Source organism: Crotalus tigris, unplaced genomic scaffold (genome assembly GCF_016545835.1).
Source record: "Crotalus tigris isolate CLP2741 ecotype Arizona unplaced genomic scaffold, ASM1654583v1 scf7180000021317.425702, whole genome shotgun sequence".
In the NCBI taxonomy this organism is placed as follows: domain Eukaryota; kingdom Metazoa; phylum Chordata; class Lepidosauria; order Squamata; family Viperidae; genus Crotalus; species Crotalus tigris.
In genome coordinates, this window is record NW_024098451.1 from 144,455 (window position 1) to 288,633 (window position 144,179).

The following is a 144,179-nucleotide window of genomic DNA, read 5'->3' on the forward strand; positions in this document are numbered from 1 at the left end:
TTCAATAGCTTCTTTAGATCTGCGTAGCTGACAGACTCTAATGGGACAGGTGCTGCAAGGTTCTCTGCGATTTCGAAGGCGTCTTGACCGCAGACGCAGAGCAGGGTGGCAGCCTTCAAGCTATCTTCCCTCACTTGGTTTACCTTGAGGTAATTTTCCACCCTGGCTACGTAGGACTCCCACCGCTCTGGATGTGAGACGTCGAATTCCGAAAGCCTTCCGACTTTTGCCATTTTCAGGAGACGGGTCTATCAGCCAGCCTACCCCCGAATGCGCACTGGATTGGCGGGTAGCTGCTGAGTCAATGCCGTTCCGCCGCTCAGGACTCACTTGGGTAAGCTTACACCTCTTCCTTTCCAGGCGATGTAAGGCATCCCACCTTCATCGCCAGTGTTGAGTCCTTGGCGAAAAGCAGACGCGAGAAGCGGTTGTAGTTCTCAAGTTTCTTTTATTCTGTGTTCAGCTTACAGGTGAAGGCTTCGGCAACGCCCAAAAGCTCCCAGCCTCTTATATAGACAGTTCCCGGGTCAATGTGTTACTTTTCCCGCGCCAGCACCCGCGCATGCGCACAGGCGCTGGCGACAGCCTGTCTGGTCCCGGGCAGCTTGCACCTGCCCGGGACTGCCTGCAAATGCCCCGAGCCCATTTGCAAGGCTCGGGACATAACAGCCTCTAAACTGTCTACCAAGATTTCCACAGGTAGCAAAGCACAAAAGGCAAAACCATATGATAAAAGCTCTGCCAGCCTCTTCCTTTCACCTCTCTCCCCTGGCCTCAAAGTCCCTGTTCTGCATTCTATCCTGGGAACAGGATATGTTTTTCTTCTGTCACGCCTCATTTTATCGTTTTTTGCAGAGAATCTGCAAGTGGTCAAGAGACTCCAACTTAACACTTGCCAAATCTCTTCTTAGAACATGGTAACTCGTATTCTTCATGACTCAATCACATTATTCTGGGAAGGCATCTGGGAGAAATTAAGCTGCATCCCCAAGAAGAAGAAGTTTATTATGTTGACATTGTGTGTTAAGCCAAGCTTTACTTTCATCCTGGTTTGTTAAATAAACCATAGTAGCTTGGAAACCACAATAGCTAGAGATACTATGCTGTAGGCACAGTCTGGGCTCTGCCATTTGTTCTCTTCTCTGCCTTTCCCTTGGTATCCAGGGGTACAGGTGATTGAGGACACAGGCCTAAAACCTCCCATCCAATTGCCAAATCGTTTCACATTTCATAAGTATTGGGCGTGGCTGCCTCTTGATGCCCTACCTTTTCAAGAGGCAGAGATTTCATCCAGATTTCATTTGTGCAAAGCGGAATGCCTAGATTTTATTTCTGTCAGCCAAACGTGTGAAGAGGCAGCAGAGGTATGTCCCATGCTTGAAATATTTGTTTTTTGCTTTTTTTTCACTGTGCTCTGAGAATGGAAGGGATGCCTTTTGCTTGAGAGAATATTTAGCTTCATTGTTTGGGAGTAAGCAAGTCTCAGTTCTCATTTCGTTTCCAGCCTATTGAGAGCTTCTCTCTTTCATTGTAACCTGGGAATTAGAAGGTTTAAATAACAAACAAATATTAATTAAAATTTGGATGGATTTGCACATAGAATCATGATTTCTTTAAAAGAAGCAAAAGACATTCACACTTTCTAAAACTAATACTGCTTTGCAAGTTGTGGTTACCTGTAATTTTATTTTTGGCCAAGTTTTCAGTTGCATGATAGTTCTAACTAATTTCCTGTGGTTTATTTATGAATAATGAGTACATATATATTTGAAGTTTTCAGAACAACCTCTAAAAGGAGAATTTTAAAAAAAATTGTCTGGAGTTGAATTAATGCACAAAATGTTATATTCCATAGGGATTGAAGAAGAAGTTTATTAGAGTAAATGATAGTTTAAACTTTCTCATGTCAGTTACAAGAAATACATGCATTTCCTCCATTTGACACTGGACATATGAGTGAGATATTCTGGCTCAGAGACATAGATAATTGCTTGAATGTTATCTGATGTCTCAAAATTTATCCTGGATGTCAGATCTTTTGCAGAAATATTGCAGTTACAACTATGGATTTGGTAGAAGAGCTGTTTAATGTAAAATAGATGTAATTAAACGAAATACACATTTATTAAATTTGTATGCTGCTTGACTCCTAACAACTCTGGATGTCTCATAAGTAAAATAAATGCAATAACAAATATAAATAAAAGATCAAAGATGGCAAAGATGACAAGAATTGGTCAGAAATGAAAAAAGAAAAAAAAACCACACAATCCAAGGGGCCTGTACAAAGAATCAGGTCTTCTTCAAGTCCCTTCAAAAGAACAGCAGGTTGGAAGCCATCCCGATCTTGGGTGGAACCTCATTCCAGAGGTCAGGGTTGCTCTCAGTTTCCAGTGGTTTTTTTTTGCAACTTTACTTGAGTCCAAAAATTTGCACGGAAGGGTTGACATTTGAGATTATTTGTCCACCTGTATGTTTTGACCTTTAAAATTTCTTATCTGCAAACAAAATATTTTTAATTTTTCATCTTATGGAAAGATAAATTGGGACAAAACAGAAGCATGGTCAAACATTCATCTGAATAAGAGTTATAAGCACAAGCCAAGAAAAATATTTTTCCTGATCAGTCATTTAGACCTTTTCACATCTTCAGGGACAGATTGCTAATTAATTTGTTAAATTATTCTTACAGGCATCATCCAAACTCGTATATATTATCAAAACACGCAGGTCTGTATGGAAGACATAAAGTTCATTGTGTCAACCATGACACATTGATTATAGCAGAAGGCATAACAAAGCCTGGGGTGAGGTCAAAAGTGGGATCAGCCTAGAATCCCTATGTAGCCACAAACTTACTAAGTCCAGCCCACTGTGAATTATCTAACTTCTAGGACAGTGGTTCTCAACCTTTCTAATGCCGCGACTCCTTAATACAGTTCCTCATGTATTCCTCATGTTCCTCATGTGGTGACCCCCAACCATAAAATTATTTTTGTTGCTACTTCATAACTGTAATTTTGCTACTGTTATGAATATTAATGTAAATATCTGATATGCAGGGTGTATTTTCATTGTTACGAAGTGAACATAATTAAAGCATAGTGATTAATCACAAAAACAATATAGCAATGCTTGCTGGAGAAGCTTACTCTTCCTTGCTCAAAAATGTTGGGAGGGAGGGAAGGGGAAGGAAGGAAGGAAGATTGAAGGGGGAAGGAAGGAAGGAAGGAAGGAAGGAAGGAAGGAAGGAAGGAAGGAAGGAAGGAAGGAAGGAAGGAAGGAGAGAGAGATTGAAGGGAAAGGGATGGAGATGGAAGGAAGGAATGAAGATTGAAGGGGAAGGAAAGAGAGATTGAAAGGGAAGGGATGGAGATGGAGATGGAAGGAAGGAAGGAGATTGAAGGGGAAGGAAGAAAAGAAGAAAGGAAAGAGAGAGAGATTGAAGGGAAAGGGATGGAGATGGCAAAGGAAGGAGATTGAAGGGGAAGGAAGGAGAGAGATTGAAGGGGAAGGGATGGAGATGGAGATGGAAGGAGAGAGAGATTGAAGAGGAAGGAAGGAAGGAGATTGAAGGGGAAGGAAGGAAGGAAGAAAGGAAGGAGAGATTGAAGGGAAAGGGATGGAGATGGAAGGAAGGAAGATTGAAGGGGAAAGGAAGGAAGGAAGGAAGGAAGGAAGGAAGGAAGGAAGGAAGGAAGGAAGGAAGGAAGGAAGGAAGGAAGGAGAGAGAGAGAGAGATTGAAGGGGAAGGGATGAAGATGGAAGGAAGGAAGGAAGATTGAAGGGGAAAGGAAGGAGATGGAGAAGGAAGGAGATTGAGGGGAAAAGGAAGAAGGAAGGAAGGAAGGAAGAAAGGAAGGAAGGAAGGAAGGAAGGAAGGAGAGATTGAAGGGGAAGGGAAGGAGATGGATAGATGGAAGGAAGGAAGGATTGATCAATCTTTGGAGAGTCATGTTTTTCCAGATGGTGATGAACTGCAACTCCCAGCATTCCCCACTCTTCCACAGAGTGTACACCTGCTTTTTAGGGCTGCTGGGGGTGGTAGTCCAGTAAGGTCTGGAGACATACACAAATACCCTCTGACAGCGAGGGATGCAGGCCGGGCGGCGCGGGGGAGGCTCCAGCATGGCACGGCCCTGCCAAACGGGCAGGGAGGGGGAGCAGGATGGGAGGCAGCACCCGCCCGAGCTGCCTGGGGGGGCAACAGGAGGAAGGAGAGGAGGAGGGCGAGGAAATTAAAGAATAGATAATACATATTCTAAAGTTTATTTAAGTTTATAAGGCTGCCCAATTCTACACTGATACTAGACAGCACACAATAAACACCAGCAAAATGCAAACAATGTAAATGGGAAATTCCACATATGCAGGGGAAAAAAATCTAATTAATTTATGCATTATAGCAACATCATTTATATTACTTTAAAAATATTTAAAGGAGCCGAGGTGGCGCAGCAGTTAGAGTGCAGTACTGCAGGCCACTTTAGCTGACTGTGTTCAGCAGGTCAGCAGTTCAAATCTCACCGGCTCAAGGTTGACTCAGCCTTCCATCCTTCCGGGGTAGGTAAAATGAGGACCCAGATTGTTGGGGGCAATGTAAATATATATATATATATATACACATTGCTTACTGGTGTACACCGCTTAGAGAGTGCTTGCACTTAAAGCGGTATATAAGTCTCATAAATAAATAAATAAATAAATAAATTTTCTACTAATTTCAGAAAGGAGATAAAAAAGTAGATAAACTTGTGAACTATACAAAGTGCTATTGGTGTTGTGGAAAAATAATTTTATTTTGATATTCTTGTAAAATTAATAGAATAGAATAGAATAGAATAGAATAGAATAGAATAGAATAGAATAGAATAGAATAGAATAGAATAGAATAGAATAGAATAGAATAGAAGCTGGAAGGGATCTTGGAGGTCTTCTAGTCCAGCCCCCTGCTTGAGCTGGAGAACCTGTATCAGTAATGGCGAACCTTTTAGAGAATGAGTGCCTAAACCTCAACCTAAAACCCACTTATGTATTGTCAGGTGCCGGGATGTGGCCCACCGGGTGGGCGTGGCTACGGTGGTCATGGCAGACTGGTGGGCGTAGCCAGAGTGGGCATGGCCAACTCAATGTTGCTCCTGGGGAGGGACACCTTTGGGGGCCGGGCAGGGTTGGGGGAGATCAGGTGTCTCTGGCGGGTGGGGCGGTGGGTAGGAGGCTGGTTCTCTGGGGTGAGGCGAGGCAGGGTGGGGGTGCCATGTCGCAGGGCTAGGTGAGGGGCTGGTTGAAGAAGATGGTTGCCGTCTCCGGGGCATGGTGCGTGTGCCCACAGAGAGGGTTCCGAGTGCTACCTCTGGTACATGTGCCATAGGTTCGCCACCACTGACCTATATCGTCTCAGACAGATGGATGTCCAGTCTCTTCTTAAAAATCTCCAGTGATGGAGCGCCCACGATTTCTGGGGGTAAGCTGTTCCACTGGTTGATTATCCTCACTGTCAGGAAATTTCTCCTTAATTTTAGGTTGCTTCTCTGTTTGGTCAGTTTTCAACCGTTGTTTCTCGTCCTTCCATCTGGTGCTTTGGTGAACAACCTGGCCCCTCTGCCTTGTGGCAGCCCCTCAGATACTGGAACACTGCTATCATGTCTCCCCTATTTATTCTTTTCTTTGGACTAGCCAGACCCAAATCCCGTAGCCATTCTTCATATGTTTTAGACTCCAGGCCCCTGATCATCTTAGTTGCTCTTCTTTGAATTTTTTCCAAACTCTCAACATCTTTTTTGTGATATGGTGACCAAAATTGGCTGCAATAGTCTAGGTGTGGTCTTACTTGGGCTTTATAAAGCAGTAATAGTACTTCTCGTGATCTTGATTCTATGCCTCTGTTTATACAACCCAGGATTTTGTTAGCTTTTTTGGTTGCTGCTGCACACTGCTGGCTCATAGTCAAGCGATCATCTACTAGGATTCCAAGGTCCCTCTCACAGTTACTGTTTTTGAGCCAGGTCTTGCCCAATCTGTACCAGTGCCTTTGGTTTTTCCTGCCTAAATGTAATACTTTGCTTTTCTCCACATTGGAACTCATTTTGTTGGATAGGGCCCATTGTTCAAGTTGGTCAAGATATTTTTAGATTCTGAGTTTGTCTTCTGGGGTGTCAGAATCCAATTATATTTCATCTCTAGTTATCAACTATAGAAAACCCCATTTCTGCCTTCTCTGGATTCTGTCATATGATGAAGGGAAGGGGGTGAACAAAGGGGCTTTATGGCCCTCACTTCCTTCAGTACACTTCAAAAGGACTGGATGTGGATATCACCAAAAGGACTAACCATAACAATGGGGCTATTACCTTTCATGTACTCCTCTCTGAAGTCTCCGTCCAGTCAGCAATAAGGAAAAGGGGGTGGGAGTGTAATGCCTGAGACTGTCGCTGGAAGAAGGAGGTGATTGTGTGGGGCTACTGGGGAACCCTTTAAAACCGAATGGGAGAGCTTGGACCCCAAGTCCTGTCTAGAACGCCTGCAACCATTTTCTCTTAATAAAGGATGCCTGTTGGAAGAATTATTCCAAGAGTTCTGTCTTCTTAAGATGCAAAGTGGGGTGGGTCTTTACAACTTTGCTTTTCCCCACATTGAAACTCATTTTGTTGGATAGGGCCCATTATTCAAGTTGGTCAAGATCTTTTTGGATCCTGAGTTTGTCATCTGGGGTGTTGGCTGCTCCTGTTAGTTTGGTGTCATCTGCAAATTTGATGAGTTCCCCTTCAATTCCCTCATTTAAGTTATTGATGAAGATATTGAAGAGTACTGGGCTTAAGACAGAACCTTGTCGTACCCCACTGCTTACTTCTCTCCATGTGGATGTAGTGCCATTGAGGACTACTAATTCAGTACGGTTTGCCAGCCAGCTGCAGATCCATCTGGTGGTGATGTTTATTTTCATTCAGCAAAGTCTGCTTCGATTTGAGTTTGATTCCAGGTCAACTATATATATATTCAAGTAGTTTTCTGGACAACAAAACAGAAATGGTTTACTATTGCTTTCATCCAAGTATGTTTGTTTGGGGTTCTGATCCAGGGAACTGGCTTTCCTGGCAGTTTCCCATCAGAGTGAAAATGATATCTAACTCCTGCTCTGATTTTCAAGATCAGTTAGTTCAGTGTTTCTCAACCTTGCCAAGATTGAGCCAGATAGTTAATAAAGTTTAATTTATCCAATCAAATGCTTCTTCAGATCTGGTAGAATCATTGACTGGATCTGGTTAATATTAATATAATCCTTATTGAAATTTAAAAATCAGTAACAAAGTTGCAAAGAGAGAAAATACCATTTGAGCAATGAGTGAGATAGTTTTGTATGAGAGAGTAAAATATAATTCTTACTATCAGTGGCATCTTGCCAGATTTAAACGAAGCAGGGAAACTAAGAGATAATTATTACTGATGATAAATTTATTTCTTTGTTTGTCTTTCTAGAGTGAATGCATATATTTACCCACGAAGAAAGTTCTGTTTGGAATAATGCCAGAATCACTCAGGATGCTCTGCTGCCTTTTTATGGTTGGTGAGTATAATTGTGCATGGTTGCTATAAAATTCTCATTAAACGCTTCTATAGCTGCTCTGTGAAATTCTAATCCAGATTCTGTTTTATGAGTTAGAATCTTCATCTTCTCCTCTGAGATATGTGCATGCTAAAGTTGATTATGCGTTCTAGAAACGCATAAACTTTTTCCCATTACACCTCCCTTTAATGTAATCTTAATGGACACACCTTGCCTAAAAACACAAAATGAACACAAATGAACAATGGAAATTTGGGGGAAATGGATTTATTGTAAAACTGTACAGTTCAAAGATTCTTCAAACCTCGCCAGACTTTGTCTACAGCTCCCTAAAAAAGATCCTCCTTGCCATTTGGGAAACCTGCTCTAGAGGAAAGGAAGTTTTTGTTCTTCTTTGTGTGTTCCAAATAAATCAATGAACACTGTGTGATCAGAAAACAGAAGAAATACATATTTAAGCAAGAGGTTTTGTTTATTATTCTTTAAAAATGGTATAGCAGAGAATATTCCACTTATTTGGCTTTGCAGAGAAAGGCAACCTTACTATAGCTTTTCAATAAAATGTCTTTAAGACAAAACCAATGTCTTGTATTTTAGGTTGTGCAATAATGCTCACTCCCAGTGGTGCACTGAAATTCCTGGTAAGTATTGCATTTCTGTATATACTTATATTGCCTACAGACATCTATATTCCTCTCAAATGAGAGGCAGAGAGCCAAACAGTGTGAGGTATTTGACTGTGCTTATTTACCTATTCAAAAGATGTATATGGCCACCCATCCTAAACAGCTCTGAGCAGCTCAGAACAACAATAAAACCAGTGACTATATAGAGAAACAATAAAAAAAAATATCCTTACTCATTCCATTAGAATGCCTCACAGGATTATCCTCATTCCATTTTTCCCATCTTATCCCCTTAGGAAAAGGCAGGTTTTGATGTCTATGGGGATTTCCAATCATCCAGATCATGGTTGTCCCAAAGGTGGTTTTCCAAAAGGCAACTGGATTTTGTTTTTGCTTCTTGGAAAAGAAGCAAAATATTTTCAAAGAAAAAACAAAGAAAGTCCAATTGCCTTTTGGTAAAGCACCTTTGGGAGAGGTCTTGATGGTCTTCTGAAAGGGTGGGGCATCCACAGAAAAGGTACACTTCCAAGGTCCCTCTTAGTTGGCAGAATTTTAGGGAAGGGATCTGGAATGTGCCTACACTTTCTGATCTATTAGACAAGTGGATACTCTTAGGGAGAGGTGGTCCCACAAATAACCAGGACCTCTGCCATCTAGGACTTGAATTGAACATAGAAGGAAACTAGAAGACTGTGCAGCTCACACAATAGAGCAGACATATCAAACACAAGGCCTATGGGCTGGATCTGGCCCGATATGTGGTTCCGTCCGGCCCGGGGACCTGCTCTGGAAAGAGCAAAGGACCGGCCCGCCGCACCTCGGCCCGGCCCAGGCCGACCAGGCCCTGATCTACAACCTGGTTGCATCCGTCAAAGCCAGAACACGCTCAGCCTTAAATCCATGGGGAAGCCCCACCCTGTTTTCTGGGTGCGCACGTAAGTGGAGTCCGGCATCCCTGCTGGCTGTGTTGTCCCGTAGGCTGACTTCACCCAGGACATTGGCGCTGGCTGTCTCCTGTGCCCATACCTGGGGAGCGGGGCAGAGGTAGCAAGGCAGCTCCTTGCTGGTTCCAGTGAATCTTAGTCTGAGCGCGTTCTGGCTTTGATGGACACAACCAGATTGTGTCACCCCCACCAGCACCACCAGCCTCGCAGCCACAAGGCTTTCCTTTCACCGGGACAGACCCCCCCACACGTGGGATAGCAAGACCAGTGGCAATCTTTCCCTTCCCATCACCCCTTCCTGAGCATGGAGGAAGGAAAGAGATGAGAAGGCAAAGGAAAGAAAGGAGGGAGGGAGGAAGGAATGGAGGGAGGAAGGAAGAAATGGAGCAACAAAGGGTGGGAGGAATGGAGGGAAAAAAGGGAGAGGAGGAAGGAACAGAGGAAGGAAGGAACAGGGAGGAAAGAATGGAGGGTGGGAGGGAGGGAGGAAGGAACAGAGGAAGGAAGGGAAGTAGAATAGGGAGGAAGGAATGGTGGATGGGAGGGAGGAAGAAAGGAAGGGAGAAAGGGAGGGAGGAAGGAAGGAAGGAAAAAACAGTGAGGGAGGAAGGAAGGAACAGAGGAAGGGAGGGAGGAAAGAAAGAACAGAGGGAGGAAGGGAAGGTGGGAGGGAGGGAGGGAGGAAGGAAGGAAGGGTGGTGGGAAGGTACCATGTCCCTCCTCCGCCAGAGACCCTCATATCTGTCCCAGTCCTGTCCAGGCACCCCTGAAGCGAATGATGTTGAGATGGCCATGCCCACCCAGTAGGCCACACCCACCCAGTAGGCCACACCCATCCTGGCCACACCCTCAATGAAATTGAGTTTGACACCCCTGCAATAGAGGTATAACATTGGCAAATATATGACTACCCTGCTGCCTTCTGGACCAGGTCTATAATAGAGGTGGCCAAGCTCACAGTCACAAAGATTCTGCTCACCTCCTCAGGATCAACCAGCTCAAACTTCTCACAGATAACCGGGCTCAGATATGTCTCAGTCATTTCCAAAGGATCAGCCAGGCATAGTCCAACTTCAAGCAAAGTCAACTATACATGGATTCCACAATTCCACACCACTATTCATTATTTTTGGAATAAAAAGACAGTTGGGGTTCTTCAAAGATTATTAAATAATAATAATCCCTGGAAAATCTCCCTCTGATTAAACAGAATTAGACTTCTCCATGTTTTGATACAATGATATGGAAGTAGCTGCTTTTGCTTTCTTCTGGGATATTTTTAAGTTTCCTTGTCTAGACTATTACATTAGTCTCCTAAATATTACTGAGGATCTGACGTTGCTTAGCCTTCTAGATTAGCCAAGGAGGGCCAGGGCAGCTACCTGATGGGTTCCTATTCCGCACATTTTTTCGACAACATTCCAGAATTGGCTTGCCATTGTCACTGTTTTCTTTAGGGATGTGTTTTCAACTTCCCACTTTATTCTTAGTACTAGAATTCTTGGTAGTCACCCGCTCAAAGAACAGCTGTTCTAATTCTGGTCTTCCTTAGAAGTCCATTTCTTCCATCAGGAGCAAAGTATCAGGTCCACACATGAAAGTCCAATTAAACTGATTTATTATTACTCATGCCTAGGTACAGGGATATTCTCAACTAAGAGTTAGTATCTGTTAGGAGCTAGAGAAGGGTCAACAGAAATTCAAGGGAGTGGGGGGGTAGGTGGCTATGTAGGGATTCCAGGCTGATCTCTCTTTTAACTCCAACCCAGGTTCTGGCATTTTTTTTCCTACATCTTCTGAGTGCCCTGCACGTTTTATTTGTAAGTGAGGAGAGGCAACCCAGGGATTTCTGTGGCATTCTAAGCAGTGCTTTTTTTGTAAAAAAAAAAAAAAAAAAAAAGTGCCGGAACTCACATACGTCATACAACCTGCCTTGCCTTAAAAAGGTGCCAGAACTCTGTTCTGGGTGTTCTATGACAAAAAAAAGCCCTGATTCTAAGTGTCCAAACTGGCTCCTCCTCACTGGTAAAATCAAAGAGAGATGGGTACAGAGGCACAGGGATTTAGAAGCTTCCCCAGTCCCCTTCTTCTAAAGAAAAGCAAAAGTGAAGGATGTTGAAAGGGAGAGGGGAAGGTAAGACTGGCTGGGAATAATCCAAATGTTTTATTTCCAGTGCTTAAATTGGCCATACTCAAAATGACAGCCATTCCAGGAGAGCAGCTGCCACACATGCTCTCAATAGTCTAGAAACTGGCTCAAAGAGGTTGGTTGATCTTGCCTTACACCCATGACTGCACATTTCTGAAACCAAAAAAATTAATTGACAGATTAAACAACTAAAATGTATTTGGTATTAGCCAACTACTACTAATGAGGAACAATTTAATTGATGAAATAGAAAGTGGAAGAATATTTTTAAACAGTTGTGTGTTTATAATTACTTTAAAACTTGGTCTTACTTCAAACAGTTACTCAGATACATTAACTATTAAATTAATTTGTTTTTCACCATCTCAAAATAATACCTACACTATTCTTATAAGAAATTGAATTAAGTGAATTAATTAAACTGAAATTGTTTTATTTAATTGTTGTCCTTGTTTGTTTTCTACTTAAATTTTTGAAAACTTTTTTTAGAATACATCTGGCCCAGCGATCAGCAAGGAAGAGGCCAGAATGTCAAACCACTTGGTCTGTGAGATGTCTGGAGATTCTATTGCAGCATCTGGTGAAAAATTGCTAAAACAATTAAGTCAGTGCCAGCACCTGACCCCAGATCAAGTTAAAGCAATTCAAGAAATCTTCAGCAGTGGAAATACTTCATTTGGGTAGGACCAGTTTTTTAGTTTGGGGCAGTTTTTTGAAAAGAGATTATTTGTAACATAGTTGGGATGGCCTTGGAATTAAGCCTCCTTTTTGTGTGTGTATGTGAATGTAAATTACAGAGTTGCCTTATCAGTGTGGTCCAAAGTTTTAAAAACTATAAATTTGCACACCAAAAGCTTCCTTTTTTGGTGGTCTTAATCACCACTTGGCTTTTGACTCTCTCTGATTAAGAGGACTGGCCCCAGACTATCTGTTTTAAGACTTAATACTAAGAACATAGTATTGCTTGGAAAATGTTTACGTGTTTTGCCCAAGTCTTTGCTTGGCACTGCCTGGAAATGCCAGAGATTGCCCTTCAACTCTAACTAGATAAATGCTCTGCACAAAATGATGAATCTTGAAGTTTCAGTATTTAGTATTTTTTTAAAAAAAGATGCTCAGGTCCACAAGACATTTGGGTGGCTTGGTGAACAAATTATTGTTGCTGTGTTGCTATTCTGCATTGTCCTACTATGCAACATTTTCTCAACTTTCAGTTGGCTTCAATCCCTTAGGTTTCATTTGGCTTTCTATTCAAGGACACCCAGGCCTAACAGAACACCTTTTAAAAGTCTTAGCTAAGATTGAATAGGTGCTGCCATCTTTTGTGGCATGATGGAAATTGCAGATTTTCAAATGTAAACTGTGTGGCATATTGTATAATAATTTATATAGTAAATGTTTCATTTAACATCAAATCATCCTGCATAAATATTCTGCACAATTATTCTTCCACTGTATCTTACTACTTTTAAACACCTATCAATAGAAACTCTCCTGAAAATGCCAATCATTCTTGATCAGGTGAGATAAAAACCTTGTGGTTACATCTGCACAAAATAAAGGGAATCATTATGCAAAGCATATTGAAATCAAAAAAGAAAGATGAGATATAAATCTAATAAATAAGTAAAATCTACTTAAGTTAGTTAATGCTAACCTGTTTAGCAATTTTTAAAAACTTCCTTTCAATTGTATCCGATTCTTGGAGACTACCTGGACAAGTCCCTAAATTTTCTACACTAGTTTATTCAGAAGCAATTTGTCATTGAATCTTTAGAATCTGCAGGAGAGAATCATGAAAGCCAAGGCCCAGAATGAGCTAAGACTGGCAATTAATGCCAAAAATAACAAAAACATTATTTCAATGTGTAAGGAATGAAAAGAAAGTCAAGGAAACAATAGGTCCACTAATGGAAGCAGATGGCAAGAAGGGAGGGTGAGAAAGCAGAACTGCTTAATTTCTTTTTTGCATTGGTTTTTAACCAAAAAGGAAGAAATAGCCCAGCCTATCAAATGCAGCACCAAGAGAGGTATACAGGTACACAAGTCAAAATAGGCAAGGACGTGGTACTCACCCTGGATGATTACAAATCACCTGGACTAGATAATTTGACAAAGTAGACCACAACTTATTTCTAGGTAAAAAAGAAAAATGTGGGATAGATAGTACCATCACCAGATGGATTCATAATTGGCTGACCAGCTGCACTCTGTAGTCTTTAATGGAGCTACAGCTACATGGAGGGAAGTAGGCAGGGGGTATTTCAAGGTTCTCTCTTGGGCCCAGTAATCTTCAATAACTTCAGAAATGATGAGGAGATAGAAAGGGATTCATTAAATTTGCAGAAAACACCAAGCTGGAAAAAATTGCTAACGCTTTTGAAAGATAGACACAAGATTCAGAAGAATTCTGACAAACTTGGGTCCTGTCTAACAAGATGCAGTTAGGCAATGAGTATTCTACGTCTGATTGCCTCCTACCTAGGACTGAGAGAAAGTGACTGGCTTTGGGCAGTACTAAAACTCCCATACTCCACTTTTTAGCTTGATGCTTTTACTACTACTATACATCAGACTGACTGTTTTTGTTTTGGTATTGCACAAATTCAGCCTGCTTAGTCAGAATATGGTTCAATGTCCTCAGCAAGCCCAATCTGGGTGCATTTTATAATCTTGTTAGATGTATTTGGGGAATACTACCAAATGAACTTGCTATTTCATTCAGAAGTGGCTTGCTGATGTTACTTTTCTCCTAGGCCCCCTTCTACATGGTCGTCTTCTGTTCTGAATCAACTGAGTCCACTGATCCTAATCCTGGATCCCAGTATTCTGGAAAGTATTCCTAAGGTACAATAGAAAAAAACCAAACAGGAGAATTATTGATTTTCCATCAGGACAAAGAAAGTCAAAAAAACAAAATGAGCTTAGAGGCAGAATCAGTATGTTTCAGGTACCCATGACTGAGTCACAACTCTGATCAGCTGTAAGGACCCACTTCAATCCCACATCTTAAGAAAGCAGAACTCTTGGTCCTGTTGGTTTCCTCCAACAGGAACTTTTATTAAAAGTAGTTGATAGCAGGCATAATAGATAGGATCTGAGGGATTCCTTTGCAGATTGATATTTAAAGTGTCCCCAAGCAAACCCCACCCCACAGTTCATCCAGACGGTTCAAATCGGCCAATCCCCAGGTGTTAAATCCATCGTGGGAAAGGGGAGATAACATCGGTCTGGCTCCAGTCATAGCACGCTGTTCAAGCAGGTCTTCGCTCCTCCTTTTGAGAACGGAGAAATAAGTCAGGCTCCGGAGGTTGTATTTCTTTCTCCCCCCCCCCCCCCCACGTTTCCTAGCTGACAGGTTAGGGAGAAGAAAGTTTAGAGATACAGTGCAGGAAGCAAATTGTTACATTGTAGCGGGCAGCAGACACAGAAGCAATACATGAAGCAAAAGGTAACATTATAGCGAATAGAGGAAGGGAAAGCAATAACCCCACAGGCACATCCACCCTACCCCTTGGGAGTATGGCAGAACCCAGGGGAAGGTGAGATTTGTTTTTAGGTCAGAGGGGATAGGTAGAAAGGACTGGGTTGTGACATCAGCTTTTGAATATGATTATTTCCAATTGCACCATTTTCAATAGTAATCTATGAATATCAACTTCAAGGGAAGGTAATAGTAATAATAATAGTAGTAAAGTTGGAAGGGACCTTGGAGTCCAACCCCCTGCTCAGGCAGGAAACCCTACACCATTTCGGACAAATGGCTATCCAGTCTCTTCTTAAAAACTTCCAGTGTTGGAGCATTTACTGTTTCTGGAGGCAGGCTGTTCCACTGATTAATTGTTCTCACTGTCAGGAAGTTTCTCCTTAGTTCTAGGTTGCTTCTCTCCTTGATTAGTTTCCACCCGTTGCTTCTTGTCCTGCCTTCAGGTGCTTTGGAAAATAGCTTAATTCCCTCTTCTTTATGGCAGCCCCTGAGATATTGGAATACTGCTATCATGTCCCCCCTTGTCCTTCTCTTCGTTAAACTAGACATACCCAATTCTAGCAACCGTTCCTTATATGTTTTAGCCTCCAGTCCCCTAATCATCTTTGTTGCTCTTCTCTGTACTCTTTCTAGAGTCTCAACATCTTTTTTACATCGTGGTGACCAAAACTGGATGCAGTATTCCAAGTGTGGCCTTACCAAGGCATTGAAGAGTGGTATTAATACTTCACGTGATCTTGATTCTATCCCTCTGTTAATGCAGCCTAGCACTGTGTTGGCCTTTTTGGCAGCTGCAGCACACTGCTGGCTCATATTTAAGTGATTGTCTACTAGGACTCCGAGGTCCCTCTCACAGTTACTACTATTGAGCATGGTGCCACCTATGCTGTACTTGTGCATTTGGTTTTTCTTGCCTAAATGTAGAACCTTGCTTTTTTCACCATTGAATTTCATTTTGTTAGTTAGTGCCCAGTGTTCAAGTCTGTCCAGATCCTTCTGTATCTGAAGCCTGTCTTCTGGAGTGTTGGCTATTCCTGCCAGCTTGGTGTCGTCTGCAAATTTGATGAGTTCCCCATCTATCCCTTCATCCAAATGGTTGATGAAGATGTTGAAGAGTACTGGGCCCAGAACAGAGCCCTGGGGCACCCCACTACACACTTCCCTCCATATAGATGCAGTTCCATTGAGGACCACTCACTGAGTATGGCCGGTCAGCCAGCTACGGATCCATTTGGTGGTGATTCTGTCTACCCCACATTTTTCTATCTTATCAAGTAGTAGGTTGTGATCTACTTTATCAAATGCCTTACTGAAGTCCAAGTAAATTATGTCCACAGTATTCCTCTGATCCACTAATTTTGTCACTTGGTCAAAGAATGCAATAAGATTTGTCTGGCATGATCTATTTTTGACAAACCCATGTTGGCTTTTAGTAATGACTTTGTTTGCCCCTAGGTGTTTGTTGATTGGTTGTTTGATTATCTTTTCCAGGATCTTCCCAGGTATTGAGGTCAGGCTGATAGGTCTGTAATTTCCTGGATCCATTTTTTTTCCTTTTTTGAGGATGGGAACTACATCAGCTCTTTTCCAGTCCTCTGGTAGTTCCCCTGTGTTCCAGGATCTTTGAAAAATATAGTTCAGTGGCTCTGATATCACATCTGCCAGTTCCTTGAGAACTCTGGGGTGTAATCCATCTGGTCCTGGCGATTTGAACTCATCTAGGCTGGACAGGTGCCCACTTACCATTTTCTTTCCTATCTTAACTTGTGTTTCTATTTTGTTTTTTATGGCACTATTTTTGATAGGTTGGTCTGTTTTTTCCCTTTGTGTAAAGACAGATGCAAAAAACGAGTTAAATAGTTTGCTTTCTCCCTGTTGCTTGTCACCTTCTTGCCACTTCCACCCACTAATGGACCAATCATTTCCTTCACTTTTTTCTTGTTTTTTACATGTTGAAAGAAGCTTTTTTTGTTATTTTTGACTTTGGTCGCAAGCCTTAGTTCATTTTGAGCCTTGGCTTTCTTCACTTCATCTTTGCAGGCTCGGGCTATTTGCTGATATTCTGACTTAGTTATGTTCCCCTCTTTCCACTTTCTATACTTGTCCTTTTTATCTTTCAATTTGTCAGAGAGTTCTTTATGCAGCCATGCTGGTTTCTTTTGAGAGCTGTTGTTTTTCCTCTTTTGTCACAGGATGGCAAATGGTAAACCAGCAATCTCAGAATTAATAGCATAAAATTAGAATTAAAATTATCAGAGAATAAATGATAGAGGCGGTTAAAGCTGCAGTTTGGGGGAGAGTGACCATGTCATATTAGAATTCAATATAATGCAGACACAAGCAACAGAACATAATCAAATGTAGAGAGAATTTGGGAAGGATACCATGGGTGACAATCCTAAAGGAAAAAACTACTCAGGAAGCTTGAGAAACTCTGAAAATTATGATTATAAAAGCTCAGTTCAGCATAATACCACTCAAAAAGAAAAGCAAGAAATCCAAGAATAATTGCACAAAGAATTCCCTCTCATTTGTCTGAAATGGTATAGGTTCTCCTGCTTGAGCTAGGGGTTGGACTAGATACCCTCTAATGTCCTTTCCAATTCTGAGAAAGATTTCTCCAAATTTCCATCAGTAATTGCTGTAAGATGTCAAGTCTCCTGTAGCTTTTTTTGCCCATTTATGATTTCTCCTGGCTGCTTAAACAGAAAAAATAATAGCAAAGTAAAATATAGACTTCATATTAATGATAAACTTTCAAAGCATTTCATCCAGTAGGACAGTTAAGCTAGAAATTTCTAGATCATGGTCCAAAGAAAGAAAAATGAAAATGTTCTTGGCATCATATTGTTTTGTATCCAATTATAATCTTATATTAAGTGGGAAAAAAATCTTCAGACTCACAAATTGTGATCTCCTTGGATTTTGATGCATTTGATGCATTCTATTTTAGGGCATAGAAATACCAGTTGTTGAAACTCAGGTACCTTGGCTGATGGAAAACAAAATACATCAGTTCCTTTATTCCAGAAGTTCAGTTTCAAACATCACCCAAAGTGTACCTGACAATGGGAACAAAATCCGGCCTCTATTTACCATAATTAGTATGGGATTTCTCAAACCTTGCACTTTCCCTCACCTGATGCTCGCCTTTCTTTCTGCAGAATGTTTTAAGGCCGTGGTTACAAAACTCCATTCTCAATTCTGATTCGTCACAAGATCAGCTGGTCCGTATTAGAGAAAGCCTTAAATCCTCCAGGCCAAAGCGTGACATTGGTATGTAAAATGTGGAGTTGCTTCCTGATAGGGTGTTAGAGCTGGTTCTCATACAGCAACAGCAGATTGTAGGCAGAAGGCAGATTTAAGATTGCATGGGGGGGGGGTGGCAGATGAGATAAAAAAAACAAGATGGTGGCCATAGCTGTGTGCATGAAACCACATCCCTTTTTCTGTGAGGGGTGGTGCTTCAGTCATGTGATCCTGACCACCACCTTGACATTTTTAACTTTCCTGTGGATCTCCTGAAATGCACTGATTTTCATATTGTGAGGAAATATTCTTTTATTTGTTTTGAATGGTGCGGTGGCCTAGAGATGGAGCTCTTGCCTCACAATGAGTTCGATCCTAGGTAGTGGCAGATATTTCTGCTACAAAGAAAATATCTGCTGTAAAACTTTGGAGGCATCAGGAAGGGCATCCAGCCAATAAATGCTCCACCCCAATGCAAGGGATTATAGGTGCTTGTTTGGTTATTTGTATCTCACCAGTAAATGCTCAGCTCCACCCAGTCGCCCTGACTCTATTCCAAATTAAGGTCCTAAAAAGAGAGGTTTTTATTTGTATCCCACCTTTATTATTTTTACAAATAACTCAAGGTGGCAAACACAGCTTCCTCCTTCTATTTTTCCCACAACAAGTCTGTGAGGTGGGTTGGATTGAAGGAGAGGGACTGATCCAAGATCACCTAACTTCTTTTTCATGGCTCTGGCTTTGAGCCTGATGCTTTAAATACTAGATTATAGTTCCATGGACAGACTGCACACACCTGCCCTCCATCTGAAATCCAGAATAGCATATTGTAATATGTTTGGTGAGAGAAATGGTATATGGGGTAACTTTCAAAATTAAATAAGGCTGCCGGCCTGATTTTTTTTAAGCATACTTCAATCCAGATTCAGAATTAATGGACTTCTCAAGGTGCTATTAGCACTCTCTTTTTAATTCCATTTTTGAGAAGATTTCTAATTTGGGTTTTCTTTTCCACTGATTCTTTCTTAATAAATATAAATGATCAATAGAAACATTTGCCAAGATGTTTAGAAAAACATGTAGGTTTTCCTGCTTTTATTCACACAATTTGATAGATCTGAAAATTCTACAACCTTGATTAACTCATGACTTTTCTCTTAGCAAAGTGCCCAGAGAAGAAAATCATCACAGAGAAAATTCTAAATGATGACCTGATTGAAAAGCTTGTATATTATATTCCTGTGGAGCTAAAATTGTGCTTGACTAAGGAAAACCTAGTGAACAATATTAGTGCATTCTCAGACTATCCTTTCACAGATGAACAGCTGATAGCAGTCAAGGAAAAACTGGATGAGGTAATAAACATACCAAATTTTTTTAGCACTTTTAACTATTCTTCATTTATTTATTGTTAAGATTTAAAAAGCTGTCCAACTTAGACAATGTCTCAAAGGAAAAATTATAGAAGTAAAAAAAATCCATATGTAAATACAAAATATAAATATAAAACAGTGACCAAGCAACATGGCCAAACAACTAAAAGGGTCCAACTGGCCCCTCATAAAGCCAGATCTCCAAGGTTTGCCTAAAACAAGGAGAGTTTGGACCTGCCATATATCAGGGGGTGGGGATGATTGTCCTGGAGGCCAGGGTGATCAAAGAAAAGGTCCCATAAGATGACAAGATTAAAAGAAAGAAACTGGAGGACTTTAAAAGTGATACCAGTAATCAGCATTATTTGTGCTGCCATATTCTGAACCAATAGAAGCTTCCAGATAGTTTTCATGGGCTGCTCACATAGTCCAATTGGGAGGTGACTAAGGCATGGGTAACTATGAGTAAAGCCTCACCATCCAGGGATGGATGCAACTGGCATCCAAAGTGCAGTTGTGCAAAGGCCCCCTTGGCCACAGCTGCCATCTGCTCTTCAAGCAGGAGATATGAGTCCAGGAGAACCCTCAGATTGCATACTAAGTCTTAATAGAATAGTGCCACCTCATCCAGAAACAAAATGGAAACTCTGAAGCTCCTGAATCAGGAGGATCCAGAATCCATAGCCACTCAGCCTTGGCAGAGTTGAGCTGTTATCTGTCTTCCCCATCCAGACCCTCATAGTCCTCAAACACTGAGAAAGAATCTCAACAGCTTCTCTTGGATGGCTGGGGACAGAGATCTATAACTATCATCTGCATATTGATTTTACTTCACCCGAAACTGACAGATGACTTCCCCCAGTGGCTTTATGCAAATATTTAAAAGGTGAGGGGGGGAGAGAAGAAGAGTCCTGAGAATCCCATAACCAGATTTAGAGGAAGGAGGAGACACAACACAAAACACTGTCCTCTTCTTCCAATCCTCTTAGCTAATTCCGAAAGCTACCATGATCAATAGTACTGAACGCCAGCAAGAGTTCAAGGACAGCTAGGATTAACACACCACTCCCATCCCTAACTTGCCATCAAAATTTCTTCATACTGTATCCAGGTCTTAATCCTGGATGGATTAATAATAATCCTCCAGGATCTCTAAAGCAGGAGGCCAATCACCTTCTGAACAACCTTTCCTAAAATTGTCCAGATCAGCTGGATCAAAGGATGGCCTTGTGAGGAAGGGATAAGCTGCTCTCTCTCTCAGAGGCAGCTGTGCCTTTCATTCTTGCAACACCTTATGATTGCCAGGAGACCTGTGGTGCTTATCAGGTCAAAAAAAATGTCAATAGCAGTCACAAGTGTGATTGAAATTCCAACTTTTTTATATGCATCACAGGACATTCTAAAAGGAGCAGGGCTTCCACTAAGCAATCATAGTTACCAACTTGACTTCTTTTATGTCCATCCCATGAATGTCCAGATGACTACTAGAAATCCTTCTACAGAAATCATGAGGCCATATCAGAACCAGCTCCTGGACAAATGCATGCATCAAAGAAGTGATACCAAGTTAACATACATTTTTACATAATTATTTGCTCCTTGCAGATATTTCCTGAGGGATATCCTCCTGCTGTAATCAGTAACCTTGGACTCCTTGAAAAACTAATAGATAAAAACAACATCAAGCAATGGACTATCAATTCATCAAGCACAGTTCAAGCTTTATTGGATATTGTATCCAATGATGAGATGGTAATTATGAAGATAATATGGGGCTTTTAATATAAAAATCATTATGCACCCAATCTATCCTGGGGTTTTATTTTCCTTGCTTCTAAACCTTGTGCTTTAAAGAGAAGCAGATTATAAGTTCCTGGCCATGTTTCTCTCCACATTAACACACATTGTGAGTGTGCTATATTCTTGTCATTTTACTTTAGGTCTCTTAGAATTTTTTAGGCAACTAAAAAATTCTTTTATCATGCTGAGTTCCAGAAGCACTGGCTAAGAATTCTGGGCATTGTAATTCATAGAACTGTAGGGTGGAAGGGGTCAAGGTACAGAAGTACTTCTCCAAAGTACAGAAAAGCCAATTAAATCAGCATTGAGAGGTGGATGTCCAGGGTGTTCTTAAAAACATCCAGAGCTGTTATATACTATATAGAGAGACAAAGTTCCAGAAGTAAGATATGTTCAGTAATGGTATAGTCCACCTGTAGAGGTGGTAGGTTTTCCAGCTCTGGATATTTAAATGAAAAATATGTAACCATCCTAATAGTATGAGTAGTTTGAGAGTAGAACCAATTATGAGGAGAGGGAGAGAGCTCCCTTTACTGGATGTAATCAGAAAGAGGCTGGGTAGCTCTCTACTGGGGATGCTTTAACTCAAATTCTTATGGAGGGTTCCACTTGTCACTTGTCTCTATGATGTCATAGTCATTGTTTTCCTCATGTCACAATGATGGCTTCAGAAAGGCCATTTGCAGTCTATCCCAAGGTCATCATTTTGGGTGCCTCTTCAGGTTCTCTTGCTCAAGGATAGTAGAGACACTCCTGGAAGTGCTACAGTGCCCATTAAATTAAATTAAATCATCATTTAGAAATAGGTCATTGAGCAATTTACAAAACCAATGGAAAAAGCACAATGGTGTCTTTTATCATGTACCAAATGTTTTTGAACTGCTGTCTCAAAATGATACCAACAACCAGTAGCCTTGCAGTATTTCTAAAGATAGCTTTGGAACTCAGAATTCTATGCTTGTTTGGTGGACACTGGGCCAGGTTTACACATTGGATTCCATAATGGGATCTATTTGGTTTTAGAATGGTATGATGCCTGAAGTGGGCCATAGTAGCATTGAAACCGTAATTCATGGCTTAGCTTTACATGGAAACCATACCACAGAGATTTATTCAACAAATTGTGGTTAAATCCTACATCAACATTTGCATTTGCTATTTCAACTTACATGTACAGTTGAAAGAGAGCAATCCTTCCAGATGTATGGGGCCAACTTGCCACTCTTCAGGTCTGTTGGGACTGTAATTTCCGGCATTCCAGTGTATTCCCAAATTCTAGAAGTGGCTGTTTTAGCACATTTGGAAGGCATATGTTTGGGAAGGTTAAAGCAACATAAGATTAGAGGTGGCTTGCTTTTGACTCTGGAATTATTTGTTTTAGAGGAGTGCAGTTCTTCAGCGTTACATTGAATTGAGAAAGGAAATTGACAGCGATTTTCTGAATGTGCTTGGGCAACACATCTGTCTCCTGAATGAGGACCAACTCAGCATGATAACTGAAAAGAACATTGAGTGAGTGAATTCTTTCGACATCTATCTATTTCTACCTTATTATTTTTTACAACTAACCCAAGGGGGCAAATAGATCCAACATACCTTCTGTAATGTATTAATGTGAAGTACTTGGAAATGTTGAAAAAACGGCCATAAGACTCTGTCAGTTAAGTGCCAGACTTTCTGTCTACATGCTAATTACTTGTGTTAAAAGCAGAAACTAATACTTGAATCCTATTGGCCTCCGCCTAGTTGCTGAGTGTATAAATAGGGGTGGAGCGGCAGCTACTCCCAAAGCCCAGATTATAATCCATGAGCCCAAAGGAGAAGGAGGAAATGGAAAGATTCATTAAAAAAACCTAGAGATAGGGTTCATTGAGCCTAAAGTGGCTGCCCCGGTCCTCTTTAGAGAGAAGAAGGATGGCTCTTTATGCTTATGTGTGGATTATAGGGCCCTGAATACAATCAGTGAAAGCAACCTATACCCTCTGCCCCTCATGAAAGATATGCTGTCACACCTCTCGAAAGGGAATTTTTTTTTCTAAACTAGACCTAAGGGAAGCTTACTATAGTGTGAGAATTAAGGAAGGGGATGAATGGAAGACGGCATTTAACTGCCCCATGGGGTGCTATCAATTTAAAGTCTTGCCATTTGGATTACAAGGGGCCCCCGCAGTATTTATGCAATTAATCAATGATGTTCTAAGGGAGCACCTGTTTAAGGGGGTCCCTGTTTACTTAGACGACATTCTTATCTTCACTGAAACAAAAGAGGAACATGTCAACCTAGTCAGAGCAGTTTTAAAGAAACTGCGAGCCACCCACCTATATGCCAAACTCTCAAAATGCGAATTCCACCAGGAAAGGATAGACTGCCTAGGTTATCGCATATCCCCCCAGGGCATTGAAATGGACCCAGAGAAGGTCAGAGCAGTATTAGATTGGGCACCACCCCGCACAAGAAAGCAACTACAAAGTTTCCTGGGCTTTGCAAACTTTGACTTCCAATTCATCCCCTCATTTGCCCAGATAGCCCTGCCCCTCACTAACTTACTAAAAATGAAGGGAGCATCCTCAGTAAAACCTAGCCAGCCACTAACATGAACAATGGAGTGCCAAGCAGCGTTTGAGAGATTAAAGAGACTTTTTTCTGCCAAACGAGAACTGAGGCACCCAGACATGGATAAGCCCTTCATAATACAGGCAGATACAAGTGATGTGGCAGTGGGGGCTGTTCTATTAGAAGAAAATAATGAAGGGGTATTGCAACCCTGTGCATATACATCCAAGAAACTCATGGAAACAGAACAGTGCTGGCTCGTACAGGAGAAAGAGGCATACAGGATACGTTGATCATTACTCACGTGGCGACAGTTCCTGGAAGGCAACAAAATCCCCTTCCAGGTATGGACTGATCAAAAAAATTTGGAAGCCCTGAAAGTACCCAGGAAGCTCAATCCCAAACAAGCCCGCTGGTCCCAGCATTTTCACCAGTTCCAATTTAAGCTCAAGCATTTACCAGGGAGAAAGAACTTCCTGGCAGATGTACTATCTCGCATGCCTCAATATAACAGCGCACGAACCACAGACTCTAAACCAATAATGGCAGAGTCACAACTGGCAGCACCAGTAACCACAAGAACCCAAGCTAAATTAAAACCACAACTGGACAGCCAAACTGGAATTGAATTCCAGAAAAGTTTGGAAACAGATGAAATGTGTGCACAATGAGAGACGGGTTGCCTTGGGTAGGAGAAAAGTTATATATACCAACAACCCAAAGAGTCACATTCATGCAGCTTTGCCATGACACAAAATCAGCAGGGCATTTTGGATTTGTAAAAACTTTACATTTAATTAAACGGCAATTTTGGTGGCCATCCATAAAAAAGGACATAGAAAGCTATGTGGCCAGCTGCCCAAAATGTGCAACTGCAAAGAGGTTGCAAGGGAAATCGCCAGGACTATTACAAATAGTGGTAAATCCCTCAGCCCCCTGGAGAGAAATAGCCATGGATTTTATAGTGGAATTGCCAGAAAGCAATGGGTATACTGTTGTCTGGACGGTCACGGACTTGTTTTCCAAACAGGTGCACTTTATCCCTTGCCAAAAGATTCCCACCGTAAAAGCCTTAGCAAAACTTTTCATCCAGCACATTTACAGATTGCATGGGGCACCCCAACGCATCATCTCTGATAGGGGAGTGCAATTTATGTCTGCATTTTGGAAGGAATTTTTATCCCTTTTAGGAACCACTCAGGGACTGACATCTAGCCATCATCCACAAGGGAATGGGGCCGCTGAAAAAATGAACTCAGTACTTGAGCAATATTTAAGATGTTTTCTTAATTTCCAACAGACCAATTGGGCAGACTTACTCCCTTTCGCAGAAGTTGCCTACAATAATGCAGTCCACTCCAGCACAGGTTACACTCCTTTTCAAATAGCCACCAATCAAAGTTTCAACCCCATGCCAGAATTAACCCCACAGGAACCGGCGATCCCATCACTGAAAGAATGGATGGAACAATTACAAAACATCTGGCCAATAGTTAGAAAAGCACTAGATGAAGCTAGGCAGGCATACAAAGCACAAGCCGATAAAAAAAGGGTTGAGCCTACACCATTCATTATAGGAGAAATGGTGTACTTATCTACAAAATACCTAAAGTCCCTACAGCCCTGTAAAAACTTGGACCAAAATATATAGGACCTTTTCCAATTAAAAAAATCATAAACCCAGTAACAGTAGAATTAGAATTACCCAAAAATCTCAGGCAAATAAACCCAATTTTTCATTGCAGCTTGTTGAAAAGAGAGCGTCAGTCATATTTACGGCCAAACATCCCCCCACCACCACCTCCAATCATGGTGGAGGGTGAACAACACTTCGAAATAAAGGAAATCCTTGAAGAAGGGGGTGATTGGGTGAGGCTACCGGGGAACCCCTTAAAACCTTGAATGGGAGAGCTTGGACCCCAAGTCCTGTCTAGAACACCTGCAACCATTTTCTCTTAATACAGGATGCCTGTTGGAAGAACTATTCCAAGAGTTCTGTCATCTTAAGACGCAAAGTGGGGTGGGTCCTTACAGGCATAGAATCAAGATCACACGAAGTATTAGTACTACTTTATAAAAACCACATCTCAAATACTGCAGCCAATTTTGGTCATCATATCACAAAAAAGATGTTGAGAGTCTGGAAAAAAATCAGAGAAGAGCAAGTAGATCAAAGGCCTGGAGACCAAAATGTACAAAGAATGGCTGCGGGACTTGAGTTTGGCCAGACTAAAGAAAAGAAGAAATAGGGGAGACATGATTGCAGTATCTGAGGAGCTGTCACAAAGAAGAGGGGGTCACATTGTTCACCAGAGCACCAGAGGGCAGGACAAGAAACAATGGTTGGAAGCTGATAAAAGAGAGAAGCAACCTGGAATTAAGGAAAAACTTCCTGACAGTGAGGACAATCAACCAGTGGAACAGCTTACCCCCAGAAATCATGGGCACTCCATCACTGGAAGTTCTTAAGAAGAGACTGGACAATCACCTGTCAGAGGTCCTCCTGCTTGAGCAGGGGGCTGGACTAGAAGACCTCCAAGGTCCCTTCCAGCTCTATTCTATTCTATTCTGTTCTAGTCTAGTCTAGTCTAGTCTAATCTATGTAAGTCTAAGTGCTATTGTTGTTGCTGTATCTGATTGATGAGACCAGAGCTATATGGATGAGGAAAAGCCCATCCCAAAGAGAGTCAAAAATAAGCTGAATATCTGATATAGCTCCTTTCAGCTAGTTCTTCGGGCCAATAGCTTAAGTTGCTACTAAAAGCACTAAAATCGTATAGGGAAGTGAAATTGAGGAAAGAAAGAAGTATTGCGAGAGCTGGATCCCTTCCTTTTTCTTATCTTGTCTTTTCTTGGCAGGACGGCCATTCTCCTTGACCCATCCAATTGCTCATCAGCCATCAAGGATCATCTGTATGCTCAAGCCAAGCGGGCTTTTTCTGATCGTCACTACAATTACAGTGAATATTATAAACGGATCAAGCCATTTCTGGGTAAGCAGAAACATTGATTGAGGAAATACCAGTTGAGGTTTAGAGCTTGTTCAAAAAAAGGGGGGGGGAACACACCCAGGAAACTACAGACCAATCAGCCTGATGTTAATACATGGAAAGATCCTGGAAAAGATTTTTTTTAAAAAAAGATCTGTGAATATGTAGAAACAAATAAAGTTATAACTAGTAGCCAGCACGGGTTTATTAAAAACCATTTTTTTTCAATGAAAGTTTTTTATTTTTTCCATATAAACATTATAAAAATCATTGACAAAGTGACTAAATTAGTAGACCTGTCAGAATCCAATTATATTTCATCTTTAATCATCAAATATAGAAAACCCCAATTCTGCCTGGATTCTGCCATAAGAGGGAGAGAAGGGGGAGAACAAAGGGGCTTTATGGCCCTCACTTCCTTCAGTATACTTCTAAGGATTTGAATGTGTTTATTGCAACCTCAAAGAGTTTGAATGTAAATAGCACCAAAGAACCTTACCATGACAAAGGGGCTATTTACCTTTCATGTAGTTTATCTGAAGCCTCCATCCAGACAGAAGAAAGGATCAAAGGGGTGGAATTGTGATGCCTGAAACTATCACTGGAAGGGGGGGTGATTGGGTGGGACTGCTGGGGAACCCCTTAAAACCTTGAATGGGAGAGCTTGGACCCCAAGTCCTGTCTAGCACGCCTGCAACCATTTTCTCTTAATAAAGGATGCCTGTTGGAAGAATTATTCCAAGAGTTCTGTCTTCTTAAGATGCAAAGTGGGGTGGGTCCTTACATTAGACAGGACTTGGGGACTTAGACTTCAGCAAGAACACAACCTACTTTCTGATAAGCTAGAAAAAGGTGGGATAGACAGCATCACCACTACATGGATTTGTAACTGGCTGACAAACTATACTCAACATGTATAGTGTTAATGGCATATATCTATATGGAGGGAAGTAAGCAAGATTCCGTCTTAGGCCCAGTACTCTTCAATATCTTCATAAAAGACTTAAATGAGGGAATAGAAGGGGAACTCATCAAATTTGCAAATGACACGAAAGCTGTCAGGAATAGCCAATACCCCAGAAGACAAGCTCAGGATCCAAAAAGATCTTGACAAACTGGAACAATGGGCCCTATTCAACAAAAAGAATGTTAATGTGGAGAAAAGTAAAGTTTTACACCTAGGCAGGAAAAACCAAAGGTACAAGTACAGATTAGGCAAGACCTGGCTCAAAAACAGTAACTGTGAGAGGGACCTTGGAGTCCTAGTGGACGATCAGTTAAATATGAGCCAGCGGTTTGCAACAGCAGCCAAAAACACCCTAATACAATTTTTGGTTGTATAAAATCATAGAATCATAGAATCAAAATCATGTGAAATATTAGTATCATTTTATAAAGCCTCAGTAAGACCACACCTGGAATACTCCATCCAGTTTGGGTCACCATATTACAAAAAAGATATTGACACTTTGGAAAAAGTGCAAAGAAGAACAACTAAGATGTTTAAAGGCCTGGAGACTAAAACATATGAAGACTAATTGCAGGATTTGGGTTTAGCTAGCCTAGAGAAAAGGGACTATGGGACATGATAGCAATATTCCAGTTTTTGAGAGGCTGCCACAAACAGGAGGGGGTCAAATTATTTTCCAAAGCAACAGAGGCAGTAGAACAGCTGGCCTTCAGAAGTTATGGATGCTTCATCACTGCAGGTTTTTAAGAAGAGATTGGACAGTCACTTGTCTGAATAGGGAGTTGGTCTAGAAGACCTCCAAGATCCCTTCCAGCTGTATTCTGATTGATTGATCTCTAGTGAGAGCAAGATGAGAGTAATGTAACAATCCTCACTCTCCTTGACCTATCAGCAGCTTTCAGTGACCCTAATATTCTTTTGGGTCAGCTGGCTTAATGTCAGATCTGCTCTGACTTGGTCCCTTAGCCAAGAAAGACCTGCCTCAATTAATTCTCCCAAGAAAGCACAACTCTTGAAACTTGCATTGTCTCAACGGGAACTTTTATTGAGAGGTAATGACAGCAGGAGAGTAAGGCAAGATCTAAAGTTTTCCCATGTGAAACATTACATTAAAAGTGCTCTTTCAAAACCCCTCCCCAATGTCAAACCAGTTAGTTTGATTTAGCCAATTTGCAGGTATAAAGTTGTTATGGGAAACAGGTGATACAAGTTCCATCCCGTCTGATTGAAGATAAGGCAGATGGCTGTAGGCACATTCTTCCCTCCTTTCATACCACAAGAAAAGTATTTCAAAGAGGATAAAACAAAGCAAAGGAAATACATTGTAGGCTCCCCAAATCTCCCCCTCCCTTTAACACAAGCCTCCCCCCTTCCAACAAAATGGCAGGACCCAAAATGAAATGAAATGCATATAGAAAGAAATACATTGAGGGTCTAACAAGGCCCTTGACTCCATTTGTAGTGAAAGGTATACTTTTACTAAAAATCAAGTGCATTACTGTACATATAGCAAAGCCAGAACTGAAGTTTGTGCGCCAAAATTTCCTGGTTAACTTTCTCTATCTGGTTAATAACAACAACAATAACAAAACAACAACAACAATAATAATGGAAAGGACCTTGGAGGTCATCTAGTCCAACCCCCTGCTCAGGTAGGAATCCCTATACCATTTCAGACAAGTTCCTCTCCTTCCCTGGTCCCCTATTGTCCAATTACAGGTGAACCGTTGCATTCCATTCCCAGGCTCTGACCTTGAGATGGTGTCTCTGGAAGGTACAATGAGTTGATAGCCTCCCCCTTCTCATCCCACTCCTTTTCCCCTAGTTTATGGCAGACTGACAGCTGGCGAATGTGAAACTCAAACGTATGATGGCAGTTCTGACAAACATGTTTGCACAAGAGAAGTGTACCTTTGAAAATCAGATAGTAGTTTTGACATAACTACTGTCAATAAGCATAATTATTTTGTCTCCAACTCAATTTTATGGTCCAAACAAATATGTCAATTTCAATGTCTATTGCAGTATGTAATGTCAGTTCAGTGTTTTTATGTATTATATATATTCCTCTTAATACAACATATGAACTGAAGAGAAACATGCACTTTTTTGCCTAAGTTTTTAAGAAGAGACTGGACAGTCATCTGTCCAAAATGGTGTAGGGTTTCCTGCCTGAGCAGGGGGTTGGACTTGATGATCTCCAAGGTCCCTTCCAACATCATCATCATCATCAATATTATTATTATTATTATTATTATTATTAATAATAATTTTATGAGTGCATGCATTTGATAGAGACTTTTCTTCAGTATCCTGAGGTACAGGGAAAAACCATGCTAAATTTGGAATGCAAACATGAATTGTGTTGCCACAATTCTATTCCCACCACCATCTTTTCACATGGTTTGGAATTTATTTAATTGAATTTGTTTATTTGGTTGGAAAAGATAAAGTTCTGTAGGTCTAATTTCCATATAGAATATAAATCAGACTAATTTCTTCTCCGTTTTTAATCTATATTGTTATATTTTATAAGTTGAATAACAAAATGAAATTCAATGGTGAAAAAAGTAAGGTTCTACATTTAGGCAAGAAAAAACAAATGCACAGGTATAGTATAGGTGGTACCTTGCTCAATAGTAGTAACTGTGACAGGGACCTCAGAGTCCCAGTGGACAATCTCTTGAATATGAGCCAGCAGTGTGCTGCAGCTGCCAAAAAAGCCAACTCAGTGCTGGCTGCATTAACAGAGGGATAGAATCAAGATCACGTGAAGTATTAACACTACTCTTCAATGCCTTGGTAAGGCCACACTTGGAATATTGCCTCCAGTTTTGGTCACCACGATATAAAAAAGATGTTGAAACTCTAGAAAGAGTACAGAGAAGAGCAACAAAGATGATTAGGGGACTGGAGGCTAAAACATATAAGGAACAGTTGCTGGAATTGGGTATGTCTAGTTTAATGAAGAGAAGGATGAAGGGGGACATGATAGCAGTCTTCCTATATCTCAGGGGCTGCCCCAAAGAAGAGGGAGTCAAACTATTCTCCAAAGCACCTGAAGGCAGGACAAGAAGCATTAGATGGAAACTAACCAAAGAGAGAAGCAACCTGGAACTAAGGAGAAATTTCCTGGCAGTTAGAACAATTAAACAGTGGAACAATCTGCCTCCAGAAATGGTGAATGCTCCAACACTGGAAGGTTTTAAGAAGAGACTGGACAGCCATTTGTCTGAAATGGTATAGGGTTTCCTGCCTGAGCAGGAGGTTGGACTAGATGACCTCCAAGGTCCCTTCCAACATTGCTGCTGCTGCTGCTGCTGCTGCTGCTGCTGCTGCTGCTGCTGCTACTACTACTATTTTATTATTAAAGTTATGTTTTCCTCTTGTCCCATCATTCCTTTCATCTTTTTCCTAATGGCAAAACATCTGTTAAGATGGCAAAGATCGAAATATTGCAAAATCTGTTTTGATGGGTAGTTTTAAGGGCTGTTGTCTCTTTATTCCCAGCACTGTCATTTCATGTGGATTGGAAATAATTTACATTTTATGACCAACACTACTTAAAGGAGTGTTTCTGTCACTTATAATGTCATATGAAGTACCCTGCAAAATAAGCTGTAAAACCCTGGAGGCTCACCATGTGTATTGGTTTGAAATAATTTAGAAAATGTGCAGCTATTAATAAAACATGTTGAAACTATTTCAAGAAAAAAATTCCCACTGCTCTTTCATTTGAGAAGATAAAGAATATCAGCTAAATTTTCTTCTTTGCTTGCAGGAGGTGCTCCGATTGAAGATCTCAGGGCACTTAGCAAAAATGATGTCAACATGGATATGAAAACTTTTTTGGGCCTGAAAAGCAGCTCTGTAAAGGTGAGTGGATTCTAAAGTAAAAGGGGGGCTGAAGTCAGTTTTCCCCAGCCATTCTGGGAGGGTAATTAGGGGAGCTTCTCCAAGAATCCCAAAGACAAACGATTTGGGTGGAGGGGAAATGCTGATGAAAGTTAAAAGAACGTATGGTGGGGGGGGAACCAGATCAATGCCACATTTCTCAGGCTTTGAAGTTTTGTTTAGATTTCAAAGCTTCCATATGGAATATTTTGAATTTTAAAATATTTCAGATTTTAATATTTTAGTATTTTAAATATCACCTTGTTAGCTCTAGTCAACCAAGTCAACATTTTAGTCAATGTTTACATACAGGACTACATACAAACTATGACCACAATTGACCAGCATTTCTGTTGTTAAGTGAGACATTTGTTAAATGAATTTCTTGCTGCCTTGTCTGCCTATGGATGTTGGCTGAAAAGGCAAAGATAGGACACAACTAGCTAGCTGGGTGCAGCCAAATAATGACCCGGGAAAGTCTGCTATGTGCCTCTGAGTTTCATCTTGTCTTTAGATGAAGGAGGGGGAGATGCTATTTTCAAGTGGGTAGATAGAGAAACAAAACTGCTTTGATTCAGCTGTGGATCATGAGAGCATGAAACCTTGTCAGGGACACCAGAACAGATGTAGATTTCCTTTATTCCTGCACCCCACTATATAACACCAATGCAATTATTCCTTTATTTCTGCACCCCACTATATAACACCAATGCAATTATTAAATTTGTGGATGACACAACAGTGGTGGGGCTCATTAATAAGAACAATGAGTCTGCTTACAGGAAGGAGGTACAAGGGCTGACATTGTGGTGTAATGAAAATAATCTCACACTTAACACCACAAAAACTAAAGAATTTATAATTGACTTTAGGAGGAAGAGAGATGTACATCTACCTTTGTACATAAATGGTGAGGAGGTGGAGAGGATGGGTAGTTTTAAATTTCTGGGCACTTATATCTCGGAGGACCTCTCATGGACTATGAATATGCTTGTGAAGAAGGCACAGAAGAGGCTGTACTTCCTGAGAATGCTCAGGAAGATAAATCTATCTCAGCATCTACTTCTATCCTACTATCACAGCACCATTGAGAGTGTCCTGACATACGGCATTCTTGCATGGTATGGGAGCAGCTCTGTAGCGGACAAAAAAGCTCTATAGAGAATTATTAAAACTGCCCAGAATATTATTGGACTCCAGCTACCAGCTCTGGACAACATCTTTGAATCTCGCTGTTTGAGGAAGTTGCATAACATTCTCAGAGACTCTTCCTATCCTGCTTACAATCTCTTTGGACTGTTGCCTTCTGGCAGAAGATACAGAACATTTAAAACTCGGACCACACGTTTTCTGAATAGTTTTTATCCCAGAGCTATAATTGCACTTAATAATGAACTAAAGGGCCACCATCAGTGAACTGTTGGACAGTATTACTTGGTCTGTTGGGTGGATGTTTGGGAGGTTTTAGGGGTGGGAAATTGTGGTGGGTGGGAGTGTGTTTGGGGATTATGTGTGTGGGACCTGGTCTTTGGGTGTCACATAAATTTCGTTGTATGTGTATACTGTGTATACACATAAAATGACAATAAAGTTTATTATTATTATTATTACTTCAATCAAGGGCAATGTTAACTTCACTCCTCCTCTGAAGCAAGTCTTATCTACAGGGTGGAGGTTTTGTGAAAGCAGCAAAATGAATATTGCTCTTAATTGGTTTTGTTCTATTTATTCCGTAGGAATTAACCCTTGAAAATGTGAAAGGCCTGCTGGGCACAAACCTAAATAGCTTGAGGGATAATCAAAATATCCCACTTGTACGAGAGTGGATCCAGAAGCAGAAGCAATCTGATCTGAATAGCCTTGGTCTGGGACTCCGAGGTGGCCTTCCCGAAGGATTTATTGTTCTTACAAGTAAGACCACGCATGCCTCTGCTTGAGAGGAATAGAATAGGAGCCAGATACTGGATATTAGGGAAGAACAAAAGATTTCTGGTGATATGGGGTGGTGTACATTTTTCTGAAGTTGTTCATTCTGGTTTTGTATGCTACCCTTCTGGTAAGATGGTCAGGATAGCTGTATGTTTCCCATTAGTGTTAACTAGCCCGTGGAAGGTGGGAAGGGAAACAACAGAGGTAAAAGTGAAAGTGTGTGGAATTGTGGAGGGTATATTAATTTAAGGATAATCATTCCAGTTCCAGGAATCTTGGAACTTAATCTTTATGTTACTTCTTTTCTTCTCCAGGCACATCTGCACCACCCTTTGCCAATCATTTTTCTCCAGGTTGTATCTGCCTAACCATTCTCCTGCCCTTGCTATCAATTTGATTCCTTTTCTGAAACTCTCCTGCTCCTAAAAACAATAACTTGGGGCTCCAGCTAAGCTTTCTGCTACAATCTGCTACAATTTCTGCTCTGTCATCAGCAGAGAGAATTGTTAGCAGAACGCGTTCATACTGGAGATTCTGTTTCAATCTATACCCTTTCCAATAAAGGTGATACTTCAAGCATGGCTGAAACTTTATTTTTAATAAGCATAGAGAAGGAAAAGGACTTCAGAAATACTCTAGTCTAACCCTCTCGTCAAGGCAGGAGACTTTATACCATCCTGGTCAAATGGCTATCCAGACTATTTTTGAAAATCTCCAGTGATGGAGCACCCACAATTCCAGGACATAAGTTGTTCCATTGGTTAATTAGAAAATTTATCCTTATTTCTAGGTTGGATCTCTCTTTAACAAGCTTCCACCCATTACCGCTTATCCTGCCCCCAGGTGCTTTGGAGAATAAGTCATTCACCTTTTCTCTCTGACAATCACTCCAGTACTGAAAGACAGTTATCATGTCCTTCCAATCTTTCTCTTCGATAGGCTAGATCCCTCAACTGTTCATCATACAATTTAGCCTCCAAACTCTTATCTTTGGTTCTCTACAGTACTACATTTGACTTTTTTTGGCAGCTGCAGCACATTGCTGGCTCATACTTAAGTGGTGCTCCACTAAGACAGGGGTCCCCAACCCCTGGGCTACAGCCCACTACTGGGCTGTGGCTTGTTCGAAACTAGGTCAAGGAGAACTGGGCAAGCCCACACATGTGAAACTCCACTCACACCAATGGAGGGCACTTGTGCTCACATGCGAAACTCCAGTCACATAAGCAGAGGGGGTTTGCGCTGGTGCATGAAGTTCCATTAGTGTGGGTGGAGCTTTATGCCTGAGCAAAAGTGCCCTCTGTTCAAGCACCCTCCACTCACTGTGAAGCTGCATTTGTGCAAGTGGAGGACATGTGTGCCGGCCACTCACATGAATGGAAGTATGCATGCGCATGCACCTGCCACTCACACGCCCACCAAGCCAGGCCACCAAGCTTGAAAGGTTGGGAACCACTGCACGAGGACACTAGATCTCTCTCACAGTTACTACTGTAGAGCCAGATACCACCTATTCTGTAACAACACATTTGATTTTTCCAAACTAAGTGCAGAACCTTACTTTTCTCACCACCAAACTGCATCTTGTTGGATGTTTACAGAGCTTTTTTTTTTTTTTTTTTTGGTCATAGAATGCCCAGAACAGAGTTCCGGCACCTTTTTTGGATGGAATCTTGTAGGGTAGGCAAGGCAGGTTGTATGACATGTCTGAGTTCCGGCACCTTTTTTTGTTTTTCACAAAAAAAGTACTGGATGTTCAAGTTTGTCAAAATTCATCAGAATCTTGAGTCTGTTTTCCAATTCCCTCCAGTTTCTGTCATGTGCAAATTTGATGAGTTCCACTCCTATTATGCTGAAGACTATTTGGTCCAAGACAGAACATTGGGGTACCCTCTGCATACCTCCCTCCATGTAGATGTAACTCCATTAAAAACTACACACTGGGTGAAGTTGGTCAGCCAATTATGAATCCTTCCAGTGATGGTATGTCCATCTCACATTTTTTTCTATCTTATCAAGAAGTAGGCTATGGGTCAAATGCTTTACTGAAGTCCAAATATAGTATGCCCACAGCATTTCACTTGTCCACTAATTTAATCTCTTTATCAAAAAAGGGTATATGGCTTCTCTGGCATTATCTGTTTTTAACAAAACCCTCTTGGTTAGTAATCATCTTGTTCATTTCTAGGTGTTCACAAATCCTCTGCTTGATTATCTTTTTCAGAATTTTGTCAGCTATTGATGTCAATCTGATTAGCCTATAATTCCCTGGATCCATTTTTCCCTTTTTGAAGATTTGTGCCACATCATCTATTTTCCAGTCCTCTGGTAATTCCCTTGTGCTACAGGAGCTCTGAAAAAACTTTCAGTGGCTCCAAGATGATGTCTGTCAACTCCTTTAGAACCCTGGGATGCAAACCCTCTGGTCCAGGTGATTTGTACTCATCCAGGGTGGATAGGCATTCTCTCACCATGTCCTTGCCTATTTTGACTAGTGCACCTGTTCTGCCTCCCTTAGTGCTGCTTTTTGATAGGTTGGGCTATTTCTTCCTTTTGCATAAAAACAGGTGCAAAGAAGGAATTATGCAGTCCTGCTTTCTCTCTGCTGCCAGTTACCTTCTTGCCATCTGCTCCCATTAATGGACCTATTGTTCCCTTGACTTTCTTCTTGCCTTTATATAATGAAAAAAACTTTTTTTGTTATTTTTTGCATGAGTTGCGATCTTAGCTCATTCTGCACCTTAGCTTTCCTTACTCTTTCCTTGCAGGTTTGAGTTTTTTGTTGATATTCTCTTTTAGTTATGTGCCCCTCTTTCTATTTTTTATATTTGACCTTTTTGTCCCTTAATTTGTCAGAGAGCTCTTTGTGCAACATGCTGGTCTCATGTAGTTTTGTTTTCTCAAACTCTGTATCAAGTAGGAAATTGAACAGGTTACTGACCAACTTAGCTGACACCCTTGTCATCCAAAAGGTAGAGGGGGGAACTAGAGGATCACTATACTGGTCTTAGTTCTTACTAACCAAGAAGAAATGATAGAGTTGAAGTTGCAGGAACTCTGGGGGAAAGTGACCATATCACATTGGAATTCAACTGACCCAAGCTGTAGAACACAATCACACCAGTGTCTTAGACTTTAAAAGGGCTGATTTCAACAAACTTAGAGAGAGCTTTAGGAAGGATTCCATAGATGAAAATTTTAAAAAGGAAAACAACTCAAGAAGCTTGGGAGACTCTGAAATATTTGATTATAAAAACCCAGTCCAGGACAATACTACTGAAAAAGAAAAATAAGGATTCCCAAAAGAAACCAGCATGGTTGCACAATATAACTTTATGATAAACTGAAAGACAAAAAGGATAGGTATAAAAAATGGAAAGAGGGACATATAACTAAGACAGAATACCAGCATGTAGCCTGAATCTGCAAAGATGAAGTCAGGAAAGCTAAGTCTCAGAATGAACTAAGGCTTGCAACAAATGTCAAAATTATAAAATGATTCTTTCATCAAGTAAAAAATAAGAAAAATATCAAGGAAACAATCTTTCCATTAATGGAAGAAGATGGCAAGGAAGTGAAGGGGAGCAGGGAGGAAGCAGAACTACTTAATTAACTATTTGCATATGTCTTCACACAAAAAGAAAAAATAGCCCAACCTATCAGAAACAGAACCATACAAGACAGACTAAGAATATAAATTAAAATAGGTAAGAAAATGGTAAGAGAACACCTGTCCACTCTAGTTGTTCAAATCACCAAGACCAGATGGATTGTATCCCAGAATTCTGAAGGAGCTGACATGTGAGCTTGGAACTATTGAACGATATCTTTCAATGATCCTGGAGCACTGGGGAACTACCAGAGGACTGGAAAAGAAATGATATGGTTGCCATTTTCAAAAAAGGGATTCATGAAATTATGGACCAATCAGCCTGACATAAGCAACAGATCTGCAAACACCTACAAAGCAAGCCAAGTTATAACCAGAAGCCATATGACTTTATCAAAAACAGATCATGCCAAACAAATCTTATTTCATTCTTTGAAAAAGTGATTAAATTGGTGGACCAGCAAAATGCTGTGGAAATAGTATATTTGGATTTCAGTAAGGCAGATTAGAAAAATGTGGGATAGATAGCATCACCACCAGATGGATTTGTAACTGGCTGAAAAAATGCACTCAACATGTAGTTCTTAATGGAATTACAACTACATGGAAGCAATATCCCAAGGTTCTGTCTTATGCCCACTATTCTTCATATTTTATATAGTATGTTTAGGTATGTGTCATGTATGTCTTTCACTTTGAGAGTGGGCAACTAAATTTCATTTTTGATGTGTGCTGTTGTGTCCACAGTAAAAAAATGACAATAAAGGTTATCTTATCCATCTTATCTTAAATAATTTAGATGAGAGAATAAAAGGGAATTCATCAAATGATACCAAGATGACAGGAATAGCCAACACATAGAAGAAAGGCTCAAGATCCCGAAGAATCTTGACAAACTTGAACACTGGATCCTATATAACAAAATGAAATTCAATTGAGAGAAAAGTATAGTTTTGCACTTAGGCAAGAAAAACCAAAAGTACAGGTATAGAATAGGTGGAACCTGGCTCAATACCAGTAAGAGTGAGAGGGATCTTAGAATCCCAGTAAACAATCATTTAAATATTTATTTCTGCATTTTCTGTAGAGGAGCTGAAAGGCTTTCGACCTATGACTCATCATTCCCTGTTGCACTCAAAATAGCTGGAGAACATATAAGAAAAGGCAAGAAACTTCAAGATCAAAGTGTCTATTCTGGGCTGATATGTCAGCTCCACCCCTACCCACCTATGCTTTACCAAACACAACATGTCGCCGGGTTCCTCCTCCTTGTCTGGATTGTCATTTTTCTCCTTTCCAGTTATTCAGTTTTGCTACTGCTGTGTGTGATGGTATGAGACCAAGATAGTTGTGCATATTAATAAATATGGATAAATTCATCATACGTTTGTCAGTACAAAGGGAAAGTGATTCAGCAAAGGAACCGCCACCCAAGAAATTAAAACCGGCATTGAATAGAAAATACAGTGAAGATTATTTGAAGTTTAGATTTTATTTCACAGAAGAAAATGATCAGCCGTTTCCTGTTTGTGTTATCTGCAATGAAGTACTATCCAAGTATTCCATGAAGCCTTCTTTGCTTCAAAAACATTTAACAACAAAACATAAAGAGTACACCAAAAAGCCAGTAGCATTTTTTGTGAAGAGGAGAGATGAATTTATAAATGCCACACTGCTGTTGTGAAGTCCACAACCATCTCGAAAAAATGTCTGGAAGCATCTTATAAATTGTCCTTGATAGCAGCTAAACCACAGGTCAGCAACCTGCGGCTCTGGAGCCGCAAGCAGCTCTTTCAACCTTTCCCTGTGGCTCCCAGTCTCCTCTGCCATTTGCAGAGAGAGACAGAGACAGAGCTTCTCTCTCTCTCTCTCTCTCTCTCTCTCTCTCTCTCTCTCTCTCTCTCTCTCTCTGTGTGTGTGTGTGTGTGTGTGTGTGTGTGTTTGTGTATGTGTGTGTGTGTGAAAGAGAGTGGACTCATGGTGTTCTCCCATGAGCTGAAAAGCTTTTTGGCTGGGGCTCCTCCCTTTGCTGCGTCTCTGCAGGAAGCAGGAAGGGCAGGAGAGAGCTAGCTAGCCCAGCTATGCTGACTCAGGAATTCTGGGAGTTGAAGTCCATGATTCATAAAAGAGCCAGGTTGCCTACCCCTGAGCTAGCCCAATAAGAATGTGTGTCAGCTGGTTGGACAACAGCTTGAAGCCAGCTTGCCAGGTGAGCAGAAGATCAGAGAGAGGAAGAGAGAGGGGGGGAGAGAGAGAGAGAGAGAGGGAGAGGAGAGGGAGAGAGAGAGAAAAAGAAAAAGAGAGAGAGAAAGAGGGGGAGAGGAAAGAGAGAGAAAGGGAAGGAGAGAGAAAAGAGAGAGAAAGAGGGAGGGAGAAGAAAGAGAGAGAGAGGTAGAGGAAAGAAAGAAAAAGGAAGAGAGAGAGGGAGGGAGAGAAAGAGAGACCCTTTTGACATCTAAAATGAAGGTAACACTGAATGTATCCGTGTGTGTGTGTGTGTGTGTGCGTGCGTGCGTGCGTGTGTGTGGGTTTTCTCCTGCGTCAAATTGGAAGTGTCTTGGTGACATTTCGACGAAGTCCCATTCGTTTTATATATATATTCTGAGGTTTTTGCAGGTGTTTGTATGTAAGTCTTTGGTTATTCGGGTTCTCTCCCGCGTAAAATTGGAAGTTTCTTGGCGACGTTTCGACGAAGTCCCATTCGTCATCTTCAGGCTGGTGTTTTCAGCTTCATGCTTCTAGGAGAGCAGTTCTTAACCTATGGGTCACAACCCTTTTGGGGGTCGAACGACACTTTCACAGGGGTCGCCTAAGACCATCGGAAAACGCATATTTCCGATGGTCTTAGGAACCGAGACACCACTCTCTCTGTTTCAGCCTCACTCTCTTCCATCTTCTTTTCCTTCCCACCTCCCCGCGAGCTTGCGATACCCCTCAGGGCCTCATGTTGCTTCCCGGAGGACTCAGCCAGAACTTGGAGCCGCTCAGCTGTTGGTCGGGATGTCCACGGAGCCGACACCCACGCTGCCAGGTAGAACAGCGCTGGCCGCTGGTCTCCTTTGCTGCCCTGCACGTTGTCCTCGACCCCTCCCCTGCCCATTCATGTCGAGCCCATGGGGGCTTGACAGGGAGAGAGGGAGGGAAGGAGGAAGGGACTCCTCCTCCTCTCCTAAGGTTCAAAGCATGATCAGCTTCCCAAGGGCGCCACAATCCCAATTCATGTGTTTCTGCCGTACCTTCTCGGCGCTCCCGGGAATGGGGCAGGCAGAAGAAAGCTTGGCTAGGCTAAGCAAAGAAAAGCCACGGAGCTGCGAGCTAAGGTCGCAGGCAGGCTGGGGAAGGGGGTGAAGAAGAGGAAGGGGATTGGGAGAGAGGAAACACCAAGTTTGTATTCGTCTTTCCCAAGGACCTCTTGCGCTACCTCACAGGAACACCTGGTTTCAGATTTACACCGCAAAAGTTTTTCTTGTGCAGAGGAGAAAGGAAAAACAATTACGGAACAATCGGGAATCCCTTGCAAAGCACCATGTACTTTGGTGCTTATTTCCTAACGCCTTCCCCCCATGTTTTCTGCTCCACCCCAAATTCGCCTCCCTTCCACTCTCCTTACAGACACATCTATGGTCTTAATACAGCCCTCAATCTGTCTCCCTTTCAACACCTTCTAAAATTCTTCATTCAGGCAGGCTTCCAGAGTTCGGCTGGCAGGATGCAGGTAACCCCTCCCCCCTGCCCTGCTGCCTCCCATGGCACTGCTCCATGTCCCGCGCCTCAAGCCTCAATGGCACAGGACCGCTGACTTGCTCCCAGCTGCCGGCAACCATGCAAGCCCTGGCAACTGCTCCAGCCTAAGAAGCAGGCGGCTGGGAGGCTGCCGTGACGCCGACCTCCTGCGCCTGTCAGCTGGTGACCCCCGGACCTGCGCCTGTCAGCTGGAACATCCAGGAATGCTTTGGCCAGTGAGGAAGGTGAAGGGGAGGCTGCTGCAGCGCCGAACTCTGCGCCGTCAGCTGACGACCCCCAAACTTGTGCTTGTCAGCTGTGAGGTCTGGCAAGGGAGTCGGCTGGTGTGGAGGGCAATGGGGAGGCGGCGGCTCAGCAGGCAGGGTCCTGCCTGTCGCGAATGTTGGGCCCACCCGCCCCATCTGTAAAAGAAAAAGTCTTCCACCCAAGCATAACTTTTAAGGATTTTAAGTATCTTTGAGAGGGAGAGAGAAATAGAGAGAGGGAGAGAAAGAGGGAAAGAGAAATGAGAGAGGGAGAGAAAGATGAGAGGGAGAAAGAGGGAGAGAGAAGAGAGGGAGATGGAGAGAGAGAGAGAAAGAGAAGAAGAGAGAGGGAGAGAGAAAGAGAGAGAAAGGGAGACAGGGAGAGAGAGAGAAAGAAAGAAAGGGAGAAAGAGGGAGAGAAAGGGAGAGAGAAATAGACAGGGAGGGAGAAAGAAAAGGAGAGAGGGAAAGAGAAAGGGAGAGAGAGAGAGGGAGAGAGAGAGAAAAAAAGAGGGAGAGAGATTAAATTAGTAACATGGTTGTTCAGTGAATCTGGTTTCCCCACTAACTTTGCTTGTCACAAGGTTGCAAAAGGTGATCACATGACCCTGGAATAATTTTATGGTTGGGGGTCACCACAACATGAGGAACTGTATTAAAGAGTCATGGCAATAGGAAGGTTGAGAACCACTGTTCTAGGAGCAATGTGTGATCGTAGCTGTTTCTTCCTTTTAACTGCCAGTGGGGGTATGAACTGATTGTGTGGGAGCTTGGCTGTGTTCTGATTGGGTGGAGGTGTGTTCTGATTGGTTAGGGACTTGGCTGTGCTCTGATTGGATGGGGGGGGGTTGGCTGTGCTCTGACTGGATGGGAGAATGTTCTGTTTGGGTGGGGGCTTTGTTGTGCTCAGGTTAGTCTGAGTTGCAGGGGGATGTGAGATGGTGAGCTACATTGCTATTGTTTGGCTTCGCATTCGTGATTGTGCCTCATCTTCATGGTGGGTGTCAGTTTGCTTCAGGCATGGATTGGAGGGGTTTAAAGTGGCTAATGATGCAGCTGTGGTCTGACTTCTGGTTTGTGGTCATGCCTCATCATCGGTGTGGGTTTGGGTTTGCTTTTTGCGTGGATGTGTGGTGGTGACATCCTGTGTGGTTTTCGTGAGTGTGGGTCTGGTGTCATTCTTTGTGTTAGGGATTCATTTGTCAATAAGGGCGGGTTTCCAAATGACTGGTAGGTGAGAGGTATCATCTCGTATATTCATGCTGTGTGGGCGTTTTTCTATCTCAATGGCTTCTCTGATTATTCTGTTATTAAAGTGTTCAGTTTTGGCGATAGTTCTGGTCTTTTTAAAGTCAATTTCATGTCCTGTGGTTTTAAGGTGTTGGACCAGGGAAGAAGTTGATTCCTCTCTTTTGACTGAGTTCTTGTGTTCTTCAATGCGTGCACTTATTCTTCTGTTGGTTTGTCCGATGTATGTGGTGGGACAAGCAGTGCATGGGATTTCATATACTCCTTGATTTTCTAATTCAATTTTGTCTTTGGGGTTTCTTAGGATAGTGGATATTTTTCTGTTTGTGCAGAATGCTGTCTTGATGTTGTGTTTGTGGAGGATCTTGCTGATTCTGTCTGTGGTGCCTTTTATGTATGGGAGGAGGGCTTTGCCGTTTTCTTGTTCTCTGTCTTGGATTTTAGTGGGGGTTTCTTTTTGGATTAGGTTGATAATCTTATTTCTTTGGAATCCGTTGGATGTTAGTACATTAGTGAGAGTGTGTAGTTCGGTTTTTAGGTGTTGTTCATCAGCTAAGCATTTTGTTCTGGAGATGAGTGATTTACAATGTTAAAAGAAACAACTTAGCTTTTGCTGGTCCCCTTCCAGCGTCCTCAGAGTGGGGCTCAGGGGGTGGGGAGATTCTTTTTATACACCTTGCTGGTCTAACTGGGGAGACGGCCAACGGATATTCCATATTTGGGAATACTGCTCCTGCCTTCTGACGGCCAATTTCTGTTCATTATTCTGGAAGCAGAAGCCATCGCCCAGGATGCCTCCAAAGGAGGATGCCTGCTGAAGGAGGCCTGGCTCTCCAACATGGATTCAATCAATCGATGCATGGAATTGCCCCCCGGCATACCAGACATTAAAAATACACGAGGAGCAAGTCAGGATGTGGATGGTGCTTATCAGAGGCAGAACGAGAACCAGGGAAGGCAGTCATCTCATGGCTAGGCAAAGAAAGGATTTGGAGGGAATAGGGATGATAGGGATGGATGGTGAAATATTGGAATCATGGATACATGGATGGGGTGAAAAGGAGGGAGGAAGTGAGCATGGCAAAGGGTCGCAGGGGGGAGGTGACAATGAGGGGGCATTGGGAATGCCAGACCTGACTGTACGACCCAAAATACGTAGGACAGGGATACCAAACAAGACAGGGTTAGGCAAGAGGGGGAAAGGGATAAAAAAGGGGGGAGGTTGGACTTAAAGAGGAGCCAGTGGATAGTCCAGCTGACCTTAGGCAAACGGGGCAGAGAGACAAGACACAATTGTGCGCACGCACAGCCAGGTATGAAAGGAAATTGGGAGAGATAAGGCTAACGAGGATGAGAAGGGCTGAGCCTAAGAGCAAACCGATAGGCATCCCCACCGGTTGTGGGCAGACAGAGCAGAAGGATGAGGCACGATGGAGCGTTCGCACACCCAGGGGTGGAGGGAAATCGGAGAAAAAAAGACTGACAGGAATGGATGACAACAGGCAGGAACAGCGTGCAGACCAACGGGCCAGAAAGGAAGGGAGCTCTGATGGCAAGCCTTTTGGAACACTGGATCTGAATGGAATGAGTAGGAGGGAGCGGTTAGAGAGCACACCAGCAGCAACGGTGCTGGGAGGGAGGAGATTGACAAGGATGAGAGAGGGGAAAAGTGTGGAAACCAAGGCAATTACAGTAATTAGGAGGAATGGCCCTATCACACGGGCAATGAGTAAGCAGTTAGACCAGCAGGGTGTATAAAAAGCATCTCCCCACCGCCTGAGCCCCACTTTGAGGATGCTGGCAGGGGACCAGCAAAAGCTAAGTTGTTTCTTTTAACATTGTAAATAGTTGTTTTTATTGTTTTTAAATATCTTTTTAGCAATAAACAACTGGTGAAGAAGTTGTGGTTTCCTCTGCCATTGCAATTGCTTTAATTTTCTTTGATGAAAAAAATGGCTGGTGCTATTCCATGCTTTGACAACACCGTCCAAAGATCACAGCCATTTATCTGAAATGATATAGGGTTTTCTGCCTGAGCAGGGGGTTGGACTAGATGACCTCCAAGGTCCCTTCCAACTTTAGTAGTAGTAGTAGTAGTAGTAGTAGTAGTAGTAGTAGTAGTAGTAGTAGTACAAAATATGGCTGCAGATGTTACTCAACAAGTGGTGGAAAAGATCACAGCAGCAGAAAAATTTGCATTTCAATTGGACTAAAGAACTGACATTGCTGGTGAAGCGCAATTGTCTTTGTGCATGTTCCTGATTCGAATAATATACTGGAACACGTATTATTTTGCCACCCACTACCTAGCAGAATGACTGGGGAAGAAACATTCACAATAATCAATAACTTTTTCAGTGAACATGGAATATTATGGACTTGGTGTGTAGCAATTTGTTCCAATGGTGCAGCATCTTTGAGCACGATAGCACAAGAAAGACATGAAACAGTTCCATTGTTTCAAATCATTGCATCTTGCATACACATGCACTTGCTTCTAAATGGATGAGCCCATTGTTACATGAGATTTTGCAGGATGCTGCAAAAATAATAAATTTCCTCAAAACCCGGCCATTGAACGGAAGTTTATTCCGACAATTATGAGAGGATTTAGATTCTGAGCATAGCACTCTTCTCTTTCATACAGAAGTATGTTGGTTGTCGAGAGGTGAAACATTATCAAGATTGTTCAAGCTATGAGATGAAACGCACCTGTTCCTGATGAATGTTTCATCACCCCTAGCAGAAAAGTTTGAAAATGTCTTCTGGGTGTCCTGCCTTGGCTATTTGGCTGACATATTAAAAAAGCTAAATTAACTTAATTGGCTGCAGGGCCATGGTCATAACGTGTTTATCATGGAAGACAAAGTTTGTGCATTCTACAAGAAAATCTTCCTTTTGGTAGGCCAAGTAAAGAAAGGAAATAGTGCGTCATTTCTCAATGTGTCAGACTTTATTGAACTAAATTCTGTTGTTGACACTGAAGACATTGAAATTACCATCAAAAATCACTTGGAAAAATTGCACAATGAGTTTGCGTTGTATTTTCCATTCATGTCAAGAGGATGTGATACTGGAATTCATTGGGTTGCACTGACCTTCATCATGGACAATGTTGTGAACTCTGACTTTTCCTCTGGAGAGCAGGAAGCACTTCTAGAATTGACATCAAACTGCAATTTGAAGGAACTTTTTAATGAAAAAACATTGACCGAGTTCTGGAACCAAGTTACAAAACTGTACTGGAAATGGGGGGGGGGGAACTTTTGTAGTGTTACTGCCATTTGGTTCCACATACTTGTGCGAGAAGGTATTTTTTCCATTAACTAAAAAGTAAGGAAAGGAACTGTCTTCAGCTGGAATCTGACTTAATTCTATCAGTGAGCACTCTCCAGCCACGAGTACAAAGATAGTCAGAGAAATAGGCACAAGTTTTCCATTAGAAGTATGGTGAATGGTTGTACTTTTACCACTTTTTTCCTTTTTTATTGGTCATCCAGTTTTTGACACCTTGCTTATCCACTGGTGGTGCTCGAATATTGCCATGTCCTAAAATGGTATAATATGTGAAAAGGTTGAAAAGCCCTGGTCTAGTCTATCAATATCACTATGGGGATGTAATGCATGGTGAATACTTAAAGAGTTTTCATATTTTTTGTCCATTTTAGTCCAGTGAATAATTACAGCAGGGTATTGTATCACAGGTATGGCCCAAGTATTGATAGCTTTGATTTATTTTTAGCACTTTTCTCACTCTTTGGATACATTCTTTACTAATCACAATTTTAACTTGTCCATGCTTGATGTTATCCAACTGAAAAACGCCCAAGATACTTGTAGACTTCATCCTGTTAGCTCCTGGTCACTCAGCATTTCAATCCCATTACTGTTCATGAGTTTACCACGCTTTATTGCTACTGTAGCACATTTCTCTAGGCTAAATTCCACTGTTATAGCTATACTAAAAATTCATATAGTGTTTGTCAATGACTGGATTTTTATTTCTGATATTATTTGTTTCTGAAAGGGCCCAAGAAGCAAGGCTGAGCTCTGAAACTTCACCTTCTGCTAAACGACCCTTTGGCTTCTTACTTCAACCGGGCATCACCTATTCAAGTTCATCTCTGCAAGTGAAGAGTCCAGCAAACAAAAGTGAATAAATCTAGTGTTTGAGGATGTAATGCAAGACTTTTTTGATCCTGCTTTCTTTTATCTTCAAAATAGAAGCACACACCGATAGATGCAGATTTAGAGGGTTAATTTCATGAGGAGAAAATGGAAACATCTAATCATAATAAATTTTTATTGAAAATTTTATCTACAGGGGTAGAGGGATATGTCAACCTTTTGCTGGATGTCTGATAATCTTACCTGTCCTTGACTTTTAGTGTCTATCTAAAAAAATCCAATGGCCGGGGGAAGTGAGCATTCTTAGGTAGAAAATGCAGCTTTTCGGTTGCAGTCAAGAAGTCTTACACTGAAAATTTGTAAGTAACTTCTGGAAAATTGTTAAAGGATATTGGTTATTTGACTTTTCAATGAAATTAATCTTTTCAATTATGAAAACTGTCTTTCAAAAAGGAACTTTTATGTGTTTTTAGTTTCTGTTTCCTCCATTTTCTAGAATCAGCTGTCAGCTTAAGAATTTGGAGATCTGTGATATATTAAAGTTGATCCTGATACTGCCTGGCTCTTTCTGCTTCTCACCAATTATTCAGGTTTAAGAACCGAAATCCCATGACTTTGCCAGGCTTTTCAATGAAGAGTTTATGAAACAGTTTTGAGACATAAGAGGGCAAGCAAAACCCAACTGCAGAAGGGTCAGGAACCTACCAGGCAGGCTAACAAAGACCATCAATGTGCCCTTTGATGAATACCTGTAATTTGCCGACAATGGCTCAGTTTTCATTTTGTGCTAATCCATTGTTTGTTTAACCAGTTTATTAAATTTACCATAACAGTTTGATTCAAGTAGTAATGTGTGAACCAAGGTAGTGAGCCCACATCAGCCATTTGAAAATTGGTTTTCCATCACACTTCAAATGGCAACTTGTGCTTGTCACAGGTACTTTTTTAAATCATACCCAATAAAACCAACTCAAACTTGAGGCACAAAAGCACTGGACCCTGGACAAGGTGCTTTCTTTTATAAAGGGATGGAATTGCAAAATACTTTTCCATCCACATCTGTGTCAAGGTTGCTACTTTTTGGCAACCCTGCTGAGATGAGGCTGGGGAAAAAAAACTTAGATGGGCGGGAAATAGCACAGGTGCCTGCAATTTTTTTAAGCAGCCTGCTCTTCTACAGGGCTGCAGCATCCAACTCTAATCCAGGCTTAGCCATTTTGATGATTCAAGAGGAGAAGGGAAGGGCAATATTTCAGGAAAATTGGGAAATTGTGAAGAATGAAATAATTGAGGCCAGACAAATAATGCCAAAGAGAGAATGAGAGAAAAGGTGGGAGAAACCAGATGAAAAAGGCATGATTGCAGCAAAAGCTCTCAGATAAACTGAAAAACAAAAAGGGCAATTTTCAAGATTAGAAAGAGGGCCCTGTAATAAAAGCTGAATATCGGAAAACAGCCCTAATCTGCAAGGATGGAAACAGGAAGCTGAAGGCTCAGGATGAGCTAAAAAGTGAATGCCAGAATAACAGAGTTGAAAGGGACTTTGGAGGTCTCCTAGTCTAACTGCCTGCACAAGCAGGAGACCCTATACCATTTCAGATAAGTGGCTGTCCAGTCTCTTTTTAAACAGCGTCCCGTAATGAAGCACCTACAACTTCCACTGGTTTATTGTTCTCACTATCATGACATTACTCCTTGGTTCTAGGTTGCATCTCTCCTTGATTAGTTTCCATCCATTGCTTCTGGTGATTTGGAAAATAGGTTGACTCCCTCTTCTTTGTAGCAGCACCTCAAATATTGGAACACTGCTATCATGTCACCCTTTTCTCTAGACTAGACATCCCAAATCCTGTAACTATTCTTCATATGCTTTAGCCTCCAGTCCCCTAATCATCTTTGTTGCTCTTCTCTGCACTCTTTCCAGAGTCTCAACATCTTTTCTATATTGTGGTGACCAAAACTGGATGCATTATTCCAAGTGTGGTCTTACCAAGGCCTTATAAAGTGGTAATAATGACCTTGATTCTATCCCTGTATTAATGCAGCCTAGGATTGCATTGGCTTTTTTGACAGCTGCAGCATACTGCTGGCTATTTAAGTGACTGTCCACTAGGACTCCAAGATCTTTCTCACAGTTACTACTGTTGGGCCTGGTACCACCTACTCTATACCTGTGCATTTGGTTTTCTTGTGTAAGTCTAAAACCTTGCTTTTCTCTATATTGAATTTCATTTTGTTAGATAGAGCTTATCTTCTGGGGTGTTGGCTATTCCTGCCAGTGCTTGCAGAAAAGGAAAGTCAACAAAATGCTGGGGTGACATCAGGGCGGTGCGGAGGTAAGGAGACAATCTCTGTCACCTACCTCTGATTTTTCCACATTTGGAGATCCTTTGGGGGTGCGAGGAAGTCTGGAGGACAGCGCGTGAGAAAGGGGGATGCCGGAGGAATAACGAGGCGAAAGGCGATCACCCGTTAGGATGAAGAAAACCTCCTAAATTCAACATGGAAACTTCTGCCATCAGCTGATGGCGGATCTGAGGCCCTAATAAAGCCACAGATGATGTGGAAGCAAGAAGAATTCTAACAGACGGTGCTAAGTAGTAAGCTGTAATAGCCTATAATATTTCTAATAGTAAAGAATATGAGGAGAGTCTAACAAGATTTAAGTGTCTATTAGGACGGGCGTTGAAAGGAAGCTCAATCGGTGAGGGAATCCTCAACACAAGCGGCGACCCGGCAGGGGAGCTGTGAATCGACAGATCTAAAGAACCAGGAGATTAAATAATAGAAGGAAGACACAAAGAAAGATAGTGTATTAAATCTGTGAGCGCAGAAGAGGGAGAGGTTTGAAGAAGAAGCTGGGAGTTGAGAGATCGTGACAAAGTTGAAGCTGGTAGAGCCTGTGGATCGAGAGAACTGGATAGAGAAGATTGTGAGTTGAAAGAAAATGGAGGTTTAGAAAGAATGAAGCAGCGATTAAAAAGCGGTTGGAGAAAAGCTTGAGACAAACCTGAAGGGTCTGAAGATCTGAAGTAAGGTGCTGCCAGTTACGGAAAAGCGTGGTCTGCTGTAAAAATCCGAAGGTGGAAAGAGAGATAGACAAGGCTGGAAGATTTATAGCTTGACAGGGACGGTGCTATTAATTAAGACGAGCGTGAACAGAAGGGAAGGAGACAACGGAAGATGACGTTGGGAGTATCAGGAGAGTAGATGAGGTTTGAGAAGAGATAAAAACGGACTATATAACTGTGAAAAATTGTTGGTTAAATAAGTAAGAAAGAATAAGAAAGTGAAGAAAGTTTGAGAAGGTAGAGAGAGGTTGGAGTAATTGGGGTAGTGGAGGAAAGTTCAGAGAAGTTGAGGAAAGAGAAGTTTAAAATTAAAATAAAGTTAATTAAGCTTTTGGTTAATTAAAGGAATATTTAGAACTCTAGAGAAGTAGGAGATAATTATGGCAACATTGAGGACAGGAAAAAAATGGTATCAAATTTAACATTGACACCTTCATCCCCACCTGGCCAAAGAACAATAGAAGGAGTGTTTGGCACAGATAAACAAAATGCAATAGCTAATATGCAAACTATGCAAGTATCCAAGAAACAATGTTAAAAATGCAAGAGACTATATCAAAAAATCATGTGGAAATGAGAGGCGATATAAATAAATTGGACAATAGAGTTGAAATGATACAACAAACGATGGAAAAAATGAAGCAAGAATTCAATCAGTAGAAGTGGGATTAGATAATGTTGTGAAAAAAGTTGACATGTTAGACACAGAAATGATAGCTTCCAATAAAAAAATAGAGGAAGCAATTATTTATTTGGAAATGGATAAGGCGGCATTTTATCTATGCTTCCAAAATGTGATAGAGAAGAAGGAAGAAGATCTGGGGGATATTATGGCAAATTTGATTTCTGATGCATTGCAAAGGGACAAGCAAGAAATTCTAACGGAGATAGATGAAACATATAGAATTCAGACAAATGCTAGATGTAATAGACTCCCGTGAGAGGTATACATTAGGTTTGCCAGAAAAAGGGTGAGAGATATAATTTATAAAATTACAAGGGAAGAGCCAATGATCTATAAAGGTGTAGAAATACAAACTTTAAAACAGACACCGAAAAGGATAAGAGATCAAAGAAGGGATTATAGATTCCTCAGTTCCTATTTAATAAAAAAAAGTATACCCTTTAGATCAGTGGTTCTCAACCTGTGGGTCGGGACCCCATTTGGGGTCAAACAACCATTTCATGGGGGTCGCCAAACCACACTGTCCGCCATTTTTTTCCCTTTTTCCTAGCTGTCCTACTCCCTCTTATTGGTGGCCACACCCACTTGGGGGTCACCACAACATGGGGAACTGTATTATGGGGTCGCGGCATTAGAAAGGTTGAGAACCACTGCTTTAGATGGTTAATTCCGGAAGGAATGTTGATAACATGGGGAGAGAGGAAGATTAAAATAGATAATCTAGAGAAAGCCCGGGAATTTTTTGATCAATTGGAAGGAACTGAGGAAGAGAACAGTAGTAAGGAAGAATTGGAATCCAAAAGCCAGGAAGACCAACAACAAGAAGTTAGGGAAAGAGAACGAGGAACAGAAAGTAAGGGAGAAAATGGACAGAGGAAGGAAAAAGGAACAGGCCCTAGAACAAGACAAGCTCACAAGTAAAACACACAAGTAGAAAATAGAAAAGGAAATTAGGTTATTATCTATTAATATTAATGGAGTAAACGCACCGGTAAAGAGAAAACAAATGTTAACAAAACTAGCCAAACAACACATAGACATTGTCTGCTTACAAGAAGTACATATTAAACAGCAACATAGGAAATATTTAGAGTTTCCCAAATTAGGATCACTATATACAGCATTAGCTGAACAAAAGCAAAGAGGAATAGCAGTTTATATTAAAAAAGAGATAAATGCAAACTTAAAATATCAAGATACAGATGGAAGGGTATTGATAATAGAAATACAAAGTGAACAGAAAACCTGGTTGTTAATAGTTATATATGCACCAAATGAGAACCAATACGATTTTTATTATAAATTACATGAGAAATTGATAGAATTGGGTCATTTAAATATTTGTATTGTGGGTGATTATAATGCGATGGTGGATGCAAAAAAAGATTACATTAGTGATAAGAAAAAAAAAGAAAAGGAAAATATTACCAAAGACCTTCTTTGATCTAGCACACGAACTTAATCTATCGGATCAGTGGAGAAAGAGAAATCAAGGGAAAAAAGGAGATACATTATTTTCAAACCCACATAAGTCATGGTCTTGAATAGATATGGTATGGGTAAATGAAGAATTGGGACAGGATATAGAGACTATAGAAATAAAACCAAATGTATGGGCAGATCATAATCTGCTGGAAATAGTTTGGAAAGGTTGTAAAAAAGTAAGAAAAAGATGGGTAATGAATTCTTATATTTTGAAGGAAAAAGAATTTATTGTACAGACTAAAAGGGAAATGGATTATTTCTTTAAAGAAAACACAAAAGAACAAACATCGGTACAAATTATTTGGGACACAGCGAAGGCGTATTTAAGGGGACTAGCAATAGCTTATATAGCAAGGAAAAATAGGGAGAAAAAACAGAGGCAAAACATACTACAGGAAGAGATTAAAAAATTTGAATCCAAACTACAAAAAGAGCCCCAGGATGAATCGATTAAAGTGGGAATGGCATTAGCCAAACATAAATTAAATGTGATGGAGCAAGAAGAAAGAGTTAAAGAATTGAAATTGGCGAAACAAAATTTTTTTGAACATGGGAGATGGCTCTCTTACAAATTAAAAAAAGAGAAAGAGGAAAAAATAATTCAGGAACTTTATGATAGAAATGGAGAGTTACAAATAAAATGGACAAAAAGAAAGAAATAATTCAAACCTACTTTGAGTCATTATATAAAAAAGATGAAATAGACGGGGAAAAGATTAAACAATATTTGAAAGTTAATGGTCTGCCAGAATTAAAAGAAGGACAAAGAAGGACAAAGAATTAAAAGAAGGACAAAGAAGGACAAAAGAAGGACAAATTCACAGATTTTCTGGAGGGAAATTTAAACTAAACAGCGGGGACAGGGAGTTAATTGATACGGAACAATCCTGTCCCCAGCAATTTAAAAATTATAGGGCTATCAGTGCATGTAGCATAGATGTGTGTGTGGACAAGAATACCAACCTTGCTATCAAGCAAAATGAAGCTTCTAATAGCGAGTGCCACATAAAGTGCACTAACCAAATAGGTGGTAAGACAATAGGGGAACTCAGGAACCACACAGGTTATGTAGAAAGGAAACACAGGGCCACTCACAAAGGACTCAAATGTTTATACACCAATGCACAGAGTATGAACAGCAAACAGGGTGAACTAGAAATTCAGGTTAATGAGGGCAGATACGATATTGTTGCCATTACGGAAACATAGTGGGATGAAACCCACACATGGAACACACAGCTAGAGGGATTTAAATTATTTAAAAGAAACAGACCAAATAAAAGAGGAGGTGGAGTTGCTCTCTATATAAGAAATAACTACATCTCCACAGAAATAGAGCACAACAATGATAAAACCTGTCTTGAATGCATTTGGGTCAATATAAAAGGGGGGGGGGAATTACATTGCCATAGGTGTATATTACAGACCACCCAACCAAACAGAGGAAATAGATGAACTTTTTGCTAGTCAGCTAACTAAGGTATGTAGGAAGCACATCACAATAGTAATGGGGGACTTTAACTACCCTGACATCGACTGGGAGACAAACTCCGCACCAAGTGGAAGTTCAAACAGGTTCAAACCTAGCAGACAACTTTGTCTCCCAAAAAGTAGAGAAGGGAACTAGGGGATTAGCCATTTTGGATCTAATTATCACTAACAGAGATGAAATGATAGAAGGTGTTGAAGCCATAGGGACACTGGGAGGAAGTGATCATGCAATACTAGAATTCAACATTATAGAAGCGCAAGCAATAGAACACAGTCAAACTAGAGTCTTGGACTTCAAGAGAGCTAATTTCAATAAACTTAGAAAGGGCTTGGGAAGGATTCCATGGATGAGAATCCTCAAGGGGAAAACAACTCAAGAAGCTTCGGAAATTTTGAAAAATGAGATAATAAAAGCACAGTCTAGCACAATACCAACAAAGAAGAAAAACAACAGCTCTCAAAAGAAACCAGCATGGCTGCATAAAGAACTCTCTGACAAATTGAAAGATAAAAAGGACAAGTATAGAAAGTGGAAAGAGGGGAACATAACTAAGTCAGAATATCAGCAAATAGCCAGAGCCTGCAAAGATGAAGTGAAGAGAGTCAAGGCTCAAAATGAACTAAGGCTTGCGACCAAAGTCAAAAATAACAAAAAAAGCTTCTTTCAACATGTAAAAAACAAGAAAAAAGTAAAGGAAATGATTGGTCCATTAGTGGGTGGAAGTGGCAAGAAGGTGACAAGCAACAGGGAGAAAGCAGAACTATTTAACTCAGGTTTTGCATCTGTCTTTACACAAAGGGAAAAAACAGACCAACCTATCAAAAATAGTGCCATAAAAAACAAAATAGAAACACAAGTTAAAATAGGATAGAAAATGGTAAGTGAGCACCTGTCCAGCCTAGATGAGTTCAAATCACCAGGACCAGATGGATTACACCCCAGAGTTCTCAAGGAACTGGCAGATGTGATATCGGAGCCACTGAACTATATTTTTCAAAGATCCTGGAACACAGGGGAACTACCAGAGGACTGGAAAAGAGCTGATGTAGTTCCCATCCTCAAAAAAGGAAAAAAAATGGATCCAGGAAATTACAGACCTGTCAGACCTGACCTCAATACCTGGGAAGATCCTGGAAAAGATAATCAAACAATGAATCAACGAACACCTAGAGGCAAACAAAGTCATTACTAAAAGCCAACATGGGTTTGTCAAAAATAGATCATGCCAGACAAATCTTATTGCATTCTTTGACCAAGTGACAAAATTAGTGGATCAGAGGAATGCTGTGGACATAATTTACTTGAACTTCAGTAAGGCATTTGATAAAGTAGATCACAATCTACTAGTTGATAAGATAGAAAAATGTGGGGTAGACAGAATCACCACCAGATGGATCCGTAGCTGGCTGACCAGCCGTACTCAGCGAGTGGTCCTCAATGGAACTGCATCTATATGGAGAGAAGTATGTAGTGGAGGGCCCCAGGGCTCTGTTCTGGGCCCAGTACTCTTCAACATCTTCATCAACGATTTGGATGAAGGGATAGATGGGGAACTCATCAAATTTGCAGACGACACCAAGCTGGCAGGAATAGCCAACACTCCAGAAGACAGGCTTAAGATACAGAAGGATCTGGACAGACTTGAACACTGGGCACTAACTAACAAAATGAAATTCAATGGTGAAAAAAGCAAGGTTCTACATTTAGGCAAGAAAAACCAAATGCACAAGTACAGCATAGGTGGCACCATGCTCAATAGTAGTAACTGTGAGAGGGACCTCGGAGTCCTAGTAGACAATCACCTAAATATGAGCCAGCAGTGTGCTGCAGCTGCCAAAAAAGGCCAACACAGTGCTAGGCTGCATTAACAGAGGGATAGAATCAAGATCACGTGAAGTATTAATACCACTCTTTCAATGCCTTGGTAAGGCCACACTTGGAATACTGCATCCAGTTTTGGTCACCACGATGTAAAAAAGATGTTGAGACTCTAGAAAGAGTACAGAGAAGAGCAACAAAGATGATTAGGGGACTGGAGGCTAAAACATATAAGGAACGGTTGCTAGAATTGGGTATGTCTAGTTTAACGAAGAGAAGGACAAGGGGGGACATGATAGCAGTATTCCAATATCTCAGGGGCTGCCATAAAGAAGAGGGAATTAAGCTATTTTCCAAAGCACCTGAAGGCAGGACAAGAAGCAACGGGTGGAAACTAATCAAGGAGAGAAGCAACCTAGAACTAAGGAGAAACTTCCTGACAGTGAGAACAATTAATCAGTGGAACAGCCTGCCTCCAGAAGCAGTAAATGCTCCAACACTGGAAGTTTTTAAGAAGAGACTGGACAGCCATTTGTCCGAAATGGTGTAGGGTTTCCTGCCTGAGCAGGGGGTTGGACTAGATGACCTCCAAGGTCCCTTCCAACTTTACTACTATTACTATTACATACCGAATGGGGAAATAACAGCTATGGAATTAAAAAGGGCGGTGCAAAAACAAAAAAATAATAAGACCCCGGGACCGGATGGCCTTCCGGGGGAGCTATATAAAACCTTCCACAAAGATTTTCAAAAGATATTATTAGAGGTGTATAATGATGTGTTAGAGAAATCTAATCTACCAGACTCCTGGATAGATGCCATCATATCTCTTATCCCAAAAGAAGGCACAGACCCCAAACAGATTAAAAACTGTAGGCCAATCTCGCTGCTAAATACGGATTACAAAATTTTTACTAATATAATTTATTTATTTATGTATTTATTTATTTATTTATTTATTTTATGAGACTTATATACCGCTTTAAGTGCAAGCACTCTCTAAGCGGTGTACACCAGTAAGCAATGTAAATATATATTTACATTGCCCCCAACAATCTGGGTCCTCATTTTACCTACCTAATGGCTGAAAGATTAAAGTTAATTTTACAAAATATAATACATCCAGACCAAAATGGTTTTTTACCCCAAAGACAAATCAGAAACAATATTAGAACGGTGTTAAATGTTCTAGAGTATTATGAAATACATTTAGGAAAATAAGCAGCTTTGATTTTTTTAGATGCGCAGAAAGCATTTGAAAGCCTCAATTGGCAATTTATGTTCCAACAGATTGAGGATATGAAATTTGGTGAGAAATTTAGTAACATAATAAAGGCAATATATAGAACACAGAGAGCTAGTGTGATAATCAATGGAGAGAATACAAAAAGTTTTGAAACAAACAAAGGGGTAAGACAGGGATGCCCAATTTCACCTTTACTTTTTATTTTGACGCTTGAAGTATTATTAGTTCAAATTAGAGCAAATAAAGAAATAAAAGGGGTACAGGTCAAAGCAGAGGAATATAAGTTACAGGCATTCGCTGATGACCTGCTTTTCTTTATTGAGGAACCTATAGAGCAGCGGTTCTCAACCTGTGGGTTGCGACCCCTTTTGAGGTCGAATGACCGTTTCACAGGGGTCGCCTAAGACCATCGGAAAACACATATTTCCGATGGTCTTAGGAACTGAGACACCACTCCGCATCTGTCTCCGCGTGGCCTCCTCCTCTGCCACTTGCAGAGAGGGGGGGGCACTTTCGCTTCCCTTCTCTCTCTCTCTCAGGCAGACTTACATCCTGCAGGGCTCCTGATTGGCCCTGCACCCGGGTGCCCCACCCCCTGGGAGAAGCGCGGCCAGGGCCTCGTGGCTTGGAGCCACCTGGGGAAGCCCTGGGATCCCTGCTGGGAGTGGCCTGCTGGAGGCTCCACTGAGCAGGGCAGCCCTCCCGGAAGCCGCGGCCCAAGGGAGACCAGCCCCTGCAATCCCCAGCCAGCCCGACCATTGGACCTGCTGGCCGGGAAGGCGCGCCAGAATCCAGGCTGCTGGGAAGGAAGAAGGAGATGCAGCAAAGGTAGGAGAGGAGAGCCGCCTCCTAAGGCCGAGTGCTGGCGGTGGCTTCCTTGCCCTCCCCTTCCTCCTCCCCTTTTTCCTCTTGCTGCCCCCAAAGCAGCTCGGGTGGGTGTCGGGATAAAAGGGGTGCCTGGAGGGAGCAGCTGGGCTGGACGAGGGGCTGGCAGGGGCCGTGCAACACCAGCTCCCACCGCGTCTCCATTGGATGGGCGAAGGGCGAGGCTGGGCAGCGCAGAGTCCCGGCTAGGGTAACTGCTTCCTTGCCCTCCCTCCTCTCCTTCCTCCTGCTGCCCCCCCCAGGCGGCTCAGGCAGGCGCTGCCTCCACCATGGCTCCATAGATGGGTGGAGGGCAAGGCCAGGCAGTGCGGAGTCCCAGCGGGGGCGGTGGCTGGGCTGGGGATCCCAACGATGCTGCCCTGTCACTGATGCTGCCATTGGAGCTGCTGCCCCCTGTCCTGCTCCCCCTCCCTGCCCATTCGGCTGAGGACGCGCAGAGCCAGGGGCAGTGGGGACCCCCAACAATACTGTCGTAAGAGAGAGAAAGAGAGAGAGGAAAGAGATAGAAACAGAGGAAAAGAAAGAGGAAAGAGAGAGAGAAAGAGGGAGGAAGCAGAGAAAGAGAAAGAGGAAAGAGAGAAAGAGAGAGGAAAGAGACTGCCTTCCCAGTCGCCGAGAAAGGGGGGGAAAAGAGCCGTGAGCGAGTTCCCCTTTCTGCCTCGTTGCTGAAAGCTTTTTTTTTAAACGACTGTTCGTTCAGAACTCCTCGGGGCTTGTTTGCACGAGCTTGTGGCAGATCAGTAAATAAAGGGGTGGGGGAGCCAAACGGTCCAAGGCGTTTGCACCCTGAATATGTGGACACTGCTTTCATGATTTGCCACCACCACCCCCTCTCTTCCCGCTCTGCTCGGGCAACGCGCTGCTGCTGCTGCTGCTCCTGGCTGAGCTGAGTCCTGGTTGCCTGGCTGTGCTCCACCCCCGGCCGCCCTCTGTGCTGCGCTGGAGCCTCCCCTGTGCCGCCCGGCCTGCCTCCCTCGCCGTCGGAGGGCATCTGTGTTTGTCTCCAGACCTTACCAGCAGCCCTAAAAAGCACTGTGGAAGAGTGGGGAATGCTGGGAGTTGCAGTTCATCACCATCTGGAAAAACATGACTCTCCAAAGATCGAACAATCCTTCCTTCCTTCCATCCATCCATCCATCTCCTTCCCTTCCCCTTCAATCTCTCCTTGCTTCCTTCCTTTCCCCCTCAATCTCCTTCCTTCTCCATCTCCTTCCTTTTCCCTTCAGTCTTCCTTCCTTCCATCCATCTCCATCCCTTCCCCTTCAATCTCTCTCTCCTTTCTTCCTTCCTTCCTTCCATCTCCTTCCCTTCCCATTCAATCTATCCTTCCTTCCTTCCTTCCTTCCTTTCCCCCTCAATCTCCTTCCTTCTCCATCTCCTTCCTTTCCCCTTCAATCTTCCTTCCATCTCCATCCCTTTCCCTTCAATCTCTCTCTCCTTCCTTCTCCATCTCCTTCCTTTCCCCTTCAATCTTCCTTCCATCTCCATCCCTTTCCCTTCAATCTCTCTCTCCTTCCTTCCTTTCTTCCTTCCTTCCCCCTTCAATCTTCCTTCCTTCCTTCCCCTTCCCTCCCTCCCAACATTTTTGAGCAAGGAAGAGTAAGCTTCTCCAGCAAGCATTGCTATATTGTTTTTGTGATTAATCACTATGCTTTAATTATGTTCACTTCATAACAATGAAAATACACCCTGCATATCAGATATTTACACTAATATTCAGAACAGTAGCAAAATTACAGTTATGAAGTAGCAACGAAAATAATTTTATGGTTGGGGGTCACCACAATATGAGGAACTGTATTAAGGGGTCGCGGCATTAGAAAGGTTGAGAATCATTGCTATGGAGAGAGGAAATATTCTTATGGGTGAAATAGAAAAATTTGGAATAGTGGCAGGATTAAAAATTAACAGAGAAAAGACTAAAATGTTAGCAAAAAATTTAACCGATAAACAAAAAAGGAAATTGGAAGAGAATTTGGGATTACAAGTAGTGAAAAAGATTAAATATTTAGGAATTTGGATAACCTCAATAAAAGAAGACAATTATACAAAATTGATATTAAAAATGAAACAAGATCTTGAGACTTGGGGGAATCTCCAATTATCATTATTAGGCAGAATTGCATTGACTAAAATGAATATTCTACCAAGATTATTGTATTTATTTCAAACAATTCCAATAAAATTAGAGAAAACTTTTTTTAAAGAATTGGATAAAATAATAAATTTATTTGGGAAGGAAAAAAGCTAGGATAAATACCAAAACATTACAAGACAGTAAGAGTAGAGGTTGTCTTGGACTCCCTAAATGGAAAATCTATTATTATGCGGCAGGATTATTGTGGATTAAAGACTGGATAAACTTGGATAATGAAAGGATATTAATGATTGAAGGACATGATCTACAGGCGGGTTGGCATGCATTTCTATGGGGGAAACAGAAGAAAACGTCAACATATTTCCAGCAACATCAGATAAGAGGAGCATTGATCGGGATATGGGAAAAAATAAAAAAAGACCCTATGGGAAAATTCCAAATTGGTTCTTGTCGATGGAGGCAGTGATTCATCCCAACTGCATACAGAGAGAATCAGTATAAAATGATTTATAGATGGCATTTAACACTGGTGAGATTGGCTAAAATGTATAAAAACATAGACCCGAAGTGTTGGAAATATAAAATCAGAGAAGGAACATTTTATCACATGTGGTGGCTGTGCTCCAAAGCAAAAAAATATTGAGAACGAATAAGAGATTGGATACAGGAAATAACTGAGATACAAATGGATTTCAAACCAGAATTATTTCTTTTGGGCATAATAAATTTAAAGATGGTAAAACAATTCCAACACATCATTATACACATATTGACTGCAGCTCATATAGCATATGCTCAATGTTGGAAGAGTGAAAATATTCCCACAAATGATATGATTATGTGCAAAATCTTGGAATGCGCAGAAATGAATTACGTTAGAATTAAAAGACAAGGAGGCAACAGAATTTTATGAAATTTGGAATAAATGTTATAATTGGCTAGAACAGAGAAAGAAAAAGACATAATTATTGATGTACATAAAATGTAAATAATATGTAAAGAATGCTTAAAATGTAGAGTACTGTTCTGTTAAAAGAAAAGATTTATGTTTATGTATTTTAAGTTTGTTTTGCTGTATGGTGAAAAATAATAAAAAATTGAAAACAAAAACAAAAATAAAATGCTTGCTTACTGGCTGGAGATGGCAAGATGGTGATGGACATCAGGGAGAATGCTGAACTGCCTACCTGGCAACTGTCTTTTCACACAAGAAAAAAGCAATCTGACTTCTCAGAAATGTTAGGGAGAGGAGCAGAAGAGAAATGCACAGCAAAATAGACAAGGACTTGGTGAGAAAACACCTGGTTGTTCTGAATTCTGAATTCCAGTCCCCAGAGCAGATGGATTACATCCCAGGGTGTTAAAGGAGCTGATGTATGTCACCCCAGAGCCACTGACTGAAATCTCTCAGAAATCCTGGAGCACAGAAAAGTGCCACAAGACTGGGGAAATCCACGAGCCAGCAACATGCTGCAGCTGCCAAAGAGCCAATACAATTTTGAGCTGCATCAAGAGCAGAATAATGTTGAAATCACAGTAAGTGGTTGCACTAGCAGTATTGGTGGTACACATCTGCAGTATTGGGTTTAGCTCTGGTTATCATAGTACAAATACAATAAAAGAGCAGTCCAACTGACTGCTCAAACAGGAGAACCTGTATCAGAGGTCCCCAACCTGTGGGCCATGGCCCACTACTGGGCTGTGGCCTATTTGCAACCAGGCCACAACCCCATTCGCACAGGTGCCAGCGTTTACACCCCCACTCATACAAGTGGCTGATGCCGGCGCTCACAACCCTACTTGTGCAAACGGCTAGCACCAGCGCACACATATGCTACTCAGGTAAATGAAACTGTGCATGCATGAGCCAGCCCCTCACACAAAACCATCCCATTTTCTCCTCCTCCCCCAATGCTGGGCTGCCAACCCAAAAAGGTTGAGGAATGCTGCTCTATACCATTCTAGACAAATGATTGTCCAACCTCTTTTTAAAAACATCCAGTGATGGAGCACTTATAACATCTGGAGGCAAACCATTCCACTGATTAATTGTTCTCATGTTAGCAAATTTCTCCATTCTAGGTTGGCTCTCTCATTTCCACCCGTTACTTCTTGTTCTGCCTTCAGATGCTCTGGAGTAGATTGACCCACTCTTCTGTGTGAGTCCCCCTCACATACTGGAAGACTGCTATCATGTCACCCTGCAAGGTCCCTTCCAATCCTATGATTCCCTGAGACCTGTTGATTTCACGCTCACTAACCAGTTCAGATTCTGCTTAAGCATAATGAACATCAAGCCAATTAATTTCTTCTGAGTTTGGCTGCCAATATGACCTGCATTTGTATAATGAATAGCATCACCAAATGGCCCATCACATTTTAACCTGACTTATTTTGGTCTTCCAACTTATATGGTTAGCTTAGGGATGGGTGAGTCGCACAAATTAAGAATAATAGTTAACCATGAAAAGAAATGTCTTACTCTGATAAGGATGTCATGCAAATACACCCATTACTTTTTTAAATGTCTGGTACTCTTCATGTAGAAATTCCCTTAGCACTAAGCTCATTTCCATAGGCTTTTTCTGAATTGCCATTCCATTAGCCTTTTGTCATTTCTCTTGATGCAGCCTCATCAATACAAAAAGGCCATTTGATCAACCTAGAAGTTCTAACACAGGTGTGTCAAACTCGCAACATCACGTGACATGTCGCAATGTATTGCGACTTTTTTTCCATTGCCGGCAATGGGATGGCGAGGTTTTGGCATGACGCATCCGGCGGGCCGGCAGTTTGACACTCCTGTTCTAACACATCATTCCAGCAAATAGGGAAGTATAAACTTTAAAACCGGTTGCCAAAATAAAGATTATTATTATATATGTCACATATAAGTGTGAATGATTTAGGGAGAGGGAAATCTGGAAGTTTAACCTCTAATGTGAGATTAAGTGGTTTACTATATCCACTTTCAGAACATATCCTAATGTGCTTTCAATTACCTCTGGACTAAATTACTCAAGTGAAACTCCATAAATGCACAGCTTTCAGGTGCATAACTAAAGCCATCTGATTTGTAGTTTTCTATGAGAAAACGCTATTTCAGTGTGTGGGTTTTGTGGGAAAAGCCCATTCCCAATTCATTTCATGTTAACCAGACTTCTTCTTCATGAGGATCAAATACTTCCCAAGATGCACAATTAAATGCACCATCTTTTGGGATGCAGAGGGAAGTATCTGAGCATGCATTTGGACTTTGGACCATTAGGGATTCTACTTAAGATGAAAGGGCAGAGCCAGAATAAAGCTAAGATTTAAAATGTAAGCTTAGTTAAATGAAAATAATTTAACTAATAATTCCTAAATATTTAAGAATGTTTCTTTTTTTTGACAAAACATATAATTTATCAAAACTTTGGTAGGACAGTTCTAGGGCTGTGGGGTTTGCAGCTGTGATTTAACTAAAATCTTAATTACTATGCAAGATGAAGATTCCTACTTAATTTTTCTGTGATGATGCAAAATTCAGAGGATATGAATGATTGCTTCCAGATCAATTTGAGAAAAATATGCCTTCCATTATAAGATTCTCGTTTTCTAACATTCAAAGTCTATTCTTGTCATTAGCACTATCTAAGCACTCCTGCTTAAGAACAAATGGGTGTAGCTTTCCATTTGCTCCATCTATTAAGCAGATTCAAAACGTGAAGCTAGTAAATGGTAAGGAGTATTCAAGGAGAATACTCAGAGCACTAAAAGCCAGAGCCAGAGAATTGTGGTGATATTTCAAATAATCTGAGTCCTCAAATATTTGGGCAATATTATTTTCCACATATCATTATGAAATGTGAATTCAGCAGGACCACAGCATTGCTCTGAACAGCTGGCTGTGACTGATCATTCTGCTGAGAGGCTAAGCATTATCTCATCATGGAAAAACTAGAATTGTACATACAAGAGACAAAGCAAACAACCTCAGAATCAAATACTGAACTAGGTGTTCATAAGTGAATTGAAGAGATGTGCATCTTTGGAAGTAATTATTGAAGCCAGCCTCCAGCCCAGGACACAGTCAGTTGGTGCTTCTAGAAAATCAGTCTGAATTGATTGAATCCTTTTCTTCCCTTTGTTGGGAATCAAACAGTTTTGCTGCTGCTGCTGCTGCTGCTAAACTCTAGGTGCCAACACAGACGCTGAAAAAGTAAGTTTCAAGTTGTTTCCATTCAGAACTGAGAAACTTCAGTGGAAAGGTAGCATCTCCATGCATTGGAAATATGATCATGTTGTGTTCAACTAATATAATCAATTAGGGCACAGAAAAGGGACAATAAATGCAGGTTCATCTTCAAGCAAATAATGATGTAATGATTTTTTATGTAAATTTTGACACCTGTCCACTTAGACATAATCTACTCAGCACTGATATCTTTCCAAGAGTCAATATGGCTTTTGTAGTAGAATTTTGAAACTATTATGGGTACCATCACCAATAATTGTTAGGTTGGAGAGGAGATAACCATATTTTTACTTCTGAATTGAGATTCCGATGGTGAGAGACAATGCCAGAAGCGTCCAGCTGAATGATGTGTTTAAAGCTGATGCTACATGGAGAAAATAAACAAGAATCAAGATCTTTATTTGCATTTTAAAGGACTTAAGCTCTTTTAAGACTATTTCTCAATACAGGAACTCAATACTATTACTCAATTCAAGAACAGTAGCTAGATCATGCTGACAGTACAAAGTCATCCCATCAAGTTTACTTGTCCTCGTTCGTGAATATATGGAATAATATAAAAAGTTACTATGGCTGGATTCATAGACCATGTGAAGTCATCATGTGGTTTGCTTCTTTAGGGTTTAATGTAATGGATGAACTGATCCTTGAAGTTTGCAGCTCATTGTTTATGGATAAGCATGATGTCTGAAGCCATCCAAACATAATTTATTAAAAAATTATAATTAACATTTGTGGTTTAGTGCAATGAACCAGGCAGTATTATGGCTACAATTAAATCCATGTCTGGTATCCTGGCTTTTAAAGCAATAGCACATTTTACCCCCTCTCATCTTTTGTGGACAAGATGAAGGTCTGTCTCCAAAAAGTGAGGGAGAACCAGACCATAGTCATGCCTCCTGTGTATTATCTGTTATTTCTTGATATCCTATTACAACCTAAAGATAAAATCTTCTGTACATTAGCTCATATCACTTTCAGTGATCTGGAGGTCCCTCATATTTCTCCTTATAGAAAGATAGAATGAAATTACAGATAAATATTTGTATAACAAAAAGTATTATTATAACTTAAAGGATACTGTTTGCATTTCAGAACCCAAAGTTGTTCTTTAAGCATTCAACTGAGCACATGTGGATTTGCAAATAAGTAGACAACATAGCTGTTTCTGAACTCTCCCCGTTCCGTGTATTCAGATGGGAGAAATGGCACTTGAATGGAAATGAACGTGAGAGCTGGTGCTCACACTAATAAAAAAAAGCTAGCAATCATCCCCAAATCAAAAACAAGAGTGCCCCACCTTCAATTCCATTGGAAAGAACACAAGGGGGAAAAAAATCACAATTTCCCCATGCTGGCTGGGGAATTCTGGGAATTGAAATGCATACAATTTAGAGTTGCCATGGTTGAGAAACCTGATACAGAGGCTCCTTACTTGAAAGTAATATGTTTGCTGGAATTCTTCTTTTGTTACCTTAATCTACTTCCTAATTTATTAGTTAATAATTCTTTGGGATTAACTGTTTTCAGTCTAAATTATTACAGGAGAAATCTGACAGTAAAGATAAGGTCTTCTTCAAACTGAGCACTTGATAATACAGATATGGTATTTATGCCACAATATGAAAGTATTATAGTTTGCTATTATCTGGTATATTTTTTTTAAAAAAATCCCATTCTAGCCTACATCTCTAGTATTCCCTCTTGATCTTTCATTCAAACCCTAATTAGATCTGATTTGATTTAGTTTAGCTTTATGAGTTTGGTCAGCCATTCCCATCCCAACTATCTTCCTCTGCAGACAATTCTCATAGCTGTTGATGCTGATTCAGAGTTAAAGCCCCAAACTAGGCAAGGGACAGAGAACTGAGTGGAGAATTGAATTTGCACTCCAAATGAACATATGGAGGATGAATAAAGTATAGGGCAGTCCCAGAATGCATAGATCTTCATCACTCTCCCTTCTCAAAGCCTCGGGCGAGCCCAGCCACAAGACGGCAATGTGGGCAATGAACAAGCTTTCCTACTTACCTGTATGGAAGAAGCAGGGTGCACTGCCAACACTGAAATGTCTGTTTGGTCGTTTGCCTCTTCCAAAGTCTCAATGCAGATCTCAGAGGTGACATATAGTTAACTTTTAGTGAAACTGGATGTGTTTCTTCCCCCAGCTAATATACCCAGAATAATAATGGAAGCCTCATTTTTCAGAGCTATCTCCATAGCATAGAAACTCTATATCTCTGTTGTCTTGAGGAAAATCTATTTAATTTAATCTCATGCCAGAATTACTCAATTTTCTTCACTGAAAAGTTTCACCTTCCTCTAAAACAAACGCAATTTGAGAAATAATTAAACACAAATACATACCACTTAGTGGCTTCACATTAATGTAGCCATTTGGAGTTGGATACGAAGGTGGTTTTGTTGGTGGAGCTGCTCTGCTGCTGCTGCTGCTGCTGCTGCTGCTGCTGCTTCTCTGGGTGGTGGTTTGATTTGGGGGGGATAGTGGAGGAATAGCTGCCGTGTGAGAGGTCTCTTGGGAATGGAAAGTTGTTTTGCTTGATACAGTTGGCTGTTTGTCTGTAACTGTTATGGGTTTTTTGCTGACCAATGCTGGATTTGTAGCCAGCATGTGCTTAGGTGGTGTTGAAAGCCATTTGGAAGTTGTTCTAGTTATACGGGACAGGACAGAGGTGAAGTCAGTTCTGGGTGTGGATGTATCTGCACCAACAGTGAACTTTGTGACAACAGTGGGTGAGTGAAAAATAGTTACATGTCCAACTGTAACTGGGCTAGGAAATGTTGTGTCATTGCTTGTGGTGTTGCTATCAGAAGCTATTGTTGTTTCAGCAGAAAGGATCCCATTGCTACTTGTTGCATTATAAGGGAAAAGAGTGTCTTTTATGGTATCATTTGAAGTTACTGAAACATTGTAAGAAATAGCTCTGGTTTTGGAGGTAACAGCAGTGGTGGAATCTAAGGGATTGGTAGTAACAACTGGGGGACTGACTGTGCTATTAGAATCTGTTAAAAGTTTTTTCCAGATGGTTGTGTTGAAATATCTTGCAGTGCTGCGGAATAATGTTCCATCTGGAATGGCTGTGACTTTTAAGGAAGTGGTGGGGACAACAGTGGTGGAGTCTGTTGATACTGAAGGAAGGACGGTTCTGCTGGCTGTGCTGCTATTGAAATTGGTGGCAAGTGTTCTATTTACAACAAACCTGGCAGTGCTAGAGATGATAGGGAGTGGTGTGCCACCAGTTTCATTTAAAGTAGCAGCAGTATTCAAAGAGTGAACTACTGTTATAAGTTCATTAGAAGTTGTTGTGTTGATCCCTCTTGCAATGAAAGGGGCTGGGATTCCACTTATAGGAAAGTCTGTTGTGTTGTTTGTGGCATTGTTGGAATCTATTGTAATTTCAGTGGAGACAGACATATTTCTTGCAGCTATATGGACAGTTGTCCCAGCCATTGTATTATCTGAATCAGTTCTAACACTGGAAGACATATTGGTGGGGAAAGCATCTTTAGGCACTCTATCAGAAACAGTTGTTTGGGTATTGTTAATGGAGGGAGAGATTTCATTAGTCATAACAGTGATCTTGAAGACAGGAGTTGAATAGGACTCAGTAGCATCTCTAGAAGTGAATGGGTTCAAATTCGAGGAGGCAGAACTTGTCCTGGGGGTGGTAACACTGATGTTGCCTGAACTAGATAAGGTTGGTCCCATGATGGGGGTAATAGGGGAGGGGGCAGTTAAGCCATCATCAGACTCTGTACTAACAGACATACTTGACAGGGTGCTGCCCATAGAAGTAGAGAAAGGAGCTTCCCTGACTCCAACCAGGCCAATTCCAAGGGAATCCAGTTCAGACTGAAAGTTGTTCCTGATCCACATGGCAACAGAAGGATAGTTTTCAACTTCTTTCAAATCAGGCAAATTAACACCAAGCAGATCTTTCACATCCCGGATGCTGAGTTTCTGCAATATAGTTGCAATATCTTTGCTGATTCAGGCAGTGTTATCACAAACAGCTTTTCTGTTAACAATTATTTCTCCCCCCAAATATTCTACATTCCTTTTATCCAGAACGCATTATAAATAAAGCTCTCATTTATATAATGCACTTGTGAAATTTAAAACACTTTTAACAGTTTCTCCTGTTCCACCTTGGAGGCTGATAATCTTCTGAAGCCACATGATAAAATAAATTGTACCCAGGAGCAAATTAGGGAAATATCCCTACAATAGATTCACATAAATGTCCATACCCAGGAGCCTTTCAGAGACACTGGATATGTTTTTATATGACACTTGCAATAGTTTAGTCCAGGGGTAGGAAACCCAAAACAATCAAAGAGCCAGTTGGACCCGTTTTCAACTGAAAATAAAACACTGAGAGCCGCAAAACCCTTTTGATATCTAAAATGAAGATAACACTGCATATATCCTTTTTTACCATTATATATATGGTATAACACAGCTGCCTAACGTGCAAGCAGCCCAGGTTCAAATCTCAGAAGTGTATGTCTGGCTGATGAGAGCTAACCACCTCGAAATAGCTATCCCAGTTGCCCTTAATTTTTTGTTAGCAACCCCCCCCCAAAAAATTAAGAAAATACACACACACACACACACACACACACACACACACACACACACATCTCATAACAGTAAAAAAGGGTATATGCAGTGTTATCTCCATTTTAGATGTCAAAAGGGTCTCTCTCTCTCTCCCTCCCTCTCTCTCTTTCTGCCCTTGGTCTGCCAGTCCTCTTCCCCCACTCTCTTTCTTTCTCTCTCTTTTTCCTCTCTCTCTCTTTCTCTCTTTCCTCTCCCTCTCTCTTTCTTTCTCTCTTTCTCACCCTCTCTTTCTTTTTCTCTTTCTCTTTCTCGCTCTCTCTCTTTATTTCTCTTTTTCTCTCCCTCTCTCTCTCTCTTTCTCTCCCCTCCCTCCCTCTCTCCGATCTTCTGCTCACCTGGCAAGCTGGCTTCAAGCTGTTCTCCAACAAGCTCAGGGGTAGGCAATCTCAGCTCTTTTATGACTCATGGACTTCAACTCCCAGAATTCCTGAGCCCGCATAGCTGGGCTAGCTAGCTCTCTCCTGTCCTTCCTGCTTCCTGTTTCCTGTAGAGATGCAGCCAAGGCAGGAGCTTCACCCAGTAAGCTTTTCACCTTGTCGGAAAACTCCGTGTGAGAGAGAGAGAGGGAGAGAGAGAGAAAGAAGCTCTGTCTCTGTCTCTCTCTGCAAATGGCAGAGGAGGCTGGGAGCCGCAGGTTGCCAACCTGTAGTTTAGTCTGTTCATGAAAACATAAGCAAGGCCCTCAGGATGACATTGCCCAGGATGAGAACACCATAAAATTTTATTATATTTTATTATATTTCAGACAGGTCTTTTGGGGGGAGGGGCTGGAGAAGCCCATTGCTAATCTTGACATAATCCCACCTTGCCTTAAGCAATATATGACACAATGTCAGAACTAACCTTTAGTTCTTCCCGATTTAAATTAATAAATGTATCAATATCCATACCAACATGATATCTAGCCAACTTTTTCAGCTCTTCAACAGAAGCTCCCCCTTAAAAAGAAAAGAAAAAAGAATTAAGATTTCTGTGGGAAAGGTAACATCATATCCTTCTGGATAATCCTCCTTGAAACCAAGCAGATTTAAGTAAAAGGTGGTTAAAGTTGGGGTGGAAGGTGATGTGTCCAGATGGGTTACTATCTCCATCATGTAAACAAGAACTTTCTACACCCCTCTTCCAAAACTTGGAAGAGTATACATTCAATAATTTTTAATATAATTAACAATGAAATGTGAATAAATCTATGCACGTTAATCCATTATTCCCATTGTATTTTCTCCTAGTCTACTGAATTTCATATGCCCATATTCTCAAAGTTTGATTTTATCATTGTCATTATCCATTTTAGTACTTTTGAAATGTTTCTAGAAATAGCATTGCATGAAAAACAATGGAAGCCCAATGACAAAAGTTGTTAGAGATTAAACAATGGGTTTTTGTAGGAAAATAGGACCCAAATGACATTTTGGAAAGTGAATCATATATTATGAATAATACAGATATGCTAATGGAGGTAAAATGACTGTGTAGATTTGCCCCCATGTCTGGATTGTTAAAAATAAATAGGTGAGCTAATTCTGGAGGAAACAGCAAGAATGGAAGCACTTAATAACGTACCTAGATATGGCTGGATAAGAGGATAATAGGCACTTGTTCCTTCTTGGCTGGCAAATGCAGTGTGGGCCTTTTGGTACAGGATATCTTTCTTCACTTGGGCACAAGTAGAAATATCTAACTTTTCAGCATGCCTAAAGAATGTAACATGTAAGAGATCAGAGTTAAGTCCAGGAACATTTCTGAAACATCTAACACAGTGGTGGCAAACCTATGGCACGCATGCCAGAGGCGGCACTTGGAGCCCTCTCTGTGGGCATGCGTGCCATTGCCCCAGCCCCGCCTCCCCCTGTGGCTCCCTCCTTACCAGCAGCCTCCCAGGAGGAGAATTGCCCCCAGATGCGACCCACATGAAGCAGAGCAGCCAAGGACATAGCTGGGCAGCAAGGACACGACTCTGCCCTCGCAAATGATGCTGTGGGGTGTGGGCGGAAAGCATGGCTGCCAAGGTGCTGCAGGGCTGCCTGGGTGATTTGCGGGCCATGGAGGCTGTACATGTCTCTGCAGGTGGGGGGGGCAGGGGTGGGGGGGGCGGAGCAGGCGGGGGGCAGTTTTGGGGCACTCGGTCTCTAAAAGGTTCGCCATCACTGATCTAGCACCTTGTTCAGATAGCTGAAAGTACAAAGCATCTCAATCAGAATAGAGCTGAAAAGGACCTTGGAGGTCTTCTACTCCAACCCCCTGCTCAAGAGACCCTATAACAGGGGTGTCAAACTTTTTTCTCGGACAGGCATCAATCGTATTCTAGAATTGACTTTTTTAAATTACTATTGATCTTTTTTCTAGGGTTAAGAATGCTAAGATTTTCCCTAGAATATTGTCAGACCATAGTCCTGTATGGTTGGAGTTATCTGTTGAAGATGGGAATAGAAGGACTTGGAGATTGAATGAAAATTTATTTAGATATGAGGGGAATTCACAGAAATGCAGAGAATATTTGAAGGAATTTTTCCTTTTGAATATGTATAAGGGTACCTCGATGTCAAAGATTATAAAGGGATGCTAGGAAAGCTTACATGAGAGGGGTTCTGATTCATATGAATAATGCGCACAGGTGTAAACAGATGCATAAACGTAAAGAGTTGAAAGAAGAGATTAAACTGAAAGAGAAGGCTCTTATTTTAAATCCATTGGACAATAGTTTAAAGTTTCCATACTATGCTTAGGGAGCAATTTAATTTGTTAATGGCTGATCAGATTGCAACTAACTAGCGATATATGAAACATAACATGTTTTGTAATGCAAATAAGCCTGGTAGGTGGTTGGCTTATCAGTTACAGAAGAAACAGAAGTCAAGGGTTATAGGGAAAATAGATTATAAAGGTAAAGAGGTATATCAACAAAACTTGATTAAAAGGAATTTTTTAGATTTTTATTCAAAGTTATATGCTAGTGAAAGCATACAAGTTTCAGATATAGAAAAGTATCTACAGGCAGCACATTTTCCTAGACTTTCAAATGATCAACGAGATGAGATGAATTGTTTAGTTACTTCTGAGGAAATCATTTGGGCAATTAAACAATTAAAGGTTGGTAAGGCTCCTGGTACAGATGGATTAACAGCAATCTATTATAAAATGTTATCTGAAGAAATGATAGAACCATTAAAAGAACTCTTTAATAGTATTTTGTTGGGAGCAGAGGTACCTCCATCTTGGAGAAGGGCTTTTATATCGTTGATCCCAAAGGAGGATCAAGCCTAAGAATTATAGACCTATATCTCTTTTGAATACAGATTACAAGATTTTTTCAAAAATATTGGGAAATAGATTAATGCATGTTTTGAAGCAATTAATTCATAGTGATCAATCTGGATTTATAACTGGGAGATATATGAAATATAATGTAAGAAATTGTTAATTTAATTGAGTACATGGATAAGAATAATCAAATTCCTGCAGCTTTGATATTTTTGGATGCTGAAAAAGCTTTTGATCAGGTATGTTGCAATTTTTATTGAGAGTTGTAGAGAAAATGAATTTTGGCGGATAAATTTTTATATGCTCTTAAGGCTATATATCAACAACAATTGGCACAAATTATAATTAATGGGGGATTAACAGAAGCATTTAAAACTGAAAAGGGTACAAGGCAGGGATGTCCATTATCCCCATTGTTATTTGTTTTAACAATGGAGATTTTATTAATTAAAATTTGTGAATCAACTACAATAAATGGAATAAAAATAAAACAGAATGATTATAGGTTGAGAGCTTTTGCAGATGATTTGGTTGTGACTTTATCTCAACTGACAGATTCGGTAAGGGATTTGGTGGAAATCATAACCCACTATGGGAAAGTTTCTGGTTTTAAGGTAAATAACAATAAGACTAAAATATTACCGAAAAATATGTCTACAAAGGAAAAGGATATGTTAGCTAAATTAACAGGTTTTGAAATAGTGAAAAAGGTTAAATATCTGGGAGTATATATTACAGTTTTTAATGTTAAATTATACAAAAATAATTATGAGACATTATGGGTAAAAGTGCAAAAGGATTTAAATGACTGGAAAAAATTACAACTATCTTTGTTGGGGAGAATCTCAGCGGTTAAAAGGAATGTTCTTCCAAAGTTTCTTTTTTTGTTTCAAATGATACCTATTTTGAAAAAAGATGCCAATTTGGATGAATGGCAGAAGGGTATTAATAAATTTATCTGGGCAGGCAAGAAACCAAGAGTTAAGTTCAAGATTATACAAGATGTACGGGAAAGAGGCAGACTTAAGGCGCCTAATTTGAAATTATATTATGATGCGGTGGCGTTAACATTGATTAGTGATTGGCTTAATTTAACAAATATAAATATACTTTCTCTTGAGGGATGGGATTTACTATATGGATGGCATGCATATTTAATTTATGATAAAAAAGTAGATCAGGTTTTTAAATCCCATATTTTAAGAAGTGCTTTATTGCGTGTCTGGAAGAAGTATTATTATAGGTTAAATTATAAAATACCAATTTGGGGGATTCCTGGACACGCGATAGAGGGGGTATCCAGGGATGTGAACTTGGATAGGATTTCTTATAAGGAATTACTTAGATTGGTAGGGAGTGATTGGCAATTAAAATCGTTAGTTGAGTTAAAGCAAGAAAATATGGTAAAATCTTGGTTTCAGTATAATCAATTGTTGGTTAGGTGGAAGTTGGATCAAAAGGTTGGTATTACTTTAATGGATGAGAATTTGGTAAAACAGATTAAAGATCAAAATCGAACACATATAAAGAGAATTTATAATGTTTTAATAGAAATGGATTTGGAAACGGAATTAGTTAAAGATTGTATGGTAAAGTGGGCTCAAAATATTCAAGAACCGATTCTATTGGATACATGGGAGGTAATTTGGGTTAGAAATGTAAAATTTACCCAGGTACAAAATTTAAGAGAAAATTTTTATAAAATTTTTTATAGATGGCATCTGGATCCTAAAAAGTTGTCTTGTATGTATCCTAATTTACAGCCCAAATGTTGGAGATGTGCTAATTTGGAAGCCACTTATTTTCATATATGGTGGACTTGTAGAAATATAAAAGCCTTTTGGATTAAGATCTGGTGGAACATTCAACAGATGTTTAAGAGAAAGATAAAGTTTACCCCACAATTATTTTTATTGGGTGTCATTACAGATTGTGATGTTAAAGAAATTAATTTGATGTTGAATTTGATAACAGCTGCATGGTTATTAGTAGAGCAATATTGGAAGAAGGATTGCTTGCCTACTATAGAAGAATGGACGATTAAAGTGTCAAATTTAGCAGAAATGGCTAAGATTTCTGCTTATTTGAAAGATCATTCACAAGAAAGATACATTTCGGTCTGGAGAAGATGGATAAATTATATTCAGAATAAATATGGGAGTAAAAAGTTTCATTTAGCCTATGAGTGAATTTTAGAGTATTATTATGAAATTATTATTATTAGTAGTATTAGTATTGTTTAACTATTTGGGGACTGTATTGTTTAATAATTAGGATATTAATTTGTTTATGTTCTCATTATTATTATGTTCACTTTTAATTTGCTTATATTTATGTTAAAGGGGAGTTAAGGTGCATTATGGATTTGGTTATTTATATAGTTGGTAATGTTAGTTAGATTATGATTATCATATTTGTAACCCTGTATTCAGCTCTGGGAAGTGGGGGAGGGAGGGGGGGTTGGGTGGGTTAATATTGTAATTTTTATAAAACTTTTTAATAAAAAACAACAACAAAAAAACAGGGGTGTCAAACTGCCAGCCCATGGGCCGGTTGCATCATGCAGAGGCCATGCCCACCCCAGCTCCAGCAATGCGGAAAAAATTGTGATACATCGTGACACATCACGTGATGTGGCAAGTTTGACACCGTACCCTAGACCATTTCAGACAAGTGAATGTTCAGTCTCTTCTTAAGCACTTAAGTCATTAAGCACTTGAAGGCAAGCTGTTCCACTGGTTAATTGTCCTAACTGTTAGAAAGTTTCTCCTTAATTTCAGGATTGCTTCTTTCCTTGATTAGCTTTCATCTATTTGTCTTGCCTTCTGGTGCTTTGGGAAATAGGTTAACCCCCCTCTCTTCTTTGTGGCAGCCCCTTAAATACTGGAATACTGCAGTATTCCAGGTGTAGTCTTACTAAGTTTTTATAAAGTGGTACAAATACTTCATGTCAGGGCCCACTTCAAAACCTCGTCCTAAGAAAGCAGAACTCGTGGAAGCAGTTTCTTCCAAAAGGAACTTTTATTAGGAGAAACTGTCAACAGGCATAATAGACAGGTTTCCTGCTCAAATCAATAGGTTAAAAATGTCCCAAGCAAACTCCACCCCAATAGTTCATTCGGTCAGTTCAAATGGGTCAATCCCCAGGTCTTACGTCCGTTGTAGGAAAGAGCTGATAACGGCAGTGTAAGGACCGTTTCATGTCCTCTCTGAGAAGACGATTTGAAGACCCCCTGGCTGATCTCAAAGCCCGCGAAAGGATAAAAACAATGAGGCAAGGCAAACGCCCAGTGGCTGAATATACACAAGAATTCTGAACTGGCCAGAAGACATCCTCCTTGGCCATTTCAAAGACAGACTAAATTATGACCTCTATGACGCTTGCCTGCCCCAAGGGGACCCACACCAACTTGAGGAATGGTACATCTTGGCAGAGGAAGCAGAGATCGACATATTGAAAAGACACCGCCGAGGAAAACAATGGAGCAGCTCCCCGCCTGAGTTGACACACGAACCAGTGAAACCATCGGCTACAGCCAAGAAACAAATGGGGTGTTTCAAGTGCGTAAGAGAAGGGCATCGAGCTGTAGAATGCCGCTGCAAAGCCCCCCAGCACAACCCAGACAGATCCCCAATCAGCAAATCCGGAAAGTCTTCAGCTAAGCCAAAAGAAACTGCCAGGAGAATGATGGAAATTGCAGAACCCCCCACTTCTGCTCATCAGGGGGAAAGAACTCCAGCCTACACTGCAGGGCCGGTGGATGCCTCAGATGACAGCTCGGAGGGCGAACCCCTGGTAAGTGGATGCATCGCACCCATCTTCAAGACAGTGACTATATTAATTCCCCCCATGCCCGAAGCCGTGAAGGTGAAAGCCTTAATAGATTCTGGCTGCAACTGCTGCCTCATTAGCCCGACACTAGTGGGGAATCTGGGCATCCCATCGAGGAGACTGGAACAACCAATCTCATTTGGCCAGTTAGATGGATCCATAGCAGGGGGGTGCCAGCTACCCTAGCCACTCTACCAATACACCTCTCTCTGGGCAAACATGAGGAGGACATAACGTTTGTGGTGACCCCAGGCATGGAATGCCCAATGATCCTAGGGATGGAATGGTTAAAAAATGGAACCCCTGGGTAAATTGGAGGATGACAGAAATCAAATTCCCAAAGGGGGACCCTATGGACTTAAAACCCCAAGGGGAGCTACCAGAATCAAGAATAGAAAAAGCATCCATGGGAGAGGAAAAGGGACTAACAGAAATACCAGAGGAATACAGAGACCTTGCTGAAGTTTTCAGTGAGGAGAGGGCAGATGAGCTCCCCCCCCCCCCGACCCACAGACTGTACCATTGAATTCAAGCCTGGAGCAAAACTCCCGAAGTCCAGATTATACTCCATGAGCCCAAAGGAGAAGGAGGAAATGGAAAGATTCATTAAAAAAAACCTAGAGAGACGGTTCATTGAGCCAGCCAAGCCTAAAGTGGCTGCCCCGGTCCTTTTTAGAGAGAAGAAGGATGGCTCTTTACGCTTATGCGTCGATTATAGGGACCTGAATACAATCAGTGAAAGTAACCTATACCCTCTGCCCCTCATGAAAGACATGCTGTCACACCTTTCGAAAGGGAAAATTTTTTCTAAACTAGACATAAGGGAAGCTTACTATTGCGTGAGAATTAAGGAAGGGGATGAATGGAAGACCTCATTTAACTGCCCCATGGGGTGCTATCAATTCAAAGTCTTGCCATTTGGATTACAAGGGGGCCCTGCAGTCTTTATGCAATTAATCAATGACGTTCTAAGGGAGCACCTGTTTAAGGGGGTCCTTGTTTACTTGGACAACATTCTTATCTTCACCGAAACAAAAGAGGAACATGTCAACCTTGTCAGAGCGGTTTTAAAGAAACTGCGAGCCGCCCACCTATATGCCAAACTCTCAAAATGCGAATTCCACCAGGAAAGAATAGACTACTCAGGTTATCGCATATCCCCCCAGGGCATTGAAATGGACCCTGAGTAGGTCAAAGCAGTATTAGATTGGGCACCACCCCGCACAAGAAAGCAACTACAAAGTTTCCTGGGCTTTGCAAACTTTTACCGCCAATTTATCCCCTCATTTGCCCAGATAGCCTTGCCCCTCACTAACTTACTAAAAACAAAGGGAGCATCCTCAGTAAAACCTAGCCAGCCACTAACATGGACAATGGAGTGCCAAGCAGCGTTTGAGAGACTAAAGAGACTTTTTTCTGCCGCACCAGTACTTTTTTCTGCCGCACCAGACATGGACAAGCCCTTCGTAATACAGGCAGATGCAAGTGATGTGGCAGTGGGGGCTGTTCTATTACAAGAAAACGATGATGGAGTATTGCAACCCTATGCATATACATCCAAGAAACTCGCGGAAACAGAACAGCGCTGGCTCGTATGGGAGAAAGAGGCATACAGGATACGTTGGGCATTACTCACGTGGCAACGTTCCTGGAAGGCAACAGAATCACCTTCCAGGTGTGGACTGATCACAAAAATTTGGAAGCCCTGAAAGCACCCAGGAAACTCAATCCCAAACAAGCCCGCTGGTCCCAGCATTTTCACCAGTTCCAATTTAAGCTCAAACATTTACCAGGGAGAAAGAACTCGCATGCCCCAATATAACAGCGCATGAACCACAGACTCTAGACCAATAATTGCAGAGTCACAACTGGCAGCACCAGTAACCACAAGAACCCAAGCTAAATTAAAACCACAACTGGACAGCCAAACTGGAATTGAATTCAGAAAAAGTTTGGAAACAGACGAATGGTTCCAGAAAAACAAAAATGTGTGCACAATGAGAGACGGGTTGCCTTGGGTAGGGGAAAAGTTATATATACCAACAACCCAAAGAGTCACATTCATGCAGCTTTGCCATGACACGAAATCAGCAGGGCATTTTGGATTTGTAAAAACATTACACTTAATTAAATGGCAATTTTGGTGGCCATCAATAAAAAAGGACATAGAAAGTTATGTTGCCAGTTGCCCAAAATGTGCGACTGCAAAGAGGTTGCAAGGGAAATCTCCAGGACTATTACAACCAGTGGCAAATCCCTCAGCCCCCTGGAGGGAAATAGCCATGGATTTTATAGTAGAATTGCCAGAAAGCAATGGGAATATGGTTGTCTGGACGGTCACGGACTTGTTTTCCAAACAGGTGCACTTTATCCCTTGCCAAAAGATTCCCACTGCAAAGGCCTTAGCAAAACTTTTCGTACAACACATTTACAGATTGCACGGGGCACCCCAACGCATCATCTCTGATAGGGGAGTGCAATTTACCTCTGCATTTTGGAAGGAATTTTTATCCCTCTTAGGGACTGACATCTAGCCATCACCCTCAGACAGATGGACAAACAGAACGTTGTCATTCAGTACTTGAGCAATATTTGAGATGTTTTTTGAATTTCCAACAAAGTGATTGGACGGACTTACTCCCTTTTGCAGAAGTTGCCTACAATAATGCAGTCCACTCCAGCACAGGCTACACTCCTTTTCAAATAGCTAACGGTCAAAGTTTCAACCCCATGTCAGAATTAACCCCAAACAAACCAAGGATTCCATCACTGAAAGAATGGATGGAACAATTACAAGACACCTGGCCAATAGTTAGAAAAGCACTAGATGAAGCTAGGCAGGCATACAAAGCACAAGCCGATAAAAAAAGGGTTGAGCCTACACCATTCATTATAGGAGAAATGGTGTACTTATCTACAAAATACCTAAAGTCCCTACAGCCCTGTAAAAAAACTTGGACCAAAATATATAGGGCCTTTTCCAATTAAAAGAATCATAAACCCAGTAACAGTAGAATTAGAATTACCCAAAAATCTCAGGCAAATACACCCAATTTTTCATTGCAGCTTGCTGAAAAGAGAGCGTCAGTCACCTCTACGGCCAAAAATCCCCCCACCACCACCTCCAATCATGGTGGAGGGCGAACAACACTTCGAAATAAAGGAAATCCTTGACTCTAGGAGATATCATGGAGCGACTCAGTACCTAGTTGCCTGGAAACACCTCCCTCCCTCACAAAACGAGTGGGTCCATAAACGTCATGTCAGAGCCCCGAAGCTATTAAAGAAGTTTCACACAGAATACCCTAACAAGCCTGACTAACTTTTATACCTGTTTTGTTTTCTTTCAGGTGGATCTGTCGTATTTTTGAGGGGCAGGATGTCAGAATCCAATTATATTTCATCTCTAGTTATCAATTATAAAAAACCCCATTTCTCCCTTCTCTGGATTCTGTCATACGATGAAGGGAAGGGGGTGAACAAAGGGGCTTTATGGCCCTCACTTCCCTTGGTACACTTGAAAGGAAATGGATTTGTGTATCGCCAAAAGAACTAACCATAAGAATGGGGCTATTACCTTTCATGTAGTTTTCTTTGAAGTCTCCATCCAGCGGGCAGTAAGGAAAAGGGGGTGGGAGTGTAATGCCTGAGACTGTCGCTGGAAGAGGGGGTGATTGGGTAGGGCTACTGGGGAACCCCGTAAAACCTTGAATGGGAGAGCTTGTACCCCAAGTCCTGTCTAAAACATCTGCAACCATTTTCTCTTAATAAAGGATGCCTGTTGGAAGAATTATTCCAAGAGTTCTGTCTTCTTAAGATGCAAAGTGGGGTGGGTCCTTACAATTGATCTGTTTTTTCCCTTTGTCTAAAGACAGATGCAAAAAATGAGTTAAATAGTTCTGCTTTCTCCCTGATGCTTGTCACCTTCTTGCCACTTTCCCCCATTAATGGAGCAATCATTTCCTTCACTTTTTTCTTGTTATTTACATGTGGAAAGTAGCTTTTTTGTTATTTTTGACTTTGGTCGCAAGCCTTAGTTCATTTCCTCACTTCATCTTTGCAGGCTTGGGCTATTTGCTTATATTCTGACTTAGTTATGTGTCCCTCTCTCCACTTTCTATACTTGTCCTTTTTATCTTTCAATTTATCAGAGAATTCTTTATGCAGCCATGCTGGTTGCAGCATGTGATTTTTCCTCTTTGTTGGTATTGTGCTGGACTGGGCTTTTATTATCTCACTTTTCAAAATTTCCCAAGCTTCTTGAGTTGTTTTCTCCTTGAGAATTCTCATCCATGGAATCCTTCTCAAGCCCTCTCTAAGTTTATTGAAATTAGCTCTCTTAAATTCCAAGACTCTAGTTTGACTGTGTTCTATTGCTTATGCTTCCATAATGTTGAATTCCAATATTACATGATCACTTTCTCCCAAGGTTCCTGGGGCTTCAACACCTTCTATCATTTCATCTCTGTTAGTGAGAATTAGATCCAAAATGGCTAATCCCCTAGTTCCCTTCTCTACTTTTTGGAAGACAAAGTTGTCTGCTAGTTTTGCAAGGAATTTGATCTTCCACTTGGTGCAGAGTTTGTCTCCCAGTTGATGTCAGGGTAGTTAAAGTCCCCCATTACTATTGTGATGTGCTTCCTACATATCTTAGCTGACTAGCAAAAAGTTCATCTATTTCCTCTGTTTGTTTGGGTGGCCTGTAGTATACACGTATGGTAATGTCATTTCCCCCCCCCCTTTATATTGACCCAAATGCATTCAAGACAGTTTTCAACATTGTTGTGCTCTATTTCTGTAGAGATGTAGTTATTCCTTACATATAGAGCAACTCCGCCTCCTCTTTTATTTGGTTTGTTTCTTTTAAATAATTTAAATCATTTTAAATGATCTTTTAGTAGTAGTGATGCTATTGTGTTTTAGCTTCGAATTGGTATATTTTGTATTATATTTTTCATATGTGAGCTGCCAACAGCCATATTTACTAATTAATCTCCTCAGAATATCTGTTCCTCACTTGGGTCATGCTACTTGCTAATTGTTCCCCAATCTTCTTCCATTGTAATTTCCAGACTGGGCCCAGGAGGCATTCAAAATTTCCTCCTCCTTTAGTTAAAACACACACACTAAGAAACAGCAATCTACCTAATGCAGCGGTTCTCAACCATTTGGGGTCGAATGACCATTTCACAGGGGTCGCCAAACAATGCAGTCTGCCATTTTTTCCCCTTTTCCTTAGCTGTGCTACTCCCTTTTATTTTATTGGCTTTTGAAAGCCAATAGAATAGACTCTCTTGAATAGAGTCTAATTCTATTGGCTTTCAAAAGCCAATAGGGATTGTCCAGGCTGTCCCTGCCCTGCTGAGCCCACCAAAAGCCCCAGTCTGCAAACGGTGCTGCAAGTTGTCTGCAGCGAAGGCGTGATGTCTGGAAGCTTCCACCCCTCCCTGCTGAGCAACTACTAAAAATGTAAGTAAAAGAGGTCCAGGAATGGGAGGTGGGAGGCCGGCGGGCACAGGGAGGGTTGCAGGCATGTGTGGGGCCCAGTGGGTGCCTTACCTCCCTTGGGCTGGGCCAGCTGGTGGCCCAGCCAGTGGTCGCCCTGCACCGTCTCTGCCCCTTGCCAGCTACACCTCAGCTGGCGCAGGGGGCGGCACCACGCATGTGCGGGGCTCCCGGGCAGGGAATGTCCTCGACTTACAACCAGTTGGGTAGTCCTCGACTTACGACAGGTTGGGTAGTCCTTGACTTACGACCGGTTGGGGTCACGGCATTAAAAAGGTTGAGAACCACTGACCTAATGGATGCTGGGTTGATTTCCTGCAGCTGATCTTTATCCAGGAAACACAGGTGTTTGCCTCCCAGTATGTCTAGTAAGGGACCAGTGAGTGAGCCTCCCAGTTCCATGTATCTTGCAACCAGTCGCCTCAGCTGCAAGAAAAGACGTTGTATGTTAAGAAGGGATGCGTGTCCAGAGGAGAGGCAAGAGGTAAGAAGGCTGGTAAATATCTAGAAAAAACTGCTGAAGAACCCATATGGTTTAAGAAATGAGATAAAATTAAATTTCGATAATTTTTTTTAATTTTACTTTATTTTTATTCAGACTGACACAGCAGGAGGTATTTAAAGAACATTTGTATATCAGTAATATGCATTTGCATATAAGAAAGCCACATCTTTTGTGTAAAGAGATAAAGGGAGGCAGTCAGAAAAGTGATACACTTAAATGACAAACCTTTGGTATTCAGCACACATCTAGCTTAAAATGAAAAATAAAGAAAAAGCCTAGTTCACCGCAATTCTGTTTGGACACTAGGTTTCCCCACCCCCACCCCATCCTTCTGATACAGCACCTGTGGCATCTCCCATGCGCCATCCTCTGGATTCAGAAGAGCAGCCAGGGTGTCACTGGAAGTGAGGTTCCAACTGCCAATTTTGTCTGTGCTGTACTGACGTGAGAGGAAGCCAAGCAGCTTCAACTGATCTTCTGGAATCCCACCGGGGTAGCTCTGAGAAAGTAGATATATTTCATTAACCACCATGTAGCAAGTGATGCTCTGTGGATGTGAAAGCTGGATTTTAAAGAAACGGGACAGAAAGATGGTTGAGGCTTTTGAATTTTGGTGCAGGTGAATCATGAACATCAGGAAACCAAACAAATGGATCAGAGAACAATCTGAAAATCCCATTGTGGCACAAATGACCAAACATTAATTACCCTATTTTGGACACATTATGCCAAGACCGTTTCTTTGGGAAGTCTATAATGCTGGGAAAAGAGGAGAAAGGGATGACCAGCAGCAAGGTGGATGGGCTTGATTAAAACAGGAAGAATATACTTGATTAAAACAGCTCTGTAAATATACAAAGGACGGATCTTCTAGAAAGTATGCATTTAATTGCTAAGAGTTGATGGTGTTTAATTAATCAACATGGTAGAAAAAAGAGGACCTGGCAAGAATGGTCTTCCCACTTTTGGGGGGGGAGAAGGAGGGGCTACAAAAGTAAAGCAGGTGTTTCAAAACATGACAGAGAACAGATTGATGTGTCAATAGTATAAGCTTAAAAAGTCTGTTCATTAAAAAGTTTGTAGTGAAGAAATTGAAGCAACTCAGCAATTATGCCTTAAGAAATTGACTAATAAATGAGGACTGAGTTTCGTTTACTCAGTTTCTAAGATTCTACACCCTGACCCCTTTTATCCTGGCATTAAACCTGATGACTGAACTGAAATTCCAGTGGCCTGTTGTTAGTTGAATGAGTTTCTGTGCTTAGGAGACAGACGGAATCCCTCCTCCCTTCAAGGCATAGTATGGGAGGGAATGAAGCTTTTCTATGTTAGCCTAAGCCCATAATCTGCAACTAAAACAGGCAGAGTATGAATAATTTTGTTCTCCATCTTACTACTCAATGCCTCAGTAGATTTTATATTCAGAAGCATACTTCTGCTATGAATCTCCAACACAAGTGATTTTTCTTCCCCTGAAGCCCACTATTTTAGATATTAAAATAAGAATTATAATAATTTTATACTGAGTACCATTTCTAAAGTTATTTTAGAATGTTATTTTAAAATAAATACAGTAGAATTTTGAAAAATGACATTTTAAAACTTATTGGCTTATTTATTGTTTTCTATATGATTATCTTGATAGCAATTTTAATTTTAAAAATTCTTAACATTTTCTTATTAGACTTAATGTATCTCTACATATTTCATTACCAAATATAACACTAAAAATCAGGGTGTCCTGGGGGGGAGTCAAAAATATCAACATGGTATCTGTGACCATGCAATCAAAGCCCCACTCCTTTCTTATATACATCATGTACGCAAAACATGCAATAATGGGATGAGGGTATCAATCATACAATGTCAGCTCCGTTTCAATTTTTGGGACCCCTCTGAAGATACTCCTGGAAACACCCTGGTATACATCAGGACCCCCTCAGTCCCTGTGCCACTCACCTTGTCTAACTTCTTTTTAACTATGGTCAAGTAGTCATTTGGGAGGGGCTGTTCAAGCAAAAGACCCAGGTTGGCCTTCACAACTTCATCACTCAGACATGAATCAAACTGCTGGGTACTGTTGTATCGAATTATGAAAAGCGGATCTTCTAGGATGCTGCTGGTGATGGGAGCAGAACGGCAAGCTGTTGGCAGAATTCACAGGAAGAAATCATCTCTTTGAGCACGTTTTGGAAAAGGAAGACTTCTGAAAGTCACAACTCTTGGGCTCTGTTGCTCCAACTTCCAATTCTCTGTCAGGTCTCCTCCTGTCTGGGTCTCCCCTTTTTCTTCTTGAGCCACCTGTAAGGTCCTGCCTCAGTAATCCTTGTCTACATTTGTTTTGTTGCTGTTATATTGAGGCATTCTAGATAAGGCATCAGCTAAACCTTTTCTTCAAGTCACCCAAACACTTCCTCCTCCTTACTCATGCTTTTCCACCAAATCCCTCCTCTTTGGCTGCCCTTTCTCTGAATTTTAATGTACATGGTAAATAACAACAAACCTGTATGCTACAAACCTGATAGATTAACACTGTAATTGATCGCTTGGTGGTTTAAGAGATTTTTTTATTGTCCAACTGTAACACAAGCCAAGCCTAGCTATAACTACCTCCCCAACAGCACAGTTCTCCACATTTTTAAGGAAATACCTATATACAGATAAAGGTGCCCAGGGTGGGGGTGGGGGAATGAGAATAAAAAAAAGTCAAGATGGCAGCCACAACTGAATAATAGAAACTCACTTCCTTTTTGCATGCATTGCACTTGTGATGGACATAAAGGGGGAAAGTTTTGATTGCACAATTGCAGCCACCATCTTCAATATCACAGTAGTCCAAATCTATGCCCCAACCACTGGTGCTGAAGAGGATGAAATTGACCGGTTCTATGAAGCCCTACAGCACCTTATAGAATTAACACCAAAAAATGATGTCCTTATCATCATGGGGGATTGGAATGCTAAGGTAGGAAGCCAAAAGATAACCGGAATAACAGGCAAGTTTGGCCTTGGAGTACAAAATGAAGCAGGGCATAGGCTGATAAAATTTTGTCAAGAGAATACAATGGTCATAACAAACACTCTTTTCCAACAACCCAAGAGACGTCTCTACACATGGACATCACCAGACGGTCAACATAGAAATCAGATTGACTATGTGCTCTGCAGCCAAAGATGGAGAAGCTCTATACAGTCAGTAAAAACAAGACCAGGAGCTGAATGTGGCTCAGATCATGAGCTTCTCGTTGCAAAATTTAGGCTTAAATTGAAAAAAGTAGGGAAAAGCACTAGGCCACTCAGGTATGAACTAAATCATATTCCTGATGAATATACAGTAGAGGTGACAAATAGATTTAAGGAACTGGATCTGATAGACAGAGTGACTGAAGAACTATGGATGGAAGTTCGCAACATTGTACAAGAGGTAGCAACTAAAACCATCCCAAAGAAAAAGAAATGCAAGAAAGCAAAATGGCTGTCTGAGGAAGCTTTGCAAAAAGCTGAGGAAAGAAGGGAAGCGAAAGGCAAAGGAGAAAGAGAAAGATACACCCAATTGAATGCAGAATTCCAAAGAGTAGCTAGAAGAGATAAGAATGCCTTCTTAAATGAACAGTGCAAAGAAATAGAAGAAAACAACAGAATAGGGAGGACCAGAGATCTCTTCAAGAAAATTGGAGATATGAAGGGAACGTTTCATGCAAAGATGGGCAGGATAAAGGACCAAAATGGCAGAGACCTAACAGAGGCAGAAGAGATTAAGAAGAGATGGCAAAACTACACAGAAGAACTATACAAGAATGAGCTTAATGTCCCAGATAACCACAATGAGATGGTCATTGACCTCAAACCAGACATCCTAGAATGTGACGTGAAATGGGCCTTAGAAAATCTGAGCAACAACAAAGCTAGTGGAGGTGACAGTATTCCAGCTGAGCTATTCAAAATCTTAAAAGACGATGCAGTAAAAGTGCTACATTCCATTTGCCAGCAAATTTGGAAAACTCAACAGTGGCCACAGGATTGGAAAAGGTCAGTTTACATTCCAATTCCAAAGAAAGGCAATGCCAAAGAATGTTCAAACTATCGCACCATTACACTCATTTCACATGCTAGTAAAGTTATGTTTAAAATCCTACAAACTAGACTCCAGCAGTATGTGGATCGAGAACTACCAGAAGTACAGGCAGGATTTCGAAGAGGCAGAGGAACTAGAGATCAAATTGCCAACATACGCTGGATCATGGAGAAAGCTAGGGAGTTCCAGAAAAACATCTACTTCTGCTTCATTGACTATGCAAAAGCCTGTGATTGTGTGGATCACAACAAATTGTGGCAAGTTCTTAAAGAGATGGGAGTACCAGACCATCTCATTTGTCTTTTGAGAAACCTATATGCGGGTCAAGAAGCAACAGTGAGAACCGAACACGGAACCACTGATTGGTTCAAAATTGGAAAAGGAGTCCGGCAAGGCTGTATACTGTCGCCTGCCTATTTAACTTATATGCAGAGCACATCATGAGAAAGGCAGGGCTAGATGAATCAAAAGTTGGAATTAAGATTGCCGGGAGAAATATCAACAACCTAAGATATGCAGATGATACCACTCTAATGGCAGAAAGTGAAGAGGAACTAAAGAGCCTCCTGATGCGGGTGACGAAGGAGAGTGCAAAAGTTGGCTTGAAACTCAACATTAAGAAAACCAAAATCATGGCATCTGGCCCTCTCAATTCCTGGCAAATAGATGGGGAAGAAATGGAGGTAGTGACAGATTTTATTTTTCTGGGCTCCAAGATCACCTCAGATGGGGGACTGCAGCCAAGAAATTAAAAGACGCTTGCTCTTGGGGAGGAAAGCTATGGCAAATCTAGACAGCATACTAAAAAGCAGAGACATCACCCTGCCAACAAAAGTGCGTATAGTCCAGGCCATGGTTTTCCCATTTGCAATGTATGGCTGTGAAAGTTGGACCATAAGAAAGGCTGAGCGCAAAAGAATTGAGGCCTTTGAACTATGGTGCTGGAGAAGACTCCTGCGAGTCCCTTGGAATGCAAGGCGTTCAAACCGGTCAGTCCTAGAAGAGATCAACCCCAACTGCTCTTTAGAAGGCCAGATCCTGAAGTTGAAACTCAAATACTTTGGCCACCTAATGAGAAGGAAGGACTCACTGGAGAAGGGCCTAATGCTGGGAAAGATTGAGGGCAATAGAAGAAGGGGACGACAGAGAATGAGATTGCTGGATGGAGTCACTGAAGCAGTAGGTGTGAACTTAAATGGACTCCAGAAGATGGTAGAGGACAGGAAGACCTGGAGGAACGTTGTCCATGGGGTCACGATGGGTCGGACACGACTTCGCAATTAACAACAACAACAGCCACCATCTTGACTTTTTGTGGATGCCGCTGCATATTGTCCCTCTTATAGTTCTCCCACTCCTTGAGCCTTTTGGCTTTTCAACTCTGGATCTACTGTTAAAATCTATTAATATAATTTCCTGGCTTCCTGGTCCTGGATTTTTCCTTAGGGATGTTATCTTCCATATTTCATTTTCCCGCATTTATTCTGTCCCAGCACCACTGTGCCTGACTTGTGAAGACACCCACAAACACTATTGCAGGAGCACAGCTGAGGGAAAGAGGCTGATCACAGATAGATTTCTACCCATAATATTGGCAAGATATTAAGAAGTTCCCTGTCTTTATAATTTATTATGATTGCAGGAAAAAAATAGTAATGCTAGCTAAGTATTGAAGAATATACTGAATGACAAAATGATGAGTTCACAATACTATATGCCCTGAATATTACTGTATATTTTTATTACTTAGGCTATTCAAGCCCCCTATTTTCCAAGATAGTTTTTTTTTAATTTGGTGCATCTTAATGCTTATGCATTTATTTTTATATTGTGCTTCCAATGCTCAGAGAATTGTCTCCCGGTTCTAGTGTCTATACATTCATGTCTGTATGTGGGTGTGCATGTACAACAGACCAAGAGGTCAATTTTTTTCCTTACTTTCAGTTGCCCGTTTAGTTCTAGGAGACGAAGCAGACTTAGATCCAACTGATTTTAAGAAGAGGATTGTTTTTGTCTCTGGAAAAGCTCTTTGGCTGTTGTAGCCATCCATCACCTTTTTGAAGAAGATCATCCTTTCTTCCTGAAAAACAGAACATCCATTGGAATAATACATCACACATTTTTTTTTTTTTTTTTTGCAGAGAGAGATAGTTTGGTGTAAGGGCTAATGTATCAGGCTAGAAACCTGGAGACTATGAGTTCTTATCTGACCTTAGGCATGAAGTAGTTGGATGCCCTTGGGCCAATTATTCTCTCTCAGCCCTGAGATAACAGAGATTAAGATGGTGACACCTTCAGTTTCATGGTCATGGCTGCCATCTTGACTTCAGGCCGGAACCACAACATGCAAGTTCATCTGCTTCTCCTACCTTGTTAATGAAATCCCAGATAGTGTGATTTTTGTAGAAAGCAAGAGGTCCAAGGTGTTCAAGCGTTGATTCATCCCAGGAGGCAGGAGGTCTGTATCACATGGAAATAGATGTTAGATAGTGATGGTGTATAATATTATTGTATAGGATGCAGCTCACAGATGGCAAAGCAAAAACTAATAATTAGGTAAATGTGCAAATTCTGACTCTGAAGACATTTTGGAAGAACTATTTTTTGACATTTTGTAACTGAAGGAGTCTATAAAAATAAACTTCGATGTATGCTCCCTTTCCATTAATTCAATGGTACTCCTAATTATTATCTTTGTGTGCCCCTATATTTCATAGTAGTAATTAACTTTAGTACAATTTTTGACCAGCATATTGATAAATACATATGTACCTAGGGAATTCCATTCATTTTGGTTTTCCATATCACTTTCTATCCATTCAACAGCAAATCAATGTTTGGTGTCCACTATGAGGTGTTCCCACAATATATTTTGTGAAGCCCGGGGGGGGGGGGCTTTCTGCAAATCTGCAGAATTCCAAAGAGTTATTTTTCTTTTCATTTTTGTGTTAGTGTTGGTTCTTGGTGACTGCCTAGATGAGTGCCTGCAGGTTCTTTAGAAGATTTCAGAAGTGGTTTGCCATTGCCTCTCTCTTAGGACTGAGAGAGAGAGAGAGAGTTGTGGACAAAGATTGCCCTGCTGGTTTTGTGTTCAGGGGAGAACAGAATTGTGGGTTGCCTGGGATACCTTAAACCCTACACCCAACTGACTTTCAAAGGGCTAATACCCTTCTCGTCTCTATAAATATTGCCAATTAGATTAAAAAAAGAAAACAGAACAGAACAGAATAACAGAGTGGAGGGAACCATGGAAGTCTTTTACTCAAATTCCCTGCTCAATCAGGAGACCCTATACCACTTCAGATAGGTGGCTGTCCAATCTTTTCTTTAAAACCTCCAGTGATGAAGGCCAGCTGTTCCGCTGGTTAATTGTTCTCACTGTTAGAAAGTTTCTCCTTAATTCCAGGTTGCTTCTCTCCTTGATTTATTTCCATCGTTTCTTGTCCTCCCCTCTGATATTTTGGAAAATAGGTTGGCTGCCTCTTCTTTGTGACAGCCCCTCAAATACTGTAACACTGCTATGTCTCCCCAGTCCTTCTTTTCATTAGACTACACATATCCAATTTTTGCAACCATTCTTCATGTTTTAGCCTCTTGCCCCATAATCCTCTTTGTTGCTCTTCTCTGCACGCTTTCCAGAGTCTCAACGTCTTTTTTATAATATAGTTACCAAAACTGGAGACATTATTTCAACTGTGATCTTACTAAGGCTTTATAAAAGATACTAACATTTCACATGATCTTGATTCTATCCCTTGTTAATGCAACCTAGAATTGTATTGGCTTTTTTGGTTACTAATACACACTGTTGGCTCACATTTAAGTGATTTTGAGAATTTCCTATGTTCGTGTGACAAAAAATTGAATTTTATCTATTTTTATTTTATTCAAAAAAGGTTAAAATACAAAACTCCCAAAAATGTTAAGAGAAACAAAAAAACACAAAACATTAAAAAAGTGCATTAAAAAAATTAACACATAGTCACTAATATGTGTATAAAAATTGAATTCTTGTATTAAAATTAGAGGGAATGTGCTTGAATGTTGCATTCCCCTCCACCCCCCATTTTTTACCTTTAGTTTTAAAACAGCCATTTTTCACTTTTAGACTCTCACTTACCCATATGAGGTGTTCCCACTGCCCAGGAGCCCCCCTAGGGCTATTCTCTGAGCAGCTGTGAGGTCTGGACACTCTTTCAAATTCTCCAGGACTGCCGGGTCAGAGTCTGTGATGGTGGCTGGCTTCATGTCACACACAAAGGCTCCCAGCTGCTGGAGCTGCTCTCGGCTGAGCGAGGTGTTTTTTACTCCCTTATAAAACAGAGAGTGAGCTTAATATCAGATCCAGGAGTTTTGCTTGGCTCAGGACAGCTGGCACTGAGCCCTTATCTTTCAAAACCTGGTCCATCCGTAATCTGCATTTGGATGAACGCCAACTTGGGAGCCATACTTGCTGAGCAAAAAGCAATGCTTTGAGTTGAGGGGATTGCACTGTTTGAGTTATTTCTTTTTTGGTTAGGATTTCCCATGTGACCAGTGGGTTGTATATACCAGAAGTATTAAAGCCAAAGTCCAAGATTAGCATGGTGGAATTCTGAGTCAGTTTCCAAGAGTCAACCAGGCAAGGGATTGATTGGATCCAACCACCCTTTTGTTTCTCTCTATGCCTCTGACCTGCCATCTTCTGGAGGAATTGTAGGTGCTTAGAGAGAGGCCAATCAGAACATGTTGCATCCAAATCTGGAACTCTAAGGCAGGTGTCCCTAACCCCTGGACTTGGCCCACTACTTGGCTGTGAGCTGTTCGGAACCCCGCTGCAGAAGTGGCAGGCGTGTGCGTGCACATCCCACTTGTGCGAGCAGCAGGCAAGCACATGCAATCCATTTGTATAAGCGGCGGGCATTGTATGTATGTTGTACAAATGGAGTTGTATGTGCACACATGCTTGCTGGCCACTCGCACAGAACCATCCCCTTCCCTGGCTGTCTGAAAAGCCGGAAAGGTTAGGAAACTCTGCTGTAAGGGAGGTCATGTGCCTGGAGAAATGTCCATCTATATCTAAATCTGACTGGCTTTTGAGGACTTTCACCCCCCCCCTCAAAAACACTATTTTCAAAGAGAAGATTAGAAGACTTCTAATAATTCCAAATTCTGAAGATTTCCCCAGAATAAAAAAAGAAACATTTGCAGAATAAGAGAGCCACCTTCTATGGCAGAGATTCCAAACTTTGACAATATATCCTTATCATTAAAAAATGTTTAAGCATGCATCCTTATATGCACTTATATGCACATGTATATAACATGTATATATTTGACTTTGCGACCAAAGTCAAAAATAACAAAAAAAGCTTCTTTCAACATGTAAAAAACAAGAAAAAAGTGAAGGAAATGATTGGTCCATTAGTGGGTGGAAGTGGCAAGAAGGTGACAAGCAACAGGGAGAAAGCAGAACTATTTAACTCGGTTTTTGCATCTGTCTTTACACAAAGGGAAAAAACAGACCAACCTATCAAAAATAGTGCCATAAAAAACAAAATAGAAACACAAGTTAAGATAGGCAAGAAAATGGTAAGTGAGCACCTGTCCAGCCTAGATGAGTTCAAATCGCCAGGATCAGATGGATTACACCCCAAGGTTCTCAAGGAATTGGCAGATGTGATATCGGAACCACTGAACTATATTTTTCAAAGATCCTGGAACACAGGGAAACTACCAGAGGATTGGAAAAGAGCCGATGTAGTTCCCATCCTCAAAAAAGGAAAAAAAAATGGATCCAGGAAATTACAGACCTATCAGCCTGACCTCAATACCTAGGAAGATCCTGGAAAAGATAATCAAACAACGAATCAACGAAAACCTAGAGGCAAACAAAGTCATTACTAAAAGCCAACATGGGTTTGTCAAAAATAGATCATGCCAGACAAATCTTATTGCATTCTTTGACCAAGTGACAAAATTAGTGGATCAGAGGAATGCTGTGGACATAATTTACTTGGACTTCAGTAAGGCATTGGATAAAGTAGATCACAACCTACTACTTGACAAGATAGAAAAATGTGGGGTAGACAGAACCACCACCAGATGGATCCGTAGCTGGCTGACCGGCCGTACTCAGCGAGTGTTCCTCAATGGAACTGCATCTATATGGAGGGAAGTGTGTAGTGGGGTGCCCCAGGGCTCTGTTCTGGGCCCAGTACTCTTCAACATCTTCATCAACGATTTGGATGAAGGGATAGATGGTGAACTCATCAAATTTGCAGATGACACCAAGCTGGCAGGAATAGCCAACACTCCAGAAGACAGGCTTCAGATACAGAAGGATCTGGACAGACTTGAACACAGGGCACTAACTAACAAAATGAAATTCAATGGTGAAAAAAGCAAGGTTCTACATTTAGGCAAGAAAAACCAAATGCACAAGTACAGCATAGGTGGCACCATGCTCAATAGTAGTAACTGTGAGAGGGACCTCGGAGTCCTAGTAGACAATCAGCTAAATATGAGCCAGCAGTGTGCTGCAGCTGCCAAAAAGGCCAACACAGTGCTAGGCTGCATTAACAGAGGGACAGAATCAAGATCACGTGAAGTATTAATACCACTCTACAATGCCTTGGTAAGGCCACACTTGGAATACTGCATCCAGTTTTGGTCACCACGATGTAAAAAAGATGTTGAGACTCTAGAAGGAGTACAGAGAAGAGCAACAAAGATGATTAGGGGACTGGAGGCTAAAACATATAAGGAACGGTTGCTAGAATTGGGTATGTCTAGTTTAACAAAGAGAAAGACAAGGGGGGACATGATAGCAGTATTCCAATATCTCAGGGGCTGCAATAAAGAAGAGGGAATTAATCTATTTTCCAAAGCACCTGAAGGCAGGACAAGAAGCAACGGGTGGAAACTAATCAAGGAGAGAAGCAACCTAGAACTAAGGAGAAACTTCCTGACAGTGAGAACAATTAATCAGTGGAACAGCTTGCCTCCAGAAGCATAAATGCTCCAACACTGGAAGTTTTTAAGAAGAGACTGGACAGCCATTTGTCCGAAATGGTGTAGGGTTTCCTGCCTGAGCAGGGGGTTGGACTAGATGACCTCCAAGGTCCCTTCCAACTTTACTACTATTACTATTACTTGCAAATGTATGTATAATTTACATAATGTACATGTACTATATATTAAAATATATATATTAAAAAACATATCCCCCAAAAGAAATTAGAAAAGGCAGAGGTAAATAAATATAAATCAGGATTCTAGCCTATTTTCTCACACATCTCAATGGAATATCTTGTGCAGCTCTTGAGATGTGCACACCCCAGTTTGGAGCACATGCTCTGTGGAACACAAAAGTCAGCCAGAAAAAGAGAAGGGGGAAGAGAGAGTTGTAACTCACAACACAACGCAATGCATTCTCCAAAAGCCTGGTCCGCTGGGATGATCCATTGGCCAATAAGTTTAGGTTCCCTTCAGAAGCCAAAGTGTAAAACATTTCACAGCTTTGATGTTCTACTTTGCTAAGGCTGGAAAAAACAGAACTTAAATCATTTAAGATGCAAGAAAAAAAATGATTTGTTACACCCTCTCCCCCTAGCTAGATTTTGAATAAATGTGTAAATATTTCATATCATGTCTTGAAAATTATTGTTGCTCCTGGGACTCATCTTTTGGACAGTTGGGGAAAGTTAAAATTGCTAGAACCAAAAAAAAAAAGCCACAAGAAAAGCTTTAAAAGCTGGCTTGAAGGGGGCAAAAAAAGTCATCAAACTTTGCTTCTGCTGCAAAGTGCACTCCAGAATTACTCACGGGAAAAAAAGCAGAACATCTGCTGGATAGCTGCTGAGGTTTGCTGTCAGGTTGCTTTTATTGAGAAGTCTGGCCATGCAGGAGAGCTGATGGGAAGAAAATAAGACATTGCTCTCACAATAAGCAAAAAAAGAATTGTATGTTTATCACTGCAGGTAGATAAACTTTCCAACCAAGTGGCCACCTGCATGGTTGTGCTTCAGCCCATCTAATCTCCATCAGCATGATCAAAATCCAGGTGGGCAGACAGAAGGTGTCTCTTTCTAACTTGAATCTGGATTTGACCTGAACCTGGTCCAAGGGATCTCCTCACCTGTTCTTCACTCAAGTTGGCCTTTTTACTTCTCACTTCTTGGGCTAAGGAGGAGAGCTGCCCAGGCATCAGTTTACTTGCTGCATCACACTGAAAGCCTTGCAAGATGAATGGAGAAAGCCTGAAAGCCACACAGATACACTGGTTGGTCAGTTAATCATGTCTTAGAGGATAATTATACCAGATTTCAATAAATCAAGGAAGCCTTTTTCTCTCACAAAAGAAAAAATCAGATATGACTGGGGGGGGGGCTGTCAAAAAAGCAAAGATAGCAGCCAAGACGCAACAGTATCATCAAAATCCTGTCTCTGTTACAGAGGTGTTGTAAATGATGCATAAGCTGCTGAGAGTCATTTGGCTATAGAAATGGGTAGCTATAGAAATAAAACAAATATATAAAATTTTAAGAGGGGCACAAATTTGATCACAGTCACAACTATCATCTTGACTTTTTTGACCCTCTTAGTAGAAGCTCATGTTAGATATCTCAGGAACAAGTAGTCCTTGCATTACGACCACTGGTTTAATGACTGCTTGCCTAACAACCACAACAAAGAAGGTTCTAAGAGTGGGCATTACTTTACTACCAGACTGCTTAGCAATGGAAGTTCTGGTCCCAACTGTGGTCGTAAGTTGAGGGCTACTTGTAGACGGAAGCTCAATCTGAAATGTTGAAAGCTTGATAGGTTTCCCCAGAACGTAACACATGCTTGCCAGTTTGAAAAATAAAATTACCGATGCATGTGCAACATGGTCAACCCATTTCCGCATTTTCAGAATACACTAAATCATAAACTAACCAAACAGTAATTTAAGCTCAAAGATACACACCCTAGGTATGTTGTGAAGAAGCAAATTGGTTAAGCATGATTGTGTCAACATTCCCCATACAGTATACAATTGAAATATCTTGTACTATTTGAAGGGATAAATAGACAAATAAATATCATCTCTGGCTGCTCTATCTTGTTTTTCTCCTTCTTACCACAAGATCCTCGCTTACTCTACTATTAGGGGCCCAGAACTCACATTGTGTAGTTATCAATCCTGGTGAAGATATCTCCAAACATGACTGCTGCCTGGAATGAGAAAAGCACATTAAAAGCAAGAAATGCAGGAGTCTGCCCTGGTTCAGCCAGCAAATGTGTCCAGAGCCCTACCTGTTGTGGAGACCACGATTTCTCGTTGATTTTGTGGAGATCTGGAGTTTGGCCTCCAAATACCAGCAGTGAATTGGGAACAAATTCGATTAAGTCATCTGGAACATTATTTAAGATGTCACCAAGAGAGGAGGAGTTTGAGAGGATCTGCAAATGTCCCAAAGAAAGTCAGTCACACTGCTCTAACCAGCAGGTTTTAAAAGGTGCATGCAAGCAGAATATCTGTTTAAAAGTGGGGGACCAAACTCCAGAAAATTAGTGGAGGGAAGGTTAATGAATGGAGAAGAAACAGAGAAGAGAATGAGGAAGAGAAGAGAAAGCAACGAGGAGCCAATTCTGCATAGCTAGACCCTTTCTGCACAGGGTCATAATCCCCAATGACCTTGTGGGAAGGACTTATGAATCATAGGATTGGATGGGATCTTGGAGGTCTTCTAATCCAACCCCCTGCTCAGGGCAGAAGTCTTTATATCATCCTGGACAAATGACTGTCCTATCTTTTTTTGAAAGCCTCCAGCGATGGAGCACTCACAACTCCAGGAGGCAAGCAGTTCCATTGATTAATTGTTCTCACTGTCAAGAAATTAATTCCAGGTTGAATCACCCTCTGACAAGCTTCCACCCATTGCTTCTTGCCCTACCCTCAGGTGCTATGGAGAATAAATCGATGCTCTCTTCCCTGTGACAGCCCTTCAAGTATTAGAAGACAGTTATCCTGTCACCCCTAACCCTTGTTATTGTTCTCTGAACTCTTTCTAGGGTCTCAGCATCTTTCTTGTGTTGTGGTTACCAGAACTGGACACAGTATTCCAAGTGCAGTATAAAGCACTATTACCACTTCCCATGATCTTGATGCTATTCCTGTTGATGCAGCCTTTGGCAGCTACAGTAGATTGTTGACTCACACTTAAGCTGTGATCCACAGAGACTTGGATCTCTCTCACCATTACTACTGCAGAGCCAAGTACTACCCATTCTATACCTGTGCATTTGATTTTTCCTGCCTAAGTGCAGGACCTTCCTTTCCTAACCACTGAACTGCCTCTTGTTGGATAGGGCCGAATGTTCAAGTCTGTCAAGATCCTTTTGAATCTTGAGTCTATCTTCTAAAGTGTTGGCAATTCTCCCAAGCTTGGTGTCATCTACAACTTTAATAAGTTCCCCTTCTATTCTCTCATCTACATCATTTATGAAGATATTGAAAAGAACTGGGCCTAAACAGAACCTTGAGGTACCCCACTGCATGCTTTCCTCCATGTAGATGTAGTTCCACTGAATGCAGTTGGTCAGCCTGTTACGAATCCATCTTGTGGTGAAGCTGTCTATCGTACATTGTTTCATCTTACCATGAAGTAGGTTGTGGTCTACTTTGTCAAATGCATTACTCAATACTTTTGTATGCTTATTTACAATTAAGGACTTTTATTACTCAGAGGTTGCTTTTGGGAGAGCAAAATAAATAAGAAACGTAATGACAATTTTCAATATTTATTCTTAATCCAGGTGGAAGGTGGGGAAGCTATAGGGCTGTAAATCTCTACACACCACTGTATCTTTCTTCAGCAGCAGCTGACAGAAGAAAAAAGAAGCAGCAGCAAGACTGGGCAAATTTGTCTCTGAAATAACTACAGCAAGGCAGGGGCCAAAGTGTGTGTGTGGGGGGGGGGGGCTTTTATTGTTGATCTCCAACCATTGCTTCAGAGCTAACTGCCAGGGAGACTTTCCTACACAGAGCAAGGATTGGGCTGCAAAGACCTTCCAACTCTCACATTCTTTGATTTACAGCAGATGCAGCTTGTTGAAACTTGTCTATTTATTCATTTATCTAGCAATCCTAAAGAGACCTACCCCTTTTCCAATATTTCTCATAGTCACTTTCCCCCTCTTACCTTACTGACAAAGGCCTTCTTCACATGATCAGAACTTTTTCTGAAAGCTCTCTGGAAGCTCACATTCTTGGCCAGCTTAACCACGAAACTGGCTGCCATGGTGTCAAAACTGTTACCCGGCAAGCCTTCTGCCAGAGTACCGAGATGCTCAAATTTCTCAACTGTGTCTAGCTGCAGGAAGAATGAGGCAGATGGTCAAGGCATAAATCTGGCAGGATTTGCCTAGATTTGGGGGTGGAAGTTAAATGCCCTCTATTGCTATCAAGCACCCTACCCAACCTCTTCCCTCTTCCTCTGATCCCCTTTGCCCACTGTCCTGAAAGAGGAGGAAATTCCAAGAGAAGAGAGATTGAGGCTAATTGTTTCCCTTGCTACTTTGCCTCTTCCATAATGCTCTTTCTCTGGTTGGGGAGAGGAGAAGCCCTGCCTGTTTGGTTAGCAGGGCTTCTCCTCTCCCCAACCAGAGAAACAGACACCCATCCGTTTTCAGTGGAAATCTATTGGGAAAGAAGATTGTGGACAAGTGGGGAATTACCTTTCCACATCCATCCTTTGTCTCATTACACAAAACGGGCACACATTTCAGAAGATGACCATGTCACTTCTCTCACTCTCTTGCTTTCTTCTTTATCTCTTCTTTCATGTGGTGATATTGTGAACTGGGAACCAGCAGAAGCCTCTTTTTGCCAATTCAACTATCCCAGAGACATTTCCCTACATTTTTTTTTCTTTCCCAGCATTAAAAAATTACGTTTGAAGCTCCACTTGCCAACTGAAACCATTGTAGAGAAGATCTATTCAGATCTTAGTGTCACTTTTGGCAGATACGCTTTTGTAAGCCTCAATGGTACATACAAAACAGGGTGCAAGGCTCTACGGGTAAATTTAAAATTCGAGATGGTGACTATGACTGCAATTTTGACTTTTTAAAACTTCCCTGTGGGTGCCCTGGCAGGGCAGGCATTAATGGGAGAGTGAGGGTGATAGCAGACAAGAAACTATTCCAGAGACAGGAGGGGAAAACATGGTTGAGGCCTGCTTCCTAATTTGCATATGTGTAGTGAGCTGGCATTCTCTCTCCATTTGGTGACACTCATTGATATTACCAGATCAGAAATGGGAAGTCACAAGATTTACCTTGTAATTGAGGAGAATCTTGTTTACCAGAATCTGGAATTGTCCTCTGTTCCAGCCCTTGACTTGCCCGAGTGATTCCAGAACCTTGTGATCTGTCAGGTCTTCTGCTGTTAGATCTGACATCTGACCAGTGGTGAGTCCCACTGCTTGTTGCCCCAAAGCTATTAAGGTCTGTTTATCAAATGTCTTGACTTGAGCCACAAGCATATAAGCAAGCTGGAAAAGAGAATAAGATAGAAATTATTTAAAGTTGAGATATGTGGAATACAAAATTGACTTGGAAAAAATTCCATGACAACATTTGATTTGTTTGTGTATATTTGTTTGTTGAAAAGCCCTGTCCTTGATCCTGTAAGGACCCACCCCACTTTGCATCTTAAGAAGACAGAATTCTTGGAATAATTCTTCCAACAGGCATCCTTTATTAAGAGAAAATGGTTGCAGGCGTTCTAGACAGGACTTGGGGTACAAGCTCTCCCATTCAAGGTTTTAAGGGGTTCCCCAGTAGTCCCACCCAATCACCCCCTTCTTCCAGCGACAGTCTCAGGCATTACACTCCCACCCCCTTTTCCTTACTGCCAGCTGGATGGAGACTTCAGAGAGAATTACATGAAGGTAATAGCCCCATTGTTATGGTTAGTCCTTTTGGTGATATACACATCCAGTTCCTTTGAAGTGTACTGAAGGAAGTGAGGGCCGTAAAACCCCTTTGTTCACCCCCTTCCCTTCATCGTATGACAGAATCCAGAGAAGGCAGAAATGGGGTTTTCTATAGTTGATAACTAGAGATGAAATATAATTGGATTCTGACATCCTGCCCCCTTAAAAAAAAGACAGATCCACCTGAAAGAAAACAAAACAGGTATAAAAGTTGGTCAGGCTTGTTAGGATACTCTGTGTGAAACTTCTTTAATAACTTCGGGGCTCTGACATGACGTTTATGGACCCATTTGTTTTGTGAGGCAGGGAGGTGTTTCCAGGCAACTAGGTACTGAGTCACTCCATGATATCTCCTAGAGTCAAGGATTTCCTTTATTTCGAAGTGTTATTCGCCCTCCACCATGATTGGAGGTGGGGGGGGGGGATTTTTGGCCGTAAAGGTAACTGATGCTCTCTTTTCAGCAAGCTGCAATGAAAAATTGGGTGCCTGAGATTTTGGGGTAATTCTAATTCTACTGTTACTGGGTTTATGATTCTTTTAATTGGAAAAGGTCCTGTATATTATGGTCCAAGTTTTTTAGGGACTTTAGGAATTTTGTAGATAAGTACACCATTTCTCCTATAATGTATGGTGTAGGCTCAACCCTTTTTTTATCGGCTTGTGCTTTGTATGCCTGCCTAGCTTCATCTAGTGCTTTTCTAACTATTGGCCAGGTGTCTTATAATTGTTCCATCCATTCTTTCAGTGATGGGATTGTTGGTTCGTTTGGGGTTAATTCTGGCATGGGGTTGAAACTTTGACCATTGGCTATTTGAAAAGGAGTGTAACCTGTGCTGGACTGGACTGCATTATTGTAGGCAACTTCTGCAAAAGGGAGTAAGTCCGCCCACCCGGTCTGTTGGAAATTAAGAAAACATCTTAGATATTGCTCGAGTACTGAATGACAACGTTCTGTTTTCAGCCCCCCCTCCCATTCCCTTGTGGGTGGTGGCTACATGTCAGTCCTTGAGTGGTTCGTAAAAGGGATAAAAATTCCTTCCAAAATGCAGACGTAAATTGCACTCCCCTATCAGAGATGATGCGTTGGGGTGCCCCATGCAATCTGTAAATGTGCTGGATGAAAAGTTTCGCTAAGGCTTTTGTGGTGGGAATCTTTTGGCAAGGGATAAAATGCACCTGTTTGGAAAACAAGTCCGTGACCGTCCAGACAACCATATTCCCATTGCTTTCTGGCAATTCCACTATAAAATCCATGGCTATTTCCCTCCAGGGGGCTGAGGGATTTGCCACTGGTTGTAATAGTCCTGGAGATTTCCCTTGCAACCTCTTTGCAGTCGCACATTTTGGGCAGTTGGCTACATAACTTTCTATGTCCTTTTTTATTGATGGCCACCAAAATTGCCATTTAATTAAGTGTAAACTTTTTACAAATCCAAAATGCCCTGATGATTTCGTGTCATGGCAAAGCTGCATGAATGTGACTCTTTGGGTTGTTGGTATATATAACTTTTCCCCTACCCAAGGCAACCCGTCTCTCATTGTGCACACATTTTTTCCAAACTTTTTCTCAATTCAATTCCAGTTTGGCTGTCCAGTTGTGGTTTTAATTTAGCTTGAGTTCTTGTGGTTACTGGTGCTGCCAGTTGTGACTCTGCAATTATTGGTTTAGAGTCTGTGGTTCGTGCGCTGTTATATTGGGGCATGTGAGTTCTTTCTCCCTGGTAAATGTTTGAGCTTAAATTGGAACTGGTGAAAATGCTGGGACCAGCGGGCTTGTTTGGGATTGAGTTTCCTGGGCGCTTTCAGGGCTTCCAAATTTTTGTGATCAGTCCACACCTGGAAGGGGATTTTGTTGCCTTCCAGGAACTGTCGCCACATGAGTAATGCCCAATGTATCCCGTATGCCTCCTTCTCCCATACAGGCCAACGCTGTTCTGTTTCCGTGAGTTTCTTGGATGTATATGCACAGGATTGCAATACTCCATCATTGTTTTCTTGTAATAGAACAGCCCCCACTGCCACATCACTTGCATCTGCCTGTATTACGAAGGGCTTATCCATGTCTGGGTGCCTTAGTACTAGATCGGCAAAAAAAAGTCTCTTTAGTCTCTCAAACCAAAAAAAAATCTCTTTAGTCTCTCAAACGCTGCTTAGCACTCCATTGTCCATGTTAGTGGCTGGCTAGGTTTTACTGAGGATGCTCCCTTCGTTTTTAGTAAGTTAGTGAGGGGCAAGGCTATCTGGGCAAATGAGGGGATGAATTGGCGGTAAAAATTTGCAAAGCCCAGGAAACTTTGTAGTTGCTTTCTTGTGCGGGGTGGTGCCCAATCTAATACTCCTCTGACCTACTCAGGGTCCATTTCAATGCCCTGGGGGGATATGTGATAACCTAGGTAGTCTATCCTTTCCTGGAGGAATTCACATTTTGAGAGTTTGGCATATAGGTGGGCAGCTCGCAGCTTTTTTCAAACCGCTCTGACAAGGTTGACATGTTCCTCTTTTGTTTCGGTGAAGATAAGAATGTCGTCCAAGTAAACAAGGACCCCCTTAAACAGGTGCTCCCTTACAATGTCATTGATTAATTGCATAAAGACTGCAGGGCCCCCTTGTAATCCAAATGGCAAGACTTTGAATTGATAGCACCCCATGGGGCAGTTAAATGCGGTCTCCCATTTGTCCCCTTCCTTAATTCTCACACAATAGTAAGCTTCCCTTAGGTCTAGTTTAGAAAATGTTTTCCCTTTCGAGAGGTGTGACAGCATGTCTTTCATGAGGGGCAGAGGGTATAGGTTGCTTTCACTGATTGTATTCAGGGCCCTATAATCGACGCATAAGCGTAAAGAGCCATCCTTCTTCTCTCTAAAGAGGACCGGGGCAGCCACTTTAGGCTTGGCTGGCTCAATGCACCATCTCTCTAGATTTTTTTTTATGAATCTTTCCATTTCCTCCTTCTCCTTTGGGCTCATGGAGTATAATCTGGGCTTCGGGAGTTTTGCCCAGGCTTGAATTCAATGGCACAGTCTGTGGGTCAGTGGGGGGGGAGCTCATCCGCCCTCTCCTCACTGAAAACCTCAGCAAGGTCTCTGTATTCCTCTGGTATTTCTGTTCGTCCCTTTTCCTCTCCCATGGATGCTTTTTCTATTCTTGATTCTGGTAGCCCCCCTTGGGGTTTTAAGTCCATAGGGTCCCCCTTTGGGAATTTGATTTCTGTCATCCTCCAATTTACCCAGGGGTTCCATTTTTTTAACCATTCCATCCCTAGGATCATTGGGCATTCCATGCCTGGGGTCACCACAAATGTTATATCTTCCTTATGTTTGCCCAGGGAGAGGTGTATTGGTAGAGTGGCTAGGGTAACTGGCACCCCCCCTGCTATGGATCCATCTAACTGGCCAAATGAGATTGGTTGTTCCAGTCTCCTCGACGGAATGCCCAGATTCCCCACTAGTGTCGGGCTAATGAGGCAGCAGGTGCAGCCAGAGTCTATTAAGGCTTTCACCTTCACGGCTTCGGGCATGGGGGGAATTAATATAGTCACTGTCTTGAGGATGGGTGCGATGTGTCCACTTACCAGGGGTTCGCCCTCCGAGCTGTCATCTGAGGCGTCCACCGGCCCTGCAGTGTAGGCTGGAGTTCTTTCCCCCTGATGAGCAGAAGTGGGGGGTTCTGCAATTTCCATCATTCTCATGGCAGTTTCTTTTGGCTTAGCTGAAGACTTTCCGGATTTGCTGATTGGGGATCTGTCTGGGTTGTGCTGGGGGGCTTTGGAGCGGCATTCTACAGCTCGATGCCCTTCTCTTACAAACTTGAAACACCCCATTTGCTTCTTGGCTGTAGCCAATGGTTTCACTGGTTTGTGTCTCAACTCAGGCGGGGAGCAGCTCCATTGTTTTCCTTGGCGGTGTCTCTTCAATATGTCGATCTCTGCTTCCTCTGCCAAGACGTACCATTCCTCAAGTTGGTGTGGCTCCCCTCGGGGCAGGCAAGCATCATATAGGTCATAATTTAGTCCATCTTTGAAATGGCCAAGGAGGATGTCTTCTGGCCAATTCAGTTTGCTGGCAATGGCCCGGAATTCTTATGTATATTCAGCCACTGGGCATTTGCCTTGCCTCATCGTTTTTATCCTTTCGCAGGCTTTGCGATCAGTCAGGGGAGTCTTCAAATCGCGTTCTCAGAGAGGACATGAAACGGTTGAAGTCGTTGAATTCTGGGGCATTGGAGTCGTGCACGTTCAACACCCAATCTGCAGCCGGTCCATCCAGGGCAGATTGCACGATCCGGATGCGGGCTTTGTCGCTGGGGATGTCTGAGGACTTGGGTTAGGAAAAACCCCAAGCGTGTTGGGTCCCCTTTGAATTTCATCTCCAACGGTGGATGTTTTGGAATGGATTGGTGCCTCCATTGTTGGTGGTAGTGTCTTCCGTCCAGATCGCCATCTGTGGTTCGGTAGGGGGTGGGGACTACTGGATCAGCAGATGTCCCTGGGGCTGAAGGTTCCACGTCCCCCTCGGTGTCTCTCCCTTTGCAACTCCAGGAACTGGGGCGGCCGTAGGGCTCAGGATTCTCCTCTCTTAGGGAGCTGAGAGTTCTCTTCATCAGGTCAATAGCTTTCTCTAAGATCCAGTCTGAGTACGGTGCTCAGCTTTCTCCCTCTTCACTTGTGTGCAGGGATTTCTCCATCTCCTGCTTCCATTCTGGTTGCTTGCCCCCCCCCCCCCCGTCTCAGGGTCACCTTTCTTGATTCCTTTCCCCACTCGCTTTTCTTTCCAATGCCCATTGACCAGCGAGGCTTGTGGTCCCGTGTCTCCACCACTTCTTTTCCTGAGCAATCTGACCTCTTGGATCCCGACATCTGGCAAGGTTCCAGTCGGGGCAGCAGCTCTCTTTCCGGGGAGTTTTCCCCCTTTATTGCTCCATTGTCTGACATGGTAATTTTTTGCAAAATCCCCTGGCAAGGGTCTCCCTTCCAGGTGGATTAATTTTGCGAGTCCTGTCTAATGTAAAGACCCACCCCACTTTGCATCTTAAGAAGACAGAACTCTTGGAATAATTCTTCCAACAGGCATCCTTTATTAAGAGATGGTTGCAGGTGTTCTAGACAGGACTTGGGGTCCAAGCTCTCCCATTCAAGGTTTTAAGGGGTTCCCCAGTAGCCCCACCCAATCACCCCCTTCTTCCAGCGACAGTCTCAGGCATTACACTCCCACCCCCTTTTCCTTACTGCCAGCTGGATGGAGACTTCAGAGAGAATTACATGAAGGTAATAGCCCCATTGTTATGGTTAGTCCTTTTGGTGATATACACATCCAGTTCCTTTGAAGTGTACCGAAGGAAGTGAGGGCCATAAAGCCCCTTTGTTCACCCCCTTCCCTTCATCGTATGACAGAATCCAGAGAAGGCAGAAATGGGGTTTTCTATAGTTGATAACTAGAGATGAAATATAATTGGATTCTGACAGAGCCTTAGAAACTTCAGTTCAATTTCTAAGTCACCATTTAATTCTGATTTTGACTTTGCTTCTCAGGCCAAGGAATGGGAGGGCAAATGGTCTCCTTTAAGAGCTTTACTTACTATCTTATTATGATATGACATTTTCTGAGCATTAACAGGCCTAGAGTTCCACATAGTTTCCTCTTAAGCACAACACAAGATACCCAGGGAGTCACTTTTGTATGATATATCCTCCTGATATGTATTGTTTGACTGTGATGGAATTTATGTGCCCCCCCATCTCATCCAGAGACATTGCCTTGGTCTCAATCCTAGTCCACAACTGAGGAAGCAGAATGTTGTCTTGACCTGCTCTAGATTTTAAACAGGTTTCCCTTTTCTCTCAATACAATTTTTGTCATGGATAAGCACATCAATGATGTCGTTGACAGTGTGGAGAGGGATCAAGTTCTGCACCATTCCTATTGGCTGCCTGGGAGCTGTAGCCACACCCTCTCCCCTCCAGTCTTGGCCAATGTCTCTAGGTATTTCTGATTTTGGCAGAGTCCAATTCTTTTAAATTGGTCTTTGTTCCTCTTTCAACAGAGTCCAAACCAATCCCCAACTAAGAGACAGACCAAACAGCAGCTGATTACTAGCAGCAGGACAGGGTTCGGGGGGGGGGGAGACCCGCAGAACAAAGGGTGAGAGATGGTTATAATGGTGATGAATATATGGCTGACGATTGGCAAGTTGCATTGTTGGAATTGGTTTCTGAATAAGAAAACATCTGTACATCAAAACCAAAGAACCCATGCATGCAACACAGATAGTTCTCTCTGTTGTCCCGGGCTACAGTCCCCACCCTCTGTGCCTGTGGCACACAAATGTGAAAAATGCTATTTATACTTACTTCCCAGGCCTCTGCTTGTAGGAGAATCCCATCCTTGACAAGCGTTTGTCCATTTACCCACCAGGTTTCCAATCAGCTCCGTGGGATCACCATAAAGGACCATCAGCCACTTCTCCCTACTTCTACATTCTCTCTTACTTTATCCAGCAGCTTCTGCCATCTTTTACATCAAAGGCAGGAGGGGCGAAAGATGCACCTTCTCAGTACATTTCCCATAATACCAATTTGATTCCATCATTGTGGAATAACTCTACATTAGCATATAAGGGAAGTTTCTCTGTCCTAGTCTCTGGTGAACCACAACAATGTCCAACTGAGAATAGAATAGAAGAGTGACCTCCCACCAGAAAAAATATTGGGTTTTCAAAGAGCATGAAAAAGAAAGCCAATTGGCTTATTTAGATTGCATATTTAACCAAAAAACAAATACTATTAAACTGTACCATGTTCTTTGATTTAGACTTTATGGAAAAGATACCTGGGAAGGCTGGCTGTCCCAGTTTGCTTTTACCTCCCAATCCCAGCGGTGCCCATAAACCTCCCTTCAGGAATAAGCTTCGATGTGTATCATGAATTTAGGATTATCATTTTCTGAGCAACCCTTGTCATAGGATGTGTAAATATAAAAGCTGAGCGAGTTCACCTGACGGTCAGAAGCAGACGGTTTGGAAGAGCTGCAATGGTGATTGACCCGGGCAATGAAGCTCAAGGCCTCTGCTGGGCTCAGACTGGAGATCAAGGTTGAATGTTGCGCAAAACAAATGAGTTGATCTGGAAGGCTGAGAAGAAAGCAAAGCCCAATAGCAGCTTCAGATTTATCTTAAATTCATATCCTTTGCATATCCTTTGGTTTGGGTTAATTCTAGGAAGCTGCTGTGAATCTCTTGAATGGATGCTCTGCTATAGCTACCGCTTGATGTACATATCCTATTTTTCATGGATGCCTTTGATGGTGGCTTTATGGTGATGCATTCACTTGGAAGGAGGGTACTCATAGCAAAAGGCCCTGTTCACCTAAACCTAATGGTCCTCCATCCAAGTATTGATCATATATGAGCCTGCTTAGCTTTTTTCAGGCTCAAGCAAGATTAATTAACTAGTGTTGCTGCTAATGCACAAGTTACAATTTGCTTCATATAATAGCTGTTTCAGGCTGCTGAGAGACCAACAAAGAGAGCTAAAACATATAGGGCCAGATTGGACCCCCAACTCTGTTTCCCCACCCCATTCTATACATTCACTCTACAGAATTGGAAATTTCTATTTCCACAAAATGGAATTATGCAGATTTTCTTGTCATGTGGAGAGAATTTCACAGATGTATTTTTCAACTATCAGCACTCAAATACTTTTCTCTGAATTTCTGCTCTTACATGTTATCTGGAGGAGCAGTTTCATCAATTCTGAGTCTTATTTATACCTGCAAAATGTTTGCTTATCCACCAAGGCCCTTTCCCCTAAATGTTATAGTTATTGGGGATATAATTAAAATATCTTAATCGCACCAAAAAGACATTTCCACTCACCTGTCAAGATTGAAATCTGAGTCAAGGGTAAATAATGCTGTAGCATACATTTCTGCCAAATCCTTACGGATTTTATTTCTGTTGATCAGCTCCAGGTTGTCTCGGTTAAAAGCAAGATCTTGAAACTAAGAAAATAAAAATCTCTGTAATAACTTTCCAGTATGGGAGGGACCATCCAGCAAATTTTATATATTTAAATGGATCACAAATTTAATCTGAGGGTCCCAGGTATCTCCAATAGTTTCTATTGGTCTTGTACAATCAGGCAGATGAATATTCTCCAGTTCCCTTTGATTAAAACAAGGCTACCTATCAGTAGCCAGGAAGCCTGATTTCTCTGACACACACCTGCTCTGGGAAACAGCATCCTCCAAAGATCCATATGTTTCCCACCCTGATTATCTTGGGAATCTTTAAAAAGCTGGCTGTTTTCTCTGGCTCTCTCCTTGGACTGGGGGGGGGGGTCCAAACCCCTGTAGAATTTTTTCAGATAAATCATGTGATGGTGAAATGCTATAAGCAAACTGATTTTGTATCTCCTCAGTTTTTTCCCCCATGCCATCATTCAGCTGAACACCTAACCTTCACGGTACTATCTTAGGTTTAGGTATGTTGATCCTTGTTGTAAAGCTGTTATATTATTATTCTCCTTTTCGTCTTCTGTACTACCCCCTCTTATTGTTATTGTTACTGTTACCATTATTATTACTCTGTTGCTTCACATGTTCATTGAGAGCTTCTGCACCAGAGACAAATTCCTTGTGTGCCTAATCACACTTGGCCAAATAAAACCTATTCCAGTGATGACGAACCTTTTAGAGACCGAGTGCCCAAACTGCAACCCAAAACCCACTTATGCATCGTCGGATGCCGGATAGGTATGGCCCATTGGGTGGGCGTGATTGCGGTGGTAACAGCAGACTGGGTGGGACTAAAAAGTTCAATCAATCAATTCCAATTTCGCAAGATCTTTTTTTTTCCCTGCAAGAAGTTGAAATTGACTGGTTGATTGAACCTTTTTTTGTGTGTACACGGCAGTAGAGGCCTAAAGCGAAAAGATTTTGTCAGAATCCAATTATATATTTCATCTCTAGTTATCGACTATGGAAAACCCCATTTCTGTCCTCTCTGGATTCTGTCATACTACGAAGGGGAAGGGGGATGAGCAAAGGGGTTTTATGGCTCTCACTTCCTTCATTACAACTTCAAAGGGACTGAATGTGGATACCACCAAAAGGACTGACCATAACAATAGGGCCCATCAGCTTTCATCTACTCCTCTCTAAAGTCTCCCTTCCGCCGGCCGTGAGGAAAAGGGAGTGGAAATGTAACGCTTGGGATGGTCGCTGGAAAGATGGTGGGGGGGGGGGGGTGGCTGCTTGGGAACACTTAAAACCTTGAATGGTCGGGATGGCCCTCAAGTCCTGTCTAGAATGCCTGCAACCATTTTCTCTTAATAAAGATGCCTGTTGGAAGAAATATTCCAAGAGTTCTGTCTTCTTAAGATGCAAAGTGGGATGGGTCCTTACAGGTTTTATAAAACCCAGCTGAAGGCTTAGGAGTGCCATAGGCTCGCCACCACTGACCTATTCTGTTCTGTTCTGTTCTGCATTCCATTCCATTCTATTCTGTTCTGCATTACATTCTATTCTATTCTTCTGTTCTGTAATAGAAAATAATAAACTTAACCAAGAAAAAGATGTATACAAAATATTTTGAATATATTCTAAATGTTTATTCACATGGGGTCAAAAAAGTCAAGATAGCAACCATGGCTGGGTAATTAAAACTCTGCCCGTTAATCAGAGTTGCTATCTTAGTTTTACTGACCCCACAGCAGAGGCCCCATTGATCGTTCCATTGTTCTAAACAATGTGATGTCATTCCTGTGGGTTGAATAAAAATCAACAATAAACGTATCAAGTATAAGATTATTTTCTAAAGAGAATTTGTTCAGACCTCAGTCTTTCCAACACATTGGGTTTAAAACAATTCCAGCAGTAATACGTACTATGGCAGCACTGTTGTTTGTGAGTAAACGCATATCTCTGGCACTGCTGTAACGGATGTAGTTCCCAAGATACATCGCAAGCCAATTGGACTTCTCTGGATTGCTGGCATTGTAGCATCGGGGTCTGCTTTTGCTTGCTGTATGAAAGATAATTTTAGTTGCTTTTAAAGAAGCCTAGTTCCAGACATTGGTCTCTTCAATAGATTTTTATCCTGACTTTTATTTTACAGTTTTGTAAGTATTTTAAAGCACTTGCATTTTTTAAAAAACCCCAGAAAATGCTATAAACAAACTAGCTAATATTAACACAATCCTTAGAATGAGGAGTTAGCAATGTTATGGGATCAAGACAGGTGGCAATTACTGGTATCTTTCTCTTTCTGATTGTTCCTGGCAGAAAACCAGCAGGACAGGTCTGTGGTCAGCTCAACTCCAAGATCTGAGATCAAGACAGATGTGCCACACTGTCATAGTTGCACATAAATAAGGGATTTCTACTACACTAAGCACTTTGATTTTGATTTGATATTTGATTTTTTCTTCCTACTTTAGACTTATGAGGGGAACTTTATGTGCATAAGTTTCAATAGACATTTTTTACATGAGGGCTCCAGCTTAGGTGGACATCTGCTTTTATAAGCCAATCTATTTCAAGCTGCATTTAAGATTTGTAGAGACTTAATGAACCTCATTCTGATGTGAAGGTCCTTGTGCCATGTTCTGATCTGAGAAGGTGTTACATGTTTGCCATGTATAGTTAGAGGTAGGGACTGTAAATGGAAACAGAAAGAGAACTTCTCCCGTGGTCTGAATGCTTACCAGTCAAATAAGCTTTGATGGAAAAGTACATTTTTTCTTCCTTGTCTTTGAACATCACAATATTTTCATTCAGTTTGTTCACTCTGCAGAAAAAGAGGTATGGAGTAAATATTGGCCATTAGACAGAAAGAAATAACTCAGAGAAGCAGACTTCTTTCTTGCAAACTCATTAGCTTTACTACTTGACCACTACTTAGCCAAAGTATTAGATAAACACATAAAAAAAACCCAATTCTTTGCTTCAGAATATTCAAAATCTTATTGGCTGTAATATAAGTTGCAACAAGCAGAACATAAATAAAATGTTGAATTGAAGACATTAGAAAAGAAACATCATTGAATGTATCAATGATGGGAACGAAAACTGACAATATTTTCAGAACCCTCGTTTTTATTACTTCCTTATATTCTCTGTGTTTAAACTGTTCGGGTTCTGCCATTCTCCTAGGGGGGAAGGGAGTGACTAGGGGGCTTTGTAGTACAGGTAGAACATTTCCTCTATCTGCTTTGATGTATCCTCTTTGGGGTGTGAATGGAATGCCTCGGGCCATCTGTCTTATCTCAGTGCGGAGGGAGGAAACAAGCAAAGACCTAACAACCTTGAGAGAGGCACTTTATTGTTTCGTTTCCCACAGCTCGTTGTCACCTATGGATTGGCCTGTTTGAACCGACAATGGACAGTTGGGGTGGGGTTACCACTGTGCCGGTTTTACCTATTGTTTCAGGTGGGAAAGCCCTCAGATCCTGCCTAGATTTCCTGCTGTCTATACCTGCCAATAAAAGTTCCTTTTGAAATGATGCAAGTTTCAAGAGTTCTACTTTTTTAGTAGGAAAACGGAGGCAGGTCCTTACAAATACTCTCATCCTAAAATGCTTATAGCAATACCACTTAGACTTATATATCACCCAACAGTGCTTTACCTCCCTCTCAATCTGGATCCTCGTTTTATTGACCTCGGAAGGATGGAAGGCTGAATCAACCTTGAGCTAGTCAGGATCGAACTCCTGGAGTGAGCAGAGAGTTAACTTGCATTACTGCATTCTAACTCCTTCATGGATTACTGCCTTGTCATGGTGAAGGCGCTTGCGTAACTCAATGAAGCTATGAGCTATGCCGTGCAGGGCCACCCAAGACGGACAGGTCATAGCAGAGAGTTCTGACAAAATGTGATCCACTGGAGAAGGAAATGGCAACCCACTCCAGTATCTTTGCCATGAAAACCCCATGGACAGTACCAAAAGGAAAAAAGATATGATGCTAGAACAGTGTTTCTCAACCTTGACAATTTTAAGGCATGTGGACTTCAACTCCCAGAGTTGCTGGCTGTGGAATTCTGGGAGTTGAAGTCCACATGCCTTAAAATTGTCAAGGTTAAGAAACACTGTGCTAGAAGATGAGCCCCTCAGGTCGGAAGGTGTCCAATAAGGGGACAACAAAGAAAGAGGTTGCTGGATGGAGTCACTGAAGCAGTAGGCGTGAGCTTAAATGGACTCCAGAAGATGGTAGAGGACAGGAAGGCCTGGAGGAACGTTGTCCATGGGGTGGCGATGGGTCGGACACGACTTTGCAACTAACAACAATTGCATTCTAACCACTGCGCCACCACCACTATAATTGCTTATAGAAAACAATTATTTTTTTAAAAAAATGATGAGTGGTGTTGTTGAAACACGAGACAGAGTTCTATGCCACCTATTCTGAGTTAGATTTATTTGTTTCACAAAAAGTTGGTCCAGCTCGGACTCAGAATCAGAACTAATTAAAGAATGTATGATTAAATGGGCACAAAATTTTGGTGAACCAGTTCTACTAGATACCTGGGAAACCATCTGGGTGAGGAATGTTAAATTTACACAAGCCCAGAGCATAAGGGAGAATTTTTACAAAATGTTTTACAGATGGCACCTTGATCCACAAAAAATGTCTCGTATGTATCCTGACTTACAGCCTAAATGTTGGAGATGTGGTTGTTTGGATGCTACTTATTATCATATTTGGTGGTCGTGTAAAAATATAAAAGTTTTTTGGATTAAGATATGGTGGAATATTCAAAGAATTTTTAGAAAGAGGGTAAAATTTACCCCACAATTGTTTTTGTTAGGTATTGTTACTGATTGTGAGGCTAAGGAAGTTATGTTGATGTTAAATTTGATTACGGCCGCTAGGCTGTTAGTAGGGCAATATTGGAAGAAGGAATCTTTGCCTACCTTGCAAGAATGGTTTTTTAAAGTTTCTTATTTGGCGGAAATGGCAAAGATTTCAGCTTTCTTAAAGGAGCAATCGCAAGAGAAATTCTTTGCGGTATGGGAAAAATGGATAAATTTTACACAATATAAATTGGATATAAAAAATACCATTTAGCTTTCTAATAACTTGTATATAAATTTTAATATTTTATAGATTGTACTTTTTTTATATCTCTTTTCTTCTTTCTCTTTTTTTTCTTTTTTATTATCTTTTTTTCTTTCAAGTACTTTTTCCTTTTAATACGTATGCTTTTTTTACATATATTTTATTGTTAATTACTTTATAAATTGTTTATGTAAGGTATTTAGATATATTTATGATTTATATTTTTTCAATTTTTTTAAGATTCTTAAAAATTTTAATTAAGCCTATACTCAGCTCTGGGAAGATCGGGGGGGATGGAGAAGGAGGGTTGGGGTGGGTGGGTGAGGGTTGGTTTTTTTGGGTTTTTTTTGCTTTTTGTAAAAATATCTAAAAATTTTCAATAAAAAAAAAAAGTTGGTCCAGCTCTGGCTCCTCCACCCCTAATTCTCATTAGTTTTATACTGCAGTGTTGTCTATATCTGGAGAGTTCCAAACTGAGGTAGAACTCCATGTCAGCATACTGATATGGCCACATACTTACATTTTTTGGAATGTCTCACAGCTGGTGTTCAAGGTCTCACTAGCATTCAATATATCACCATTAAGAAACATGAAGGAATGAGCCAAGCGGCTATCAAGCCACAAGGACACCTCTGTCTCTTTGCTGCTAGAAACCACGCTGGGCCACACTCCGGCCAAAAGAGCTGTCTTGGTGCTGTTTGGAAGAATGTTCTGCAAGAAGAAAGCCATAGAACTAAGTTATTTTAAAAATAAATTCGCCCCTTGCATCCTTCCCTCCCCTCCCTTTCAGGAAAGCCATAGAACTAAGTTATGAGTGCCAGAAATCTAACCAGGGATGAGAACAATCAAAAAACAACAATGCACAGGTACACCTTGTGTGCCAATTATGCCCTTTCCTTGACCAGGAGGACTTGCAGGCATGCAAGCATTTCAGATACCCTTGAATCATCTGGAACAGTGTTTCTCAACCACAGCAACTTTAAGACATCTGGAGTGGACTTCAATTCTCAGTCTGCACTGAGGTTGCGAAACACAGTTATGGAAGTTATAGCTGGTTCAAAATGCAGCAGTGCGAGCAGCAACAGGCACTTCTGTTATGGCAACGTGTCTCGGCTGTGCCATGAGTGCAATTCAAGATGCTGGTACTTACCTTCAAAGGCTTACACAGCATAAGGCCTAGTTACCTGAGAGACTGCCTGTCTTGCCCCTCCCTTTTTGGGGGTACATTTAGCAGGGTGGATCCCTTCTGTTAAAAATTGTCACAGATCTGAGAAAGCACACCTTTTCTGTGGTGGCCCCCAGCATCTTTCCTGGGGTTCCAGAGAGCCCCTAAAGCCTAGGGGTTATCCCCCCCAGGCCGGGGATATTTCAGGAGGGGGATACTTTGTTTTATTGGCTATTTTTAGTTCAGTCTGCCTTTTACAACGTTTTTCTTTAATTGTTTAATTTAGTATTACATTTTGTAAGTTACCCAGAGTCCCTGGAGTGGGCAGCTATATTACATTTAATTAATAATAATGTTTATACTGTACATAATTATTATACTTAAAGTTCACTTTATAATGGTTTGGTAAATAAGCTATAATTGTTTCTTACAATAATATTTTTCTGGTTAAGTCTGTCAAGAAATAACCCAGTTTTATTATAAATCTTTAACATAGCAGTCAAGAAAGGACCATCATCAATGAATCCCTCTCTAGAAAACAAATCAGCCAGATCATCTGCTGGAACTGTATTCACAAGCTGAAAATAAGAAAAAGAATAGAAAATCAGCATCCAAATCAGACTAGAGACTCTTTATTTTATTTTTTTAAAATATTTTTAATTTTTTATTTTTTAAACCAACAAAACAAAACAAAACATAACATAACACACATACACACACAGTACATACTTCTCCCCCTTTTTTAACAGCGATTTCGTAACGGTAATCTTCTATTATTTACATTTCCTTCTTCTTTAAAATATTTGTCCTTGTTGCCCCATTGTTTCTTATTTGCATTTTTCTTCCTTCATACTATACTTCATACTAAGAATAATACATATTATTATTACTATACATTATTATACACACATTTTCCACTTTTGACCTTTCCACATTTATTCTCCTCTATTATTTCTAGTCTCCAACCAGTCATACCACTTGTTCCATATTAGATAGTTTATTATTAGACTCTTTAGCATAGTGAGGTAGCAAGAAGTACTATAGGAAAATAGATAATTGGGAGGGGAGGGGGAATGCAGATCCACGGGTATTGGTTATTTGGTGTTGGCTAATGGGAACATTTTTCATGAGTCATTCCTGCATGAATGATTGAGAGACAGTTTGGTCTAGTGGTTAAGGAATTGGGCTAGAAATCGGGAGACTGTGTCTTCTAGTTCTGGCTGAGGAAAGAAATCCAGCCGGGTGACTTTGGGCCTATCCCTTTCTCTCAGCCCACAACGTCAGGCTTGTTCAACAAGCCAGCTAATCAATTCCTGTCACAACCAACAGATCAACCTCCACACATCTGAAAAAAGCAGGAAAATTATTAGGAAGGAAAAAAAATTCTGCATGAATAATTAGATACAATTTTGATGTCAGTGAATAACAACCGTACCTTTTGTAGGTCAGAGGGGGGAATTAAAGTTTCCAGATCCTTCAGAGTCAGGAAGTCAATAAAACCCTGAAATGTCTCTTCTAGAAACACCCAAAAATTGGTGCTTGAAGCATAGCATCGAAGAGAGGAGGCTGAAGAAGTCAAGGAAGGGAGGACAAAAGACATTCCAATACAAATCAGGTCAGATCTTTCCTATTTGAAATTTTTAAATTTCTCAAGTAAAATCATCATCAGGATGTTTAATATTTGAAATATCAAGCTTGATTCTTCCAAAATTAAAAAAATATATACCCTTACTGAGGATGACAGCAAAGCCTGCATCCCTAGTAATAATCATATTCCCATTTATTTAAAACATTGACACTATTAATTTATGCAAAGTTCCTCTTATGTATTATTTTAACATCATTACAAGAACTTTGTAAAAGATAAGTCAACACTATGAGCTCCATTTGAGGATCCAAGGGCAGAGCGGTGCAGATACGGGGACCTCCTAAGGCATCTAATGAAGTCAGCTGAATGGGGGTCTGGCAAACGTGTCCTTCACCCCTTATAGTCTCTGCTGCTCTGCCCCCTCCATCCAAAATGCAGCACATGAGCCTTTTGCTTGGTACAGCTTAAAGCACTGGGACTGCTAGTTACCTGAGATCACCCTAAGGATGGCTTCATAAATTTTCCGTTGGGTAGCATTGCCAAATTGACCAAGAGAGTCGTTTAACAGAGTTACTCTGTAATACAGAAAAAGTATTATTACTCTCAACCATTCAGAAAGAATGCAAAGTGCTCACAAAGTTCTGATATGCAAGACAGGCAGGCGCAGGTGCCATGAAGGCTCTTGCCTACATAGCCAGCTTAGGGTTGACTGTGTTGTCAGGAAAAAATAAAGAATCCCTCTTAGCCATGAATGTCTTAGGAACGTCAATTGTTTTGCATCTCCTGTACTCTCCAGTCTGTAACATATAACATAATATAATAAAAGATATTTACTAGAACTAGTAAAGTCACATTTTTAATTGGACAGCCTTATAAATCCAGTAGGTAGATATGGTATATATGATATGTGATAGGTATATGATATATGACATATGACATGATGTGACATAGCTATAACAATAATAATTAATACGGCACTTATAAAAATAACAGAATTGAAGAACTTATTGAAATGAAAAAATGTAAATAAGTAATAGAGCTCATACACAACATTGACAGCAGAACAATTTCGGGTCTCCAGATCCTCAAATAAGAGTGGAACAAGTGAACTGTTTATTCCTGAGATCAGTTTTGGGAGGTATTGCATCATCCAGAGCGTCAACTCCACATCATCTGACTTTCGAAGGGTGGGCTGGGCAGCCACCAGCAAGTGCTCCAGGAGGCTGGCTTGGATCTCCTTTGGCAGGCTGACATTGTCCTTGAAAGGAAAAGGATGATCAAGCAGAAAAGTGTGACTGAATTATTTCTCAAGAGAGGTATTAGATGAAAGCAGAAATTAGATGTTGTGGGACTCTCTGATAATCAGATGAGACTTTGACAAAAGCTTTGCAATTATGCGTATGCTTGACATCTATCCAACGATTTCCCTTGATGGATGCACTTCTGTTTCAAGGTACCTGTTCTGTCTGAAACTACCTTAGAATAAAACAGTCACGTCCTGCTAATGAACTCTAATCTCCTTCTCACTGCATCTAGGCCAGGGCTTTTCAACCTTTTCACAGATTGTACCACTTTTAGGACATGATAATATTCAAGTACCACCAATGCTTAGCAAGGTGTCAAAAACCTGATGACTAAAAAAGGGGGGGATTTTGGGCTTTACTGGTTAGATTCATTTGTTGTTATAGAAATGGCTAGTTTATAATATTATGGAAAATTAAAAAGTAAAAAGTTGAGGTTCAATGTTAATGCTTCCTTCTGTCAAACTGCCGGCCTGTGGGCTGGATGCATCATGCCGAAACCGCACCCACCCCATTGCCGGCAATGGGGAAAAAGTCGTGATACATTGCGCAACGTCACATGACGTCGCGAGTTTCACATGCCTGTTCTATTGCAGCAGAGTAAGTCGGAAGTCAACGCCTTTTCTTTTTCCCTTCTCCCCCTCACTTTTCCCTTTTCCTCTCATCCTTTGCTCGCAAAAGCTCCTCACTCGCTCTTTCACTCACTCATACATTGCTCACAAAAGTCTCTCACTCGCTCTCTCCTCACTGCTCCACTAACAAAAGCCTCTTCTCTTCTCTTTCCGTGTGTTTTTTTCTCTCTCCCTCTCCTGCCAAAACCTGCTCCTTTAATAGCTTCTCCTCTTTCCATCCGCCTCCTCCTCCTCCTCTTCTCTTCTGGGTGCACCAGAAGCTCCAACCGGAATGCAGCCGTGCATGCAGATCCTGAGGCTTCTGCTCAGCCCTCTTCCAGGCCTGCGCAGTGCTGCTTTAGCTCATTCCCTCCCCCACTAGGGGTCGCGTACCACCTGCCAGGTGCTAAAGTACCACCGGTTGAAAAGCCCTGATCTAGGCTATAATACTCATTGGAAGAATAACAGAGTTGAAAGGGACTTTGGAGGTCTTCTAGTCCAATCCCCTGCTCAAATAGGAGGCCCTATACCATGATGTAGTCAAATGGGTATCCAATCTCTTCTTGAAAACCTTCAGTGATGGAGCACACATAATGTCTGACGGCAAACTGTTTCACTGATTAATTGTTCTAACTGACAGGAACATCCAATGTTAGCAGCGTTGACATCTAGGTTGAATCTCTCTTTCTTAAACTTCCATCCGTTACTTCTTGCCCTGCCCTCAGGTGGTTTGGAGAATAAAATGAACTTTGTGGCAGCCCCTTAGATATTTAAAGACTGCTATTATGTCACCCCTAATCTGTCTATTCTATTCTATTCATACCCAATTCCTGCAACCTTTCTTCATATATTTTCACTTCCAATCCCCTAATCATTTTTGTTGCTTTTCCCTGTACTCTTTCTAGAGTTTCAACATCTTTTTCATATCATGATGACCAAATATGTAAGAGTTGTAAGGAAGGAAAGATGGGGAATAGATCCACATTTTTTTTTAAAAAAAGGATGTATTTTATACCTGAATCAAGACTCAAAGATGGAAAAGGTAGCTTTCCAATGTGTCCAGAGAAAATGAATGATACATAATTTTAGAAAGTTTACTAAAATCAATGCATGAGATCCATATTATGTGGACTCTAAGTATGATTTTCGGCCAGTCAGTCTCTCTCATCTCAACCTACCTCAGGATTGTTGCTGTAAGAAAATAGGAGGAAGGTGTGTGGAAAATGCTTGTTATTTGTAAAAACAAAAAGGTTACATACACATTAAATAAATAAAGTATATGAAATTATGTAGGTGAATCAAACAATAGTTTGTAGTTCAGTATGTCATGCAAACCTGAAAGATTTGAGGGAATAGCAAAATCAACATAATTAAATGCAGCCTTGATGGTTGCAAACACTTCACAAAATGTAATGCGGCCTGATCTGCTGTCATACCTGTCTGCTGAATTCATTAATGTATTCTGTCAGTGTAGTGGTTGTTATAAGATTCATCACACTCTCAACATCTTTAGATGTCTTCAGAGCTCCATCAGTGGCAGAAAATTGTGCAAGTTGCCTGACTGTTAATTTCTTGAGAACAACCAACTAAAAAGGAAAGTAGGCAAGTCACTGGAAAGGTGAGAACTGCAATAAAACTACAGCTTTTTAATCTATATATTCAAATATTTCAAGTCCATCTTTTTTTTAAAAAATGCTCCCATATTCCAGTTCTTTATTTATAGAGAAACCCTAAACCTATGAAATATTTTCATAACACAACTGATCCACGAATAAGAGAGATCTATATTCAGTAAAGTTCACTTTTAATGAGTTGACCAAGTTTTACATAAAGATTTCACTGAAGATTGAATTCAATGTTGAAAAAGTAATATAGATAATGCACATTTATTCTATGATCTGCAATGCAATCAGCATGGCCAGAGTAGTCCCAAAGGGGCTTTTCAAAAGGCAACTGGATTTTCTTGGTTTTTTTCCTTGAAAATGTTTCGCTTCTCATCCTTGGCCTGGATGATTGAGAAGCTCCACAGACATATGGTCACAGAAAGGATGAGCTGCCATGGAATTTTGCTCCTTCACAAGGTATCTGAAAATTGAAGTGTTCCTATTAATGATAGACAGTACACCTATTTCTTTCTAGACTACTCATAAAAGAAGCCAACCTATTTCCATTTTGATTTCCAATGGAAATAGAGCAAAATAACTCATAGAAAGAAAGACAAAATCCCTTCCTGTTTTTTATGCAGGTGGAGGGATGATCTCCTGCAATGGAAATTAGAAGGTAGAGAATGAAAAGTAGAATAAATATTATTAGCTTCACCAGTTCTTGAAATAGCACCCACTAGCTTCCTGGTGGGAATAACAATGAAAAGGTTTTGTTGATCAGCTTTTTTTTCTCCTTATTTTTCACTTTTTTAAAAGGTACATGCATGTCTATTTATTCTAAACCAGATCGTCTGTCCTTTTGTCTACCCTTTCCTCCAAACCCACAATCTGTTGCTCATGTTCATGTGATGATTACCTTTGGCTTCTATGCTTTTTTCCCAGTGGGACATAATGCATTCATTCATACAACAGAGGCCAAATTATCACATTGTGCTAAACCATTTTGTTTTGTTTTGGAAGAAAAACATAGAAAAATATGCAAACAACATTTGGGTTTGTAAATTATAGCATACTGCTTAAAAGAAGAAGAAAATTAGCCATAGTACTTAGCTCAGTAAGCCATAGCAGAAGCATATCTGAACTCACATGCTACATATTTGTGTTCTTTTATAAGAGAACCAAAGGATCTTTAATAAAGATGCGTTGAAAAAATGTTCATGCAACATGTTCAGAAAATAATATAAGAAGAGAGTGAGTCAAAGATAGGATGTTTGTTGTGGTGTTCCAAAGTTAGAATACATGGGTAGGAGCAGTGCAATAATGCAGTGTCCGCACAGATGCCCAGGACCAGCAAATGCTCAGGACTGACCAGTATCAGTAAATTTAGGAACAATCCTTCTCGGATATATAATTATGTCATAACTTAGGTAGTGCCTAAGGCAATCCTTTTTTCAGTCCTAAATCTGCCTTGATCAGAACCGGAGGGGATACTGAAAGGGAGAGAAGGAGAGGGCAATAATTGAAGTAATTCTATACATGTATATTTTTTCTTCCTCAGGGAAAGATTGAAGGCAAACGAGGTCCAGGCAGAAGAAGAACATCGTGGCTTCAAAATCTAAGGGACTGGTTTGGACAAAACTCTGCAGCACTTTTTCGTGCAGCTGCTGATAAAAACAGGATCGCCAACATGATCGCCAACGTCCAATAATGGATATGGCTCAAGAAGAAGAATATTTTTCTGAGGTTAATTCTAGTCTGAGTACATTTGGGACAGTCATATCTGGTAGTTAATGTGTAATTTTTAATGTACTAATGTAGTTAAGAATTGCTATTCTAATTTCTCATTGAAATCCAGGGTGCTTCGGAGGCAGTGTGGGAAATTGAAACAACAGATTCAACCAGTTGGTGCTTTTCAGAACATTGGACAAGTAAACCAGATGAGAGTCTAATACAGGCACTAGTCCTGTAGAAGAACAGGTTCAGCCATATGAGGTAATGGGTTCCAGTAATGACCCAAAGAAGGACTGATAAGGGGTTGTTTTTCTTATTCAACCAACAAACAACCCATGTTCTACTAATGTGGATCGAATATAATGTTCATAATGAACTGTTCCCTGAGTTCATGGTGGGAATCTTTGATGCTGGTCCTCAGCAACTGATTAACTTTGCCTGATTTAGAAAGATAAGGAGAGTTGGTTGATCTGTCCTTGGAAAGGAAACCAACAGGAAAGAGCTATAGGTTGTTGAAAAAACAGCAATGTCAAACTCTCCATGTCATGCCATAAAAATGGCACCAGCGGATTTGAAAGAAATTCTGATTTATCTTGAGACTGGAAGAAATGTTCTATCATTGTTCCTTGTGAATTTGTTTTTTGTCTTCTTATCATCAGAGCCCTGGCCATAAAAATTTCTCCTATTTGGTAAACTACAATCAATCTCCTCCTACAAAAAACTGAGACATTCTGGGTCTGATCCTAAATGCATTCTATTATGCTGCAGTCCCTTGCAATCTCCAAGAAATAGCAACTAATGGAACACATCACATTTCAGATTGCTGGAGGCCATAGCCAAACTAAATAGGTTTTCCTATACCCTGAACATCATCAGATCTACCAAGTAAGGAGTAATTTTTCTAAGAACAAATGAGAATTGTCAGATGAGACTAAGAAAGTTCCATGAAATTCAGCTTCTTTCACCCAGATTCCTGTGGGAAACTCCTAGGTAACTCTCCTGTCCCCCTCCATCAGCAACTGCTCTTTAGAAATAATGCACCTCTAAGCTCAGAGACCATTTGCAGATAGATCAGGTCATTATTTTGTTTAATTCTCTTCCCTACAAACATTATTTTCAATACATCTTTATTACAGATCTTTTATTTGTCTTATAAAATAACACAATAATATTAAATAAACATCTATAAATATCACCAAAAAGCAATGCAATAACATGCAAAAGCAAGGAAATGTTTGGTACAAATGAAAGCTGATCCAATACAGTTAAGATTTAGAAAACTTAACTAGCCAAGAAGTATTTAGTAGCCCTCCCTGAATCAATTACTTACACCACTGAACCTGGAATTCAGAGAAAGAAACTCTTCATACTTGGCATATTGACTGAAACGTGCAAAATTCACCAATAGCCATGAGGTGCTGTTGAGATCCTTTGTGCAAGCTGATCCTGCAGTTAAACAGTTGGGAATAAGGTTAGGCTCATAAACAAGAAGCTCTAAAAGAACTAGAATGGTGTGGAAATACAAAGTCTTGGGTTTTAAAGATCTCTGTACCAGCTTTTCCAACTGAATACTTTCTTCCCTTTCTCTGTCCCTTTTCCCTTCTCCTGAATGTTATTCTTCCCTTTTTATTATATTATTATAAATCTTGAGACCCTGTACTATTTCAATATGGTGATGTTTGTAAGCTACGATTAGTGGTTATTAACATTCTATTATTAAGATAGCTTAATATGCTGAAAAGAAAAAAATGTATCAATATTGATTATAACTTGGGATGATAATATTACAAACATAAAATTATTTGGATTTTTTTTTCATCCAAAGGTAAATATAACTGCTGCAATTCACATCAAAGTATTAGTTATATGATAATGGTTTCAATCTTAAGTTAACAACCTAATGTTAAATTCTCCGCTATTGTTATTATATATTAAAAGGGGATGTCAGAACCCCTTTTCCCTCTTTTACCTATTCCCTTCTTCCCTTTTTTGGGTTCTGCCATTCTATTGGGGGGAGGGGGCCTATGGGTATTGTACAGTGTATTTCCTTTGCTTTGTTTTTTCCTCTTTGAAATATCTCTTTCTCGGGTTGAGAATGGAATGCGCCTCTGGCCATCTGCCATATCTCCAGGTGGAGGGAAGAAGCCACGGAGAGACCTGTCAACCTTGAGAGCGGCACCTTATCAATTCTTTCCCACAACTATTTGACACCTTTGGATTGGTTCTGTTTGAATCAGCCAGATGGACAATTGGAATGGGGTTTGGATTTCTACTTTGAATTTACTGTTCCGTATGGGAAAACCTCAGATCCTGCCTTACATTCCTGTTGTCAATACCTCCCAATAAAAGTTCCAGTTGAAATGATGCAATTTTCAAGAGTTCTGCTTTCTTGTGAGGTTTAACTGAGGCAGGTCCTTACGGGAGGAGGGGGAAGGGGAGATAAAGGAAGCAAATTTAACAAAAGTTAAAATACCTAAAAGGCAAAAACTATTTTCAAATTTATTGCTCAGAAATTCAGTTACTCCAAAGTCAACATAGGTTACTGAGGATGGGGTTCTGTTTGCAGTCCAACAATTTAGAGGGCATGAAGTTGGGGAGCTCATCAGCCCATTCATTTCATGGAATATTTTAAACAACAATAGCTGAGTTTGCATCAATTTGGCAGTTTGTGGCTTAGTGAGTTGTGTGAACTCAAATTTCCTTAGTATGATGTATTAGGGTAGAGCACATTATATCAATGGGTTTGACTAAACTGATTTAAACATTTTGAGGGAACCCAGCCAGCGTATGGCAAGCCTGGGTGGTTATGCTTATTCTATGGAGGTATCCAAAGGGGCAGAATGAGGTAGCTATAAAATAAAGCAAAATGGTATTGTTGAAGCCCCACTTGTAAAAAGGGTGGTGTTCGATTACATTGTCCCTCCTGCCCCATCCAAAATGCTCCAGATGACCAATTAGCAGGAGGACCGAGGCTTCCCTGCACTCCACGTGGTCTATCAGGAAATTCTATGGGAAGAGGAGGGGAAAAAATGGATTTCCATCAAATTAGAGTAATATTGATGAAAGGAGTGACTTTCCCATCAGACTTTATGTTGTAAGCCACCCAGAGACGTTGGATACAAGATGGGAAGCAAACAAATTTTATAATTAAATAAATATTAAATAAATGTTATTGCAAGCATTCTAGAGGTCCTGGTAAGATTGTTTTTCATTGTACATGCCAATTGTTTCATCTTTTTACTTAGTTTTCCCCTCACCAGGAAAAGGAAGATAGATTATATTAACTTGCAATTGCCCAACATTATAAAACTGTAAAAAAATTCTTTGATCATTTGGCCCACCCTAGTGACTACATTGTGGTGTATTTCAGATAAGCCACCAAGAGCCACACTAGACATATACAATTGTTCTCTTACCACTAGCATTCAATCCCCTTAAATAGGGAAGTTGGAACGAGTGGAAAACTTCATACTGGATGTGAGGGTTCATCTTCATAAATTCTGCATCTAATCCTTTAACACTGAGAAACAGAAGTATGTTTTGCAAAAGAGAAAGGATAGATAGGAAGATGAAGACCAGGATAAAGAGGAAGAAAAAAAAATCTTCTGCGGCAAAGTTAAACATTCACTGTTTTGTAGGACTAACCTACTCCAATCTGGAGTCCTTCAGATGTCATCTGTGGCCTTCCCCCAACTTGATGCAGCCATGTTGGCTGGGAATTCTGGGAGCCACACTCCCAAAATATCCTGAGGGCACCAGCTTGGAGAAGCTTGAGCTAAGGTGTCCACCTTACTTTTAAAGAGAAATGCCTAGCCATTTTAAATTAGACTCTAAATTCTCCAAAATGGGAGGGGGGGATGAAGTCTTTAAGCACCAAAATAAACCAGTCTCCTTGCAGTTTTGCTCCTCTCTGGACCCACGGAAAATCAACTTGTTCAAGTTCCAAACAAATCTTAGCAGCCCTCCGAATTAGAAGAGCTAGCAAAGGATAAAGCTTCTTTCTTACTGCAGGATCATTCCTCTCTGCATTGGAAGAAAGAGCAAGAGAACAATTTCAACAATAACAATAATAATATAATGAAAAACCACTGGATCATTTATACTTGTTAGAAAATTAATATGATAGTTGTCAGTTCTACTACCAGAAACAGGTAGTACCTTATATATCTAAAACAAAGGTTGATCAAATCAGGGCAAAGCAGCTATTTTATAGGTCATCTATAACTTGCAGCAAAGACACCTATGAGCTATTGGGTGGGCAACGGCTGAGTTAGAGGTCCCAGAGGAGATGTTTTTATTATCTTATTTAATACTCTCCCTAATATCCCCCTCTGTTTATAGAGTATACATAACAAAATACAGAATTCAAATGAGAGAAGCATTATTGCTAATTTCTGAATGCTTGATTTTGCAGGATCATCTCTTAATACGATTCTTATTAAACAGTCTTGATAGTAAGGGATAGAAAGATCACTTGAAGATGTTCTGGAGAATACCACAAAAATATTCAGCAAAGATTAAAGCCTAGCTTCATGACCTTGAGTGAGGGTTTCAGATATGTGAATTCCAATTCTCAGAATTCCCCAACAAGCGCGGTAATATCTGGAAGTTCTCAAAATTAAGAAACTCTTTACTAAATGGATAAAGGAGACAAATGGACATATGGCCTGAACTCCAAGTTGCTATGAAAACTACTGCACCCACATGTGTAATTCAACAATATCTTTGTATAGTTGGAAAGTCAATGCTGAGGCTAAAATGAAACATTTGCATATTCTCCAAAGCGCCTGAAGGCAGGACAAGAAGCAATGGATGAGAACTAATCAAGGAGAGAAGCAACCTAGAACTAAGGAGAAACTTCCTGACAGTTAGAACAATTAACCAGTGGAACAACCTGCCTCCAGAAGCGGTGAATGCTCCAACACTGGAGGTTGTTGGAGGTTGTTTAAGAAGAGACTGGACAGCCATTTGTCTGAAATGGTATAGGGTTTCCTGCCTGAGCAGGAAGTTGGACTAGATGACCTCCAAGGTCCCTTCCAACTTTACTACTATTACACTATCATTATTAAATATGTCTATACACCTAATATTCAGTCAACTATTTGCAGGGGGTTGGACTAGATGACCTCCAAGGTCCCTTCCAACATCATCATCATTATCATCATCATCATCATCATCTTCATCATTATTATTATTATTATTATTAAATATTTCTATATACCTAATATTCAGGTATATTCAATCTTCAAAATAATTGAAGATTGCGTATTGACAGTATTCCTCTCTGGTAGACATACTAGCAGGGTGTTATGCAATCCCAGGAATAACACTGCAAAATGCAGTCAAGACTGAAGAAAAAGTTAATAGTCCTATCACATACATCGCCTGGTACTGCTCACACTGCATTGTCTCATTGTGAAGACACTGGAGTATCTCTGGTGAAATTGCCGAGATAAAAGGGCGAAGTCTTTTCTGGAACCAGGACGTTACAAAGGTGGTCTCATTGAAGCGCTCTTCATTTCTTAGCGTCTCATCCCACAAAGCTCGCATTATGGCAGCTTTCGCTTGATTGGAAATTAGGGATGAGTTCACAGTCTGGGGAGGAGACATGAGAGTTGCAGAGAAATTGAAGCCCGAGGGAAAAATGGAACAAGCAGCACACACACTGGTGGGGACAGAGGTGTTAGTGAATAGTGAACTCAGAGAACATTGTGAATAGTTTAAGATCCCAAACATCAGGCCTTCCTCCCAGCCACGATAAAAGTGCCTTGAGGCAGTCACAAATCTGCCAGCACGTCTTACCAAGCCAGTTCTGTCTCACTCAGGGGCCAGTGCTGTCCCCACACATCTAATGTGGGACAACTTTAGGAAAGCAACTGCTTTGTGTCACCCGCCAGAAAAAAAATCCCTGCCAACTGTTGTCCTTGAAAGAGAAGATACGATAGTGGATGCATACTACATGGGTGTGACTCCCAGAAGGTGCCCACAAATCAGGTGGAGCAGCTCATCTATGAGTGGGGCACTGCTCAGTTAACCCGCCTAACTATCTGTTAAGTGTTACCTGCTGGATAAAGAACATTCAGCTTATTCCAACTTTTGGAAGATCCCTGGGCAAATGGTCATAAAGACTGCCAGAGAAGTAGGGAAGGCAGTTCTTTAGCCATAAGTTCTCTAAATTCTCCCCACATCATGACAATCCCCATAAGAGGTGACATGAGAGGGAAGTAAGATAAATAGAAGGGAAATAATTAAATTAACACCTGCCTTTCACCTTTTCCTTCTCATTTCTCCTACAAGCCTGAAAAACAAGTGGCAGTCATGGGGTTCACAATTTGGCAGTTAGAGTAGGCAGGTGTGTAGCCCAGGTTGTGAGAAGCTATGGAAGAAAGCCTGGGATCAGAAGCTTGGCTTATCTGAGAAGCAGCAGCACAGTGGTGGCCCCCTTTATTTGCCCCTTGCAGTAGACACATGGGACTGTCTACCCCAGGGGTCCCCAACCCCCAGTCCATGGACCAGCACCAGTCCACAGCATATCAACAAGCGGGCCGCACAAACAAACAAAGCTCCATCCTCAGGATGCAAGCAGTATTCAAAACCACACCCCTCTGGTCCACGGAAAAATCTTTCTCCATGGCACCAGTCCCAGGTGTCCAAAAGGTTGGGGACCTCTGGTCTTCCCCACAGGCCAGCAGACCCATCTGAAATATTCCAGCAGAAATATCAGAGGGTGAGGAATAAATGTAAAGATGAAGCCAATAAAAAAAACACCTTGCCAAGCTTTCTGAACCTCCCAGGTTGTGTTGGAAGAAAACTCTTCTTACACTTAGGCTGTCCTCACTTCCATAAAGCACAGGGAGCTTTACCCATCATTCACTAGTAAACTCACAAACTCTTCCCTAACAGCAGAGCATGATCTGGGAAGCCAAATTTGGCTCAGTGTCAAGAAATAAGGAGGTAGGCATTTATCATTATTGGGCATAATTTCTGTAATCAATTTTTTTTACCAAAGATGCTTTTCCTGTTTCAAACATTACAAATACTTGCAACTGACCTTCCGCTTAAGCAATGGCAGAGAGATATTTCAAAGTTTATATGGCAGGGGAAAAAAACCGAGAATTAGATATAAATTATTGCAAGATGCTAAGGAAAGAGGGGGTTTGGTTTTACCCAATTTGAAATTGTAGTTTGATGCTTGTTGTTTGGCTTGGCTAAAAGAATGGGTGAACCTTCAGAATAAGAGGTTACTGGACCTAAAAGGCCATGAACTAAGGTTTGGTTGGCATGGTTATTTGTGATATGACAAAATTAAAGTAAATGTTGATTTTAACAATCATTTTACTAAGTATGCCATTTTGAGAGTTTGGGACAAATACAAAACAAGGTTCTCCACAAAGGTACCACTTTGGGTTTCCCCACAAGAAGCCTTTTTTAGAAAAGAGATGGCGATGAGGCTGAATTGGTGGACCTATGGTAAAATAATATCTTTTAACTTGGGCGAGCCTACCCTGAAATCTTAAGAGGAATTAGAATCAGGAGGTCATGTCTGCCATTAGTTTACATACATGCAATTGAGAGAAAGATTTAAATTAGATTAAAAAAATGACGGGTTTAGTTTTGTTAAAAATGAATTAGAAATCCTACTGTATGGTAGTGATGAACATATTGTTAAAGTTTATAAAATGTTATTGAAGTTAAACCTGGAAAATGAACAAGTAAAACATTGTATGATCCAGTGGGCAAGGAATTTTGGGTATAATACAATGCTTGAACAATGGGAGAATATGTGGAATAAAGTATTAAAATTTACATTAAATTATAATTTAAAAGAATTTTTTTATAAAATGATGTACCATTGGTATTTAACACCAGATAAGTTACCAAAAATGTATAAAAGCATTTCAAATGAATGTTGGAAATATAAATGTAAAGAGGGGACTTTTTATCATTTATGGTGGATGTGTGACAAAGCAAGAAAATATTGGAGCAGGATTCATTCGTTAATACAGAAAATTCTTAAAATGAATATTTTCTTTTGGGGCTATTGGACAAAGACCTGGGAAAAAAATATGGAACCTTGATGTTATTTATGTTGAGAGCAGCAAGAGTACTCTACGCTCAGAGATGGAAGACCACATCGACTCCCACAGTGGAGGAATAGCTTCAAAAACTGATGGAGCTAGCAGAGATGGCTAATCTGATTATTCTGATTAAAGAAAAGAACACGAATACTTTTATTACTACGTGGAAACCACTTCTGGACTTTGTGCTTGATGGGAAAAAATGAAACTTTGATTTTGGGTTTTACTGATTAGATAGATTTGATGTTATTGAAATGGCTAGTTTATATTATTTTGTAAAAGTAAAACCTTGAGGTCTGATGTTGAAATTCTATTTTACTGCACCAAAGGAAGTCGGAAGTCAATGCCTTTTTTCCTTCCCTCACTTTTCTATTCCCTTTTCCCTTCCCTATCTTTTCCGCTATTTGCTTTTGCATTTTCATTATATTGTATATTATAAACTAATAAAAACATGCAAAAAAAAAAAGAAATAAGGAGGTAGGATACAGAATCTTGGGAAAGAAATAACTCCCGCTCTCATTTATGAGTGAATTCTGGGAGTTGCCTGAACTCCCTTTCTCTGACTCCAGAGCTAAAGGACTAACTGCCCTTTCCCCAAATAAGCCTGATACTGAAACATGCATCTGCTTTACATTTGCAGTTTTCAGATAGTCCATTTTCTTTTCTTATACACAGTAAACTAAGTATTCACTGTATTCACATTATTCAATTCTTTTTGTATGGCAGAGAAAATTATTTTGGTTGAGAATTATGTGAACTGTAATCCAACATTATCTGGAGAGTATCAAGAATAAAGCTTATCAGTCAACTAAGAATTTAACCAAACAGTAGTTCCATATATTAGATGCCTAGAAATGGTAGTCCTATCTTTTCCCTTTCCCTTCTCTTTTCCTTTTCTTTTTTGTGCCTTCACGTCCATACTGATTCCTGGAAACTGCCTGGACAAGTCCTGCAGTTTTCTGGTTTTTTGGGTGTGGGTTGCCATGGTTTCCTTCGTAGGACTGAATGACTGGTCCAGGGTCATCCAATTGGCTTCATCCCTAAAGTGGACTGGAGCTCATGGTCTCCAAGGTTCTAGCCACAACCCAAACTGGCTGTCTCCGATTAAACCATAAGTAATAATCACATATTGTGACAATGCAAGCATTGTATCTTTACTTGATTTAGTTATAAATACAGAGCAAGAGTACTTCATCAATCACAAGACAGCAATTATTTCCTTTTTAACAGGGTTTTTTTTTTACCTTTTTGTTAAATTCCTCCAGTGCATTGATCAGCTCTTCCCCATTCACTTGATTTAGAAGGGCTCTGACTATATTTAGTGGAAGCTCATATTTTTTCCTCAGGGTGAATTCCAAGGCTTGAATTATAAAGGTACTGTTAACATGACTGAGATTCTGAAGCTAGGGAGAGAGAATTTAAGTAGTATTAGTATTGGTGTCCAAAGGCAGCTTAAAAATGACACAGTAACAGCAAATTGGCAGGGAATTAGACACAAAAGCCAACTTTTTACTCTAGCTGTCTGTCAAGATATTGATGGATTAACAGATGTCCTTTTCCTTTTCTGAAATCTACATGAATAAAGTTGGACAGACTTTTTCCTAAAGCAGGGGTCCCCAACCCCTGGGCTGCGGTCCACAATCAGGCTGTGGCCTGTTCAAAACAAGGCTGTGGGAAAAATGCAAGCATGCACACTTGAAGCTCTACTCGCACAAGCAGTGGGCAAGCCCGAGCACGAAGCTCCACTCACACAACTGCCTGCCACTTGAGTGAAGGATCTGCCTGCCACTTGAGTGAAGGACAAGTATCCTCAGCTCCTGTGCAAAGCTCCATTTGAGCAAGTGGAGAGTGCGCATACGTGCCTCTCGCACAAATGGAGCTGTGCGCATGCACATGTGCCTGCCACTCACACAACACCCCCCCACACACACACCAGGCCACCAAGCTGGAAAAATTGGGGACTGCTGTCCTAATGGAATCCCTCCAGCCAATGAAGTGGCAATTCTATTTTTACTTCTGGCTTGGATTGATTTTAGCCACTGGCTGTGTATAGGACTGACATCTTCATCTTGCAATGCACATGAAAAAGGAGCCAAGTTTTGACTGCACAGTCATGACTGCCATTTTGACTTTCTTAAGCCATCTACCACCAAATCACTAAAGTAGTGAGAAAATACCAAATTCAAAACAACTAGACTCCTTATGACTTGGACTCGAGACACTCTATTCTAAATCTGTATTCTGCAGAGTCCCTCAACTGCCACCCTCCCCCCCGAGGGTTTCTAACAGTAGGCACTGGAGAAGGAGTTGGGCTGGCAAAGTCTGGCATGACCTCTAGCAGCTGATGAAAGACCAGAAACCCATCCTCCAGCACACCCGCCTTACCCCTGGATTGAGAATCTGACAAATCTCGAAAGAGCTTCCTGAAAGCACAATGCTCTCATTAAAATCCTGGACCAACCTTATCTTAATCTATTGCAGTCAGGTTATAAGGCACTTGGAGAACTTACATTGTCACAAATGAGGTGAGTAAGGTTGGCAGATATTTTGACATCAATGCTGTAAGAAAAGGAGAAAAAAGACAGGCACAGAGGGATAATGCCAGAAAAGGCTCCTAAGAATATAGTGAAGGCCATTCTAATTCTACACATCAATAAGGCAGGCCCATTTTTGCAGCAGCTGACATGGTATATTATCCACCCACAGCCTTAAAAATCCCCATCTTGCAAAAAATGTTCATATTTTCCATAGAATCTTAAAGTTTTGATGGGTTCTTTTTTCCATTACTAACTTTGTGTTATCTGATTGTTCCATATCAGATTTAAAAAAATATCATCCCTTTCCATTTTCATACTCCTTTTGGAACCAGTTTCCCTTACATTTTCAGAGATTTTCCACAATCATGTCTTCCTTTATTCAATGGGGATATCATGGCTGTTGACAGGTTTTGTTACCACCAGAAAGGAAGATACAGGGCAGAAAGATGTTCAGATATTCCCCAACGTACTGTAGCTCCTTCCAGATGCATTGAGAGTATAGTCCCACAATGCCCAACCAGTTACAGGATTGCAGATCACGGATTTATTTCATCCTTCATTCTACTATTTCATTTGCAAAAAATCCACTCAAAAATATTGTCTTCCTTGCTGCTAATCCCTTGCTTCCCTACTATGTTCTGTTCTGCAAACTGCCATATTCCTGGCCGCAATTCGAGTTCCCAACTGTTCTTCATTTGATCTATAGAAATCGAGAAACAAATCTTTTGGCAGCATGGCAATAAACACTAATTTTTTGTAGACTAAAATATTGTTCAAAGCTCAGAAACAAAGATTTGTAAAATAGAATGCTAGTCCTGAGTGTGAACAAGGAAATACCCTTTTATGCTAATTTTACTTTTGTTCAGAATCTTCACAGCATCAGGAATTGGTTAACTGGTTTATAAAAATACCTCTCTACATCTTCACAAACTTTGGAAACTGCAAAAATGAAAGTAAGAAAAGAACAAAGAAAAATTAGTAAGCTTCTCCCCAAAAAGGAATACTTGTTAAGTGAATGCCAAATGTTGCAATGTATCACGTACCATTAATCCTGGCAGCTGGACACTAAAATGAAGAAGAGTACAAAAGTGCAATTAATGTTGACTCCTTCAAATTTCAGTGAATTTGCAATCATGATGCGTTTAATGCAAGCTGTGATAAAGAATCATGAACCTGAACTTTTACAAAATAATCTAGCCTTTATTTCTGCAGATTCATAACACTGCCATAAACCTAATACGGGTCTTTACAACTGGCAGGAAAACTATTTATAAAAATAGGAGCCTTGCTTAAATATGTTTGGCATTCATTCTCTACCATTTCTCTTCTTGTTGAGCTGTTTCTTCTTTTGTGATTCACACCTCTGCCAGGAATCTTCAGTAGTAAAGCATCAGGCAGCTAAGTTAATTTTTGCCACTTTTTCATTAAGACAATTACAAAGTAACTCAAAATCTGAAGCCCCCAACTATTTCATGACAGCTTTCTTCCCAGGGCACCCACAGGAAAATAAATCTGCAAGGTGCTGCAGCCAAAGACCAATCACCATGCTCACTCCATTCTCTTGCAAATTGTGACAGCAATTTCAGGACAGCACTTTCACTGTGTCAAAAGGGACAAGCCACTTACAGATGTGCCTTCCACTCTGGCTACGAAGAAAGCTGCAAAAGAAGAGGGAGACCATTAGAAAGGGCCCTTAGCTTTCTTCATCAGACCACCTGGCCACCTGGTTCATCATTCCTCCAACTAGGAAGAGCTTTCAAGTGGACATGTCAGGCAATAAAAATGAGCTCCTCCGCTTCTACCTGTGAACTGCACACTTCTCCCCAAATACATGCGCCCAAACACAGAGGACATCTACTTATGCCATCCCTTCTGTTTGCCAGAAACCTTTTACTTCCATGTGTTATACTACCTACCAGGTGGAGGGGATGGGGGGGCAGGTCAAGAGGGGGATCAATTCTTTTGTGGCTTAAATGTATGAGAAATTCCCAAGAAATGTTGTATTCCATTCATCAGTGAAAAAGCAGTATACACAAGCAAACAAACTACTCCTCTGTAGAGTTTGAAGCTTTGCAAGGAAGGCTGATTAAAAAGGCCTCACAGATTTGAGTTTGTCAGAGAAGTCTGTGGCAGAGCCCCAGCAGTGTGAACAGAAGGGGCCCAACTCAGCCCTGGAGCCTCCAGTTAAAGAGTCGGGAAATTGGCAAGTCGTCCCCAACACAAATAAGGACTTCAAGAGACAAAACTCCTGGCTCCAGTTAGAAGGCTGGGTTAGTGGCATTGCCAATCTTAGCACACCTATAAGGATCTACATTAGGGAAGGCTGATGAGAAATTCTTTGAATAAATGTCCAGAACAGAAAGTCTAAATGGACACAAAGTGAATCAAAAGTCCAACAAAAAACATTCAAATATTCAAATCATTTTGTCATTTGCCTAAGAATTGTCTTAAATTTAAAAGCTTTAGTGAGGAGGAGATTTGGAGAGAATACACAGGCAGCTGTAGATGTGCATCTCAATATCTTCTTCCTGGAAAAATTGCCTTCTTGCAAGAATTTGCAGCAAGTATAACTGCATGAGACAATGGCCAGATATGTTTCAAGGAGATTTAAACATAATGCATTGGCTGCACGTCTACTTCTGGGTGCAATTCAATGTGTTGGTGATGGCAAGTTCTTCATGGCATGGGTCCAGGCTACTTGAGCGATTAGTCATCCCACTGGGATTGGCCTGTCCTATCCATGCCATGCTGCAGTCCCGTCAGCCTGATTATTCTGACTGGGGGGGGGGGTCCAGGAGAAGGGCCTTCTTTGCTGTTGCTCCTGCCCTCTAGAACATCTCTCCCCTCCAGATGTGAGGTAGGCTCCAGCCATCTTATCCTTTTGTAAGGGCCTGAAAGACATGGCTCTGCCACTTGGCCTGGGGCCCCAATGCAGAAGCATCGTAGTGGTTGATTAACAACAGATCCCATCTCCCCCCCACCCTGCCCATCTGGATTGGATTGTAACATTTGTTGGTTTTATGTTTTTAGTGTGTGTATGTATGTATGTATGTATGTATGTATGTATGTATGTATGTATGTATGTATGTCTTTTATTATTGTAAGCCTCCCAGAGTTACCCTGTAGTAAGATGGGCACCCAATAAATTTTATAAATAAATAATAAATAATCTCTGGAAGGGATGAAGCCATGTGGAAGAAGATGCCATAATTTTTATAACAGCTGTTTTGGTGAAATGTGGCCACAATTTACTGGAAATGAGTTAGTGTAGAGGCCCCTGGGAGGAAAAAAAGCAGTGACTTACCTATATAGAGTACAAAAGCTGCAAACAGGAATGAAGGCCGACACATTTGTGCCATGGTAGATCTCATCCAGGAACTGCAAAAAGAAAACAGCCACCAGTTGTGCAGTTTAAAGTTTCTTAAAATGCATCTCAATGTTTCAAAGGGGAACGTTTCAAATGTGCATGTTGTGACCATCTTGATATTTTTTACAATCCCCGTGAACAATACCCTTACAAAACAGTGTGGTGGTTGAGCAACTGCATCAGTGTATCTATTTATGCTTTGGTCATGCTCAGTAATCATTTCGCAAGAGAGTGCTCTCAAAAGTTCAGATTGCCTAGCAAAGTTAAGGTCCCTAATCTGAACCATTGCTCAAGGCAATATAGAAAAGTGAAGCCAACAGGACCTCAAAACAAATAGAGAACAAGCAGAAATCCATCTTTAATAGGCTTTTCTTAAAAAAGCAAACTGTGGACGAATACGTTCACTTCCTGATCCTTTGCCTCTGGTTTAAACAATAAAATGTAGAACCACAAGTAGGCCATATCCAAATATCCTGGTGCAATAATGTCTAGAGGCAAATGTTAAGTTTTGGAAATTTTCTTGAATATATATGGTAAAAATGAGGAATGCCAGTAATGGATTGCCAAAGTCTAAATGGACCATTTGGAAATTCCAAATGTTTTACAATCCAAGTTTTACTATTTTGACTTCATGTCTTAACTAATCTTTTTTTCCCCAGTTCCCATTTTTCAGAATTATTATAACGCAATTGTTACCTGCAATGCTCTGTTGTGCTTTGAGATATTTGATAAAAACGAGACACCTCTCAAAATACACACAAGGGAAGAAAAAATTGGGAAACGGAGAACGGACAAAGGGAAATTGTAGCACCATAAGCAGTAAATACAATCAATGGATCCTTGTAGATAAATGTTTACCTACCTCTGTTCAGGAGTCGATGTCCCTGTGATGAATAATGTTAAAGAACAAGTTTTTGCTAGATTATCCTGAAGGTGGGAGACATCGGAAAGAAAGAGGCGTGGCAGGTATCAGCTTTCCGCAGTTGCTTCAGAAGGAGACTAAATTATGATTGGAGGATGACCATAAGTCCTCTTTTGAATATTCAGGCAACCTCCATGTATCAGTCAAGATAGACATCTCTCATTAAAGGCACTTCCCAATCAGTAGTATTTTTACTTATTTATCATTGGTTCCAAAGTCCACCATTTGGAACATGAAGTCTGTCACATTTTAAAAAGGAAAAGATGAAATGATGAAATTTCTTTCTAAACGTCTTCCTGTCACACCTGCAGTATATTAGTCAGGTGATCAAAGTCATTAGAAAGAGGCGAACAAGCTATAATTTGGGGATACCAAAGCAAGCTTTTAATTTCAGAATCTCTCTTCTGCCTTTTGAAATGAAAATGATGTTGGGGCATTGAATGGATCTTTGCTTTCCTTTGAAGTTGTGGTGTTAATACAGTCAAGTTCCTTTTGAAGAAAACTGTAAATTTTGTGAAGTTTTGTTCAAAAAGCAATCCAAATTCAATCCTCAAGTGACTTAGATAAAGACCCAGCAAAAATATGTCAGGCATTGCTTTGTGGGTGTCATCAGTTTCAAAGGTTTCCTGGGATTCAACTGCCTTGAAGCCAACATTTACTGTACTTAAAAGCAGAATCCTGCTGTGGGGGATTTTGGCCAGTTAAAACAGAGGCCAATAGAAGCAGGAATGTCCACCTTTTTAAGTTCCTAACGATTTTCAGTAATATTTTAGAAGGGAAGGATTAGATGGAATGCATGTGCCTGCAAATTAGAAAAACTCTCCCTTAACTTAATAAGACTGTTTTTTTGGGGGGGAAAAACAGAGAAGGAAAAAGCATTAGCCCCATTTTATTGCATGTCCCAATTGTTTGCCTACACTTGGAAACAGGTAAAACTATCTTAAACCTTGCTAGCCCTTTGATGTCTGTATTCTCTTTGCTTGACTTTCATCTACCTGCTGATAATGAAGATATTCAATAGTTTTGGAGCAGGTTGGCCAGGTTTATCTTGGTTTCAGGGAATTCCAGTCTGGCCAGTATGTCCTCATTCTTGGACGGCCCCTCCTAGAATGCCCTACTGTGCTCTGGGTCATGTTGGCTTCTCTTTGCAGATAGTTAGCTAAAACTGCTTACAGGTAGCCTCAATTTCCTTGAATTTTTCTATAAACCAATAGGGAAATCTATCTACGTGATCATCTACACTACCATATCTCCATACTGGAAGCAAAAGAAAAGGAAAAAAGAGCAACAATTGATTGAATGAAATTGATTTTGAATATGGATTCTGACCACGTATAGGAAATGGCATGAAGCCAATTAAGTGGGAACTGATGCAAGAGGCATCTATCTTTAGATCGTACATACTTTGCAAATATCCAGAACATGAAGTAAAGACGTTAAGAACACTTCCGATGTACTGGAATGCACAGAACACCTGTGGAACTTACTTGGCTGAGGACTACAGATGCCCTGGGCCAAAGCCTTTGTTTCCGACCTCAGGTTTTTTCTCCATCACCATACTGAGGCAAAGTTAGTCAACTAACTTTAGTCCAACCCTGCCAGAAGACACATGGAAAATAACAGATTGATTCATCACAATCCACTAAGCCTGTGTGGAATTAATTTTTTTTCTGGTATTCTATCCTGCTGTAATAGACCATAAAAAAACAAGTAAAACCTCCATGGTACAACATTCATAAAAACAATAAAACAATACCCAAAGTAAAAAAATGTAAGTTAAAAATGGAAAAGCAGCACCCTCTTGCAGCAGTCTCCATCTGAAAGTGTGGGATCAATAGCAGTTCGTTTTACCTAACAGGCAATACTGGTGGGAGGAAGGGATCCTGCAGATATCCAGGAGCAGAGCCATCATGGGCTTATCGGTTAGAACCAGTACCTTAAATTGTACCCAGAAACCAATCAGTAACCAAGAGTCCACAAATTAGAGTAATGGGTTCCCAATGACCCATTTTTCATTTGGGATTTTTCAGTTGTTTATATATCACTTTTAATTTGAATATAATAACTGCCTGAAAGCTCAAGGATGAGTTCACCAGAAATTGGCAGAAGTTTATCATCTTGTGAGATTCTGAGTGATTTTTTTTTAAAAACAAAATGGAGGGGAATGACATTGTCAGAATCCAATTATATTTCATCTTTAATTATCAAACATAGAAACTCCCAATTCTGCCTTCTCTGGATTCTGCCATAAGAGGGAGAAAAGGGGGAGAGCAAAGGGGCTTTATGGCCCTCACTTCCTTCAGCACACTTCAAAGGACTGAATGTGTGTTTATTGTGGCCTCTAAGCTTTAACATATCAAAGAAGAGTAATTGCCTTTCATGTAGTTATCTGAAGTCTCCATCCAGACGGAAGAAGAAAGGGGATGGAATTGTGATACTTGAAACTATCACTGGAAGGGGGGTTGATTGGGTGGGACTACTGGGGAACCCCTTAAAACCTTGAATGGGAGAGCTTGAACCCCAAGTCCTGTCTAGCATGCCTGCAACCATTTTCTCTTAATAAAGGATTCCTGTTGGAAGAGCTATTCCAAGAGTTCTGTCTTCTTAAGATGCAAAGTGGGGTGGGTCCTTACAGACATACTTGATGACATCATGGTTTCAAGTATATAAAAGAAATAATCTCGGCTATAAACCTAAGTCACTAGAAATCAACAGTAGTTTAAAACCATCTTACTGAACAAACCCATAATATCTATTATTTTCTAGTGCCAGTTAAATAGTGTTCCATTTGGCTAAGACTAATCAGGCAGTAATCCTAAAGTAGTGCATCATTCTTTTAATAATGTACACATATGTCAAACAATAATTAACAAGTATTCCAAAATCTTTCAAAAGTCATAAATGCACAAAACATCACTATACATTGTGTTTCAAATGTACAAAGAATTTATTTTATAATCCCAGTTAATAGTGCAAATTTAGAAGCTTTGGGTGATAATATGCAGTGGAATCTAATGTAACACAGCTAAATTCACTAGCCACTGTGAATTTTTATCCCAAAATAGATCTCTAATCTTACAATTCATAAAATATCCCATTAAGGAATTAGATGTATATTTCTGGTCAATTCCAAACAAAAGTTTATCAAAAATAGTCCAAAGAGCGGGAAGGAAAGGGATCTTCTATTCCAATCCCCTGCCTAAGGCATCCTGGTCCAATGGTTGTCCAATCTTTTCATGAAAACCTCCAGTGATGGGGCATCGACAGCTCCAGGAGGCAAACTGTTCCATTGATTAACTGTTCTGGTCAAGAATTTTTTCCTGAGTTCCAGGAATTTAATTATTTAATTATTTTCCTGCTTGGTCCACAAAGTGCAAAGATGGAAAACAACACCCATTCTGACTGCTAGGAAAACAAAGAGCCAGGAGAGCAGGCAATGTCACAAAAGCAGCATCTGTTATCCCACAGTGTTTAGCCAAGAAAACACTTGGCAATTTCCCACGGGAGCATTACCTGATGCCATCTGTGCCTTATTAGTTTCACATAATTAATTCAAACTGAAATAAGAGTGGCATGGTGGCCTAGAGGTAAAGACCCTCACTTCGCACTTAGAAGGTTGAGAGTTCAATCCTAGGAAGTGACAGATGTTTCTCTATCAGGGCACAAGGAGAAAATATCGGCTGTGAACTCCCTGTGGGCATCAGGAAGGTCATCCAGCCAGTAAACGCTCAGCTCCATTCAGTCACCCGACTCCACCCCGAGTCAAGAGATTACAGGGTCATCAAAAGAAAAAATCAAACTATTAAGGAACATGCAAGAGGACCTTTCCACGTCAGTAAAAAGGTAGAGTGGTGTGAGGTGTATTGTCCTAAAACATATATTGGTTCTACTCAGTGATGTCAAGGGGGAATAGATGAGGAAATGTGTGAGACCAGTTCTACCTCTTTTGTTCAGGCATTATGACATAATGTACAACACGAAAGAGCATGACAGCCCATTGTTTTTTCATTTCTACATTCAGAGGATCTTGTGGATGCCTCTGGTCCACCTGCAAAAAGAGAAAGGGAGTCTCATAACAGCTACTGTTTTATTTCCTGGGGAGAAAAAATGGATTTTCCCTTTTGTTATGTGTATTAATGTTATTTTATAAGCTGCCTATGTATAAATAAACAACATAAACTCTAAATCTCTAGTCCTGATATACTATCTGACAGTACACCTATGGGTAAAGTAATTGTTCCTTACTTCCTTTCAGGAGACAGATTAGGAGAAATATTTATCTAGTATCTTTTTGCAACAGAAGCATAATATATTAAAACCACAGAAGTTATTCTAAAAAAAAGGCAAGATTTAAATATGTGAAGCTTAAAAATAATAATAATAATAATAAGTTGGAAGGGACCTTGGAGGTCATCTAGTCCAACCCCCTGCTCAGGCAGGAAACCATATACCAGTGATGGTGAACCTTTTAGAGACCGAGTGCCCAAACTGCAACCCAAAACCCACTTATGTATCATTGGGTGCCGGGTGGGCATGCCCATTGGGTGGATGTGGCCAACTGGGTGGGCGTGGCTGCGGTGATAATGGCAGACTGGGCGGGACTAAAAAGTTCAATCAATTCCAACTTTGCGAGATCTTTTTTTTTCCTGTGAGAAGTTGAAATTGACTGATTAAACCTTTTTTTTTTTTTTTGCACAGTGGCGGAGGCCTAAAGCAAAAAGGGTTTATAAAACCCAGCTGAAGGCCTCGGACTGGGGCGACAGTGCGCGTGCCCACAGAGAAGGCTCTGCGTGCCACCTGTGGCACGTGTGCCATAGGTTCACCACCATGGCCCTATACCATTTCAGACAAATGGCTGTCCAGTCTCTTCTTAAAAACTTCCAGTGTTGGAGCATTCACTGCTTCTGGAGGCAGGTTGTTCCACTGGTTAATTGTGCTAACTGTCAGGAAGTTTCTCCTTAGTTCTAGGTTGCTTCTCTCCTTGATTAGTTTCCATCCGTTGCTTCTTGTCCTGCCTTCAGGTGCTTTGGAAAATAGTTTCACTCCCCCTTCTTTGTGGCAGCCCCTGAGATATTGGAACACTGCTATCATGTCTCTCCTCATCCTTCTCTTCGTTAAACTAAACAAACCCAATTCCAGCAGCCGTTCCTTATATGTGTTAGCCTCCAGTCCCCTAATCATCTTTGTTGCTCTTCTCTGTGCTTTTTCTAGAGTCTCAACATCTTTTTTACATCGTGGGGACCAAAACTGGATGCAGTATTCCAAGTGTGGCCTTACCAAGGCATTGTAAAGTGGTATTAATATTTCACATGATTTTGATTCTATCCCTCTGTTAAAGCAGCCTAGCACTGTGTTGGCCTCTCAAGTTCTCTATGAGAGAAAAAAAACGATTTTTTTCTCCAACCTTGGCATCTTCAAGAGGTGTAGGCCCTTCACTTCCTAGGAATCTCCAGACATCCTGGTCACTTCTGAAGAACTCAAAATCCATAGACCTTGAGATCTCCCAAGTCAAATATGGCTGACTTAGGACATTTTTTTCTTGTATTTATTAATATTACAGTGGAATACCTATAGAACAAAAGCATATAGCCCATTTGTAATGTATAAATTCGATTATCTAGAAGTCTAGAACTGGATAAGTAGACAATCATTATGCCTTTAATATACAAAGTTTAAACTAAGTGAAGTAAAAATCAACTTTTGATGGGGTGGTTCAACTTTCCATTAGAGCAGTTTTCCAGTACATCTGCCACTCTATGGAAATATTGAAATTCTTTTCTTTTCCAGAATCTTGTTACCTGTCAAATTTTTAACTTGGATAATCTAAAAAAAATTAGTATAATGGCCTGCGTTGTGATTTTCCCATTTTAATAAAGAAATAAAAAATGAAAGTAATTTCATTTATTGCAATGTGAGTTGTCTTGTCAGGCTACATCCTGAAACACTGCTTATAACTAAACAATTAAAGGCAATGAGCTTAATTGTTTAACTTATTTTTTACAAAGATTTCTAAGCAGTCTTTTAGGATAATACACATTATTATTATACAGACTCCAGTCAATTGGATAAATCCTGAAAATGAGGGATTTTATGTAAATGTGATTTCACAGCTTAAAGACTGAAGCACGTCTTTTCTCTGTCTTCTCTTCTGTGATTCAGATTCCATACTGATTTCTTTCAGTCTATGTGCCATAAGGGCAGCCAGGCACAAAAGTGAAGGTCAGAATTTCACACACACATATATATTGCCTGTATCAGCCCAATCTAGAGTTGTCCACAGGCAGCAGTGCTACTGCGACATCATTTATACCAGACATGTCAAACACAAGTCCCGGGGGCCGGATGCGGCCCTCAAAGTGGTTTCATGTGGCCCATGAAGCCATCCTGGAAACAGTGAGGGAACGGCCCCCGCTTCCATGGCCTTGGCCGGCCAGGAGCCAGTGTACAATTTTGTGGTGGCCATCTATGCTGAAACATCTTAGCTCCACAAGGCCGTCTGGAAACAGCGAGGAACCAGTCCCTGCCACATCGGCCCCACCCCGTGTGCATGCTGGGGAGGTGTCACCCTTTGTGAGGAATGAAGAAATGCACCATCACCTGGAAGTGGCCAGCAAATGGCCCTCGCCTACTTCACATATCCGGCTTGATGGGCTCTGGGGGAGGGGTTTCGGCAGGCAGAGGGGCGCTCTCCTCACAGCATTGAGAGGCTGAGCGGGGCAGCACAAATCCCAAAAGAAATGCAAGGCCGCCCAGCTCCCAGCCTGCCCAGTTTCAGCAGGCAGCAGGGCGCTCTCCTCATAGCGCCAAGAGCTGAGCTGGGTGGTGTGAATCTGATGAGAAGTGCAATGCTGCCTAGCCCCCAGCCTGCCCAGTTTCAGCAGGCAGCAAGGTGCAAAGCTGGCGAGCTTCGCACTGCCTGGTTCAACCTCTCGGCGCTGTGAGGAAAACGCCCTGCTGCCTGCCGAAACCGGGCAGGCTGGGGGCTGGGCCGCATTACGCTTTTCAGATTCGCGCCACCTGGCTCAGCTTCTCAGCGCTGTGAGGAGAGTGCCTCACTGGTGGCTGGACGGCATTGCGCAGGTAACGTTGACTCTCACGCTGCTCATGGCATCCCCTCTCCCAGAGCCCACCAAGCGAGATATGTGAAGTAGGTGAGGGCCATGTGCTGGCCACTTCCAGGCGATGGTGCATTTCTTCATTCCTCACAAAGGGTGACACCTCCCCAGTTGCATTGCTTGCCTGTTTTTCTCCCTCCCTCATCTCAAATTTTTTCCCACCACTCTGTACTTAGGAAGGAAGGAAGGAAACAAGGAGGGTCTGAGGGAAATCCTGCCTTAGTCCTCCCCTTGCCCCCTCCTCCTGGCCTATCCTGGGGGTCTCCCATCCTATTGCTAAGGAAGCTTTGGATACAAAGCCGGGTCTCCTCCCATGGAGAGGGAATGGGCCTCCCTCTGACTTTGCCCTCGTACCCATCATGAGCAACCTGGCTAAGGAGAGCAAGCACAGCAGCAGCAGCCTTGAGGAGGAGGTAAGTGCAACTGGGTGCCCCTTTGGGGAAGTTGGCCTGGCCTTGGTGCCACGAGTGCTCGAGGGCCAGGCTGGGCATTTCACTTCTGCTGTCCAGGGCTCCTGGCAGCCCGCACAACCATCAAGCCTCTCCCCGCATGGCCTGAGTGAGGCTCCTTCAGTAAACCATGCCTTGCACTTGCCCTGGTCCCACCTTCTTCTGCCAGAGACCCTCAGATCTGTCCGACTCCTGCCCAGGTCCCCACAGGCACCCTTGACGCGAATGTAGAGCTCGCCACGCCCACCCAGTAGGCCACACCACACCGCCCCCCTGAGGGCAACCGCAATGCTGATGTGGCCCTCAATGAAATTAAGTTTGACGCCCCTGATTTATACACTAAGTTTTTTGGATTGCTAACAGTCTCCAATTTAACTCTATTAGCAATCCATACATACATACATACATACATACATATATGTTAAAATCAATAAATAGTTGAACACCAAGAGAATAAAATTATACAAAAGTTAAAAATGTTAAAACTTTTATTTACTAAACCTAGCTTTCGTCAAGAGCTCTTGACATCATCAGGGTGTAAACGGCAGTTGTTGGGAGGGCTTATATGCAGCCTCCAATCATTTGCGCTCGGCTCTTAGATCGTGTCATAGGTCCCAGCTGTGTGCGTTGTAATCCAAGTGTGTGTCCTGCATTAGGGTGTAGTTGTTTCTCACCCTTTCTACGTGTGCTGTTACGTGTGTCTTTCTCGCTAGTTCTAAAATTAGCTGGGGTGTTTCCCCTTTCCTTACAGTTAGTACATGTTTCACTAGTTTCCCGTTTGTGATTCTGTCTGTCATGGGCAGTAGTTGCTGTTTTCTGCTTCCTTCTAGTTCCTCCAACCATCCCCTCCGAGCCACATTCCAATCCTCCTTTTCTCTCAGATCTTAGCCCCCGTGTGCCATCCCGTCCTGCACCGCTCTCCCTCCTATTCCTTTCCATCACTCCCTTAGATCTATCATCACCCTCCTCCCTATATTCTTGGGAGGAGTCGTTCTGGAGTGTGTGCCTGTCAGTAAGGCATTGCCTAGCTCGTAGCCGGTCAATCCGTTGCTCACTCCATCTGGGGCTTCTGTCCTCATCCCTCATCGGAGAATCTCCCAGGCACGCTCTGTTCGTAGTCTTCTTTCCTCCCAAGGGATCAATCACCACAGAGCTATTCCCCTCCCTCTCACAAACCAGCCCAACTAGCGTAACGAGGGTGTCTGTTTCACTCCCCGGGGGGGTAAATCATTCCCCCCGGCATGTGTGATTGTAGTCCGAGTGCTCTATCGTATGCTGTATTTCCTATTCCTCCCCCCACAGTTGTTATCTCTGTTCGTATTTCTCCTATTGAACCGATTGGGAGGGCCTCGCTCTCTCTTTCCTGCTGCAATTCAGTTGTCAAAGCACCTCCACTCGCTCCGTTCATAGGGAAGTTGTTCCATAATTGACAGTCAGGTTTCTGGTGGCTGTTTGTCATTTGTGGGGGATTTTTCAAAGTTCTACCGTCTTGGTCCGAAGCCAAGGGAATGTCCATTTGGTCGTGTTGTGTGTGGGGGATGTCCTATTCTTCTCCCACACATGTGGTTGATGCCTAGGTCTTCTCCAGCAGTTCAAACGACGGTTCATGTGCCATGTTTGTAAGGTCCGTTGTGCCGGGCACATGTCTATATGGCGATTAATGGAATTCTCCCCCGAAAACCAGGCCTCCTTTAATAGGCGGCCCCCCTTTGTGGCATCACAGGCCAAGATTTGTGTGTGGTCAAAATCAAGAGGGGCGAGCAATACTCGCAGATCTGGTCACATATGGCCGAAAGTGGCCATAATTTTTTTTTTTTTTTTATTGAAAATTTTTAACATTTTACAAAATAAATCCCCTCCCCAAACCCGCCCACCCACCCATACCCTCCCCCAGCCCCAAACCTCCCTAACCCTCCCCTGAACCTCCCAGAGTTGATTACAGGCTTATCCAAAATATTTCAAAAGAAAAAAAAGAAAAAAAACTTAAAATACATATAAAACTTAAAACACCTATAAATCCTAAACAATCCTAAATACCTTAAATTAAATGAATTATTTCTAGAAAATAATAATAGACACATTATAATATACTCTAAAAATCTTCTAATCTTACTTATCATATTATCCATCCTTCTACATAAATTTCTTCCAAGACCAATTTTAAACACTACTTTCTTTAAACATCTATAACTACAATATAAAGTCTAGCATAAATCATAAACAAATCTAAATACATTTAGTTAAACAAGTTATAGTCCCTCCAAAACACAAATTTAAACAATCAGAACTTGAAACATTAGAACAAACAAATTATAATCAATCAAAAACACAAATCTGAACATTACT

At 41.1% G+C, this 144,179-nt stretch overlaps 3 protein-coding genes across 3 annotated transcripts; 1 reads left to right on the forward strand and 2 right to left on the reverse strand.

Annotated features, from left to right (window-relative positions):
- Nucleotides 1–1,243: 1,243 nt before the first annotated feature.
- Nucleotides 1,244–47,067, forward strand: MSLN (mesothelin). The gene is made up of 13 exons (XM_039369901.1): nucleotides 1,244–1,364; nucleotides 7,477–7,564; nucleotides 8,162–8,205; nucleotides 11,773–11,963; nucleotides 14,040–14,130; nucleotides 17,935–18,046; nucleotides 19,181–19,374; nucleotides 20,998–21,144; nucleotides 22,574–22,704; nucleotides 26,606–26,739; nucleotides 31,488–31,582; nucleotides 33,337–33,511; nucleotides 46,404–47,067. Exons 2-13 carry the CDS (start codon nucleotides 7,522–7,524, stop codon nucleotides 46,421–46,423), a joined length of 1,377 nt encoding a protein of 458 aa, XP_039225835.1. The 5' UTR covers nucleotides 1,244–1,364; nucleotides 7,477–7,521; the 3' UTR covers nucleotides 46,424–47,067.
- A 21,803-nt stretch (nucleotides 47,068–68,870) lies between these two features.
- LOC120320299 (mesothelin-like protein) lies at nucleotides 68,871–87,416 on the reverse strand. The gene is made up of 6 exons (XM_039369898.1): nucleotides 87,283–87,416; nucleotides 83,229–83,413; nucleotides 81,613–81,768; nucleotides 81,057–81,190; nucleotides 69,730–69,860; nucleotides 68,871–69,104 (listed from the first exon to the last, which is right to left on the reverse strand). Exons 1-6 carry the CDS (start codon nucleotides 87,413–87,415, stop codon nucleotides 68,977–68,979), a joined length of 867 nt encoding a protein of 288 aa, XP_039225832.1. The 5' UTR covers nucleotide 87,416; the 3' UTR covers nucleotides 68,871–68,976.
- A 10,206-nt stretch (nucleotides 87,417–97,622) lies between these two features.
- Nucleotides 97,623–131,556, reverse strand: LOC120320300. The gene is made up of 14 exons (XM_039369900.1): nucleotides 131,524–131,556; nucleotides 131,024–131,045; nucleotides 130,892–130,919; nucleotides 129,954–130,002; nucleotides 128,688–128,846; nucleotides 124,746–124,960; nucleotides 122,782–122,885; nucleotides 120,696–120,811; nucleotides 111,886–112,076; nucleotides 109,013–109,095; nucleotides 108,194–108,330; nucleotides 106,183–106,307; nucleotides 105,300–105,435; nucleotides 97,623–97,865 (listed from the first exon to the last, which is right to left on the reverse strand). Exons 1-14 carry the CDS (start codon nucleotides 131,524–131,526, stop codon nucleotides 97,623–97,625), a joined length of 1,611 nt encoding a protein of 536 aa, XP_039225834.1. The 5' UTR covers nucleotides 131,527–131,556.
- Between the last annotated feature and the right edge of the window lie 12,623 nt (nucleotides 131,557–144,179).

What these genes read in the sequence shown, in the direction of transcription:
- MSLN (XM_039369901.1), top strand. Translation starts at nt 7,522, where the DNA reads ATGCCAGAATCACTCAGGATGCTCTGCTGCCTTTTTATGGTTG. An exon ending in ATAACTGAAAAGAACATTGA is followed by an intron (nt 22,705 to 26,605) that starts GTGAGTGAATTC and finishes TTTTCTTGGCAG; the next exon opens with GACGGCCATTCTCCTTGACC. An exon ending in TGAAAAGCAGCTCTGTAAAG is followed by an intron (nt 31,583 to 33,336) that starts GTGAGTGGATTC and finishes TTTATTCCGTAG; the next exon opens with GAATTAACCCTTGAAAATGT.
- LOC120320299 (XM_039369898.1), bottom strand. Translation starts at nt 87,415, where the DNA reads ATGATCTTCTTCAAAAAGGTGATGGATGGCTACAACAGCCAAAGAGCT. An exon ending in AACTAAACGGGCAACTGAAA is followed by an intron (nt 83,414 to 87,282) that starts GTAAGGAAAAAA and finishes TTCTGCCAACAG; the next exon opens with CTTGCCGTTCTGCTCCCATC. An exon ending in ATCAACCCAGCATCCATTAG is followed by an intron (nt 69,861 to 81,056) that starts GTCAGTGGTTCT and finishes TACATTCTTTAG; the next exon opens with GCATGCTGAAAAGTTAGATA.
- LOC120320300 (XM_039369900.1), bottom strand. An exon ending in TCCAGCTGCCAGGATTAATG is followed by an intron (nt 130,920 to 131,023) that starts GTACGTGATACA and finishes TCATTTTTGCAG; the next exon opens with TTTCCAAAGTTTGTGAAGAT. An exon ending in AAGGGGATTGAATGCTAGTG is followed by an intron (nt 120,812 to 122,781) that starts GTAAGAGAACAA and finishes GTTTAACTGCAG; the next exon opens with GATCAGCTTGCACAAAGGAT.